Source organism: Labeo rohita, chromosome 22, assembly GCF_022985175.1.
Source record: "Labeo rohita strain BAU-BD-2019 chromosome 22, IGBB_LRoh.1.0, whole genome shotgun sequence".
Lineage (NCBI taxonomy): Eukaryota > Metazoa > Chordata > Actinopteri > Cypriniformes > Cyprinidae > Labeo > Labeo rohita.
In genome coordinates, this window is record NC_066890.1 from 9,778,401 (window position 1) to 9,900,296 (window position 121,896).

At 36.4% G+C, this 121,896-nt stretch overlaps 3 protein-coding genes and 1 pseudogene across 21 annotated transcripts; 3 read left to right on the forward strand and 1 right to left on the reverse strand.

Annotated features, from left to right (window-relative positions):
* The first annotated feature begins 5,937 nt into the window (after positions 1-5,937).
* Positions 5,938-14,249, forward strand: si:ch211-284e20.8 (uncharacterized protein LOC563738 homolog). Its single transcript, XM_051094105.1, has 8 exons — positions 5,938-6,001; positions 6,075-6,299; positions 8,771-8,884; positions 9,008-9,086; positions 9,274-9,440; positions 9,523-9,636; positions 9,748-9,843; positions 13,676-14,249. Exons 2-8 carry the CDS (start codon positions 6,099-6,101, stop codon positions 13,814-13,816), a joined length of 912 nt encoding a protein of 303 aa, XP_050950062.1. The 5' UTR covers positions 5,938-6,001; positions 6,075-6,098; the 3' UTR covers positions 13,817-14,249.
* Positions 14,250-15,962: 1,713 nt separating this feature from the next.
* Positions 15,963-63,233, forward strand: LOC127153541 (NACHT, LRR and PYD domains-containing protein 12). 16 transcript variants are annotated; one of them, XR_007825286.1, is made up of 16 exons: positions 16,004-16,109; positions 18,558-18,732; positions 25,868-25,975; positions 26,085-26,145; positions 26,606-26,810; positions 27,065-28,826; positions 32,071-32,244; positions 36,702-36,875; positions 42,253-42,426; positions 44,636-44,809; positions 46,698-46,871; positions 49,031-49,204; positions 50,524-50,697; positions 52,297-52,470; positions 52,576-52,717; positions 63,215-63,233. XR_007825286.1 is itself a non-coding variant. In XM_051094641.1 (15 exons), the coding sequence occupies exons 2-15, from the start codon at positions 18,686-18,688 to the stop codon at positions 52,580-52,582; spliced, it is 3,582 nt and encodes a 1,193-aa protein (XP_050950598.1). In that variant the 5' UTR covers positions 15,963-16,046; positions 18,558-18,685; the 3' UTR covers positions 52,583-53,894. The 16 variants fall into 16 exon arrangements, 14 of the variants coding, with proteins under 14 accessions (XP_050950598.1, XP_050950597.1, XP_050950604.1 ...); XR_007825287.1 differs by lacking the exon at positions 63,215-63,233 and adding an exon at positions 59,627-59,779; XM_051094641.1 differs by lacking the exon at positions 63,215-63,233 and having other exon boundaries at positions 15,963-16,046; positions 52,576-53,894.
* A 7,123-nt stretch (positions 63,234-70,356) lies between these two features.
* LOC127153543 (NACHT, LRR and PYD domains-containing protein 12-like) lies at positions 70,357-100,436 on the forward strand (annotated as a pseudogene).
* A 5,155-nt stretch (positions 100,437-105,591) lies between these two features.
* elavl2 (ELAV like neuron-specific RNA binding protein 2) lies at positions 105,592-117,966 on the reverse strand. Of its 4 annotated transcripts, none has more exons than XM_051094160.1 (8): positions 117,759-117,966; positions 112,315-112,404; positions 109,486-109,729; positions 108,459-108,562; positions 108,233-108,386; positions 107,822-108,047; positions 107,704-107,742; positions 105,592-106,002 (listed from the first exon to the last, which is right to left on the reverse strand). In XM_051094160.1, the coding sequence occupies exons 2-8, from the start codon at positions 112,384-112,386 to the stop codon at positions 105,675-105,677; spliced, it is 1,167 nt and encodes a 388-aa protein (XP_050950117.1). In that variant the 5' UTR covers positions 112,387-112,404; positions 117,759-117,966; the 3' UTR covers positions 105,592-105,674. The 4 variants fall into 4 exon arrangements, with proteins under 4 accessions (XP_050950117.1, XP_050950115.1, XP_050950116.1 ...); XM_051094158.1 differs by having other exon boundaries at positions 105,592-106,005; positions 117,759-117,964; XM_051094159.1 differs by lacking the exon at positions 117,759-117,966 and adding an exon at positions 117,662-117,727 and having other exon boundaries at positions 105,592-106,005.
* Positions 117,967-121,896: the final 3,930 nt, after the last annotated feature.

Below are 121,896 nucleotides of genomic sequence, written 5' to 3' on the forward strand. Positions count from 1 at the left end.
TTTCGTTGGTTCACAGTTGGGAAGATCTTGGACAGATGCCGGCTCAGGAACAGCCGGGTTGGTGTCAGGCACATTCTGGAGCCCAGAGGGACCCGGCACAGGCTCAGGCTCTGGCTCTGGCTCCGGATCAGGCTGTTGTGGAGTATTAGACTCCACTCTTGTTCGCCTGCAACAGCGGAAAGGTTTCTTTATGGCCTTCCATGCTCTCTTAAAGAAAGCTTGGATCCTGCTCCTCCTGTTGCCTCCTGCAGGAATTTCTTAATTGATGAAAACAAGGATGAAAGTATTAGAAACATGTCTGAACAGATTAAACATCAAACAGTGTCTATCTAGTGCATGTTTACATAGAAAAACAATGAAAAACAACAACTAATATCTGTAATGCAAATAGTTGACTAACTTATAAATAACCTAAGAATTTTGCGACAATAAAATGTGGCTTATTTTGCAATGAGATCCAAGGATTTATTTTATAAAGTTCTGTTTTTAATAATCTGACCTGTTGGGTTTGTCTCAGCCAAAGGCTGTGTATTCTCTGTGCCTGCTTTGCTTCTGCCTCTGCTGGAGTCCTTGTTGACTCGACAGGTTGTTCTGAGTCTGAATCGAGGCTCCACTCTTCATCGACCCACTGACAGAAGCCGTTGCAAAAGCTGATGGTATCCAGCCATGCAGCCGCTTCTGTCTCACCAGCACCGCCACCGCCCTTAGGCGCGGACAGAGATGATTTATCCATCGGGATGCCGAAAGCGGACAAACTCTGTTGAGTTGAGTTGAGTTTTTCTACCGCTCTGCAAACTCACTCAAGTGACAACCTTAAAAAGTGCGTGACCTCACGAACGTTCGAAAATGGAATGCAACAGAGCGGGAGTCTCATAGCGCATTTTTTAAAATCTGAAGGTTGTATTTATTTATTTATTTATTTATTTATTTATTTATTTATTTATTTATTGCAAGCGCCGGGTAGAGTTACGTTTTGTTGTTGTTGTTTTTTTTTTTTACAGTAGTGAACATTAACCGACGGACGAGACACATTTATTAGAAATGTCAAAACTCATTTTGAGTCTGAATACACTACCGTCTTCTGCTCATACAGTTTAATGTAGGCTTCAACTCTAGTACGATTATCCACAGTAGTTACATGACACGGTATTTACTATTATTTACTGTTGTTCCAAAACATTTCAATTCATTAATATTAGACGTTCTGTAATATTTATTGCACATTGTATTCGAATGTATTCATGTTTATAATATATTTTGGTAGTTGACAAATAGGCATAGTTTTTGAAGAAGAAATACATTCATATAGTTTGAAGTCTGATCTTTGAGGAAATATAAAGGGTCACTAACTTTGTCTTTTTTTTTTTTGTTTGTTTTTTTACATTTTTACTGAACTGTACCATAAATTTGTCCTATGGTGTGACAAAAATGAAGAAGAAGAAGAAGAAGAAGAAACTCTTAATAATATAGAAATAGCATCAGAGAGATTTAGACACTTATTTTAATGTAGTGTTATTTATTTAATTTATTTAATATGAAAAAAATAATTAATATATTTTTTTTCCTCATGACTTGTTGGACAATTTCAAGACAAACTTTGCTGTCATCCATTCAAAACTGCTGAAAATTATACCACTTTAAGATGACTGATAATTATATCTCCTCTATTGCAGTACTCAGCTGTTTGTTTGTTTGTTTGTTTTGTTTTTAAGATATTTTGAGATAAAAACAAATGTGGTTCTTTTATGTGTGTCACACCATAGGACATTATGTCACACTGAAGGACAGAAATGGTAGTTATTAAAGTATTTACAGTTTTTTTCAATCGCTAACAAGCACTTACCCATATTTCAGATTTTTTTCCCAAACTCTTAACACAGACTCACACCTGCAAAACACAACTGGCCAAATGGAAAATTTTCTTCTCAAAAATGCATTTTGTTAAATATATACCAACTCCTCATTTCAAAATAGAACACATCTTTCTCTGCACACACTAACTTTACTAAAACACTGGAAATCTGACTCAAAATGATATTATTCTGTCAAAGAATAACACTTGTTTTCACTTCACAAGGTACATGCAGTCAATCAAAGTACACCAGGTTTCAAAATACTGGCTATTGTTGACATTACAAAAACTGCATAGACTTTTATGTTTCAGTTTTACAGGTATTTGCATGCAAAACATGCAATCCACCGTTTTGACATTAAATTTCTTGGTTGGGAACTGTATGTCCACATGTACAGTAATGTTCACATTCAAAAGCATTCCAGTAAAAAGCAAATACGTTTTTTTTTTCCTTTACTGTTTACTACAGGAGGTACAGTAGAAACACGGTATAATAGAACAGAAAAAGTTTTACAGTATTGCTTACAGTGAACAAAATATCCATGAAACACACAAGAGCATTCTGAACAAAAAAACAACAGCAAAACGCCCAGATAAAAAGGGGGGGGTCTAAAAAAAAAAGCACAAAATTACTGTATCTAATCTCTGCGATCTTCAGGGTTAGGCCACATGTTTTCATCAACATCACATCTGATGTTATCCAAGGCGTTGCACCTGGGATAAAACTGCCTGGTATGTCGGATCCACCCTTGGCAATCATCAACTGTGATGTCCCTGCAGCCAGCATCCATGGCTTCAAGGAGGGACATCTGGTCATGTGGCTGATGGTCATAAACCTTCCACCTCCATGCAGAAAAGAACTCCTCTGTGGGGTTGAGGAAAGGTGAAGAGGGTGGAAGGAAGAGACTTACCAGTCTTGGGTGGACTTCAAACCATGTTGTTATTGCTTGCGAATGATGGAAAGCCACATTGTCCCAGGTAATTACAAAGGTCCTCATGTTTTCACCCTCCTGATCCTGCTCTGGAACCAGGCGCTGGTGGAGATCATTGAGAAAGGCAAGCAGGCGCTCGGTATTATAAGGTCCAACCTGACATCTGTGAAGGAGTAATCCTGCATTTGCAATTGCTGCACACAGGGTAATGTTTGCCCCTCTCTGTCCTGGCAATTACATTTCGTCCACGTCGACGCCTTTTGGCCAGATTAAATCCTGCCTCATCTATGTATATGAATTCATGAGGGGCCTGGTTGGCCTCCAATTCCATAACTCTCTGAAACAAAGTTTATGTAAATCATGTCATTACTGTATACCATACTGTACTGTAACCTATTACTGTGTAGGTTACCTACTTGCAAAGTGCAAAGCTTATAGAACTGGACACTGAATTGAATATACACTATACCTGGACATATTGTCGTCGTAGCTCCTTTTGAGAGGAACAGTGTACAGCTGCTTCATCCGCACTCTGTGTTTGGACAATGTCCGCGTAATGGTTGTGAGGCTGATGCTATCGATATTGTCAAATATCTCATGGTCCGCCACAATTCTAGTTTGAATTTCATGCAGTTTTATTGCATTATTTGCAACAACCATTTCTACAATGGCAAGCTCTTGATCATTACTGAGGAGCTTTCCTCTTCTCCCAGAGGGTGGAAGACGTTGCATTCTTTAGAGGGACAAAAAATTCAACATATGCATTACTGTATGACCATATTGACATGTCAAGCGAGAATAGAAACAATCCATGTAAAATGCAATACTTACCTGTTGGTTTGTTGAAAGATGCGTATAATGGAGGCAACCGCTGACTGCCTCAAACTGGGCTGCACTCTTTCACCAGCCTCTCTTAGTGAATATACATCTATGGCTGCTTGTTTTGCTCCTAATTATGCTAACCTATTTCTGGGATTGTGGGAAGAAAGATATATTTTTTCAACTCATAATTACTTTTTGGATAAAATTGTTCTCTGGGGTAGATACATTGATGATGTCTTGTTGATTTGGTCTGGTTCGGAGTCTGAAATACACTTGTTTCATGAATATATTAATGGTACAAATTGTAATTTGAAATTGAGTTTGGAGTACTCTGGGTCGGAAATTAATTTTCTGGATTTAAAAATAATTAAAGATGTTAATGGTGATTTACATACCTCGATTTTTAGGAAAATAACGGATCGAAATACCATTCTTAGAGCTAACAGTTTGCATCCACCTTGGTTGAGAATATTCCTCATGGCCAGTTCCAACGATTGAAACGTATTTGTGACTATGGTGAGAACGAATAATTTTACCGATGCAGTTTCTGGTAAAGTGTATCTAATTGAGTCCTTCATTAATTGTAATTCCTCGCATGTAATATATAGGTTAGAATGTGAGTGTGGACATTTTTTTATTGGTCAAACAAAAAGAAAACTATGTTTAAGAGTGTCTGAACATAAATACGCTATTCGCTCAAAAAATATGTTATATCTTATGACAAGACATTAGAATGAAGCTGGTCATGCTAGCGAGAGCTCTCTTAAGGTGATTGGAATTGAATCTATCCCATGTTCAATAAGAGGGGGAGATAGATTGAAATGACTTTTACAACGAGAAACTTTCTGGATTTATACACTTAAGGAGACTAAGCCTCCTGGAGTTAATGAAGAAATTAATTTATTACCTTTTTTGTAATTATTTTTGGTATTTGTATAGTTACATATATGTAGATTTTTATATTTGTGAATATCATTACTTATTGTTGTATGAATAGATTTGATGCTGTTTTTTTTTTTTGTTTGTTTTTTGTTTTGTTTTTTGCAAGGAGGAAAGCTCTAGCCACTCCCACTGATTAACCAGCTGCTTGTGATTGCCTACTGATTGTTGAAGAATACTTGTTTGAACTTTTGATGTGTATCCTGACGAAGGCTGTGTAGCCGAAACACATAGATCTACACTTTTATTTGTTTTAATGATGTAGCCCAATCTATTAAAGGCTTTTTTTCTACACGAGTGCCTTGGAATATTTCATCTTTCAGCTGATATTAACATGTTTTTTAAACATTTTTTTTTTTTTTCAACAAAATTCAGTCTTTTAGTCAGCGTTGCTGAAACTTTATAGCCCCTCTGCTGCATGTGTGGCACAGCTGAATATGATTGATATTCACATAAGATGTCATTTATTTATTTATTTATTTATATTTTATTTTTTAACTATGGCTACTCTTTTTAAGGCATCATTTTGATTCTATTTACTTTCTGTATCATTGTCTTAGGATCTCCTCCCTTCTGGCGGATCCCTGTTCATTTTCTGTCTATAGTTCTATGTCCTCTCGCTTCCTCTCTCTCTCGATTATTATTTAACTATATAACTTATTTTCATGACACTTTATAACAGAACATGTTTTCTGTAAAACATCAGAAAATAGTTTAATGTAATCATTGCATTTTAAGAACACTGAAAATGATCAAAAAAAAAAAAATCAGTACTTCAACTAATTAAAGTTTTCGATTTAAAATGAGGATATGGAGTCACACCAGAGGACATGGTTTTCAGAGACAAAATGTATCAGGTTCCTACGCTTTCGGAAATATATGGCAAAAAATGATTGACATTTACTAAAATAGACACTTGTACAGTTATGCTGGAAGTATTTATTAACATTTTTATACTTTTCAATTTATAAAAGTTGTAATTTATTGAACCATGTATTAAACAGTCATGCCATAGGACAATAAAAGCGATATGTCTGTTATACCGCGCTATAGTGGCTGCGGGGTGTTACGTGACAATTATGATGTGTCGCCATGGAAACAACAAAGGGAACGTTCTAAAATAACGGTCGCTTAAAAACAAAATAATCTGGGGGGTCAGATAGAATATTTTAAACTCACCAGTGAAAGGGTTAAAAGTGCAGTAATTTTACTGTCCAATACAGCAGAACAATTACTTGCAATTGACGAGATGTGAAATATCCATCAGTAATTAATGATGGAAAATGTTTTGTTCAACACATGCTAATGTAATGACAGTTTTCTGGATACGAATCCCATGTTAATGGCAGGTGTAAGGAGGCCGGCAGTGTAATTTTGACCTTTATTGCATCACTGTTTACTAGCAAGCAGACAGAAGCATATGGCAGATAAAGACTGTGTTTGCTGATAGCTGCAGGTAAAAGTTCAGTGTTTTGTGTAAGAGTTTGTAACTGTATTTTTCATCTGCCATCTCTTTCACGGCTCTCTAGCAAAAGTGTTCAAGAAATACAAAGATGAGGATGCAGACTTTGCTCTTGGTGTTGCTGGTGTTTGTGTTCGGGCAACATGGCAGCACCTCCCCTATGCCCACTGAATGCCAGGACGCCGCCGTGGTAAAAGCAGCTGAGGAGACTCTAGAGCAGATAAACCTAGACAGGCAGGAAGGGTATGTCCTCTCACTGAACCGAATTTATGATGTCAAACAGGACATAAAGGTGAGTGTTGATACTATATGGATGCATTTGAATAGCTTTTTGTATGGGTCAGTGGTGAATAAAGATGTCCAAACTGAGGAAAAAAGGAAAAAAAATACATATGAAATCTTGGTAAAAGTAAATGTTAAAGGTGTAAATCACCAAAAAATAAAATTTTGCCATCATTTACTCACTCTCAAGTTATTTTAAACCTGTGTGAGTTTCCTTCTTCTGCTGAACACAAAACATTTGCCGGTAGCCATTGACCTCCATAGTATGGACAAAAAAATACCAGCATTCTTCAAAATATCACCTTTTATGGTCAGCAGAAGAAAGAAACACATACAGATGTGTAACAACAACTGTATGAGTAAACAACTTTTATTTTTGGGAGAACTATTTTAATTAAATTGTGTGGAATTTACTCAAATATTTCCTGAATATGTATATGTGTGTGTGTGTGTGTGTGTGTGTGTGTGTGTATATATATATATATATATATATATATATATTTTTTCCCCCTAACGGATCCTCTTCTTGGGTTCATACATGTTGGTATGTTAAAAAACACTATATTAAGCAAGAAGATTGATTAATTGATGTCAAGTCTAGTGAATTACATATTACAGTGTCAAAATTAACTTCTGTGTATACTTTCTACATAAGAGTCCAACACTAACAAATACATCTCAGTAATATAGTAGGCTAAATAAACAGATTACCATGAGAGCCTGAGTCCAAGTCCATTTCAGGTTGACTCACAGTTGGTTCAATGTTCACGAGACTGGAGTCATGAATGTAGTTGCTAGTGGTATTTTTATTGATCAAAAAAAAAGCTGCATAGGAAAAACTGAAGAAGAAGACATACTATACTATATATAAAAAATATAAAATATAGGGTATGTTTAAGCTAAAGGCTCATTTGATAATATTTTCCTCTAAATCACCAGATGGCAGAAAAACATGGCAAAACATTTTTCAAAACATTTGCTTTTCAAAATGCACGTGCAAATTTGTCTGATGCTTGACGCGATCGCGGGCAGCAGCACAAAGTCGATTCTGTGCTTACTTGATCTAATTTTTGGTGTTTTTAAAAATGTTGTAGATTTAAGTAGCAAAAGAAAATCGCTAAAATTCTTGAATATATCATGAGACAAAGGTCTTCTTAATGATTTCCAGTTTTGTTTAAAATAATTAAAACAGCAGTTTCTAAATAACGAAAGAATATGTGAAAGTATGGAATTTAGGGTAAAAAGCGCCCCTGCTGTTGGGGCTAAAAGGGACAATAATTAACATGATAATTAATAGATGGCTGACTTTTCCATTTGTTGACATGACATTGTTAGATTCAGATGGTAAACATCATGTATGTTGGGTGTCCATCTCAGAGATAATCACCATGTTTGGAATAAAAACATCATATTTAAAAACTTGATATTAATTATATCATATCATAAAAAAAAATAATGAAAAAAAATGTTGTTACTGCTGTACATCTATTTTAAATCGCTATGGTATCTTCTTCAATGCTTTAAGAATCTTGACATTTTAAAAATGTTGTTTCTGTATTTATATTAACATATTTTAATTACAGTATATTTATTGAACAAAAATATTTATTGTTTTTATCAAAATAACCAGAAAACTATGCTAAAGTGATTGTTTTGAACAAGTATTAAGTTAGACATTATTTAAAAAAAAAAAAAAAAAAACTATTTATATCAGTACTTTGTGCCTTTTACCCCGTGCTGGTCAGCCACCCCCTTGCCACCTCATACATTTATAAGATTTAAAAAAAAAACAAAAAAACAACAACAACTGTGATTTACGTCAAAATCTGTTGCTCCATAAATGTTCAATATAAAGTATTTATTTTTTTGCAGTCCTGCACTTTGTTGTTGTTGTTGTTTTGTTTTTTCATTTTCAAAAAGAGTTCAAAAGAAATGGAATAAATGGAAGATGCACAAAGACTAAACACATGAGTGTGCGTATCTTAATTTTTTAGGGGGAAAATACATTTGCAAACGTTAGAAACTTCTCAGAATTTACAAGTTTTATGTTTTCCCTCATTAAAAAAGTTCTAAGTATCGTAAGTATTTTATTTATTTATTTATTTTTACCAAATATATTGATTTATAGAATTGCAAAATATATATTATTATCATATTTAAAATCCAAAAAAAAAAAACTTACACATTTTTATTTTTCATCAAATATGTAGGTTTTTAGTTTAGATTAGGTTTTTGGAACTGAAATTAAAAAAAAAAAAAAAGAAAAAAAAGAAAAAAAACGCAATCTGAATTCACATTACCATGTTGAAAATGAAAAATTCTAATATCAGAAATTGTTAAAGTATGAAAATGTCTTCTTCTTTTTTTTTTTTGGAAATGAAATCTGAAAAGACATGCAACAAAGATAAATGAATAAAGCTCGGGTCTTTCAAATGTTCTTTCATGCTAGTTTGATTAATGTCATGTTTGTCTCTAACAAAGGCAGAAGGCGTGAACCAGTTACACCTGACGATTGATGTTCTGGAAACACAATGTCATGTGATCAGCAGGAAAAAGTGGAAATCTTGTTCTGTTAAGGGGATCGGCAATCTACCGGTATGCGTTTTACTCTGTAGAGCAGTTCATCAGAACTCCATGGACTTTTTACAGTCAAATACTTGTATGCACTATAAAATATCTGTTTGACTAAAGAGTTTACTGTTATCTAAACTATATTAGGTGTTTGGGACATGTGGCGCTTCGGTTTCCCTTCAGAGCCCCATCAAAGTTGAGAATTACAACTGCACCATCCAACAAGGTGAGCTGTGATTGCATTAACTACTCTTACTTTAATAGAATGTTCTGTCCATAATGTTCTGTTATTTAGCTAACTAGTTCACACTGAAAGTAACTTAGATCTGTGGCTTTATATAATGCTTTCACCTTTATCCATAGGTATAATAAGTTTACTTTGTAAGATGCTGACTTTGTCTCACTGTTCACAGTGGCAGCTCGAGATATAGTAAACACTTGCCCCGACTGTCCAACTGCAGAACGCTTAGATGATCCAGTTATATCTGAGACCACGAGACTGGCCTTGCAGAAATTTAACAAAGAGAACGCTTCCCCACATTTCTTTGCTCTTCTGAATATAACATCAGCCAGCATGCAGGTATGTCAACGCCAGTAAATCAGTCGATCGATTGGTTGTATCCTGCACATGTGACTGGAGACGTGTGTTGTGTGTGTCGCAGTGGGTCGTGGGTCCGTCTTACTTTGTGGAGTTCACCATTCAAGAGACTGACTGCAAGAAAAGCACTGCTGATATCGACCTCACGCAATGCAAGCTGAAGGACTCAGCGTCAGCTGTAAGAACTCAATTCAGATCAATATAAAATGAGGAATGCACTTTAAACTTGCTTTATATTTGGCATTAAAATATCTGTGAGTGGAGTAACCTTTCTTTCTGCTGTCTAAAGCAAAAGGGGTTTTGCACTGGTTCACACTTCAACGCTGAAGACGGGCTCGAGATGAAGGTTCCTGTTGAGGTCAAATGTGAAATCTTTCAACCAACTGTGAGTGGTTTGCACTGGATGACTAAAAGTATAATATACAGTAGTGTAACAGTAGTTCAGACTTTTTTTCAGTAACAAGGAAATATATCCAAAGAAGTAGCAGGTCCACCTGACGTATTTACTTTTGAAACATAAAGTTTTGGACATAAGTTTTGGAAAACCTAATTGTAAATTGCATACACTACCATTCAAAAGTTTGTGGTTTGTAAAATTTCTTAATGTTTTTGAAAGAAGTCTCCTCTGCTAACAACGCTGCATTTATTTGATCAGTAATACAGTAAAAACAGTAATATTGTAAAATTGCAATTTAACAAATTTCCTATTGTAATATATTGTAAAATGTATTTATTTCTGAATTTTCAGCACCATTACTCTTTATAAATCACCCTAATATTCTGATTCGCTGTTCAAGAAACATTTCTGATAATAACAAATGTTAAGAACAGTTGCTGTATCATTTTTTTTTTTCAAAAAACATATACACTTTTTGTTTAATAGGAAGTTCACAGGAGTAAAAAAGTAATAGATTTAAAATGCATTTATTTTATGCTAAGTATAGCTCAAGTCTATTAACATATTTACTGACATATCGCTTGAGACTTACTGATATAAACATTATAATTAAACTTTATTTGGAGTACTACTACACAATGCACATTTCTTAATATTAAGCCTAAAATGTGTTTTAATGTCACTAGTGATGAGGATTTGTACAATTTGAAGATTGTATGATCTGTAAATAATATCAGTCTTTAGATGCAAAATATTTAAAGTGTATTTAAAGTATAATTGCAATAGATCCACTTTAGCACAATTAAATATACTTCAGTATATCTTTAGTTGGACTTCAGCACTACTTACACATAATTAATGCATTATGTACAAAATTAGTTGTTCCAATTTAGCAGACCTTAAATATACCAGTTTAGTAAACTAAAACTACACTTGCAGGGTTTTTTATTACATACAAAATATGTAAATGTAATTGTAGGTGTCACGAATCTGGTCGGTGTCCCGTTGTACACTCACCACCAGATGTCACTCTCGCTTCACCTACACACTCTGACTGTTACTTTGCATCTCGGACTGCATCTCCCATCCTCCACTGCTCTGATTGCGTCAGCCCCCGTGACCAATCAGGCGTTCTATAAAAACCCCGGTCCTCCCCAGTTGCACTTCATGGATTGTTGAATCGTTGAATCGTTATTGTATTATTGTATTCCTAGTTTCTGGTTTTTGATCTCCCGCCGGGTTTTCTCGTCTACGTCTGTCTAGCCGCCTGCCTTGTGGACTATCGCCCCCTTGTTTGTCGGTTCATTCTCTTCGTCTGCCGGTTACACACCTGTCTGCTCCTGTATCGACCCTGCCTGTACGACCATGTCTTTGTCTCGTCCCAATAAAAGCTCGCATATGGATCCGCTCGCCTCTCGTCTCGTTCATCTCGTAACAGAACAATCCATCACCACAGGATCCAGCAGCTTTCACCCCGGACATTCATCCGATATGGACACGGACATAATTCTTTGCAGGATTAAACAGAGATCACGCACACTGGAACAATACACCCGTGAGTTTCTCTCCATCTCAAATTATTCCACCCTCCCGGACTGTATAAAGATTGAAATATTCTGCGATGGCGTGAACGAGCCGTTAAAGGCGAGACTGAGACGCGAGGGTCCGCGCTCTTCGCTTGTGGCTTTCATGAACTTTGCGTTTATGTGTGTGGGTTCGCCGTGCACCGTGTGGGTCGCAGAGAGGGAACGCGACAACGTGGTCATGGCGACCGCGCCTAGTCAATTCACTACTGATCTTCACGAAGCAGGTCAAGTCACAGTTGGTCACCACGAACCAAGTCACATCCTGCCCGATGGCTCAGAGCCCCATCACGCCTCGTCTGACCGCTCAGAGTCAAGTCACGCCTCGTCTGACCGCTCAGAGTCAAGTCACGCCTCGTCTGACCGCTCAGAGTCAAGTCACGCCTCGTCTGACCGCCCAGAGTCAAGCCACGTCCCGCCTAATGGCCCAGAGCCTCTCCATGTTTCATCAGACCTCCCAGTGCCTCGTCATGTCTCGTCTGACCTTCCAGAGCCGTGCCATGCCTCGTCTGATATCCCACGATCACGGCCTATCATGATAACCAGTGTACTGGACCCACCACAACCTCCCGCTGCTGCTCTTCCTCTAATGGCGGTTGCCATCTGGTGTGTGTGTGCTGCACACTGTGCCCCTGAGGCCATGTCTGTTCACCAGTCTGCTCCAGAGCTCCCGTCTGATCTCAAACCTGCTCCAGAGTTCCCGTCTGATCTCAAGCCTGCTCCAGAGTCCCTCTCTGATCTCAAGCCTGCTGCAGAGCTCTCGTCTGGTCTCCAGCCAGCTCCAGAACTCCCCTCTGATCTCAAGCCTGCTGCAGAGCTTTCGTCTGGTCTCCAGCCTGACCCAGAGCTCCCCTCCTGCGCCTCCTGCTCTGCCTCCGGCTCCGCCCTGGAGGGCTCCTGCGCCCCCTGCTCTGCCTCCGGCTCCGCCCTGGAGGGCTCCTGCGCCTCCTGCTCCGCCTCCGGCTCCGCCCTGGAAGGCTCCTGCTCCACCTCCGCCCTGGAGGGCTCTTGCTCCGCCTCCGGCCCCACCCTGGAGGGTACCTGCTCTGTTGGTCCTGCCTCAATCTCTGGGCTTCCCTCATGGACCTGGTCCTCCAGCCCTCGCCCTGTCTCGCTCCCACCCCACCGCTCCCCTGGACTGTTGTTTCCTTCAAGCGTCTGGAAGCCGCTCCTTGGGGGGGGGCTATGTCACGAATCTGGTCGGTGTCCCGTTGTCCACTCACCACCAGATGTCACTCTCGCTTCACCTACACACTCTGACTGTTACTTTGCATCTCGGACTGCATCTCCCATCCTCCACTGCTCTGATTGCGTCAGCCCCCGTGACCAATCAGGCGTTCTATAAAAACCCCGGTCCTCCCCAGTGCACTTCATGGATTGTTGAATCGTTGTATCGTTATTGTATTATTGTATTCCTAGTTTCTGGTTTTTGATCTCCCGCCTGGTTTTCTCGTCTACGTCTGTCTAGCCGCCTGCCTTGTGGACTATCGCCCCCTTGTTTGTCGGTTCATTCTCTTCGTCTGCCGGTTACACACCTGTCTGCTCCTGTATCGACCCTGCCTGTACGACCATGTCTTTGTCTCGTCCCAATAAAAGCTCGCATATGGATCCGCTCGCCTCTCGTCTCGTTCATCTCGTAACAGTAGGTTACCTAGCTTGAAATACATGTATTTTACATGTACTTTACTGTATTTATTTTTCACTACGCTGTAAAAAAGTTTTTACCTGTTTAGCAACTGCCTTAAAATTTTAAGTTAAATCATCTCAAAAATACAGTCATTTCAACTCATAAGTTAAATAAATTCATTTAAACATGTGGGTTGAAATGACTTGTACTTTTAAGTTGATTTAACTTAAAATTTTAAGGCAGCTGCTGATCTTAAGTTTTTAAGTTGAAAATGTAGAACATTTTTACAATGTAGGGACAAATGTCTTCACTGTCACTTCTGATCAATTGAATGCATTCTTAATGAATAAAATTGTTAATAGTAGTGCAACTGCTAAAAGTTTATTTTGTCAGCTTTTAAAAGTACACTAGCAGATAAGCTCAAAACTACTACTAAACTAAAGCTGTATGAAAGATACTGTTAACTTGTCCAGTGTTGTTAGTTTCTGATTACTTGAACTAAAGTTTCAAAATAAAGGATTTTTGTGCTGATGTAAATCAGCCAGAGCAAAAAAAAATGTAAACTGGTTTGTGATTTTTCATTTTTCTTTTGTGTTTTGGTGTTCTCCAGGCTGTTCAGCAAGGACCTTTTGGATCAGTACATGTTCTGTCTCCTCCACCCATCCAATCTGCCCCCAGAGCCCAGCCCATGGCCAGCAACTGCCCGGGGGAGAGACGACACAACCTTGGACTGACAGAGCTGAATCTCTGATTGAAATCACTTGAAACCTGGCCATACAGTTTAAACAAACACTGTAGATGTTCACATTTCCCAAAAGACAAATGTGTTGGCATTATCAGATCTAGATTTTTTGCACAGGAACATTGTAAAATTTCTGTGTAGTTGTCTGAATAAAGTGCACAAGGAAGAATGTTCACAAGGCATTTTAATAAACACGGCAAACAAAGCAACTGTCACGCATAGTTGTCAAAACAGACAATGATGAAGAACATTAACTCATTCCCCGCCAGCTTTTTTTACCAGCCACTGCCAGCATTTTTGGTGATTTTCACCTAAATTTGATGGCCCTCAGAATATTTTCTACTATGAATATATGAACATATTATATATCAAAATAACGATCAGAGCCTCTGCTTTTAAACAAGCAAAAAATAAGTAAATAAATAAATGTATTCTATCTTTACGTGTTCATGTTTTTTCATCACTTGCATGCAGATAGGTTTCATCAGAAATACAACATTTTGGACAAAAAACTGAGAAAAATGAATTTTTATCAAAGCAGTGCATTTTCAATTAAAATACATTTAGATGTCATATTTTTTCACCTGTAAATAATTATATGAATAACTGAAATTGCATTCAACAAACAGACCCGGAAGTCGAAAGAGTTAAAAGAGAAGTCCACTTCCAAAACAAAGTTTCACATATAATGTACTCACCTCCCTGTCATCCAAGATGTTCATGTCTTTCTTTCTTCAGTTGTAAAGAAATTATGTTTTTTGAGGAAAACATTTTAGCATTTTTCTCCATATAATGGACTTGTATGGCGCCCCGATTTTGAAATGTCAAAAGGAGGTTTAAATGTGGGCTAAAACAATCCCAAATGCAGATGTAAATGATCCCAGCTGAGGAAGAAGGTTCTTATCTAGCGAAACGATTGGTTATTTTCATAAAAAAATAATACAATTTATATACATTTTAATCTCAAATGCTCTTCTTTCCTTTCTCTTCCTGAACTCTGTGTATTCTGGCTCAAGACAGTTAGGGTACGTCGAAAAACTCCAATCGTATTTTCTCCCTCAACTTCAAAAATCATTTCAAAATCATCCTACATCACTGCAGAAGTACTGACACAGTCTTTGCAAAGTGAAAATGCAAAGAAGATCAAACACCCTTAACAAAAAAGGTAAAACAGTGATATAGGACGATTTTGAAGTTGAGGGAGAACATGAGATGGGAGTTTTTTGACATACCCTAAATGTCATGAACCAGAACAAAAACAGTCCAAGTCCATTTGGCATTAAAAAGTATAAAAATTTTATTATTTTTATTAAAATAACTGATCGTTACACTAGATAAGACTCTTCTTTCTCGGCTGGGATTGTTCAAACTCTGGGCACCATATCAGTTCATTATATGGAGAAAAATGCTGAAATATTTTCCTCGAAAAACATATTTTCTTTACGACTGAAGAAAGAAAGACATGAACATCTTGGATGACAAGGGGCTGAGTACATTATTTGTAAATTGTTGTTCTGGAAGTGGACTTATCCTTTAAGTAAAAAGTCTTTAATAACACACTCAGAAGGTCAATACAACAAAAAGATAAACACAAAAATACAGCAGATGCTTAAACGAGAACGGACCACTGAACACTGAAAATACTGCGACTAGACTGTTAAACACTCATGAAAGTAAATGAATCACCATGACAAATGATGATGAGCAGGAAAAGTAAACAGAGAAAAACGGCAAACTCATAAAAAACAAACCAAAAATCCATAATAATGAGAGTCAACACAACTGTGACAGCAACACACTACACATACAGTACCGTACATGAGACTGAGCAAAGGACACTGAGAACTCAGAGTTTAAATACACAAATTAGTTCATCAAAAGGAGCTGAAACAGGTACATACTAATTAAAAACCATAACTATCAGAACAGAACTATTCAGATCATAATGTGCTTGTAGACAATACCTATAAAATTTGAATGGAAATTTCAATGGATTTGATTTGTATTACTTTTTGAAATAGGTAAGTTCATAACTAATAACTAAAATTATTGTTTTCTTTACTTCTGAAATTACTAAAGTAAATAATTACATTCAGGACACAGTTAAAATATTCCACTCATATCCTGTAGGGGGAGTCAGTGGTGAGGAGGTTGACTGAGAGTGACATGAAAGTGAAACTATTATAGATTGTCCCAGTTTGTCATATGAGGAAGTAAACAACATTGAGAGAAAAACACAGTGAGTATCGCTCTTTCGGAGTCATTTTCATTCATGGTCAAAATCAGTCCAGACTGGTTTAAGGTAAAGTACAACAATCAGCAGTATCAGATTTGTTGAACGTATAGTTTATATTTTGTATTTTCGATTGCTAACAAGCATTATTTAATACTGAAGACATGTTTTCAAAACTCTTCACACATTCAACAAAACAAGTTTATGCAGACTAAACTGTGAATCATTACTTTCACACAAAATGCTTTCACTGACAACATTTTTTTCAAAATCCATGAACACTTTTGCCAGTCATACTTCACTATCTGCAAAACACCATATATTTGCAGCACGTTACAAGTGTTAAAACACTGCTTTTAAAACTGATGAAGCACATTCAAATCAGAACAACAGCAAACTGTTTATTTCTGCAGGCATGATATTGCGATATAGAATCTTAGCAGAATATTTACTATAAAATTAAATAATAATTACTATGCATTGTAAAAAGTGAAACTGTGCAGTTGTTGCTTTAATTCTAGTTTTGTTGTTTTTCAATCCCTGGTGAAAAAACAGCATATGCTGGTAGGCATGTTTAAGATGGTCCTTTGCTGGTTTATGCTGGTTATATTGCTGGTCAAGGCCTAGCATAAACCAGTTAAGGACCGGTTTAAACCAGCACCAAAACATACCTAACCAGCATCCCAGCATCAAAACATACCTACCAGCATATGCTGTTTTTTTCACCAGGGATTGCTAACAAGCATTATTTAATACCAAAGACACGTTTTCAAAACTCTTCACACATTCAGCGAAGAAGTTCAGAAGTTTATGCAAACTAAACTGTGAATCATTGCTTTCAAACAAAATGCTTTCACTGACCACATTTTCCAAAATCATAATTGACAGTGCAACGCACAATGGTAACCACTGTTTAACAAAAAACAAAACAAAACAAAATAAAAAAAAAACATGCAACATACATACATACATAAATAAATAAAAATGCCACAGCAATAAAACAATAAATACTAATAGATATCTCTATCACTTATTACAATCCAATCTGACTTTATTATGACGTAATGAAGCCTCGTTTACTGAAATAACATGACTGGCAGTTTAAAACACAAAGATCAAGAATCAGTGCATGAATTGCAACAACCTGTTTATTTGAATATTGCGTTGACTGTAACCATTGTTGAGGTTTATACACAGATTCTTGATGGCTGTGAGTCTGAGTGATGCTGTCCCAATAAGTTTTGTATAATGAATTTAAAATGTTCAAAACAGGAAAGTACAATATGAAATTAAAATTACTTATGTTTTGTGATCACTATCTGATAATGAAACTCTCATCTCATTTTTTTTCTAGCATTTTTGACCACAACAAATGCTCTTTAGAAAACTTTTATTGTAGAGATTCAAGAGCCCACCTAAAAAAAACGCTTACTTCCACAACAGTGACTTCAGACTTTATTATTATCAATAAAAGATCAACATCTAAACGTCTGTTCATTTTCACTAAGAAGTTTTGTATGAAAGAAATGAAGTCAGACTGGTTTGTAATAAGTGAAGATGCTGAGATCTAGAGAGATCTGTTAGTGTTTCATGTTCTGTTGGGATTTAAAGGGTCTGAGTTTTTACGCGTCACCATTGCACTGAAGAGTAGAGTCTGTGATTCAGTCAAAGAGAAGCCCACAAAACGTTGTTATGCTGTATGTTGCTATATTTAAATGCAGTAGCTGTGCTGTTGTTGATTATTACATTAGCTAATCCAGGTTTGCTGTTGGTAGGTAACAGTGGTGGACAGTAACAAAGTAGTTTTACTTTGTTATTGTACTTAAGTACATTTTTCAAATATCTGTACTTTACTGGAGTAATTTTTAATTTTTTTTATTTTTTTTTTTTTTTTTTTTTTTTTTTTTTTTTTTTTGAGTAACTTTTATTTCACTACATTCCAAAGCGTAAGATTGTACTTTTCAAATAAATTTCAAATAAAACATTTTATTGAAATTCAACCTCAATAAGAGCTTTTGACAGACAGTAACTGTAAAAATGCCTGGTGAGGTCTAACAGTATGATAACGTTTTTTTAAATTAAACCAACTTCACAGACAAAAGTTCATCATTTATGTAATGCTCCATGTTGTTTGTGATGTCCTGATCTAGGTCAGTTTGTTATGAATGAAATGTGTGTTTTCTGAATGAGAATTGTTGTCAGTGTTATGGTGAAACAAGCTTATTCTGAGACATAAATGAAATGTTTTGTTGGTCTGAGTGAGTTCTGGAATGGCTGTTTGGCCATGATCCTTGCTGGTAATGCAGACTTTATGAACAGTTTTGAAATTGTGGATTCAGTACTGAACATTGTTGGCATTGTTGGTTGAGTTTAAAACCTTAAAACTCAAAGTGTCTGAATGGTCTCATTCCACGTTTACTTTAATTTATATTGCGCTTGTCTGAATTTGTTATGCTGTGTGTGAAAATCTGATTTTGTGTCTGATAGTTTTTTTTTTTTTTTTTTACATGTGCACAGATCATTACTGGGGATTAAACGTGTTGAGACAGAGGTGGATTTGAGAAAATTAACTGCTGAGATGATTCATAACTCACTCTCTAGATCAGCATCTGCCTCTGTTTTGTGATGAAACGATAGCCTTCAGAATGGATGTCTTTGAAGAACATGAAACAAATATATACACAGTGAAGAGGTGAGAAAACTTGAAATGTTTCACATATTTAATTTTCAGAAACAATAAATGAATACTACAATAGCATTATCATTTATAGTCTGATTCAGGGAGGTGAATTAACCTGCAGCAGTTTGTCTGTGAGGAAAAAAAAAACAAACTAATGGATCTTTTTAGATCTCTGCAGAGGGTGTAGTATTCTTAACCAGTTATATGACAACATATTCTCTGTTCCTTTTGGCTACATTACTTGTCAGAAGTTTGGTTGTGTACTTGTTGCTGAGTTAGTTAGCACTCATGAACAGTGTTTAATAAAAGCTTCATGTTAAAGCAGATTATACATGCATCCACAGCCTTCATATAGGCTACATGTCATCATCATAAAGTAAACAAAGTATAGTGTCAGAGTGAACAGATTATATATAGAAAAGATGGATACTATTGGAATCCCAATGCTGACGATAAAGTGGGAAACAACTAACCTATGGGAACCCCTAACGGGTTCTATGTAGAACCTTTTTGGGGTTCCAAATATGTAGCGCCTGATAAAACCTTGTTTTATAAGTGTGTACCCGAGGCATTGTGCAAATTTTAACAGCATGCAGTGCTAATGTTGAGTGGACCCCTTAAGAAAAAGGGAGAGGATGAAAAATGTAATTATCCTATGGGTCGGAGAGAAGGGCTGAGATATTTTTATGGTATTTGTATATGGTAGTTGTCAAAGATCTTAAGCAAAGATTTTAAAGTCATATTATGACTGCTTCATGACACTTGTTGAGCCCAAGGTAAATGTAATATTTGCATGTCATAAATTCCACGAAACTGTGCAAGAAGAGCTTTGCAGAGGTGTAAAATCCAGGTTCCATGAGTGAGAGTAAAAGTAAAAGTCCAGTATTTTGTTCCAATCACCTGGATTTGCTAATTAGCAAATTAGTTTTTCAGCTAGTAGGTCAGAGATGGGACCAAGTCATTCCTTTCGAGTCACAAGCAAGTCTTGAGTCAGATCCCAAGTCCTCAAACAGTTAAAGTTAATGAGATAATTAAGTGACTAATTAAATGATGATTGTGCATCAGTGATGAACACCTGCTGTTACTGACAATTACTGAGGATCAGATGTTGATGTTTTACTGGTTAAAATGATGCCACCCTCATGGAGATCAGTGTGTGCTTTAGTTGTGCTCTTGACCTTGACCTCCTGCATTAGATCTCTCTCTGTAACAATGCATGTGGTGTTGTAAAACAGTGAGATCAGAGCATTATGATGCAAAATTAGTAGTCACTAGCTGTTTTGATATGACAGTGTAGTCATCATGAACTTGCTTGACTACATCCAAAGTCATTTTTTCTTCTCTCTTATATGTTTAGGTTTTGCAGCATGCAAGTAGAGTGTTTCTGTAATAGCTACAGTGAAATAATTTAAAACATATGTAATGCATATACAAATGTGAACATCAGCACTACTTAGACACATACAGACATCAAGAAACAGCATATCAATCTTGACAATGGTGACAATCAACAAAACGCTTCATGCTTCATTACATGCTGGGTACACAACATAGGATAAACTCCCCTCATGTACTGCAGTATGAATAATTATTATCACCACTGTTGAGGATCGTATGCTAAATGTTCATATCTAAAAACCTGAGCCAATACAAAAACTAAAACACACCTTGATCACAGATATGGTGGCATTGGTTTTTTTTCTTTCTTTCTTTTAATTCTTAATAAGAAGTTCTGCAGCCATAAAATAAAGTCAGTCTGAGAAAATATTAGAAATTAATAAAGTTAGTGAAGCTAGATCATATATATATATATATATATTTTTTTTTTTTTTTTTTTCAGTTGATTTTATCTAAGGCTGTGGCTGATGTCAGTTGTAGTTCTTGTGTTTGTCTTTTCTTCAGTGATGCTGCTTGTTGACAGCAGGTGTTCATCACTAATGCACAATCATCACTTAATTAGTCACTTAATTATCTCATTAACTTGAACTCTTTGAGGACTTGGGATTTGACTCGAGACTTGCTTGTGACTCGAAAGGAATGACTTGGTCCCATCTCTGACCTACTGGCTGAAAAACTAATTTGCTAATTAGCAAATCCGGGTGATTGGAACAAAATACTGGGGAGGACTTTTACTAATGGAACCTGGATTTTACACCTCTGGAGCTTTGTAGAGGATTTTTATTACTCAAAATATGAATTAATCAAGTATAATCAAAGTAAATATAACCATAATGACTTATTCTACTATTGTAGTCATGTATTTAACTGTATGTGTGCTCAAATATGATTAGTTGCTATTAAGAGAAAACATTTGATGATCTTGTGCTAACATTGGATGAACTGAGACCTCTGTGTGTTATCATTATGCTGACGTGAGGAGATATAGATATAATAGCCATAGCTGCCTGATATTTATTATTTGTGACCCATGTTGGCAAAGCAAATGTTAGCAAATTTTCAACATTTATTTTTATTTTCATTTATGTTCTCTAATAACATGCCTTCAAAATGATGACTTGTTGAAATCAGACCAAAAATGACTGAGCTACAGCCGTTTGAAGGTGATAAAGTCAGCAGAGCTGATCTTGAGAAAAAATCTAGTTAAAGATTTCTGAAGATTCCAAAGAAAAATCACAAAGTAATATTGCATATTTTCCTCCAGTTCTTTTCTAAATAATAATTACTACATTTTTAACTTATCTTTATTATTAAAAATAAGAACAAAGACATGTAAGACATACCCAGCTAGGAATGTTGTTGTTCTAAGAATGTTCCAAGAACACTATGCTATGTACTGGTAATGTTTTCAGCTCAGAAGTCAAATTTTGGTTAAAAGTAAAAACCCAACCTTTGTTTGATGAAGCACCAACTTTATTAAATAACTACAAAAACAACATTAACAGACTGACTTTATTTCTGTCATACATTTGCAAAAGGTCTTAGTGAGATTATTAGGTTTAGATGTTTGTCTCTTTGAAATTAATAGTTTGGTTTAATGTCACCATTAAGGTGAGAAGGGTTTGCTTTAATTGACCAATTTAACTCTTGACATGTTGGATGTTTGTTATAGCAAAAACAGCAAAAGCAAATGTGATCAGATGATGCTATTTGCTTGGTGATAGTTAAAATATTATTGCATAGTGGTTTGATTGTCTGATTTCATCTGGTCTAATCTAATTGCACATCACTTATTATAGTAACTAAATTGTTCCATAGACTGAGACTCAACACAATTTTAATCATTCTCAAAGATTAAAATTAATAATGCAACCTTCTTTGTCACACAAACACCAAGAATGAGTGAATGAATCTCAACAATGGTGGCATGCTTCATGCTGCAATGTATTCTTGGTGCATCATAGAAAACATCCAGGGCTCCCAGAATGCATTTAATTTACTTTAATGTACTCTAATATTGCACTTTCAGAGAGGTGTGTCTTATGTACGCGCTTTGCAAAGGTCAGTCAGTGCAATCGTTTTGTATTCATCAGCATGGGTTTGAAAATTATATCTCAGTGGTTTGGACTCATGTCATTGAGAATTCAATATGAATATTCACAAAGCTGGAATGCTGCACTTTGCAACAGTAGACCTACAACTTGTGGTGAGAAGCAGCAGCAGTTGTCTAGAAGTGAGCAGAGAAAATGGTACTCTTCTCAGAAAACGTACAAATAAAAATCATTTTAGATGTTTAATTACTATTTGGAGCACTGGAATCGCTAGAAGAGGGCTTAATTAACTTATTTTTGTGAACACTTCAAATCTGACCAAAACTGACATTTTGCCAGCATGGGTAACATTTATGGAAACCTATATAAAGACACAGACTCAAAAGATTCTCTGCAGAGTCTCTCAGCTTTTTATGTCTGACAATAAAGTTTACCTTCTGGCATCAAAACCTCAGGACTTCGAGAATGATTTCTCACAGAAGCAGCAGAAGCCACCACAGCGTGAGCCTTTCGAGCAGTTTGTGACCTATCTGTGTCTACCTACCTAGATCTATGTGTACATGTCAAGGAGTGTAATTATGCATATAGTGACGAGTGCCACGCTCAGACGAAGCACACGAACAACGACGTAAATAAACGAAAGGTATTTAATAAATTCAACAGGGAACACAGGAGACACAGGAACACAGGGTAGTAACATTAACGTCCGACAAGGCAAGAGGGGAAAACACACGCTATAAATACACAGACTGATTACAACCACAGGTGCAGACAATAAGGGAAATACCAAAACACACAAGGCTGCAGGGGGAATTAATGGGAGAAACCAACTAATCAGTCCAGGGGTGTGACATTACCTCCCCCTCCCGGAAGGCGGGTCCTCGCGCCAACAAACAGGGAAAACAAAATGTACGGTCTTAGGAGGGGGCTTCGGCGGAGGATGGACTCCCGGGAGGAGGGCAATAGATGGAGTCCAGGGTGGTGACGGAATAGTCCAAGGAAGTGATGATGGAGGGAGGAGCCAAGGAGGAGACAGGAGAGGGCTGGAGCAGGAGGAGCCAGGTGAGACCCAGACCGCAGCCATGATGGAACCCCACGGTGGAGCCGATGGAGGGAGGAGCCATGGTGGAGGAAGGGCTGACGACACCATGGGGCCGACCGACGAAGGCGGAGCAGGTGGTGGTAGAGCCCGGGGCGGAGACGGAGAGCCGATGATCCTGGGCGACACCGAGGATCCGGAGGGCCCAGGCGGAGCCCAAGGCTCTGGTGACCGAGGCGGAGGCAGAGATCCGGAGGTCCGCGGCGGAGCCGGAGCGACAGAGGACCGAGGCTGTGCCCGCGGGAGGGAGGAGGTCCACAGAGCCGGAGGGACGGAGCGACGAGGCGCAGCCGGAGGAGTGGAGTCCAGAGGCGAAGGTGGGGCGACGACTGACCAGGGCGGAGCCGGAGGGACGATGGAGCCCGGTGGAGCTGGTGGACCGACGGGCGACGGTGGAGACGAGGGAGCTGAGGGACGGGGCGGAGCCGCAGGGTCAAAGGGCCGAGGTGGAGTCCAGGACTCAGAGGCTGGAGGCGAAGATGAGGGATCCTCCAGCCATGACACTGATGGAGACTGGCAGACCTGCGGCAAACCCACCGCACAGATGATGGGCTGAGGGTGAGCAGATGGGCTGCCAGGAGACAGCGGTGGCGGGACTGAGGCCGCAGAAACAATAGACAGAGGGTGGGTGGGAAATCCAGGCAGTCAGGTAATTTAGATGGTGGAAGGAGAGCGGGCATGTCTTCATATATATCTTCAAAGACATTAGTCAAATTTTGTTCCAGAAAAATTTGTCCCAGATCCAGGCGTTGCTCACCCTCAGCGGTGGTGCAGTGGGCGGTGCTGTCCTCAGCACCCTCACGCCCATCAGGAACGTCCACCGTCGCAGGCTCTGTGGCCGGCTCTTAAAGGTTTTCCTTTGCATTATTCACTTTCCAAACCAATTCCAGATTAACCTGCACATTGTGCTGAAAATATGAAGACTAAGCATCAATGGGTAATGCTGAGTGTTGACCGATGCATTCCTATATACCGTATATAATAGGTAATGTTTGCATACATTGTTGTATCACACAGCACTCATTAAGTGTATAAATTTCTGTAAATTGATACAAGGAAGGTTTAGTCAATTTTGTGTCCATTTTTCGTATTTCAGTTTAATTTTTAATTTTATAAAGCCCCCAGACAAGGATCAGGATGGCCCCAACCCTCTTGGCCCCCTCCAAATTTCCAATTTCAATTTTCAGTTTGATAATCCAGCCCTCGGATGAAGCTAATTGAATAGCCCTGGGCTAGACCCTTGTCTAAGCTCAAGAAGGGGCAGGCAGTTAGAGTACAGGAGCAAGAATACTGGAAACCAGCTGTTATCGTCAGAGCAGCCAACACTGCATCGTGTGCATACTGCTGATGGATAGGAATATCAATGAAACAAACAGCACAAACAAAACACAAAAGAGTCTCAAATTAACAGCACTGAAAAAGCAGTAAGGCATGAAGGTGCTGAACTATGTGCCACACTAACCAACAGTGCACCACTCAGTGGACCTCATTCATGAAACTTGCGTGAATATGTGAGTAAATTATGAGTAATTTGCACGTAAAAAAAGACCTTCCCAAAAACTCTCATTTGGATTCACAAACGCTTTGTAAATGTCTGATTTGATAGTTAAACGTGTATGTTAATGAATTCCAATCATTCATAAATAGGGCACTCCTGCACACTCATTCACAATTAGCATAATTTCCGCCTATGAATTACAGTTACTCAAATTGTGTGTCCAGGAATGCAGTGGAATATTCTGGTGTATTTTCTCAGGTTTGGCTTAGTGTATTGCATAAATGCAAAAAAACCCCAATAGGCCATATGCCTAACAATAAATAGTCGATAACGTGTGTCCACCAAAGAGATTTTAGCCAATTAACAAAATGTCAGGTGCTTTTCTTAAAACGGCCAGCTTTTAGCGCTTGAAAGTGCTTGGGTCGCACAGCGTTTTGGTCGCACAGCTGAGACGCTTTAGTTGCTATGATTTGGAACATCCACGGTGGCAGCGTATTACTAGTATCTCTCTCTTTTTTTTAAGTGATCCTAACAATAAATTTGTTCATTTCAATAGTGCTTAAACTCACAGTAGATCAAAGTTAAAAATAATGTTGCATTCTGCATATAATTTATTCACTGTTTGAATAACTATGGAAATAAAACTACAATTAGCAATTTCTAATTTTTTTTTTTTTTTAATATTGTAAATAATATTGAAAAGGTCCCATTAAAAACATTTTATTAGCCTACGTGATATCTATGTCTGGTTCTTTCCTAAAAAGACGAGTTTATAGTAGACATAGATTTGGCTGCTTTTAGCCTTACCCTGGAGTTGGTTCACCTTCCGCCTGGTGTGGTGCATTATGGGACATTGTCAGTAGGTGTCCCTGTTACTGCTGGATGTTTTTGTATGTTGCTGTATTTGTCTCTGTGTGTGTGTGTGTGTGTGTGTGTGTGTGTGTGTGTGTTTGTAGGATTCCTTTAGTTTACATTAACACAACTAGCAATTCAGAATTATCTGACAAACAATTAATTAAAGGGAGGTTGAAACAGTAAAGGTGTTTCAATCTTAGCAGTGTGAGATTTTCAGAAATAGTTTGTATTCCTGTTATATTTTAGTTTGTGGCAGAATGAATCTCCTGAACCCAGCTGGGTGTCCATGAAGAGTGACCGGTCAATGGATCGTCCAATTAAATTCTGTTTGGGAGACACATCTGCTGATCTAAGGTGTTGTTCAGCGTACATTATAAGAAATTTACGTTATGTGTTCATTTACTGTGTATTATATGCAAAAATATGCAATATTTGTCAAAACAGTATTTTGTGATTTTGGCAGTCTGAAACCTGAAGGACCAGAATCACCTATAGCAAAGAATAACTTGGACTCCATTTTCAAGGTTGGTTTTGTGTGTGTGTGTGTGTGTGTGTGAGTGTGAGAGAGAGAGAGAGAGAGAGAGAGAGACAGACAGACAGACAGACAACTGTGCATCATCACACCTACTTTTACCCTCACATTTAATTTCCAAACTATCTCATACATATAAAGTACTATGCTGACCAAAAGAAGGCAGATCTATCCACTAAAATAGAGAAGCTGAATACATCCATATGTAGCCTGGCTGCTGCACAAAGATGAAAATCATTCTAGCAAGCAGCCAACCCAGCTCCTTTTTTATCCTTAATATCTCTTTACATGCTGATGTCTGAGGATTCAATGGAAGTTGTTAGAAGCTGTGATACAATTCAGTGATGTCTGTTTTACAAATAAATTCAGTCTTGACTTTTGTGCATTTATCCTTTGGTTCACCCTTCAAGTAACTGAATGGACGTTCATTTTTTGAATATTGATTATTTCAGGAGCTTGAGCAGAAAATCATTTCTGTAATGAAGAGTGAGCTGAAAAGTTTCAGAAGACTGTTGAGTCCAGATTACCTGGAATGCTCTGAAAGAGACCAAGATAATGATGAGGGTCATAGCAGAGTAAAAGAGTGGCTTCTAAAGATCACACTGCACTTCCTGAGGAAGATTAACCAGACAGACCTCGCTAACAGACTACAGACCAGTAAGAGCTCTGGATCATCAAATTATAACCTCCCAAAAGCACAAATGTGTAATATAAAAAATATCAAACCTAAAAATAAATTTATAAAAAAAACATGCTATTCTATACATATAATCTGAAAACTATTAATTTAAAAATGTGTTAACTATTTATTATTATTATTATTATTATTTTTTTTTATTTTTTATTTTTTTAAATCCTCTTTTGTTCAGTTAATTTGTTATTAATAAATAACAATTATTTCCTTGACTTAGAACTGATGCCTGTGTCTCTACAAACACTCAAATCCAGACTACAGGACAAATATCAGAGAATCAATGAAGGAATGTCCAACCTTGGAGACTCAGCACGTCTGAATGAGATCTACACAGAGCTCTACATCACAGAGGGAGGGAGTGGAGAGGTCAATAATGAACATGAGGTGAGACAGATTGAGAGAGTGTCCAGGAGATCAGAGACACAGGAAACACCAGTTAACTGCAATGACATATTTAAACCCTCACTTGGACAAGACAAACCCGTCAGAACTGTGCTGACTAAAGGAGTCGCTGGAATTGGAAAAACTGTCTCTGTCCAGAAGTTCATTCTGGATTGGGCTGAAGGAAAAGCAAATCAGGATGTTCATTTCATATTTCCACTTCCTTTCAGGCAGCTGAATTTGATACAGAAAAATCTTAGTTTTATGGATCTTCTAAACCACCTTCACACAGAAACCAAAGAAATTAAATCTACAGATTATGATGACTACAAAGTCATGCTTATATTTGATGGTCTGGATGAGTGTCGACTTCCTCTGGATTTCCACAACAATCTGAGTTTGACTGATGTTTCAGAATCAGCCTCAGTGGATGTGCTGCTGACTAACCTCATCAAGGGAAATCTACTTCCTTCTGCTCTCCTCTGGATCACCTCTCGACCAGCAGCAGCCAATCAGATCCCTCCTGAGTGTGTTGACCAGGTCATGGAGGTACGAGGATTCAATGACCCTCAGAAGGATGAATATTTCAGGAAGAGAATAAATGATCAGAGACTGGCTGATAGAATCGTCACACACATCCGATCATCAAGAAGTCTGTACATCATGTGTCACATCCCAGTCTTCTGCTGGATTTCAGCCACTGTTCTAGAGAGGATGATGGGTAAAGCAGAGAGATCAGAGATTCCCAAGACTCTCACACAAATGTTCACACACTTCTTGATCTTTCAGACTAAACTGAAGACACAAAAGTATGAGGGTAAATATGAAATCAATCCTTATCTGGCTGGAAAGACTATTCTGTCTCTAGGAAAACTGGCTTTTGAACAGCTGGAAAAAGGGAACCTGATCTTCTATGAGGAGGACCTGAAAAAGTGCGGCATTGATGTCAGAGAAGTATCAGTTTACTCAGGAGTTTGTACCCAGATCTTCAGAGAGGGGTTTGGACTGCAGCTGGGGAAGGTGTACAGCTTTGTTCATCTGAGTGTTCAGGAATTTCTTGCTGCTTTATTCAAGCTGCTGTCCTTTTCTGAACAAAACACAGGACTGGAGAACGTGTCTATGTCACCAATGACCAGTTTACTGAAAGGAGAAGTGGACAAGGCCTTACAGAGTGAGAACGGACACTGGGACCTTTTCCTCCGATTCCTTCTAGGTCTCTCACTAGAGTCTAATCAGACTCTGTTACAAGGCCTCCTGAGCAAGACAATAAGCAGCTCTCAGCGCAATCAGGAAACAGCTGACTACATTAAACAGAAGATCAGGGAGAATCCCTCTCCAGAGAAATCCATCAACCTGTTCTATTGTCTGAATGAGCTAAATGATCGTTCACTGGAGCAGGAAGTCCAAACATACCTGAGCAGAACAGGTGCCCGTTGCCTCTCTGGAGTCAAACTGTCTCCAGCTCAGTGGTCGGCTCTGGTGTTTATGATGTTGAACTCAGAAGAACAGCTGGATGAGTTTAAACTGAGTAAATATGATCCATCAGAAGAATGTCTTCTGAGGCTGCTGCCAGTGATCAAAGCATCCAGAAAAGCTGAGTGAGTATTTTACAGTGTTTTTGTTGTATTGACCTTATAGTATAGTCTTTGTTTCTCTACACACTTTTGTTTTTGTATATTTTGAGGTCTTTTTTATTTGACACGCTCAGCACTCTACATCATAGAGCACTCTACTAATGACCTGATGTGTTGAATTAAGCATGTTTGATAAGAGAGATACATCTAAACTGTGCAAATCTAAGGTGCTTCCAGGAACAGGGCTGTGACTCTCTGATATTACAAATATTAGATTGGAATCATCATTCACTAAAAAGTTACACAGTAAAATCACAAGAGTAAAATTAACTCTATTCAGAGAACAGTTGGTTGCTCTCTAAATAGAGTTAAATTAACACTGAAGCAGAGTTATTTTTAAGTTATATTATGGGGCTTTTTGCCTTTATTTGAAAGGACAGTTGAGAACAGACAGGAAAGCATTGGGTGAAGGACGAGATCAGTCAAAGTCCTCAAGACAAGAATCAAACTTAGGTCACCACAGCACAGTTACACTATATGTCGGCACACTAACCACTGGGCTATGAGTGCCGACAGAGAGTTAAAGTTAATGAGACAATTAAATGATGATTGTGCATTAGTAATGAACACCTGCTATTAACAATCAACATAATTTGAAGAAAAGAGAAAGACAAGAATTACAACTGACTTCAGCCACAGATTAAATAAAAATAATAATAATAATAATAATAAAACATTATGCCACCATAATTGTGGTCAAGGTTTGCTTTAGTTTGTCTCTTGACCATTTTAGTAACTTAAAATAAGTAAATCAATATGCTGATGACAAAATTCTCAGTGCCTTTGATGTCATGATTAAATTATCTAGCAAATCTAAGATATATAAATGGATCTAACACATAGACACACGCATTCACACATTTACACAAGAAGCAGAAAAAAAGAAAGTAAGGGAAGAATGAGTTTAGGAGAATGTGAATATGAAATCCCATGTTTAATAATAATTTATCTAATTAACCCTTGCAATGAGTTTCTCAATGAGGCTATTTAACTAATCATTGAAGTGACGTCTTGTGCATTGGCTGAAGGAGTTGTGTGCTGGTTGATGTTTTAGGTGGACACAGACATCTGGCCAAATCTTAACTCAGAACACGAAAGTTTCAATGGAAAGATAAGACACTAAAGTAAAAGACAGAAGTGTGACTATCTCCTCGTGGCTTTTAGAGGAGAAATTGGCATGCAAGCCAGGGAGCCCAAAGAGTGCTCTGCGAACACAAAATGGCAAAAGCAGCAGCAAACAAACATGGCTAGAGAGTTGAAGCAACAGTTAAAAGCCAAATTTTATAGTGTCCCAAGTTTTTAAACTCGGTTGTTGGACACATCCCAAATGGTGTCTTGACCAATTATCTACAGTGTTTCAGTGCTTACAGTGTTTACAGTGTTTCTCCTCCTCAATACATAAATCAAATGAAATGAAATAAAAATGTTATGGTCTGAATTTTCCCGCTCTTGCAGAGTATAATTTAACAAGAATACAAAGAACTGAATGATAGAAATGTTTCAAGAAAGCAATTTCAAGCTCAGGCATACAAAAAACAAATATAAACCGTTAAGATATTCAATAGTTTTTACCAGGACATATAAGAGATTAAAACATAATAGACAAATGTGTGGGTTACATATATGATAGGGAGTTATGCAATGATATTTATTTATAAGTACTTTAAAGCATAATTTTTGGTGCATATATGTAAAAGTTTTTGTGTCATTTTGTGAAAGTGTTCTGTGAGAAGTGAAAAGGTCTAAAGGGTTTAAAAGAAATCTCAGTCTGGTCCTTGTCTCTTAGGTGGGAGAAGTCAATCCAAGGAAATCTTTAGCTCAAGATTTCCATCATGGATTTTCATGTGATGGCCATGCTGTGCATCTCTTTGACCATTAATCTTGGATACTTGCCCTAAATCTGAATCTCCTTCCTAAGTGTTTTGTTGCAAGTGTTGCAAGTTCAAAGCTGTGAAGGAGTTGGTTGGTTAGGCTTACTTCAGGCTGGCTGGCGGTAGGACCTGATTTACGATCATCTATGTTGTCGTGGACCTCTTTGTGGAATTCAGCTCCTCGTGTTTCAACATTGTTCTGGTCGAATCTTAAATTGTCTCATTCATTTTGAAATGCTACACTATTTACACATTTATGAGCACGTAACCCAACCCCTACCCCTACACCTACCATCTGTCAATAAAACACAATATATAACAGGCAGATACATCTACAGGCATAATGAATTCAAAAAGTATTAATATTCCTAGTTCTCTGAAGCAAAATTATTGATTTCTGAGAGGAATAGACATGATTGCCATCTCTGTCTGCTGTAAAGCTCATCCTGTGTGCTGCAATCTATGCGCAAATTAAAAACGTAGCCAGCAGAAGCCTTACATCAGACTTGGTTGTGAAATGCTATTGGCTCTTGTGTGTCTTGTGACTGATTATGTCATGCTACGGGATTATATTTTTGAATGAGATGTGAGCGTGTTAAGGGAGCGAGATCATTTTCAGAGATTAAAACCTTATTTTTGACTCTTTTTTTTGCACAAAGACATTGCATGGTGTTATGGCTATTTTTGTATATCATCAGATGCTGGCCTGACTACATCTAAAATGTACATATCTATATATATATATATATATATATATATATTTATTTTTTTTTTCCATTTGCAAGTTTGGATTTTGAACAATCAACCACATTGAACTAATTTGAAACCTACGGTACATAATACATATAAGTATTTCAACTCTTGCAAAGTTTAGATACACACAGACTTCAAGAACCAGCATATGAATCTCAACAATGGTGACAATCAACAAAGTTCTTCATGCTGCAATTCATGCTGGGTAACACCAGAGTAAATGCTCCCCTCATGCACTGCAGCTTTAATATTTATTGTCACCACTGTTGAGGATTGTGTGATAAGTATACATGTCGAAAAGCCTGAGCTATAACTGTTATAACTATATAATTTATTATGTTATTATCAAAATATAACTGATGCACATTTAATCTGTGTTTTGTCTTCCCTGAAAGATATGCTTTGTAGACATTATAAAACACATTAATGTTATTTTTGCTTAAGTGTGGACTTGAATAAACTCTTAGCAGGATTAATTTAATACTGGGGTTTTTGTTGTGTAAAATGGTACAAAAAAATTATATTAGACGCATGAGTCAAACACTAATCACTCATTTTGAATTTTTTTGATATATTTTCTACAGTCTTTCCAACTGTCATATTACACAGAAAGGCTGTGCTGCACTGTTTTCAGCATTGAAATCAAACCCCTCACACCTAAGAGATCTGGATCTGAACAATAATAATCCAGGAGACCCAGGAGTGAAGCTGCTCTCTACTCTACTGGAGGATCCACATTGTAAACTGGAAAAACTACAGTGAGTGTAATCATGTTGGTATTAAATGGTCTTTACCTGCACTTTATCTGCACTATATATATATATATATATATATATATTAGGGGTGTAACGGTACACAGATGCCATGGTTCAGTACGTACCTCAGTTTGAGGGTCACGGTTCGATACAATTTCGGCACAGCAGAAAAATAAAAACAGATCCACTATGCTTGGTTTCTTTTTTTTAATTTTTTTTTAAACAGACAGTTGTATTTCTACCTACATGTAAAAATACTAAATATTATATACAATTAATCTCATATATAGGCTATAAAATCTGCAGTACATGTATACATACAAGGAATAAATACTTGAAATATATTTAATTTAGGTAACTGATAGACAAGGGGGAAAACAACTGTGCAACACTTAAGGTAGCCTATATATGCTGAGTTTCAATTAAGTTTTGTGACAGAAAGGAAACTCAAATGGCAGAAAGCGACATTCTATTTGTTTTTTAAGTTGATTTTGCTGGTATAAGGAAAGTTCAAGTAATTGCGCTGGGGCACACAAACACAAACGGTTCAGTACGAATACATGTATCGTTACACCCTAAATATATATATATATATGCATATCATTTTACAGAAAATAATAGTGATTTTGTGAAACATTATGTGCAAAAATAATCTGTAAATAATCTGTACACTTTTTGACTTTACCAGGCATTTTTACTGTAATATACTGGCAACACTGTTGCCTGCTAGTTACTGTAGGTCTTACATCTACAAAAGCTATATATATATATATATATATATATATATATATATATATATATATATATGCTGCAATATGCTGGCTAGGACATACAATAAATTCACATTGAGTAAAAATTTTGCATTCAGCCAAAAAAAAAAAAAAAAAAAAAAAAAAAAAATACAAGCCAACAGCACAATTAAAAGTTACACTTATCACAATAATGGTGACTTACAAAAATTCTTAATGAGAGTTTTTGTCAGCACTGTTGCCAGTAAATTACTGTAAAAATGCATATGGTCAGTGTAATTAATTAATTAATTATTTAAACTTCACATGACTGGCAGCAACAGAACATGACACAGATCACTTTAGATCTCAGCTTATTACAAACCAGTCTGACAATTTCTTTCATACAGAACAACGTATCAAGAATTAACTGAGGTTTAGATGTTGATATTTTATTAAAAAATAATAATGTTTGAACTCACCATTGTGGAGATAAGTGTTTATTTTAGCTGGGCTTCTGATCCTTGACTTTATTATATCAGCTTTACTCTGGTTGTTGTACTTGTGTATTTGGGAAGCACATTTGTTATAGCAACAATTATTATTTCAATAGTTATTTTTTTGTATGTTTTATGGAAGTTTGATCATATTATGAGTACATGTTTATGATAGTTTTGTGATATTATGATAGTCAGGAGTTATTTATATAAAATGTGTTAGGAGTCTAGGCTCTACAAACTTTAAAAATATCAAAGCAGGACTAGTAATTTATTCAGACAATAGATTCTTGATGAAATCAGTGAATTAGTCCATTATATGAAGACAAAATCAACTGCAATCAACTTTATCAATTCATAATGCTTTTCACAGGTTTAACAAATGTGCTTTAGGAATGCACATTTACAGCATTCTGAGAAAAAATATTGTTAAAATGTCAAGGGTCAAGAGGCTAACTAAAGCAAATGCTTATCCCCACAACAGTGACTTTATCAAATTTTATTAATTTCAATAAAATATCAACATCTAAACCTTTGTTAATTCCCAATAAGAAGTTTGGTATGAAAGAAACAAACTCAGACTGGTTTGTAATAAGTGAAGATGCTGAGATCGCATTTTTGTCACATTTTTGTCAATTTTCGTAACCTTGGTTCCCTGAAATAAGGGAACAAGCGTTGTGTATGGGGTTATCTCCTTTTTACCCTGTTCTGAAGCCTAATTTGTTTACATTTGTATAGCTGCACAAACCAATGGCACTTTAGCCCGCCAGAAGGGGCGGAGCAGACATCTATATAAGTCATCTTGCTGCGCCATTTTATCAGAATCATTTGACTGAAGTGACAGTCATCAATTTGTAAGCAGCTTATAGCATGGCTAGTGACACAACACTCGTTCCCTTATCTCTGGAAACCGAGGTTACGTCAGTAGCCAGAGCATTCCCTTTTGAATGTTCTCTCACATTGTGTATGGGGAATGCATCTAATTACATCATACTATGAATGGATACAGAACAACACACTCTGCAAGCCCAATCTCAGAGCACTTAGTCAAAGCCCCCCACTATACAATGTTGGACACGTCTCAGGAGACAGGATCCAAGCTTTGTGCAGAACACCAGTCATGAAAGACTGACTAATTAACATCATAGAGGTGCCTTGTAGATGGTTCCAAGGTTCAAACTGCACACTAACCGTTCTCAGTAAAAGGAGCTGGTTCTGTGCCCATGGTAGGAGGTGTCAAGCTATCCTGTAAAAAAAATGAGTTCTGAGATTGCCTTCATGATTGATGCCGGTTACCACCATTGTGTTGTCTGACTGAACAAAGACGTGGTTGGCAGAAACCACCAATATCATCAATGTAGGTGTTGTTCTATGGTTGATTGCTTTTTCACAGAAAAGCCTAATTTGAGTTGGAGATGTTTTTTGTGATATTTTTTTTTTGCACACCTGGCTGAAACAGATGAGAAGTTAGGAAGCCACAGTTCTGACACAGTGGTGGACTATTTTGATGTAAAACCAGTCCTTTCATCCAGGGTGAATACCTTGCACAAGCCACACTCATGACATTTGAAAACGCACACTTGGAAATTTCTTCATAAAATGCTCTTTTTAAAAACTGCTAGATGGCTATAGAGGAAAGCTGATTTTCCTCTGCCAGGGGCTCTTCTATGGCAGTGGCGAGCTGAGCTTCATGCTTCTGCTTTTCTCAGCCTCGAGATGATCCTCGGGAACTAGAGAGATCTGTTAGTGTTTAATGTTCTTTTGAGATTTAAAAGGTTTCTGTTGTCTGCTTTTTGTGGGTTACCACTGTGCTTAAGAGTAGAGTCTGTGTTTCAGTCCAGGAGAAGACCAAAAAACATTGGTGTTATACTGCATGCTTTATTTTTAAGATTATTGTGGAGTTGCTGATGCAGTGATAATTGCATTAGAGAATGTTTCACAACAATAATACAGACAGAATCTATAAAGTAACAGTTAAAAAAAGAAGATAAATTAGAATATTTTGCCTTCATTTGTATAGATCGGGGTGCTCAACCGTGGTCCTGGAGATTGACTTTCCTGCAGAGTTCAGCGCCAACCCTGACCAAACACACCTGACCTAGCTAATTAGGATCTCAAGGAGCGCTTGATAATTACAGACAGGTGGGTTTGATTAGGGTCGGAACTAAACTCTGCAGGAAAGTCGATCTCCAGGAACAGGGTTGGGCACCCCTGGTATAGATTTTTTGCAGGTTTTGTTTAGCAGTTGCTTCTGCCAGTCATTGACAATCCTTAATGTTTTAACAGTGGCGCATTCCACATATTAAACCCATTTAAAAATCATAAAAAAAGCATAATGCTGTTAAGAATTCACAAATGCTATGGTTTGAATAAATAAATATATCTTAATATATGCACTTTAATTAATTACATGCATGTAGGTTGTGTACAAGCGACTTTACAGTAAATGCTTACTGTTAGTGGAATGTCTAATGTGGACTATCAAAATAAAGTGTTACCTAACACACAAACAACCCACTAAAGAAGAGATTTCTTTAACATTAAAACCTTAAAAACCTTACTGTCCAAACAACGTTTGACTGGTAGCGTACCTATACTCGTATAGCTGTGGTTTTATATTTAATAGTTATGCAGCTAGACCTATATGGATACAATGAGTGTAAATAACTAAAACTTAAATTACATCCTGTACATACACAGATTAAAACAAGCACACACAATGATTTTTAATACCTGATGTCATTTGGACAATTTACTGTAAAATAGGAACCTTTAATGAATCATCTCCTTAACAAAAAAAAAAAAAAAAAAAAAATGGTTGTGTTTTAAAATGTAAAATCAGCCGCTTATGTTCGTGTTTATCCATTACTAAAATACAGTGAAATATCATCATTTGTATAAATCCCAAGTTTGTAGTGATCCACCAATATAAAATATAAATATAGTGCGATTCAGCCTGATGAACCCGGAGAGGTTGTCATTAAGCATTTATTTACTGTTTGTAACTTCATCTAACTAAAATTACCATGACTACTAAACAAATAATAAGATACGATTCTGGAGTTAGTATGTAATATTTCTGTAATGTGGCTAAATCAATCACATAATCATACACAAAGGACTGTGCATGTTCATGTTTCTAATGTCTACACAAACATTTTTTTCTGTTTATATTGCAGAAATAAACTTTCAACCTAAAGTTTCAGAGATCATTCATGTTCTTCACTCTTTGCAGGCTCTGGGGCTGTAGTGTTGGAGAGGAAGGCTGTACTGCACTGATTTCAGCTCTGAGATCAAACCCCTCACACCTGAGAGAACTGAATCTGAACTTTAATAAACCAGGAGACTCAGGAGTGAAGCTGCTTTCTGCTCTACTGGAGGATCCACAATATAAACTGGAGAAATTACAGTGAGTGTCATCACATCTAAATAACTATAAGGTTTTAAATAAAAGTAAAAGTAAAAACAACAGGAAAAAGATTTAAAACTTGCCATTGTAAAACAGTTTATATATGGTAAGCAGGTGAACAAAATTAATATTCTGTCCCTGCTGCAAGTAGCTTGCACCTCGACAGATAGTTTTCTGTGAAAATATAATGCAAACACAAAGCATACATTAAGTATAAAGTATGGTTAAAAGTAAGTTTTAGGAAAAGAAACAGCATGCATTAGTACGTGAGAGAAATAAAAAACAATCTTCTTATTCAAATGCAACACAAATGTTTCTTTTTAAATGGCATGAAATACATCTTTTTTTAACATACATTAAATTCAAAAAAGAAATTAACTTACAGAAATTGGCCTCTGACACAAAATAACAGAAGGTGAACTCTAAGATGGCTGCCATGACCTCTGATCTAAATCACATGATGCATCTTAATCGATAAAATAAAATTGAAATTAAATGACTACTTAAACAGTCAGACCACTCTCTGCTTGGTATTTTAGAAACACCACTATTACCAGTACTACTGGTAATGCTGTGAGTACTACTGGTAATGCTTAGTGACTTTGATTTCAATGTTCCTGAAATGGAAATCACAAGAGCTGTTGGCCAGTCATGTCTCTTGACTTGAGCTTCCTTCATTAGGATTACATCTCCTTTCTTAATATCAGGCTGATTGGTATGCCATTTGCGGCGACTCTGTAGACTGACCATGTTTTCATGTCGCCAAATTTCCCAGAACATGTCAAGAAGTTGTTGAACTTGTTTCCATTTCTGGCGGCAAAGATCCTTTTCAAAGTCCGGTGGTGAATGAGAGAGCACACCAAACTTTGAATCAAAAGGGTAGCTGGAGTCAACAGATCGGGTGAATTTGGGTCACTTGAGATAGGTGCAGGAGGTCTAGCATTCATAATTGCAGAAACTTCCACCAAGCATGTTGCTAACATATCATGAATGAGATGAGAATGACTGTTCTGAAGCAGCATGGAGTCTAATTGCAATGTATGACTATAAAAAATCCTCTCAAGCTCCCCCCATATGGGATGCATGATGAGGATTGAACATACAGCAACATCCTTCCTCACTCAAGTATTTACAGACATTAGACAGACATTAGACTGCTCTACATCCATTCCCTGCTCCTTACAAGCACCCTTAAAATTTCTGCCACAGTTCAATCTGATTTGTTTTGCTGACCCTCTATTCTAAAAAGCATTGGAGGGCATTGATAAAAATGAAGGCATCAATAGAATCAATTAACTCAAAGTGCACTGCTCGAATGCTCAAACAGGTAAAAATGTGTATCCATCTTTTATGGGGTTCCAAATGTGTTGAAAATAAATAGACTGATTTGTGCTTTGTACTAAACATTTGTCTTTATGAACAGTCATTGCCTACTTGTTCAGGTAAATCAGTATATGTTGATTTGTTATGTTGTCTGTTGATGATTTAGAGTGTATGTAAAACTGACATCTTACAGATGTCTGTTAGATGTTTGTACATGGCAAATGCATAAAAGCAAAATACAAAATTAGAAAGGCAAACACAGGAATCACCTGTTAGGCAGAACTTTGCTTTTGCATACAGCACTCTATGAGGAATTTCAGAGAACTGGTTTGTTATTGGTTAATCTGCATTCCCTTATTAGTGAAAGTCAAGATGCATGGCAAATTTACATATAGACTAACAGGAATGAGTAGAAAATATACTTGACAGTTTATGACAACTATATCAACCATTTTGCATTTAATCACTTATACAATGAACTAATGACTAGATGTTTTGAGGGGTAAGACTGTTGCACAGAGAACTATATAATACATTTTGAGCAACATGACCCTAGCAACTGATAATGTAGGAAAACGCAGACAAAGGTACATAATCAATTGCATGAATGTACCAAAGCCATCACAACTTGTTCAAAAGAATGAAAAAAAAAAACTGCTATTATGATGTGCAAGTGAGTAGATGATGTGGAGGTTGAAAAAGTAGTTTTGAGAATTTGATTTCATTTGAAGACGACAGTACAGGACGAGAGAACAAGATGACAGAGCAGGATGAAAGAACAAGACAACAGAACAGGATGACAGAACAAGACGACAGTACAGGATGAAAGAACAAGATGACAGAACAGGATGAAAAAACAAAACGAAAGAACAAGACGACAGAACAGGATGAAAGAACAAGATGACAGAACAGGACGAAAGAACAAGATGACAAAACTGGATGAAAGAACAAGACAACAGAACAGTATGACATAATAGGATGACAGAACAGGATGACAGAACAAGACAACAGAACAAGACTACAGATCAGGACAACAGAACAAGATGACAGAACAGGACAAAAGAACAAGACGACAGAACAGTATGACATAATAGGATGACAGAACAAGACGACAAAACAGTATGACATAATAGGATGACAGAACAAGACGACAAAACAGGACAACAGAACAGAACAGGATGACTTAACAAGAAGACAGAACGGGATGACAGAACTAGATGACAGAACAGTATGACATAATAGGATGACAGAACAGGATGACAGAACAAGACTATAGAACAGGACAACAGAACAAGATGACAGAACAGGACAAAAGAACAAGATGACAGAACAAGACAACAAAACAGGACAACAGAACAAGACAACAGAACAGGACAAAAGAACAAGACTATAGAACAGAACAACAGAACAAGATGACAGAACAGGATGACAGAGCAAGACTATAGAACAGGACGAAAGAACAAGATGACAGAACAAGACGACAAAACAGGATGACAGAACAGGACGAAAGAACAAGATGACAGAACAAGACGACAAAACAGGACAACAGAACAAGACAACAGAACAGGACGAAAGAACAAGACTATAGAACAGGACAACAGAACAAGATGACAGAACAGGATGACAGAACAAGATGACAAAACAGGACAACAGAACAAGATGACAGAACAGGATGACAGAACAAGATGACAAAACAGGACAACAGAACAAGATGACAGTACAGGACGAAAGAACGAGATGACAGAACAGGATGACATAATAGGATGACAGAACAGCATGACAGAACAAGACAACAGAACAAGACGACAGAACAGGATGACAGAACAAGATGACAAAACAGGACAACAGAGCAAGATGACAGAACAGGATGACAGAACAAGATGACAAAACAGGACAACAGAACAAGATGACAGTACAGGACGAAAGAACGAGATGACAGAACAGGATGAAAGAAGAAGACAACAGAACAAGATGAAAGAACAAGACGACAGTACAGGACGAGAGAACAAGATGACAGAACAGGATGAAAAAACAAGACGACAGAACAGGATGAAAGAACAAGATGACAGAACAGGATGACAAAACAGGACAAAAGAACAAGATGACAAAACTGGATGAAAGAACAAGACAACAGAACAGTATGACATAATAGGATGACAGAACAAGACTACAGATCAGGACAACAGAACAAGATGACAGAACAGGACAAAAGAACAAGACGACAGAACAGTATGACATAATAGGATGACAGAACAAGACGACAAAACAGTATGACATAATAGGATGACAGAACAAGACGACAAAACAGGACGACAGAACAGGACAACAGAACAAAACAACAGAACAGAACAGGATGACTTAACAAGAAGACAGAACGGGATGACAGAACTAGATGACAGAACAGTATGACATAATAGGATGACAGAACAGGATGACAGAACAAGACTATAGAACAGGACAACAGAACAAGATGACAGAACAGGACAAAAGAACAAGATGACAGAACAAGACAACAAAACAGGACAAAAGAACAAGACTATAGAACAGAACAACAGAACAAGATGACAGAACAGGATGACAGAGCAAGACTATAGAACAGGACGAAAGAACAAGATGACAGAACAAGACGACAAAACAGGATGACAGAACAGGACGAAAGAACAAGATGACAGAACAAGACGACAAAACAGGACAACAGAACAAGACAACAGAACAGGACGAAAGAACAAGACTATAGAACAGGACAACAGAACAAGATGACAGAACAGGATGACAGAACAAGACTATAGAACAGGACGAAAGAACAAGATGACAGAACAAGATGACAAAACAGGATGACAGAACAAGATGACAGAACAGGACGAAAGAACAAGACGACAGAACAGGATGACATAATAGGATGACAGAACAAGATGACAGAACAGGGCGAAAGAACAAGACGACAGAACAGGATGACATAATAGGATGACAGAACAAGATGACAGAACAGGGCGAAAGAACAAGACAACAGAACAGGATGACATAATAGGATGACAGAACAACAATAAGGACAACAGTCAAACAACAGAGAAAAAGACGGCAGGACGACAGATTAGAATGACATCAACAGACAACATACAAATCAAAACATACTGATTTACCTGAATAAGTAGGCAAAGACTGTTGACAAAGACAAATGTATAGTACAAAGCACAAAGTTGTCAACTTATTAAGGGCTAATTTGGAATCCCTTAATCTTTTGCTGTTTGCCAGAACCCCTCCTGTGCGACGAGAAGCAAACATCCAGGGCCCAAAGACATCAATACCAACATAAGTGAAGGGTAGATCAGTGGTAAGGCGATCCGGAAGATCTGCCACCTTCATGATGCATTTATTAATCACACTGTGGATGCGCTTCTTTGCTCCAGTGATCCAGAATCCTGCATTCCTTATAGCACCTTCTGTAATCAGGCAGCCTTGGTGTTTGCCCCGTTCATAAAAATGCCTCGTTAACAGAAGGGCTATGTGACTTTTCCCAGGAATGATAATTGGATACCTTACACTTTGTTTATCATCTTTTGCCCATCCTGGTCAATGAAGCGTTTCAGAGTTTTCAATCTACTTGTTTTTGGAAAATCCTTCTTTCCCTGTGAAAGTTCCTCTGCAAGTGTTTTGTCACAAAGATGCCTTAAGTGGATGGGGGCCTTCAAATATTGTTGTAGACAATAAGAGAGATTTGAATAAAAAAAAAAAAAAAAGAGATCCACTGGTATAAATAAAATAATTTATTATTGTTATTTAATTATTGCCTGCATTTGAAGCAGGCAGTTTTATACCCAGTTACAGTAATGATGATTTAAAATAAATTAGACTATGCATTAGATTATGCACCAGCAATTCAGTGATATTCCCACAGTTGTAGTAACCAGTTTTGAAACAAAATCCTGATTCCTCTTAGTCTAAGACCAAAGATGAGATGAGTACAAATGTGGTAGAGACTGAGACAAGACTGGTCTTGAGTATTACAACACTACTAGTAATTATTGATTTTACCTGTTTCCTCTTTCTTTCTGAGGCTGAGTTCCTGCAGTTTTAGAGAGGAAGGCTGTGCTGTTCTGATTTCAGCCCTGAGATCAAACCCCTCACACCTCAGAGAACTGAATCTAAACAATAATAAACCAGGAGACTCAGGAGTGAAGCAGCTTTCTTCTCTACTGGAGGATCCACACTGCAAACTGGAGAAACTACAGTGAGTGTTGTTATATTATTGAATGCAAAAACTGTGTGAAAATACTGCCAAACAAAAACATTTCATGTTAAAGGGATAATTCATCAAAACATTAAAATTATGTTGTTAATTTACCTACCTTGAAGTCAATTCAAAACATTATGACTTTCCTCTGTCAAACATAGCAAAAGATGTTTTAAGAAATGTTTTTGTCTACACAGTAAAATGCACAGTACACAGTATTGTTTTTAGCAATATTCAAAATGTCATATATTGAGTTTAACAGAAGAAAGAATGTCATACAGGTTAGGATGAACTGTTACTTCAAGGGTCAAAATGTAAACTATCAAATAGAATGATAACAGTTTGCAACATAAACAAGGTTTATACTGAATGTGAACTTCAACACTGTCTTCAATTTTTTTTTTAATTCGGGGGACAAGCTTAACATGCAACTCAGCACATTGCATTGTAGACACACCTACTTTCCTGTACATAGTCCATAGTTTCTTAATAAACTGTATACCACATTTGGGCTTTTTAAGTCACTGTCCATTGTTCTTCTAAAATCATTCCAATGTGCTTATTTGTTTTTTTAAAAACATGTATTATTATTATTATTATTATTATCATCAGTACATTTTTTCTGTCTGTGATTTCTTAAAGGAGAAGTCTACTTCCAGAATAAAAATTGACAGATAATGTACTCACCCCCTTGTCATCCAAGATGTCTTTCTTCAGTCATAAAGAAATTGTTTTTTGAGAAAAACATTTCAGGATTTTTCTCCATATAATGGACTGCTATTGTGCTTTGAGTTTGAACTTAAAAAATGCAGTTTAAATGCAGCTTCAAATGATCCCAGATGCAGTTGTAAATGATCCCAGCCGAGAAAGAAGGGTCTTATCTAACGAAACAATCTGTTATTTTTATAAAAAAAAACATACAATTTAATACTTTTTAATCTCAAACGCTCGCAAATGCTGAAATGTTTTCCCAAGAAAACATAATTTCTTTACAACTGAAGAAAGAAAGACATGAACATCTTGGATGACAATGGGGTGAGTACATTATCTGTAATTCTTTGTTCTGGAAGTGGAGTTCTCCTTTAAGGATCATGTGACACTGAAGACTGGATTAATGATGTTAAAAAATCAGGTTTTAAATCACAGGAATAAATTACTAAAAAATAAATAAATAAAACACACACACACACACACACACATTAAAAATCTTACTGTCCAAAAACAAGTTTTAAAAACTATAAGAGAACCAATATATAGGCTCAAGTACTGTATTAAGAGGTAAACAAGGAAATATGAGTTTGCTGTTTGAATTTGTAGGCTACTGTTTGTGACTAATTTCTTTAAAAACAACAAATAAAACGGTTGTGCTTTAAAACGTAAAATCAGCTGCTTGTGTTTGTCAGTTATTAAAATACAGTAAATTATCATAAATTGTGTATAAAATCTAAAGTTCATACTAATCTGCCGATCCTCAAGGAAATATATAGATGAAGTTCTTTATATGCAAACAATAGCTTCATCTAACTAAAATTACCATGCCTACTAAACAAATAATAAGATACGATTCCAGAGTTAGCATTGTACACAAACGAATGCGCATGCTCATTAAAAATTATTATTATTTTTTTTTTTTTTTTTGGAACCACAAGTTGTTGTAGCTGTTGTAATCAAAAATGAAATATAACTCAGAGATGACACTTAAAATGAGCTAAGTAACTCCAATTATGATTATGTTAGAACATAATTATCCTGAAATGATGACTTTTGCTCTTGGCTGAACTAAATCTAATATTAAAAAGTTATGGGTCAAGAGCCCAACAAAATGATTTTCTCTTTTAGTGATTTTGTTTATTAACATCAGGAGTCTTAAAAAATGGTCAATCTTCACTCAGTTAATCACTTAATTACCTTATTAACTTTAACACTACTTCAGTGTTCACTTTAACACTCATTTATGGAAATAAACTCCTGGGAGAGTTAATTTAACACTGGGCTTTTTGCTGTCTGGTATTGTACTGTAATCCTTACTGTCATCTTTACTGTTGTTTTGTTCTGTGGTCCTTGCTGTCATCCTTATTATCATCTTTATTGTTGTCTTGCAAACACACAAGGAGGTGTATTTCATTTATTTTTTCCCATCCATGTCACACAAACATACTTCCACCATAAAGCTTAGACACAATCTCATGTTCTTTATTCTCTGCAGATTATGGGACTGTGGTATTGGAGAGGAAGGCTGTGCTGCACTGTTTTCAGCTCTGAGATCAAACCCCTCACACCTGAGAGAACTGAATCTGAACCAGAACAAACCAGGAGACTTAGGAGTAAAGCTGCTCTCTACCCTACTGGAGGATCCACACTGTAAACTGGAGAAACTACAGTGAGTGTCATCACATCTCAGTAATTATAAGGTTTTGAGTAAGAAGTCAAATTAAACAAATGCACTTTAAAAATTCATTTCTGGAATGCAATGGCCAGTTGAGGCCTTTCAGTTAGTCAAAATCCACTCACAGCTCAAATGTATTTTTATAAAGTACATTTTATAGCAAGAAAAAAGCCTGATATTTATTGATGGTGATGTAAACATGAAGTACTGATGTGTTTCTAAATATGTTTTGTGCCTTTATTTTTCTGTTTTCTGTTACCACAATACTGTGAAACTACATGATGTCATCCAGCAGTGCAGAACAATTTCTTAAAAATAAAAAAAAATCAGATTTTAATCTACAAATAGAAAAGGTTGTAGCACCAAACACTCTAATCCAGTAGGCAAAAAATATAAGGTGCATAGATCCAAAATACACAATAATACAAAGATGAGAGATCTGCACTCATCCAGATTCAGCCAAGAGACAGTCCATAAAACATGCTTTCTGTTAGGTAGGTCATACATCTCCAAACATTTTTATTGAGTTTTTATTGGTTGAATTTTTGCAAGTCACTGTTTATTTTGATAGTCCACTTTAGACATTCTACTACATATAAGTAACTTCGCAACTACATGTGAGCTAATTCTCATTAGTTTGCAGCTACATGTCTACTAACTCTCAGAGCAGACTGTTAGGTTAGGTTTAGGGTTAGTAGTTGAAGTGACATACTTGCAATGTTTAGAAGAGTGTTAGAATATATTAAGCAGACAGTCTGCTAATACTCTAATGGCTAGCTGACATGCAGTTGCAAAGGTACTTACTCTTAGTAGAATTTCTAAAGTGGACTGTCAAAATAAAGTGTTACCAAAATGCCTCTAGTTTTGTTTTTGTTTTTTTTTTTATACCTGTCCACCTTTTCTGGACTGCTCTCTTTAGGGCATGAGTGTGCTCCTTTTACCACGGTCTGACTGTTTTTCTTAATCTTCCTTAAATCATAAAGAAGCAACTGTATCTAAAGCGCAAGAAAAGAAAGATAGTCCAAGTCCATAGTTTCTGTTTCATATCAAAATTTTCTAAGCTATTCGATATGCTGAGGAATTGAAATAAGTCAGGAAGATTATTTACAAAGCAGTCTTTTGTGAGAGAAGTGATGGTTGCATATTTGCAACGAGTTGAATTTACAGCTTTAGGTATTTGGAGGATACACAAGATACTGATAATGATATGAGAATTATAGATCTGCTGCAGAATTTCAACACCATTAACATCAATTCTGTGACAGTATTAAATCTAGAGCATGACTTCAATACTTTTTTTTTTACAGTAAAGGTGTTTGATCATATTAATTCAGGAAATACCTGTAAAACAATGTTTTTATCCCATTTAAATTAGGAGATTTTACTTTGATTTTAAGTTTTTTTATTGTTTGTTTGTTTTGTCAGCTCTTGCCGCCAGTCATTTGACAGTTTTATCATCTAACGGTTTTGTTATTGTAATAATTACAGATTATTTTTTGATTTTACATACATTTGTATGTAATTTAAGAAAACTGAAAAAGTACTATATAAAAATACAGTATTTTTTCTTTATAAAAATATGAAGTAATGTAATTTGTTATTAATGTCATAATACTTCTTTTAAAAAAGCCATTTAATTTAGATATAATTAATTTAGAGTTTTGACTACAATTTAAAATAAAACAAAAACATGGAAAATAAACACTTATTTTTGAAATTATTTGAAATTGAAATAATTTTTTTGCAGTGTAGAATATTCATCACATTATAAAGGAAATCACACTTTTCAAATATGACACACTTTTATTGAAGAGATTGAGATAAATACTGATACATTGTTTAATACATTTGTATTGATTTGTTTTCTCCTTCTCTCTGCAAGGCTGTGGGACTGCGGAATTGAAGAGGAAAGCTGTGTTGCTCTGATTTCAGCTCTGAGATCAAACCCTTCACACCTGAGAGAACTGAATCTGAATAATAATAAGCCTGGTGACTCAGGAGTGAAGCTGCTCTCTGATCTACTGCAGGACCCACACTGTAAACCAGAGAAACTACAGTGAGTGTTAATTATTTCTGAACACAAAAAACTGCCTAACAAAAACATATAAAAGGCATAGTTTACCCAGAAATTAAAAGAATATTCATAATGTTATGTAATGATTTCACAGATTTTTTGTAAAAAAAAAAAAAAAAAATAAAAAGGTCATACAGATTAGTCTGACATGCAGCTAAATACATTATGCATCAGATGTTATTTTTGACCTACTTAATTGAAACATGTTCTTTCAAAACGAAAATATTGAGTTGAATGAGAAACCTAACAAATGGTGTTGTGGAATCATTTTTTGAGTGTATTTGTGAGTTGCAAAAGCATGTGAATCTTTGCTTTCAGTATCTGGTGTGACACCTTTTTGAAGCAATAACCGCAGGTAACGTATTTTGTAACCGCTGATCAGTCCTGCACAACAGCTTGTAGGAATTTTAGCCAATTCTTCAATACAGAAACACTTGAACCCTGTGATATTGGTGGGTTTCCTCCTATGAACTGCTTCCTTCAGGTCCTTCCACAGCTTTTCAATTGGATTAAGGTCCAGACTTTGACTCAGGCATTCCAAATCATTAACCTTGTTCTTCTTTAACCATTTTTTGGTATAATGACTTGTGTGCTTGTGGTAATTGTCTTGCTGCATGACCCACTTACTTTTAAGATTCAGTTCTCGGACAGATGTCCTGACATTTAAATTTAGAATTTGCTGGTATAATTCAAAATTCATTGTTCCACTGAATTCCTGTTCTTTAATTAAAACAGGGCATACACTGGCACCTGATAGTCATCCTGTTGATTGATAACACATCTGAACAAATGAATAAGGGGAAGTTCGTAAAGATTAGGTCGTACAGTTTATCTGGTCTGGCTGAGGTGTCCTGGTTGCCATGGTAGCCAGGGGTCTGTCTGCCTCTTTGGTGTAAGTCACATTTTGGAGGAACAGTCCAAAGACCCTCATAGTTGGCTTGTTGGTTGGATGAGGGGTGTTAGAGATTATTTGTTAAGCATAACAAATAATTGTGTGTCTGATGCTAAAAAAACTTTAATCTCTCTCTCTCTCTCTGACTCTCACAATGGCCATATTTGAAGTAGTAGTTTGCATCACTGGATATAGCTGTCAGTTATTTAACATTTCTATCGTAAAACAGTTGACTAATATTAAATGATTTGCAACTTCCATCTTACCTTGCTCTCTTTCAATATTGAACTGTAGTTTTGCAGTGGAATTTGTGCTCTGCTCTTGTGAACCGTAAACCCTGCCTACTTTGATTTGATTGCCCATCTCAGTGATTTTGACATTGACGAGCGCTGTTAGACCGCTGAGGCATTTATCTGAAGCGCCTCGTATGCAAAGCGGTCACGTGAATGGCTTGCCGGTGTTGTGCCAAATTCTGAATCCCCACTAGATTATTACCCCCCTAGTATTGATTTATTTATTAATTGGTTTAGGAATAGGAGTCTTTTTGGGGGAGGGGTTAGGATTAGACAATCAGGCAGTGATGTCAATGAAGGGGGTAATTATTTGGCAGTGGGGTCGATTTTTGCTATCCTGTCAGATTTTCCTAACTCCCATTAAAACAGCAGGGAGCATAATTCAACAGCAAAAAATGCTACCTGTCAGATTGTGCTTCCAACATGATATTAATGCGATTTAAGGCTTTATTAACCCCTACGCAATTCTCACTCTTTAATAGTACTTATAGATCCTAACAAGCTGTGTAACTATGAGGAATGATTAATCCCTTAATACCTCAAAATGTATATTAGTGTGCAGTTTTTATGTACGTCAGTGTGCCCCCTTATTGCTTGTGTGCCAGTGATTATCCCTCTGTGTGCCACTGTTTGCTCACTTGCCATAGGATGCTGACCCCTAGAGATGCATATATATATATATATATATTACGAGCACTTCCTGCGTTTATTTGTCTCATATAATGATTTTTTTTTTTTTTTTTTATCCAAAAGTCGCTTTGGATTCTGCTAATAATATATACATATCAAAAAATACACTGAAAACTTTCAAATCTGACATATTTTATTGAAGAGATGGAGATAAATATTGTTACATTGTTTTTTTAAAAAAAAAAAAACCTTTAAAACACATTAATCTAACTATTAAAAATTATTAATCATTAATTTTACTAGTTTTTTTCTCTTTCTTTCTCCAGGCTGTGGGACTGCAGTATTAGAGAGGGAGGCTGCGCTGCTCTGATTTCAGCACTGAGATTAAACCCCTCACACCTAAGAGAACTGGATCTGAGTCGTAATAAACCAGGAGACTCAGGAGTGAATCTGCTCTCTGATCTACTGAAGAATCCACACTGTAAACTGGAGAAACTAAAGTGAGTGCTGTTCTACTAACCAGAAAAAAACCTGTGTGAAAATAACTGCCAAACAAAAGTATCTCATTGGGATAGCTCACCCAAAAATTAAAATTCTGCCGTCACTTTAATTATTTTCAAGTAATTCAAAAACAGTGTGACTTTCTTGTGTGGAACATAAAAGAAGATATTTTGAGAATATTTTTGTACACTTTTTGATAAGTGAATAACGTTAATTGTGCATTGTTTCACACAGCTTGTCTGTGTTGGCTTTTTCATGAATATGCTTGTGAGTCATCTTCGCTTGTTTCCAGGGTTGTGTATGTATGTGTGGGGTAGAGATATCAAGATAGGGGCAAGGTCCTGTTGAGGTATGGGCATTTGTTTTGGGTGCCCCTGTAGAATGTGGTGAGGATGGGCTGAGGGAGTCTTGTTCTTTTCAGCCAGCGGAGAAAGTGTATGTGCTGTTGTGCCTTCTTGAAGTATGACATGTTGTTGGTGGTCCAAGTGAGATACTCTGTGATGTGCACTCCAGGAATTTAGTGCTGCTGACTCTCTCCACAGTTGAGCTGTCGATGTGGACAACAGAGTTTCTCCTGAAGTCCATCACAACCTCCTTTGTTTTCCCCACATTGAGGGACAGGTTGTTAGCACCACACCATTCAGCCAGCTGTGCCACTTCCTCTCTGTAGTAAGTTTCATCATTGTTGTTGATGAGACCTACCACCACCGTGTCACCAGCGAACTTGAAGATGTGGTTGGAGCTACACTTGGCAGTGCAGTCATGGGTCAGTGGCATGAAGAGCAGTGGGCTGAGCACAAAGCCTTGTGGGGCACCTGTGCACAGCGTGGTTGTGCTTGAGGTGCTGTGGCCAATGTGAACAGCAGGTTTAGTTTTATTATGAGCTGTTGAGGGGTTATTGTGTTGAATGCTGAGCTGAAGTTAATAAACAGCATTCTAACATAGAAGTCTTTATTTTTTAGGGAGGTAAGAGCCAGGTGGAATGTGGAGGGAATTGTATCATATGTAGAGTGGTTTGGATTGTCACTATTGTAGAGAAATGTTGCTACCATATTTTTTACAGTAAAATTCTGACATCCACAACTGCCAATATTTTACTGTAAATGTCACAGTTTTTTTAAAACCATGAAATGACTTGAACAAAGGGCCAAATTCGTACTGATGTGGTCTGGAACTTCATTAAAACCAAAGTTAATCCTTTCTTTCCTAATGTTAGTATAAGAAAAAAGGCAATGCAAAAAAGCTTAAACACAAAAAGGCAATGCAAAAAAGCTTAAACACAATCTCAAAGATCATTCATGTTCTTCACACTCTGTAGGCTGTGGGACTGCAGTATAGGAGAGGAAGGCTGTGCTGCACTGATTTCAGCTTTGAGATCAAACCCCTCACACCTGAGAGAACTGAATCTTAACTTTAATAAACCAGGAGATTTAGGAGTGAAGCTACTATCTGCTCTGCTGGAGGATCCATGCTGTAAACTGGAGAAACTACAGTGAGTCTCTTTGCCTCTCAGCAATAATAAGATTTTGAGTAACAAATAAAATTATGCAAATGTGTCTTCTGTAGCAGTGGTTTTGTTTTTGTCTTCTTGCCCTTAGTTCAAAACCCTTATATAGTCATGGCCAAAAATATCGGCACCCTTGCAATTCTGTCAGAAAAGGCAATACTGCTCTCAGAAAATTGTTCTAATTGCAAATGTTTTGGTAATCACATGCTTATTGTTTCTGTTTGCACTGCAACAACACACACCCAAAAAACAACAACAACAAAAAACAGAGAAGAAAAGTCAAAATTGATAAAATTTCACACAGAACTCAAAAATGCACTGGACAAAATTACTGGCAAATTGTCAAAATTGTAAGAAATAATTGCACACTTACAACCAGTTAAATTAGAGAAAGGTTGACTCAACTTTTTTGTGTAAAAGAGTATAGAGCTGTCTGTGGATTTGAGAGAAAATTTTGGAAAAACATGAACAATCTCAAGGCTACAAGTCCATCTCCAGAGATCTTAATGTTCCTGTGTCCACTGTGCGCAATATCATCAAAGAGTTTTACAGCCCATGGCACTGTAGATAACCTCCCTGAACGTGGACGGAAGAGCAAAATTAATGCAAAATTACAGCAAAGGATTGTCTGAATGGTGGATAGAGAACCCTGATTAGCTTCCAAACAAATTCAAGCTGATTTGCAGACACAGGGCACAACAGTGTCAGCTCGCACCATCCGTCGCCATCTGAATGATAAAGGAAAGCTATGGTAGGAGACCCAGGAGGACACCACTGCTGACACAAAGACAAAAAGTTTGCCAAAACTTATGTGACAAAACCACAATCCTTCTGGAAGAACGTACTGTGACAGATGAGACAAAAGTAGAACTTTCGGTAAAGGACATCATGGCACTGTTTACAGAAAAAGAAATGAGGCCTTCAAAGAAAAGAACACAGTCCCTAGAGTCAAACATGGTGGAGGTTCAATGATGTTTTGGGGTTGCTTTGCTGCTTCTGGCACCGGATACTTGATTGTGTGAATGGTATCATGAAATCTGATGATTACCAAAGAATTTTGGGGCACAACATAGTGGTCAGTGTCAGAAAGCTGCGTCTCCACCAGAGGTCATGGGTCTTCCAGCAGGACAATGACTCTGAACACACTTCAAAAAGCACTCAGAGACAGTTACAAACAAAGTGCTGGAATGGCCTGAAATGGCCAGCAATGAGTACAGATGTGAATCCCATAGAACACCTGTGGAGAGATCTCAAAACAGCAGTTGGGAGAAGGCATTCTTCAAATCTGAATGACCTGGAGCAGTTTTCACAAGAAGAGTAGTCCAAAATAGAGAGGTGTAAGAAACTCATTCATGGTTACAGGAAGCAACTGATTTCAGTTATTTTTTTCCAAAGGGGATGCTACAAAATATTAAGTTAAGGGTGACAATAATTTTGTCCAGTCCATTGGGTTCTGTGTGGAATTGTATCAGCTTTGACTTTTCTTCTTTGTTTTTTTTCTTCTTTGTTTTTTTGACTTTTAAACTCTCACCCTAAAGTTTAAACACAGTCTCAGAGATCATTCATGTTCTTCACTCTTGGCAGGCTGTGGCACTGCAGAATTGGAGAGGCAAGCTGTGCTGCTCTGACTTCAGCTCTGAGATCAAACCCCTCACACCTGAGAGAACTGAATCTGAGCAATAATAAACCTGGAAGCTCAGGAGAGAAGCTGCTGTTTGCTCTACTGGAAGATCCACACTGTAAACTGGAGAAAGTATAGTAAGTTACTGAGTCAATGTTCATTTATTATTGGTATTAATTGTATTGTATTGCATTGTATTAAAGCAGATCTTAATGTATTTTATCTTTCTCTGTATTGTACAGTATTTGACAGTGGAAATTGCACAAGCTCCAAACAAGTGAATCAAAACAGCATATCCTGAACAAGATTGTCACCTGGATATGACGATACTGATCCAGCAGTTTCATATAAAATAGAACAGTATTAACATATCCTAAACACTAGGTACGTGGTGTATATAGAATGTACATAATAATGTTTTGTAATTAATTAATTTGTTTTTTAATGTTGTTTAACACTGTTGCCTAAGCACTTTTCCACAAGTTGGTATGATTTCTCAGGGTCTACATGAAAAATCAATAATGTACTTTGGTTGAAATTTCTCAGTGGTAGTGTAAAACATCTTTTTACCTTTGTCAAAAACAGCTCTGTTCACTCCGTTTCAGTGCATATCTAGTGTGACCACCCGTCCCGCTTTGCGTTTTCACCCCTTGTGCCACACGTTGCATACTAAGAAAATGTCCTGCATTTGGTCACAAAACGCAGGACTCGCGGTTGGTTTTTTATTGTCATATTAAGAAAACGTACATACATTCTTTTGCTTTTTAAGAAAGCTTTTTATTTATTCCGTACTTTGCTCGCAAAGGATGCACGCACCTCATCAAGTGATCTAGCACCACAGACAGAAATGGTCGAGCGCATTGAAAAACACAATATTTTCCATTTATTTTAACCAATTAAAAAAACAATGCAGCAGTAGTAACGTATCTGTCTCACACGTTTACTGCATTGTCCCACAAAATCACATCTACTATCGCACAACAGATCTATGGCCGGGTGGTCGCCCTATGCATGTCCCTTTAAATGATAATGAGCTACTGCTCACCCCACCCCTCTTTTCCATTTTTGTCACCATTCTTATTCATTCAGTTACAACTGCTCAAAAATGATTCAAATTTCTTATTAGTCATTAACAAACACCTTTATAAACCCTCTACAAAGGAAACCTTAATGTATTGTAGTGGACACGACAAAGCGATCATCACAGATCATTTGAAATATGTGTCAGTACAACATAAATAGGATGAGGAAACAGTTTACTGCCAGGGATTTGTTATGTCACAGCACATCCAGTGTAGACAGCATTACTAATTATAATGATACAGTGTTTTGTTGCGCCACTCGCATCCAGTGTACAGTGTACTGAAGCTGTAAATGCTTCAGCAATTCATTATGTCATTTCTAATGCCAATAAAACTGAACAGAATTACTGGCCCGAGTCCGACTGGAGCCTCTGTCTTTTTTCTCTCTCTCTATTGCAGCCATTAAATAGTTCAGTTTTGTTTTTAATGGAAAAGTGATTACACTTCATTTTGTTTCTTCATTAAGTTAGTTAAGAAACATGTTTGGAACATTTTTTTGTTGTTGTTGTTGTTTAATTCAAGTTTTTTTTTTTTTTTTTTTTTTTTTAAAGCAAAGACTAAGCCCCCTGTGTGTGTGTGAAGGGGGGGGTCTACATTTTAATATTAAAAACAATATTAATAGTATAGTTATTAGTTAATATTTTATTTAACTTTATAAATGAGTCAATTTATACAATGTCTAAAATGTTATAAATAAGTCCGGGCTTCGGGGCAATTTTCAGGTCATAGTTCAGACGCGGCTGGGCTTCGGGCCTGTTCTAGGCTTATTCTTATTTTTATATTTTATACATACAGCAATTATGGTGATGAAAACAAATTTCTGCGCTGGTGGAAACAACACGAGACTTCACTTTCGCTTTCACTTTCGAGACCGGCTCGGAAAGCGTTTAGTGTCTCTGCCAGCAGCAGCAAAACAGCGCAGCTGGAAGATCCGTGTTCAAGCGCATGCAATGGGCTGAAACTTCCCACACAGCTGCGGCAAACGTAATTACAATGAATGTGTCAGGGGAAATAGAAAGGAGATATTTTAATTATTTATCAACAAATCAGTGTTTTCTGAGTCAGTGTCCCAAGGATTAAGTTGCGGATCCTGCCTCACCATCTCCTCTTTGGATGCGCCTTTAGAGAAATGCATCTTTACCGATTACTTATTGAAAGAGTTTTTTGTTTTTGTGAAAGAGCATTAGTTTTGTTTCGTTAAGTAATAATTTCAAGCTTTCTATAGATGTATGTATCATGTCTGTGAGGTATGTATTCGCTGAGTTTCCGTTAATATTTGTGAAGCGCTCCTGTTGAGGCAACAGAAAGCGCATCATGTTTGTTTTCTTTAATAAAAGCACCGTTTGCAACGTTTTGTTGATATTGTGAGTGCACACAAACAAAAGACCCTTAACAGTTCCGAATGATGTATTACTCTTACCTTTACGAGCAAAAATGACGGAACATTTTAAATTGTTTCCACTGAAAAAAATGCAAGTAATTGCGCTGGCGCCTCCATTTCCTGCAATTCGGCTTTAGCTTCCACGCTCCGCACAAAGGATTGAATATGCGTCTAATAGCGCACATTTATCTGTTTAACGTTGAAACTAACATTGTTTTATACTTGAACTCTTTTAGGCCTATAGATCTTATTTAAGTCCTGATTTGAGAAGGGCAAAACTGATCAAACAGACCGTGCGTGTTTGATCAATGTGTCAGATCAGTATTTCGCTGCACTTGGTCATTACTTAAAAAAAAAAAAAAAAAAAAAAAAAAAACTTAGCCTATATTTAATGAACAAAAATGCTCCAAATGTTTTTCTAAATTAACTTAACAAAAGAATGAAACGAAATATAATCATTTTGCCATTAAAACTGAACTATTTCAGTATGAAACAGTAGTATAAGGTGTTTTGGGTGAAGACGGGCTCGGGCCTAGAATTCTGATAAGCTGTCTGACAAGGGCCGGGCTAGGGCATATATATGAGGCCCGTGCTGGGCTACAATAAACATTTATCCCAATACTTAAGTTATTATTTAATGTTTGCAACAAAGAAATGTAGCCTATACCGTGTATCCTGCTCGTGAAGCTTGTTTAAACATAAAGCTTAACTTACATGACCAGAGCTCTCTCTGGATCAGCGGTTGCGGGAAAGCAGGTTTAAATATTCCGATGTGATTGCGATTTCAAATGTTTTATAGACATGGCGAAGTCATCATCATAGCAATAAGATTGTGTGTGTTTGAATCGAGATGGCGAACTTTTAATGAATAATCCATATGCATCTATAGCCTATGTATGTCATAATTTGTACCAGACCTCAAAAGTTACCCGGGCCCAGGCCCGGGCGGCCCCCCCGCTTCCGCGATCCATGAATGGCATCATATGAGATATGCTCCCCTATTGAATGGTATTGGTTTTAATGGTAAGTATAACAGTGTCTGCTGGTATATGATGGATTCTATTGGTGGGTGGGATGGTAAATCCTATTGGAAAAGTGTCCAAAACACACTACAATAAGGAATTTTGTAATAGTTTCACTTGAAAAAGTTAATGGTTCATAATATATATGTATATTAGGCTTTTACTGTGTTTTTTTTAGCAAGGTAAGCATAGCAAGCATCATAAGCAAGAAGGCTAACAAACCTAAGAGTTTATACCACTAATTAACATAATGACATGAATACCTTAATCATACAGAGAGAACATTGTTGCATACTTTTATCTTTTGCCCGTTTCTCCTCATCTTCTTTTCTTTTTTTCCTAAATTGGGCACCTGACAGCTTTGGCCTTTTTTTCTCCATCGCTGTGTTTACTTTGTAATCGACAATCAACAGATTTCCCATCCCCCAACGCTGTCACTCACGACCAAAAGTCAAGACTAAACCAATTCACCTTCACATCATAATCGTTTTTTATTACCTATTTTTATTAGCAATTTCACACAATTAAATAAATAAAAAAATAAAAATAAAAAAGTGCAACTTATTGGTCTGTGTTTGTAATTTTTTTCACTTTTTTTTCAAAGTAATATTTTGAATTAAATGTGCGTTATTTGTAATAAAGTCAGGTGTCACTGACATAGTTTAGCCCACCTTCATTTGGGAGAGGTGAACTGTACTCTGCTCCCCTCCCCTCATCCCCTCTCCTCTCCTCTCCTCTCCTCTCCTCTCCTCTCTTCTCCTCTCAGCAGCAGGGGCGGCACAGGTATCATAGACAATAGAAAACCGCTTAGCGGCATAGATGATTTTTTTTTCCTCCAAGTTCGTGTGCCGCCCCCCACGTGTCATGAAAAAATGCCGCCCCGCAGGCGGCTGCCCCGTTCGCCCATGCCTAAAACCGCCACTGTGAAGGTGTTGCAGCAATCACTTGCATTTTTTTCTTATTAACAGTGGAAACAACTTTGCTCATACAGATAAGATTAATACACCATTCAGAACTGTAAAGTGTCTGCTTTCATCTGTTTGCACTCACAATATCAACAAAATGTTGTGCTTTTGTGAAATAAAGAAAACAGAATGCACTTTGCCATCTTGGTCTTGAACAGGAGTGCATCACAAAACTGAACAGAAACTCAGTGAATACTGGCATGATAAATATATCTATAGAAAGCTTTAAACTACCACCTTAAAACCAGGGCTCAGAGCCTATGCAGATGTGAGCTGGCACATCCAAGGAGTGAAATACTCATGCTCAGCTGTGAACTTAGGTGTGTCGCAATGGCAATGCACCAGCGTTAGAGTGATCTGAAGATCAGAGGATAGTGCATTGATTCAACAGATCACATGCACCTGCAGCACTTCTGTGAATGGAGAAAACCAAATAAAACTATAGGCTTATATGAAAAGGAATATATAGGTCTATACACAAAATATTCCACTTTAATTGACAGATTAACAAAACAAAATAAAAAAAATCTGCTGAGTTTTGGTTTATTGTGACATGATCCAAAGCACATGGAAAACAAAATGAGACAGCAGAAAGTAGGCCAGTTTTTTTTTTTTTTTTTTTTTTTGTTTTTTTTTTTTGTTTTGTTTTTTTTTTTGCAAAAGCTTACAGTTTTGAATGACGTCTTGCTTCTATGTATGACCATCAGCATTGATATGACCATTGCACACAGACAACATATTTTTGCTGCATTGCAACCAGTTCATTATCAAAATAAAACACAGTTAAAGAAATATATAAAAATGTCACTGCTCCATTGTACAATTTGTTGTATTCAGCATGAGCACCGCCTCACAGTGCTGATAGCCGACGTGAAGGATAATGTTTTTTTATGTTGATGCGAGTGAAGTGCAAAGCCTATTACATAATAAATAACATTTTAGCATCCAGATACGTTGCAAATATGGAAACATTTAGATTAGTGTCAAATGAGAGAGGTAGGCATCATCTTTAATTTGTTTTGGATTTACATTTTTGTAGCCTAAACACATAGCCTTAACTCCAGAGGATTTGTTGCGGAGAGAAGGAAACCAATAACTGTGTTTATAACATTTGTAAACATTTAGTTTATCTGACATTTTAGCCTGCATTATTTCTGAATGTTAAAAATAAAATGTGAAGACAGCCTACATGACTTTTTTTTTCTCCTCTCAAAACGCAATTTTATACAAGCGTTTTTATAGCATTTTTTAAAAAATGCATCAAACATTTTTAAATATCTTTAATGTCTTTTAAGCATTAACTGATTTTTTCTTTTGTTTAGTAGCCTACATTTAGCCCAAATCTTCTATCATTGTATTGGCGTTGGTAAAATGCTCAACGTTTTGAGCATTTTTTGTTTGTTAAATGTAAGTTTTTGTTTTTTTAAGTAATGACCAAGTGGCCAGCAGCAGACAATGATTTGATCATAGCCTTGATAAATTCAGCCTTCTCAAATCATCATGACTTGCCTAAAATAAATTCTATATGAAACAGCTCAAGCATATCACAATGCAAGTTTAAACATTTAAGATAAATGTGCTCTGTTAGACGCATATCCAACCGTCAGTGCAGAGAGTGGAAGCTAAAGGTGCCAGCACGATCACTTGCATTAGAAACATTTTAAAATACATTATCATTTTTGCTCATAAAGGTAAGAGTAATACAGCATTTCCCCCGACAAATTCATGGTAATTACCTTTGCCGGTGCTTTGTGGCAAGCTTTAGCCTACTGTACAAAATATCATACCATATACCTGTATACCATATACCTGTATATTGTTACCATGTTTGCTCTGTCATTGTTACGTCATTGTGATGCTCACATCCATTTGTTTTCTGGTGCAGTTTCTGCTGTCTGCCGTTTTCATGTGTTCAAGTTTCCTGCCACCGTTTTGGATAATTTTGATATTGCACCCACAACGTCTTGACTCTTGTGTTGTTTATTTGTTTGTTCGCTCCTAATAACAAGTGAATCTCAGCTTATTTTGTGTTTTAGTTTAATACATTCTAAATAAACTACAAACAAAAAATATATACATTTCTTTTGTCCTCACATTTTAGCACTTCCCACTAAGTCACACACCTGACTGAAAGGCTCATTATGCAGCTCATTTTGTGGGCCTTTGTCATCACAGCATTATAAACAGTGCTTTCTCAAAAACACAATCATGTACATGTTGCTGATATATTATTGTAGCCCAGTTTGTGCTGAATACAGTGTTATCAGTTATTAATAGTCATTAATATTTTTTTAAGATACTGAAAAAAACACAAATGTCAGGGCATAACCCAGAGGGTTAAACTGCTCTGGTAATATATATTGTACAAAGCACAGTTTGAACACCCTGCCCCCAGCTAAACTGGAAGTTTTGATTTGTTTTGCATCCAAGTCAGACCTGTCTGTTATTGCCTGAAGCATAAGACTCCACCCTAGTAGTCTGAAAAGTGCCTGTCAAACGCCAGCTCACCCTGTTTCTCCATTGGCACCTTAGTCATTTTTGTATTTTACACAATTTAATTATAGGAAGTAGAAAAATGGAAAAAAGTACTCGAGTACTGTAATATATATATATATATATATATACATACATATATACACACACACTATATAAGCCTTGGACTTCCTCTTGCTATTTGCTGAGTATTATGTTGCGTTTAGCAATCTTATTTTGTTAGCAGCTATACGGAGCCACTTTGGTTATCCAGAGTCGAGTTCAGTCGTCTAGTTTCTAGTCAGTTTATCCTAGTCTTGTTTTCTAGTCTGGTTATGTCATGGATTTAACCCTTTGTCTTGTCGTTTCAGACTCTGTTTGCCCCTCGAATGAACTTTATCCTGTCTATTTGGATAACCCATGTTCCTCGTCCCTTGGATTACATTCACCGCTGATCGACCCTCGCCTGTTTTACGTATTACTCTTGTGTCTTGTCCTATTATACCTGTGTTCGACCCTGCTTGTTTGACCATGTCTTTGTTTATCAATAAAGCTATGCAGATGAATCCGCCCGCTGTCACTTTATAATATGTGCATCCATGTACAACCATTTGAGGATTTGTACATTTGATTTATTTATTTATGTATTTATTTATGTAGGTTTACAATTATTTTTCCGTTATACACATTATCATACATAAGTAGCAAAAGATAAAAAATAAATTAATAAATAAGTAAATAAATAAAACTGAAACAATTCAAAACTCGGCAGTCAGTGACAGGAAGACCGGGGCTTTTATACTATCTCTGATTGGTGCAAGTGATAAGAGCAGTGGCTGATGGGTAATGTAGTTCGTGGTGTAGTGCGAGAGTCTGGGTGCAAAATAAGGTGAGAGCGACATCTGGTGGTGAGCGGTCCGCAGTTCACCGACCAGATCCGTAATATAGCCCCCCCCCCAAAGAGCGGCTTCCAGACGCTCCAACCGAACCATAGTCCAGGGGAGTGGTGGGGTGGGGGCGAGACAGGGCAAGGGTTGGAGGGCCAGGTCCGTGTGGAGGACCGGATGACTGAGGCAGGACCGGCAGGGCAGGAGATGCAGGAGCCCTCCAGGGCGGAGCAGAGGGCGGAGCAGGAGGCGCAGGGGCCCTCCAGGGCGGGGCAGGAGGCGCAGAAGCCCTCCAGGGCGGAGCAGGAGGCGCAGGAGCCCTCCAGGGTGGAAGAGGAGGCAGAGCAGGAACCCGCATCATGGACTGGGACCTGGGGAGAACAGGGACAGAGGAGGCAGACAGAATAAGGAGAGAAGCAGAGAGTCCAAAGGATAACGTTGCCTCCATAAGAGGTTCTACAGTTAATGCTGACACCTCTGGAGGCATTGGTGCAGCTTCTCTGATGGAGAAGGCCTCTAGAGCTGACTTGTGGTCAGACGGGACCTCTGGAGCAGATTTGAGACCAGACGGGACCTCTGGGGCAGACTTGAGACCAGACGGGACCTCTGGAGCAGACTTGAGACCAGACGGGAGCTCTGGAACAGGCTTGTGATCAGACGGGAGCTCTGGAGCAGGCTTGTGATCAGACAGGAGCTCTGGAGCAGGCTTGTGATCAGAGGTGACCTCAGAGGCTGACTTGTGAACAGACGTGACCTCAGGAGCACAGTGTGCAGCCCACACACACCAAATGGCAACTGCCATTAAGGGAAGAGCAGCAGCGGGTGGCAGGGTCTCTTTACTGGTGGGTTTAGAAGGTGCCGATGCCACTGGGAGGCTGGCTGCCCGCACTGACACCAGTGGTGGGTCCAGTACGCTGGCCATCATGACAGACCATGCCCTTGGGGTGTTGGACGAGACATGGCGAGGCTCTGGGCCGTCAGGCGAGACATGGCGAAGCTCTGGGCCATCAGACTAGACTTTACTTGACTCTTGTCGATCAGGCGTGTCATGACGAAACTCTGGACAGACAGTGGGGATTTAACGGGGCTCTGAACAGACAGATGAAACGTGACTTGGCTCTGGATGGACAGATGTGACGTGACTTTGTTCTGGACAGACAGACGTGACATGACTTTGAAAGAAACGCACAATTGTCATATTGCCCAGGCCTAGTCCAATCTATGTATTAGCATCACCTAAAAACTAGTGGTATTAAATAAAATTAACTAATTAATCACAGATTTTTTTCTGAAATTAATCACAATTAATCCCACCTAACATTAAAATTTTTAATTATACTTTTATATTGCAATAATTTCACATTAAATCTTCAACTTATTGTAGAAACAACATAAAGTATATTTTTTTACTGACATCTTTTTTTATGACTGAAGGCAAGTATTACTGATACCAACTGATGTCTCTATTAATTTTAATTAATTTTTCCTAATATTTAACCATTGACTATAGCCATTCAACATTATAATTGAGAGCTTTCCATTTAACATTTATTAGACTTGTAATTTAAGTAAATTTTAAATAATCTTTACATAAAACCATTATAATAACTGTCATATAGTTACCTGTGCCCTTCAGGAAGAAAATATAGCCAAATTTAATTAAGTTATCAAACACTAAAATAAAATATAAAGCTTAAAACTGCAGAAGTTATTATTTTCTCTTTTTTTAAATAGACTGTTCTTTGATTAATAGACATCACAACAGCTGATTATTAGGATATTTTGGCTGCTGTTACTTTAAAAGTTTCCGCTGCTGAACACTGTTTTAAATGTGACTCTTAAATAATAAACACTTACATGCACAGATTTAAGGGAGCTTTAGTTGCCTTTTTGGTAACTTTCTGGCTTAACTGATGACATAACTACGACTAATGGATTACCCTAATACTGCGCACGCTGGCATATTTGTGCGTGCACTTGAAGAGCACAGTATAACTGTACGTACTTGAAACTTGACTCTTGACTCTTGTACTTTAATGTTAGGTTTTTCATTGTCTGTTGTAACTATGTGCTAAAGTATATTTGTTTAGGCACTGAAAACCAAGTTCCATTGGAATTAGGTGATGATGACTGTAGTCGTTGTAAGGTTATTTAAATAATTGTTCACAATTCTGTTGTATTTGTGAATAATATGTGATGCTACAATGTTAGACTAAAGCAGTGGTATGGCTATCATACTGTTCATACACCTTTTACAATTGCAAATGTAAGTAATTTGTTTTGATGGCCAGGTATGAGCTGACCAGGTATTACTGTATACACAAATGATATTTACTAATAGATTACACTTTGTAGATTACTTATTACTAAACAGATATCCTTAGTATGCTGAATTTTGAGCGCTTCAGTGAACAGTGAATCATTTAGCAAACAATAAATTATTCAGTGAAGCTGAATTGGTTCAGCTGGTTTAAAGTTTGAAAATACTCACTTCTCCCCACTAGTTCAGTCAGGACCATTTTGACAATGAAACAAAATGTTCATTGTTGATTACAATAATTTGTTCTTGATGGTATGGTTTTTGGGGGGTTCAGCAGTAAATTAAGTATATCTTAATTGTGTGCCATAAATAACTTCTAAGAACCATCAGTAGAACATAGATAAGTTACTGCGGATTTGCCTGCCACCCATCAGTTAAAATTAGTCAAAAACTGTTAAAAACAATCAAGTACTTTGCTTGTGCTTTAATAAGTTAGTCAACACATTGAAACAAGTGTACTTCTTTAAAGCATGACAAAAGATTATTAAAACATAATTAGTTCAAATGTACTTTAAAGTAACACTTTGAATTTGACATTATTACACAGTATTCTTTGTAAATGTGTGCTTAAGTGTGTTACGTATCTCTTTAAGTACACCTAAGTGGCCTTTTATTTTATTGATATATTATTTGCAAGTACAGTTTTATATACATGTAACAAAACAATGAACATGTAACAACAGCATGTTAAATAACACTCAGGCTCTGCACAATGTCCACATTAATTTGCTAGTTCTTATGATTTATTCAAGCGTGAAGACAGCAGCACTTACAGAATCTAATTAGATGTGAGGACAGATGGGAGGAGTACGATCACACCAAAGGAAACCTGAAGTCATGGAAGGAGAAACCATAGAAGTGCTGCATTATTGAAGAACAATGCTGAAGATAAAGGTGCACAGCGAGTGAGAAGAAGACAAGCAGGTCAGAGAGCAGCAGAATGGACACTCAAAATCAGGTGAGTGCAAATACTCAGATAAATATACACAAATTATTTTTTAAAATCGCAAAAAGTTTTATTCAAGTGTTTTATATCTGCTTGCGCATACATTTAGCCGAAGACCTGATACATGTTATTGTTCAAGTTTCTAAAAAGATCAAATATTTTCACAATGATTCTACTAATGTTATTTCATGAAGAGAATACTGAAACGACACCTGTCAATTAGAGATGATCAAACATTACAATCCTCAAAATCCCTCCGATAATGTGTTGTGTATGCGCACCTGAGAGGAGGATGTGGTAAATAACCTGCAGTCAGGTGGAGTTACGCTGGTGTCAGTTTCCCTCCTGACAGGCTTCAGTACATTTGACAGTGTTTACTGACTAAATCCCCTTATTGTTTTCTTTTTTCAAAGCATTTTATAAGTGCAGCAATAATCCTCATACTCAAGACAATATGCATTTAAATCATTGATACATGTCATTTTCATTTTGTTTGTTATAGAGCATTTTAGACAAGAACATGGAAACAGATTTCATGACAGATGAACAGATGGAACGAACAGAAGAGAGGTATGTAAAGCTGTGAACATTTATTTTAACTAAAATACATTTTTCTTTGGTCAGATTTTTTTAGGATTCTTGACAGGTTTTTAATTTTATTGTTTGTTTGTTTGTTTTTTTGTTGTTTTTTGTGGTTACCATAAGACATTTACACTGAATATGAATAGAGACAATGTCTGGAGGACTTTAAAGAAGAAATGTCAACATTCATTTTCAGTTAAAACTTTAATGTAAAACGTTTTTGTAGTCTTATTTTAGAGTTTTAGCTGTTATGTTGTAATAGCAACACATTTCCTTACAACTTTAGATAGATCAGCATTTCATTTTTCCACACTAAAATCATGTTAGCATGCATATTGTTTGTCTTTTGTATTGTACATTATTGAAACAGAGAGTTTAACACATTGGCCCCATTAATTTCCATGACAAGCACATCATTATAATTTAAATTTTGTGTTTTTTTAAATAAATTAAGTCATTTCAAACAACTAAATTCATTAAAAATACACTGTAAAATCTAATTAGTTGGGCTTACTTAAAAAAAGCATGCAAACCGATTGCCTTAAAAAAACTAAGTAAAGTGAAATAGGGATAGTATGTTGTACTGACAAATGCTTAGTTAGTAAAGTTTACTTACACGAGAGCTCTAGTAACTAAAAAATAACTGTAGGGGGTACTCAATCATTTACTTTAGGCTCACACTTAATATAGCTACTCACTGACTCCCAGAGTGCATTGCGGCATGAATAAATTATGCAATTGGTTTGTTTTACTGTTGTTGGTTTTATTGGCTAATTTTATTTACTGACTTGTGTCAGTAGTAACACAACAAAAAGAGAAAATAAAATAATATAATGGTTATTGTCACAATTAAAATTGGATTGTTACCATCGTTGTGATTCACGTGCTGAACGTTGAAGTCTGTGACTTGAGCACATTACCACACCTATTAAAGGACTGTCTCAACCCAATAAAGTTTCTCAAGGTGTTTATGGAGAACAATAAAATTGTGAAAGATCATTAATAAATATAAAAAATACATTAGCTAAAGAATTGAAAGATTTAGCTAACTGAAATATCAGAATTAGAAGGTTACCTTCTAAAAGCAATCTACTTATTACTTTTCTTCCCTTGAAATCAAAAATTATGACTTCATGTCGCATTGTTACATCAATAAGAAGAAAATTATAAGAAAAGCAAAGTTCCAAGTGCCCAACCAAACGGAACATTAATCACTATAATGGTAAGTAAAAAAATAATAATACTAAAAAATAAAATAAAAGTCAGCTTATGTGATGCTCTCTCAAATATATAGTTGTATTGAAACAACATTCAAGATGACTTTGGGAAATGAGTGAAGGTAACTAGTAGAAAATAACTGCAGATTAATAATTGCCACTTCAAAAAAATATCTTTTCTTCTTCTTCTGTTGTTATTTTGCAAATTAACAACATATTAGTGCACTGCTGCCTCTCACTGGTTTATTAATGTCATTGGTTCCTTTGTGGGTACTTGAATATTTTAAGTAAGCGTCACTCAAAGTAGTAAGTAAACTGTTTTACTCGCTTGAAAGTAGCTGTAACTTAATAAAACCTAGTAAGTATAGCAACTAAGTAAAGATAACTAATTATATCTAAGTAAGGTAAACTATTGGATTTTACAGTGTATCTATAGTGAAGCTCATTCTTGCAAAATAAAGTGCAGACAGTAAAATGTAACATCATTACTCATTTTACACATTTCTATTGATAGTTTCAGAGCTGATGTTAAACAGGGTACAAGAATTAAACCCTGATCATTTTGAGTAATATTAATATTATGATCATATTACATTACATTATCTGACATTATGATAATTGTGGCAGAACAAAAACAAACTCTGTGGAATGTAATTCCACTCAAAGCAATTATAGTTTGTGCTACACGGATATATTTTTATATACATTTTTATGTTTATTTCCACCTCTGAGCTCTCATTTAGTTCAGAAAAGAGAAGATCAAGCTTCAATTACGCTGAATAAGCAGCAAAGAAAAATAGAAGACCAAAGATGTTTGCTGGAAGAGGTAATATGCTTTGATCGCTTTCTGAAAAACATTAAAAAAAAAAAAAAAAAAAAAAAAAAAAAAAAAGAAAGTATAGTTATTACTAGAAAGTCAAAGACAGATGGACATTTATTCATTTATTTTATTTATTTGCACTAGCTGAGAACATTTCATTCACATTACAATTAGTGTTTCTCTCAATCTTATAAAGAGACATTTAGACATTTAGACATTTAGTTAATTAGTGTGTGTTGTACAGCTGGCCCGTATAGAACAAGACCTGAAGGAAACCATTCAAAGAGAGGAAAAGAGACAACAGGAGCTGGACCAAGTAAGACGTGAAGAGAATCGGATCCGCTGGAGAAGCCTGTTATTCCTCAGCCTCAACCAGCGTACAGCGAAGTACGAACTTGTGCCTGACCTATTTTATCTCCCTCTCTCAAAAATAAATAAATAAATAAATATATAAAGTATTTATTCATCAAAGAATCCTGAAAAAGTATCACAGATTCAGAAAATAGCACATTAATAATAACTTAGTATAAAATTAGCACATTAGAATGATTTGAAGGATCATGTGGCACTGAAATACTGTAAATCGTATATCCATTTAATGTTTTTATTTTTATTCTTCTTATTTTTATTTATTTATTATTATTATTATTATTATTTTAATGAAATGATACTCTAAATAAGAAACTAAATGGCTAATTCATTCAAGAATGAAGTAAATGGCTCTCTGATCATTCACCCAGTTCATTCTATAGTCTTTGGTCCAAAATGCGGATTCATTTAAAAACTAAACTGTGTCGAGATGCACAACAATTCCGCTATAGCTTATATTTTCTGCAAAATTTAGCAAAAAAATATAATCAACAATATCAACTTCTTATTTACTGAACTGTTGTATAATAGCACATTTAAGCAATCGTGTCATATTGCTCTTGCTCGCTGTGTGATATGTGATATATATAAAACACATATAGGGGCATTTTTTGCACCAATATCTTGAATTTTAGGGCATACCTGCATTTATGGAGTTGTTGCCCTGCAACATATTTGCCAACAGTCAACTATATGAAATATAAGATGATGTACAGATCTGGGGGTGGAGCCAGTGCGTTAACTGCGTTAAAATAATTTAATTGTGTATATATGATTTCTGATTCTGATTCTAGTGATAACAGATTTTCAACTGTTTCACCATTTGTATCACTCTGCTTGTGATATTTCTCACAAACCTGAAAGACCTGAAAACAAAATATTTCTGCAGACCGATTGCCTCTGTGTTTCTTGCTATAGGCCCTGGGTGACAAGCTACTATAAAAACATACCGATGCACATCTATTGCCTTCCAATAGAGACTGTTGTCCGAAATCAGAACAAGAAGAAGAAGAAGACAAGAAGATGAGGAAATTATGATGTTACAGCAAACAGTTACAAGAAAATCAGAGCAGGGAAGAAATACTGATCTTAGAGTCAATCGTAGAGTTGTTTATTTACAAGACCACAATTTGATTTGAACTTTATATGGAATGTTTTTGGCTTGGCAAACTAGACTTCATAATTCAGAGCAAGCTTTTAAAAGATGATTAATCAAGTCAAATTTATAAGTAATTAAAATGTGCTTTAGTTAAGAGTAAGAGCAGTTGTGACAGAGAAATACAGTTCTTTGTTAACGTTAAAATGTACAATTTTAGATTTGAGAGAAAAATAAAGCTGTAAACGACATGTAGAGTGGGACAGTGCCATTATACCACATAAATATGACATTGTGCCTTTAAATAAAGTTTTGTTGACCCAACAGATTACTGTATTACTGATTTCTCATTAAAATGTTTTATTTATAAGTCATATCACCACCTGTGTGAAGTAAATTAGTAAACGTGTGTAAGTGTTGCAGAGATGCTGTACATGGACAGTGTGCCGGTTGACCAGACTATGTACTGTACTTATATGAACATATATGGAAAACTAAGAACTAAAACAGGGGTAAAACAAGTCCAAAACCCTGACATGACTTCCCACGTTCTGCGCCATAACAACTGCTCGGGAGGGGGTGTGCACCCTGGAGGCTGGTACTCAGGTGGATCAGGATGCTCAGGGACCCATAGCGGAACAGGCAGTCCAAAGGGCCATTGCGGTTCGGAGAGCACAGGAAGCCACGGCAGAACCCTCATCTGTTTAACGGATTACTCTTGTGTCTTGCCCTCATATATCTGTTTGCCTATGTTCGACCCTGCCTGTGTTTGACCGTGTCTTTGATTATAAATAAAAGCTTGCCTTTGGATCCATCCGCTTTCCATCTCCCTCACTCCATAACACTACTAGTACACTGTAAAGCTACAATTGTTGAGAATGTGTAGTTTTTGTCTCTCTTTTGAACAGCAGATAGCAACACATGTGTTAACCCAGATTCAGCACTTGGATAGACTGGTTCCTTTTTGTTAGATCTGGGCCAAAAGAAGGCCGTAACAAAGACACATGTCAGCCTCTGGGTAACAACAATGTGAGTTGTAACATCAATTAAAAACACAAAAGCACATAAAGACAAACAGCACTGACACACACAGATATCAGCAATCAGCATATAAATCTCAAAAATGGTGACAAAATATAGCTAATTGGATCAATTGTGACATCTCAAAAGGCTACTAAATGCAAAAATTACAAAATAAATGCATCAACCAAAGTTAGAATGAAAGAAAATAGGACAATTCAGGAGTGGTCCACCCAAGTGGCATCATTCCACACTACATGTGCACCAGATCATCATTCCACATGTGCCAGATGTGGGCCGACACTATGTTGCTATCTGGGTGGTAGTCTGCTTCATTTTTCCTTTTACTTTCACAGGGCAAAAACATATACACTGTTAACATCCACATTGTTGCCACAATCCCCTAGCCTACTCTCCAGTGAGTACTGAATGCACAAATCATACTATTTGACATCTACCATAAGTCAGAAGTAAAATAAAAAAGTACTTTATTGGTGTTATTTCTGTTTTTTAGGATAATGCTGACATGAAGGATGCCCTTGTGAGACCATTATCTGTTATGTGTAAGATTCTTACATGGTGTAGCTCATAAGAATGCAGTAATTAGTAAACTTTGTGGTTTGGAGGGATTGTTTTTTATGCTGGTTTTACAGAGGGTAAAGTTGTTGTATTTTATTGCTGGTCATTGAGTTCTAACAATAAAAATTGAACACTAATCCTGTAAAATTTAAATTTCTGTTAGCTTTACGTTCCTGCAATCATGGAGTGGCGGTGTCTATATCTAATTGAGCAGTTTGAGACAGAGGGGTATGTGTACTAGTTTCTGTACATCTTAGCTTGTTGTTTTATTCTTGAAGTCCCTTCTTTGCCAATAGAAATAACTGACCAAACTGTAGCAACACAGCACAGATGAAAAATGCAATAAAGCATCAGCATAGTCATAAGGCATCAGTCAATCATGCCTTGTCATTGTTTTCATAATCACCTCAGTAAAATTCCCACATGGCAGTACTCACATTCTTGATAACCTGCATTCAAACTATTTAAATGAAATTAAAACGTTTTAACAATGAACCTGCCTGTTTAGTGTCAGTAACTAGAGTAGTCATATTGGGTCAGCAAATTATTATTATTATTTTTCTTATTTTTGGAAAGGCAAGGTCAGTGCCTGTGCTGGTATACACTGAAGATCAGGAGCAGATTGGTTCAACCACAACCACAGTAACAAGATCAAATTCATTATGGATGTCCTTTTTCCAGAGGTAGGTCTCATGTGTTAGCTGTGCTCTGCATTGGGTCAGATTCACATTGTTTTTAATGTCAAGTAGTTTATCTATAATGTGAGACTATTGCTCTAATAATAATTGTTTGTGTGGTTATTATAGAAGAGACATTTTTCATTTTGTTGTAAAAAGCTAAGCATGTGCAATCATACTTGGCTATTCGGGGTGTGATCAATCTCAATTCTTTCTCTGGTATCCATTATATGTGCCCTACTTATTTACATAAGTAGACCAACAGTGAATATCTACAAGTATTTTAATCCGTATTGCTGATCATCTAATATCTTAATATTTATATTTAAATTAACACACAATTAAGTTTTGAGTGTTGATTTAATGATTTCACTGTATATTCTCCTCCCCCTACTGGACGCACAAGGAACAACAGGGGCCGTATATCTGCCTTCTCTAGGTCTGCAGCCTCCCCGTATAGGTATTCTGCCCAACCTAAATTTACTGCCAGGAGTAGCTACTCCCTTAAACTCTTGTCAGGTGACACATGAAAGTGAAACTATGAGGAAGTAAACTACATTAAGAGAGAAAAACACAGTGAGTATCGCAATTTCACAATCATCGTTGAAAGCCAAAATTAATCCAGACTGGATTAAAGCGAAGTACAACAATAAACAGTATCAGATATTTTGAAAGTAGTTTAAATGACATTAGGAGTCTGTAAGTCGTCAGATTCCACCTTTACTTTTGTTTAACACAGTGCTTGTCTGAACTTCTTATGCTGTGTCGGGAAATTGGATTCGGTGTAAATAATGTCAAGATGAAATTGCTTTTCATATGTGCAGGTCATTGCTGTGGACTAACTGTTGAAACAGAGGTGGATTTAAGAAAATTCATAATGATTCATAACTCACTCTGTGGACCGACATCTGTATTTGCTTTTAGATGAAACCATGGCCTACAGAATGAATCTCTCTGAAGAACATGACACACAGATAAAGACAGCCAAGAGGTGAGAGAACTTGAAATGTTTCACATTTTTAATGTTCACAAACACTAAATGCATACTACAACAGCATTTTTGTTTATAGTCTTATTCAAGGGGGTGAATCAGATTTACCTGAACACACTGATGTGTATGTGAGGAAAAAACAACCAATGGATCATTCAGATCTCTGCAGAGAGGAAGACTCTTTTGTTGAGCCCAGGTGAGATATTATGAGTGTCATATATATTGTGGGTGTGTTGCATTATGGACATTGTATGGACTGTTGCTGCTGGATGCAGGGGTGTAAAATAATTGAGCAATTTTACTTAATTACTGTACTTAAGTATTATTTCTTGCAATTTAAACTGACTACTTGTACTTTACTTGATTACATTTCTGAAGAAAAAAAAAAAGGTACTTTTAACTCCTTACAATTTTAATTAATCTTAAAAGTTAAATTGTATTTAAGTTGTATTTTTATTTTAATTGTATTTTTAAGCTAAAAAAAATCATTTTTTTTATATACAGTTTTGATATACAGTGCATTCAGAACATTAACCATTAGAGATTAAAACGTCAAGATTGAATTTGGTTTACCAATCAAATGCATTTATTCTATATTTTACTTTTGAACAGCCTGTGCACATATCTATCAGGTGATCGCTGCGCCTATGTCCGCATTCACCTCTCCTCACTTTGTTCTGGCATAATCTGGAAATGGTACACAATAGAACAATCTTCGATAAGTGAAAAAAAAAAAAAAAAAAAAAGATAAGAGAGGGGAAAACGTACAGTCATGTGAAAAAGTTAGGACAAACTATTGATTGATTTTCCATATCAGGACATCATAAAAAGAATCTGGTCCTTGGCTGGTCTTAAAATTTAGAAAATAAAACTATAAAAGTGACATGAAAAGTGACATGACTTTGCACCGCGTCATTATTTATTTAACAAAAAGAGAGCCAAAAAGGAAAAGCCTTGTGTGACAAAATTAGGACAATTACTGTTAACATTGGAATTAAGAGGGTAACAGCAGTGGCGTAACTTTGTTTAAAAAGTGGGTGGGACAGGAGGGTGTGTTTGGAAATATGTTCATCAGTGATGCTATATCAAGAGGAAAAAAACAGCATATGCTAATAGGTATGCTTTGATGCTGGTTTAAGCTGGTCCTTAGCTGGTTTATCCTGGTCCTTTGCTGGTCAAGGACCAGCTTAAACCAGCATCAAAACATACCTAACCAGCATCCCAGCATCAAAACCAGCATATGGTGGTTTTTTCAACAGAGGAGAGACACATTTGTATTTATTTTGTTTTGCTTTTTAACCAGAACGAATAGATAGCATAGTCTCTGCAACATAATTATTGAAGAGCTCGAGTGTAAACACTGAGCACAAGCTGCACTGAGAATGTTCCATCACTAATAACATTGCAACAAACGTTCAGCATGATTTCAGAAACAAATTCCAGTGCCAGAATGTTTCTTATTTATGTTTCTTATTTGTTTCTTATTTAACAGAAACAAATGTTTTATCAGCATCCGTCCCGCAAGATGTTCAAAAAAATGTGTCTACTCATCTACACAGTCATTTGTGTCTTAAATGAACGTTAATAGTTAAAGATAAAGCATGTGTAGTAGTAGGCTATATGTGATCCTGACATTATATGATGAGATTTTAAAGGGATAGTTCACCCAAAAATTAAAATACTGTCATCATTTACTTACCCTTAAGTGGTTCTGAACCTGTATGAATTTCTTTGTTCACCTCAACATAAAAGATGATATTCTGATGATATTCTGGTTTGTAACCAGAAAGTTTCTGGTCCCCATTGACTTTTTTTTTTTTTCATACTATGGAAGTCATGGGGCCCAGCAACTGTTTGGTTTCCACAGTTTTTCCAAATATATACTGTTGCATTCAACAGCAGAAGGAAACTCATGTTTAGAAAAATAAAAGAATTGTAATTTTTGGGTGAACTGTTCCTCTGAAGCAGCCTAATCGAAAGAACACTGCAGAACACTGGCACTGCAGAAATTCATAGCCCCATAGCCCAGTGAGGTCTTATTATTATTATTATTTTGTAAATCTATATTATTACATGATTTGCTTATTAATTGGTTGCAAATAATTCAATAGCAATATTAAAAAAAAAAAAAAAAACTCCGTAAATTCACCAAATACATAATAAAAATATGAATTATTATTTTATACAACACAAATGGAGGAGAGGATTGACCAAAAGAAAACCCTGACTACTCAAGCAAAAGAAATAAACATTAAAGGGAGGTTGAAACAGTAAAGGTGAAACAGTTTTTATTGCTGTTATGTTTTAGTCTGTGGCAGAATGAATCTCCGGAACCCAGCTGTGTGTCTATGAAAAGTGACCAGTCAATGGATCCTCCAACTAAATTCAGTTTGGAAGAATCATCTGCTGATTTGAGGTGTTGTTTAGTTTACATTATAAAATATATATATATATATATATATATATATATATATATATATATATATATATATATATATATGGGTGTGTTGCATTATAGCATTGTATGGACTGTTTCTGCTGGATGCAGGGGTGTAAAATAATTGAGTAATTTTACTTAATACTGTACTTAAGTTTTTTTTTTTTTTACAATTTAAACTGAGTACTTGTACTTTTACTTGATTAAAAACTATTCTTTTTTTTTTTTTTTGTCTGTTTTGATATACAGTGCATTCAGAAAGTATTCAAACCCCCTTCACTCTTTTCAATTTTATGTTGCAGCCCGATACTACAATTGTTTAAATTATTTTTTTCCTCATTAATCTACACTCCGTAACTCATAATGACAAAACAGAATTTTAGAAATTTCTATGAATTTAGTAAAAAGAAAAAAACTGAAATATCATATTTACGTAAGTATTCAGACCTTTTGCAACAACATTTGAGATTTAGCTCAGTGGCCTCCTATTTCTATTGATCATCGCTGAAATGATTCTACACCTTGATTGGAGTCCACCTTTGATAAATTCATTTGAATGGGTATGATTTGGAAAGGCAGACACCTCTCTATAAAAGGCCTCACAGCTGACAATGCATATCAGAGCAAAAAGCAAACCAAGAGGTCAAAGGAACTGCCTGCAGAGCTCAGCTCAGATTGTGTCGAGGCACAAATCTGGGGAAGGCTACAAAAAAATTCTGCTGCACTGAATGAGAGTACAGTGGCCTCCATAATTTTGGAGAAAGTTTGGCACCTCCAGGACTCTTCCAAGAGCTGGTCGCTTAGCCAAATTGAGGTGCGTTTCCCAAAAGCATCATTAGCCAACTATGGTCGCAAGTTCCGTTGTTACCAAAAAAGTTCAATGATTCTGTGCTTCCCGAAGCCATAGTTCAAATGAACATTCACAAACAGCCATGCAAACTTACATGGTTAGAACTACAGCTTTCGACCTGTGGTTAGAAGCATAGTCTCTTGTTAGTAAGACATATGGGCTTAAAGGGGGCATCGGATGCAAAGTTCACTTTTACATGTTGTTTAAACACAAATGTGTGTTGGTAGTGTATGTACACATGTACCCTATAATGATAAAAATCCACCCAGTGGTTTATATTTATTCCGTAAAAATAATTTCACCTTTTTTAAATCAAGCCGACGATGCACCGTCAGAGGCTGCTCCCACGATAGTTGATTGACACGACCGTCTTACCTTAGACCCACCTTGAATGAGCAGTAACAGTCCGATCACCACTGTTTCGATACTGGAACAGGGACATAGACAAGAATGGCTTCTAAGTGATTGAGGTGTTGTGTTGTTGGATGTAATAATGAACATAGCAGTCATCATTTACTCCTGACATCTGAGCCACTGAAGATGCAGTGGAATACTTTTGTTTGTGAAGGGAATGCGCCTCCCGATCTAAAAAAATGCGTCTATGTTTGCGTGAATCATTCATGATCCAGCTTCACTTACAGCAGAAGTGAGTATAAAGGTTTTTTAATGAATCTTTGAAATCACCTTTCCTAATAACGTGCTAGTTAGCAAGTTTTGTGGCTAAACAAACATCAATGAGGCAAAATACAGCTCAAGTAAATAGGCTCGTCACTCCACAGAGGGAAGAGAGGGGCGGGGTGAGCAGAGCTCATTAACATTTAAAGCAACATCGACCAGAACAGGATGAATTTTGCAGAGCTGATTTTGGCAGTTTTTTACAGCACTATTGAGACATTATAACCAAAGCATGTTATAGACTTTTCATTAAGACCCTAAAGAATTATATCAACTTGTGGAAGATGACCCCTTTAAATAAATTCTGCTCTTGGGCACAGTAAACAAAGCTAACATGCAGTACAATCTAGTTGGAATTGCAGAGTATTACGTAAGAGGGAGCCTGCGATGAATCAAACAAAAAATAAAGTGAAATGACATAAGTAGCATAAGTTATTACTCCACCACAGCATGTGACATCATTAACAACGGCCCTACACTGTTAATCAGCGAGTTACGTCGCTGTATGGGAAACGCACCCCTGAGCAACTAATGGAGAAGGGCCATGTCTAGACTGGTGACCAAGAATCTGATGGTCACTCTAGTTGACCTCCATGATCATATGCAGATGGGAAAACCTACAGAAGGACAAACATCACTCCAACACTCCACCGATCTGGGTTTTATGCCAGGTGTGCCAAACTCAATCCTCTCTTCAGTGAAGACACATGAAAACTCACTTGGAATTTGCAAAGCACCACCTAAAGAACCCTCAGACTCTCAGAAACAAGATTTTCTGGTATAATGAACCTCAATTCCAAGCATCATGTTTAAAGAAAACCAAGCACTGCTCATCACGTACACAGTAGCATCCTAAAAGTAAAGTGTGCTGGCAGCAGCCACATGCTGTGTGGCTGTTTTTCAGTGGCAGGGACTGAGGGAATTGTCAGAGTAGAAGGAAAACTCAATGCACCAAAATCATAGCCTTAAAGAGCATTCAGAACCTCAGACTGGTCAGAAGGCTCACCTTTGACCAGGACAATTACCCTAAGCACACAGCCCAGGCAACACAGCAGAGGCTTAGGGACTTAATGGGACTTAGAGTGGCCCAGCCAGAGCCCTGACTTGAACCCTATTGAACGTCTCTGGAAAGAACTGAAAATAGCTGTCAATCAACGCCTCCATCCAGCCTGACTGAGCTTGAGAGGATTTGATAAGAAGAATGGCAGAAAAAAAATCCAATCCAAGCATGCAAAGCTTGTTGTGTCATACCTCAAAGGACTCAAGGTTGTAACTGCTGCCAAAGATGCTTCAAATAAAGGGTCTGAGTAAAGGGTCTGAATACTCACGTAAATGTGATATTTCAGTTTTTTCTTTTGAATACAGTACTGTGCAAAAGTCTTAGGACACTAGTATTTTCATCAGCTAAAAAATGGTTTAAAGTCAGTTACAGTCGGTCTTTTGCTGTAGTTTGTCAGTAGGAAATATCAGACTACATTTCCAAAAATTCATTTTGCCATTAATCGTAATAATCCAGTGAGATTTTTTTCCGACAAATATAAAGGACATATTCTGCATGACCATATTCTACATCCCTAATCCTACCCAATAACTAAACAACTGCTTTAATAGCTATTAATAAGCAGCAAATTTAGAGTTTATTGAGACAAAAGTCATAGTTAATGGTTTGTGAATAGAAAGAATTGGATCTTAAAATAAAGTGTGACCACAGTTTTTGTTGCTGGTTCATTTTAGTCTGTGGCAGAATGAATCTCCGGAACCCAGCTGTGTGTCCATGAAAAGTGACCAGTCAATGGATCCTCCAACTAAATTCAGTTTGGGAGAATCATCTGCTGATTTGAGGTGTTGTTTACTTTACATTATATATATATATATATATATATATATATATATATATATATATATATATATATATATATATTCATTAATGTACTGTTGTGTATTCAATACATTATTACATATTACATTAATGCATGTTTACAAACATATGCAATATTTTTTCAACTACAGTCAAACACATAAAGGATCAGAATCATATAAAGTAAAGAAGAACTTGGACTCAATTTTCAAGGTTTGTTTTGTGTGTGTGTTTCAGTTTTCATCTCTGGGTAAAAGTAATCCTCTCTACAATAGTCACAATTACATTCCCACTCACCTAATATATCTAATATATGTAAAATATCACATATAGGCCACAAAAAAACTGATTAGTGAGCAATGAAGTAGAGAAGCTGAATCCATATGTAACCTGACTGCTGCAAAAAGATAAACATCAAACAGTCAATCCAGTCAAACTCCCACTTTTAAGTTTGGTGTCTCTTTAAATGCTGATGTCTGATTATTTAGTGGAAGATATTAGCAGGTGTGAATTCAGTGTCCTAAATTACAAATACATTTACTTTAGACTCTTGTGTATTGATCCTTTGGTTCACTTTCTCAATGACTGAATGCAGATTCATTATTTAAATATTCACTATTTTAGGAGCTTGAGCAGAAAATCATCTCTGTGATGAAGAGTGAGTTGAAAAGTTTTAAGAGACTTTTGAGTCCAGATTACCCTGAATGCTCTGAAAGAGACCATTATGATGATGAAGGTCATAGCAGAGTAAAAGAGGGGCTTCTGAAGATCACACTGCACATCCTGAGGAAGATGAACCAGACAGACCTCGCTAACACACTACAGAACAGTAAGAGCTCTGGATCATCAGATTATAGCCTGTATTTTTATTATGAACCTTCTGTCTTCAGTCAGTAATGTTCCTGAATGTTATGACACAATCTAAACTAAATTTTGTTACCAAGTGTTGTTGTATTGTTCTATTTATTCCATTTTTTATCAATTAATTTGTCATTAATCAATAATAGTTGTTTGCTTTGCTCAGAACTGATGCCTGTGTATCAACAAAAACTGAAATCCAGACTACAGGATAAATATCAGAGAATCAATGAAGGGATCTCAAATCATGGAGACTCTGCACATTTGAATGAGATCTACACAGAGCTCTACATCACGGAGGGAGGGAGTGGAGAGGTTAATAATGAACATGAGGTGAGACAGATTGAGACAGTGTCCAGGAGATCAGAGACACAGGAAACACCAATCAACTGCAATGACATATTTAAACCCTCAGCTGGACAAGACAAAACCATCAGAACTGTGCTGACTAAAGGAGTCGCTGGAATTGGAAAAACAGTCTCTGTGCAGAAGTTCATCCTGGACTGGGCTGAAGGAAAAGCAAATCGGGATGTTCATTTCATATTTCCACTTCCTTTCAGGGAGCTGAATTTGATACAGAAACATCTCAGTCTTGTGGATCTTCTAAACCACTTTCACACAGAAACCAAAGAATTTAACTCAGCAGATTATGATGATTACAATGTCATGTTCATATTTGATGGTCTGGACGAGTGTCGACTTTCTCTGGATTTCCAAAACAACCCAAGCTTGTCTGATGTAACAGAATCAGCCTCAGTAGATGTGCTGTTGACCAACCTCATCAGGGGGAATCTACTTCCTTCTGCTCTCCTCTGGATCACCTCTCGACCAGCAGCAGCCAATCAGATCCCTCCTGACTGTGTTGACCAGGTCACAGAAGTACGAGGATTTAGCGACCCTCAGAAGGATGAATATTTCAGGAAGAGAATAAATGATCAGAGACTGGCTGAGAGAATCGTCACACACATCCGATCATCAAGAAGTCTGTACATCATGTGTCACATACCAGTCTTCTGCTGGATTTCAGCCACTGTTCTAGAGAGGATGATGGGTAAAGCAGAGAGACCAGAAATTCCCAAGACTCTCACACAAATGTTCCCACACTTCTTGATCTTTCAGACCAAACTGAAGACACAAAAGTATGATGGTAAATAATAAATGATAGATCCTCATCAGGCTAGAAAGACTATTCTGTCTCTAGGAAAGCTGGCTTTTGAACAGCTGGAAAAAGGGAACCTGATCTTCTATGAGGAGGACCTGAAAGAGAGCGGCATTGATGTCAGAGAAGTGTCAGTGTACTCAGGAGTTTGTACCCAGATCTTCAGAGAGGAGTTTGGACTGCAGCTGGGGAAGGTGTACAGCTTTGTTCATCTGAGTGTTCAGGAGTTTCTTGCTGCTTTATTCAAACTGCTGTCCTTTTCTGAACAAAACACAGGACTAAAGAAATGTTCAGGTCAACACTGACCAGTTTGCTGAAGAGAGAAGTGGACAAGGCCTTACAGAGTGAGAATGGACACTGGGATCTTTTCCTCAGATTCCTTCTTGGTCTCTCACTAGAGTCTAATCAGACTCTCTTACAAGGCCTCCTGAGAAAGACAGTAAGCAGCTCTCAGATCAATCAGGAAATAGCTGAATACATTAAAGAGAAGATCAGGGAGAATTCCTCTCCAGAGAAATCCATCAACCTGTTCCACTGTCTGAATGAACTGAATGATCGTTCACTGGAGCAGGAAGTCCAAACATACCTGAGCAAACCAGGTGTCAGTCGTCTCTCTGGGGTCAAACTGTCTCCTGCTCAGTGGTCAGCTCTGGCGTTTGTGCTGTTGAACTCAGAAGAAGAACTGGATGAGTTTACACTGAGTAAATATGATTCATCAGAGGAATGTCTCCTGGGGCTGCTGCCAGTGATCAAAGCATCTATAAAGGCTGAGTGAGTATTTTACAGTGTCATTGTTTTATTTACTTAATTTTATACAGTAAGCCTGTGTTTCTCTTCACTGTTTCTATATATTTTGAGTTCTTTCTTATTTGACACACTCAGATAACATCTTAGAGTGCTCTGTCAAGGAACAGATGTGTTAAATCAAGTGTTTTTGATAGGAGAGTTTCATCCAGACTGTGCAAAAGAAAATATTTCATTTTTAAAAAATCTCTTTCCAAGAACTACAACGAACGGCTCCTTTGGACTACAGCCTTTTTTTCTGCATACAATGATGTCACAACGCGGTCAAATAGAATATCATTAAATTAAATAATTAAATTAAATTAAAATCTCTTTGAGGACTTGGGATGGTAACACTTTATAATAACGTTCAGTTGTAAGTCATTTATAAGCAATTAGTTAATTATGAAATAATAATTTACGGAACATTTATAAAAGATTACTAAGTAATATGCTAACAATTTGTGTATGTTTTGTTAATTCATTTACAAGTAATTTACAAGTAATTAGTTAATAATTAACTAATCATTTACAAAACATAACTATGCATTCATAAATGATTAATAAGTGATATGTTACTATTTTTATCTATGCTTTGTAGCATTAAGTTATAAATCATTTACAAGTGATTAGATAATGATGAACTAATAATTTACAAAACAACAATGATTAAGTAATATGCTAACAATTTACAAATCTGTCATAAGTTATCTTTAAAAAAATAGCATATCATGAAATAATCAAACAGATGCTTATGGTTAATAAGTTACTAGTTAATATATTATTAATCAATTATAAATTATTGAAATGTCAATCATTAAAATGTTTACCCTCCATTGAAGATCACATCATGAATAAATCATTTATAAATCTTTCTGCATCCCCTAATCTAAAGTGCAAACAATTCATCAGTTGTAAATGTTTTACTCATCATTCGTAGATCTTTCCCCACCAGTGTGTATACCCACACAACCTGTAACTTTTGTAAAGTTTGTAAGTTCGTAAAACATTTACAACTGAATTATTTATTCATGTGTTTAAACAACAGGTTTTGAATATTTGTTATGTGTACTGCAATGTAAGGGCTGACTGGTGAGGGTAAATATGGTAAACACATGGAGTATTTTAGCGCTGTGGACCTGATTTGATCTTCAGTGGAGGGTAAAACTGGTTCACGTTATTACTAGATCCCACACACTCCACACAGAACACAAGTAATTATATTTAATTAATATAATATTATATAATTATTATTATTTAAAAAAGAAAATAGTTTTAGAATAGTTGCATTTTTGTGCTTTTCAACATATCACTTATTAATCATTTATAAACAGTCATGTTTTGTAGTTCATCATTAACTAATTACTTGTAAATTAACTTGTAAATGACGTGTAAATGAATTAACAAAACATACACAAATTGTTAGCATATCACTTATTAATCATTTGTCAATGTTTTGTAAATGATTATTTCATCATTAAATAATAACTTATAAATGACTTACAACTGAACGTTATTATAAAGTGTTACCCTTGGGATTTGACTTGGACTTGCTTGTGACTTGAAAGGAATGACTTGGTTCCACCTCTGGTGAAATCAGTTCATGGGTGGAATAAACATATGGCAGGAGTTTTCCTTTCTGACCCCTGGACTTTACATATCTGCCAACCGTTGGGTCAAAACAACCCAATAGCTGGATTTGTCATTTTTTAACCCAATGCTGGATTATATTTAAATTTTACAGAGTTTGAAGAACTGGTAATTCCTGTATAATGTTTATGAAAAATGGTGCACTTTATTTTACAGTCCTACTTCCATATACTTATGTACATACTGGTGTATGTACCTATTAGTTAATGTACAGTATAAGTTAAGCGGTACTCAAGTTGGGGGTATAAACTTGGACCAAGGTACTTATTGAGTAATTGATAGTAAGTGCTATTGCAGTTAACTTGCCTTATCTTTAACAGCACTGATTCTCTTAACTAATTGGTCCAATAGGGATTTTTGATTATGTACATTCCTAATAATTATGTGTGTAGACAGATTTTATTTTGGAATTATACAGTAGCTACCAGACTCATATTTCCATTTGTAACTCCCTGATTGTCATGTGTCAATATCCCTTTTTAAAAGGACTGAGCCTGCTAAGTATTAACACTATGCAGTGCTGCACAGTTACTGCCATGTTCCCAACCAACTTCCACAGGAGTACTTGAACTGTATGTTTGTGCTTGTTATTAACCACACTTAAGTACTACACATTTACCATGTGCAGTACTGTGCAAAAGTCTTAGGCCACTAGTATTTTCATCAGCTAAAACATGGTTTAAAGTCAGTTAAAGTCAGTCTGTTGCTGTAGTGTGTCAGTAGGAAATATCAGTTTACATTTCTAAACATTCATTTTGCCATTAATTGTAATAATCCAGTGAGATTTTTGTGTGGAGCACAGGCTGTTGTCAGACTCCTTGTGCAAACAAAAATCTCACTAGATTATTACAATTAATGGCAAACAGAATGTTTGGAAATGTAAACCAATATTTTTTACTGACACACTACAGCAAAAGATAGAAATAACTTACTTTAAACTATTTTTTAGCTGGTGAAAATACTAGTGGCCTAAGACTTTTGCACAGTATATACCATTAGTAAGTATGGTAATGTCTTATTAGGTACTATATGAAACTACATGTAAGTGACTGTTATTATCCACACACTTAAGTAAGTTAGTAAGTACTACATATTTACCATGTATATACCAAGTACGGTATGTGTCTTGTTTGTTACCACATAATACCACATTTTCCCATAGGTGCTACACATTTACCATGTACTTATCATTAATATGTACAGTAATGTGTCTTATTTCATGTATTTGTAACAAAGTGTTCTAAAAGTTATCAAAGTGTTATTAAGGTGCTGTTTTCACATTTTTCTGCTTCCAATATTAAATCAGGAAAACAAATGATTGCAATGTACATGGTCTGCACTGTTCCATTAGCATGCTGAATACAAATTAAAACGCAAAAACAATTTTCAATGGGTAAGGTTAAGACTCAGTTTTGGGAATATTCATGAGACCTATTTGTTGAGTCAAATCTGAAGTAATTACAGTTTGAGTCACTAACTTAACTGCCTGGTTTGATAATTGATATGTATGATATTCGTTACATCTGTGTTTTTTTAGCTAAAACCGTATATAAGAAGACTTTAGAAACATGAGTCAAGCACTAATGACTGATCTTTATTTATTTATGTATTTATTATTTTATATATTCTCTGCAGTCTTTCCAGATGTGATATTACACAGAAAGGCTGTGCTGCTCTGATTTCAGCTCTGAGATCAAACCCCTCACACCTGAGAGAGCTGAATCTGAACGATAATAAACCAGGAGACTCAGGAGTGAAGCTGCTCTCTACTCTACTGGAGGATCCACACTGTAAACTGGAGAGGCTAGAGTGAGTACCATCATATATCAGTAATTATAAGGTTTACACAAAACCACAAAACTCTCCTGCACCTTTATGTGTGTATATATATATATATATATATATATATATATATATATAATGTCACTGTCTTAAGCTAAAGTGACTGCTAGAATCTAGAACACTGAAAAAAAAAATGGTACAAAAAAAAACTGAAATAACTGTTTTGGTCAGTTCAACTTCTACAATAACTGGTTTTGCTGAAATGAAATAAATGATTTAAGATTACTGATTATAACTGAATTCAACCAACCTGAAAAGACAAGTTTTACTGAAGCATAACTATCGGGAAATGTAACCTGATTTCTCCAGTGCAAAAAAAAATGCATGCAAAATGCATGGCAACAACAGAAACTTCTCACACAACTTCTCATTAAGAATTAACAGAGGTTTAGATGTTGATGTTTTGACAGTAATAAAGTTTAAAGTCACCACTGTGGAGACAACTGTTTGCTTTAGTTGGGTTCTTGATTCTTGACTATTTAAAGCTGTCTTTTCTCTCATTGCTGGAACTGTGTGTTTCTAAAGCACTTTTGTTGAAGTTGCTTATTAATGGTTATTGAAGCCAAGTTATGCATATGAATCTGCATATGAACCTCAACAATGGAAATAGTCAGTAGGGTTGGATCGGGACAAAAAATCTGCCCTGGCATTTTTTGGTCCAGGCGGCCCACTATTACATAGGTATAGCCTACCCTGTATACATATATATATATATATATATATATATATATATCCCAAAGAAGCTAAAAGGTCAAAGTATAATTTCAAATTAATAAGTATGCAACTGTGTACAACATATATGCTACTACAATTGAAAATGTTGTCAGTAATCTTCACACTAAGGGACAGCAAAGACCTCTTCATAGAATGCAACCTTTATAAGAATAAGAGAGGAAGGCAAAGAACAAGTAAAAAATAAATAAAAATAAATAATAATTATTATTATTATTATTATTTTAAACACAGATTACAGTACAGGTTTTTTTAATATTGAAAGTTTTTTGCGTAATCCAACTCCAAATGTTTAGGCTACTTTCCGTGAGCCTTCTAGCACCACCGTTTCACTAGGCTGTACATTTTGAGAGAGTGAGTCCTCTCAAGAGATGGAATATATTTATATATAATATATATTTATAATATACAGTGCACTCCACTAATATTGGCACCCTTGGTAAATATGAGCAAAGACGACTATGAAAATAAATCTGCTTTGTTTATCTTTATGATCTTACATTTAAAAAAATTCACAAAATGCTAACCTTTCATTGAAGTAAAACAATTAAAAGTGGGGGGAAACTTACATTATTAAATAAACGTTTTTGTCATATGCATGTTGGGCACAATTATTGGCACCCTTAGAAATTATAATGAGTAAAATATCTCTGAAGTATATTCCCATTCATATTCACATTTATTTAGAACACTAGAATGACTAGGAGTATGATATTGTCCAGCAATAACATCCTGTTTCACAGGATTATAAATATGAGGAGCACAAAGGCCAAATTTCCATAATCATCCATCACAAGGAATAAAACCAAATAATATAGTTCTGATGTGCAGAACAAGATTGTTGAGCTTCACAAAATAGAAAGTGGCTGTAAGAAAAGAGCTAAGGGATCATCATTAGGACAATAATTAAGAATTCCAATCAACTAAAGATGTTACAAATCTGCCTGGAAAAGGACGTGTGTCTATATTGTCCTAATGTATGGTGAGGAGGAGAGTTTAAGTGTCCAAAGACTCTCCAAGGATCACAGTAGGAGAATTGCAGAGATAAGTTGAGTCTTGGGGTCAAAAGACTAAAAAAAAAATTCAAACAGCCCCTACGTCACCACATGTTGTTCAAGAGGGTTTTAAGAAAAATCCTCCTTGCTCGTCCAAAAACAAACTCCAGCATATTCAGTTGTCAGACACAACTTGAATTTCAAACGGGAATGGCTTCTGTGGTCAGATCAAACTAAAAAAAGAGCTTTCTGGCAGCAAACACTCAAGATAGGTTTGGTACAAAAAGTACCCCATGCCCACGGTCAAATATACTGCTGGATCTTTAATGGTGTGGGCTTATTTTTCTGCCAGAGGTCCTGGACATCTTGTTTAGATACTTGGCATCATGGATTCTAGCAAATACCAGCAGATAAAAAATGTAAACCTGACTGCATCTGTTAGAAGTTCTATAATGAGCTGTGGTTGGATCTTCCATCAGGACAGTGATCCAAATCAAACATCAAAATCAACACAAAAATGTGTCACTGAGCATAAAATGAAGCTTCTGCCATGGCCATCCCAGTTGCCTGACCTGAACCCTATAGAAAATGCGTGAGGTGAACTGAAGAGAAGAAGCACCGGCATGGAGCTGGGAAACTAAAGGATCTGAAGAGTTTCTGTATGAAGGTATGGTCTCTGATTTCTTGTCAGGTGTTCTCCAAACTCTTCAGGCATTAAAGAAGAAAACACAGAGCTGTTATCTTGAATAAAGGACATTGCAATAATTGGGTGCCAATAATTGTGGTCAACATGAACTACAGAAAAACATTTATTTCATAAAGAGATTTTCCCCCTGCTTTCCATGGTTTTACTTAAATGATAGGTTAGAATATTGTGAATTTTTTGAATGAAAGATTAAAAGGATAAACAGTGCAGATTTATTCTTACAGCCACCTTTGCTCATATTTACCAAGGGTGCCAATATTAGTGGAGGGCACTGTAAATAGGCAAAACAAGATCCCTTATCACTCCATCTATATAGTGCTTTGTGATGGGCCGGTCCTTGGCAGAGGGAAAAAATGTACCGGCCCAAAAGCACGTCAGCCCACTGGGAAAATCCCCGGTATCCCAGATTACTAGTCCAGCACTGATAGTCAACAAAATATTCAGATAAACCGATCAACTCTGAACATCATAAAACAAGCCTCTATTGTCACAAAAAGCGTTTTTTTATTGTCACCATTCTTGAGCTTCATGCGCTGATTCTTGATGTTTTTGTGAGTCATAATCCATAACTCTTTTTATGTTATGAAAAAAAAAAATCAAAGTGCAAATAATGCTCCAAATAATGCAAGACTAAAAGATATCTTTCTCAGATGCTGGAAGATAAAAAGTCAAGGGTCAAGAGCCCAATTAAAGCAAATGCTAATCTCCACAACGGTGACTTCAAACTTTAATTACAATAAAACATCAGCATCTAAACTTCAGTTAATTCTCAGTAGGAACTTTAGTATGAAAGAAATAATATCAGACTAGATTATAATATACGAGAAAAAGATCTGTTAGAGTTTAAAGGCATAATATAGTTTGCTGATATTGTACTTACATTATCCCAAATGTTTTGAACAATGTTTAAATCCAGAGAAATAAGCAGTTTTAACTAGTGTAATGGACCGTGTCATTGTGTCACCTGCCAATGTCATACACCCTTGATTTTCCAGTTTTATTTTGTAGAAAACATGGAAATCCTAAAGACAGTTTATTATGTTATGCGTTTTATTAGAGAGGTGACAATTTCAGAGAGTAGCATTATAACACTGTTAACAGCAGGTGTTCATCACTAATGTGCAATCATCATTTAAAGTCACCTAATTATTCCATCAACTTTAACTCTTTGAGGACTTGTGATTTGACTTAGGACCTGCTTGTGACTTGACAGGAATGACTTGGTCCCACCGCTGCATTTTAATCTGTATGAAAATTATTTATATCAGAGGGATACTATAAATGCTACTTCCCCTAATTCTGTGTGAAAAGAAAAAATAGAGTGATGTACACTCTCGAAAAGGATGTGTTAATTATTAACACATTTTTTGTGTAATGGCCATTTTAACACATTTTGTGTAATTTTAAGGTGATCATGTGTACAAATAAAGAGAGAGAGAAACAACACAGTGTGTCCAACACAATATGTGTTAACTATCATCCAATCACATTGCTGCCTACATCACTCCGCAAGCTGGTAATCAAATTTGCCTCTTTTTTTATCGGTGGATGACGCGAATGCACTCATGTCAGGTATATGGTGCAGAGATGAACTTAATAAAAATGTTAACAAGCAGAAAGAGAAACAGAAAAAAAAGAGACAAAGAGAAACACAACTACAACTGACTTACAGTCAAAGTCTTAGATGAAATCAACTGAAATGTTTTTATGCATGTTTTAGCCCAAGCGTTTAAAAACACTTCAAAACATTTTGAATCATTTTGTGCAGCTCAATTGATTCAAAGCTTCAAAAATGTCTGTTTCTCCCATCACTACTTTGCAATATTGAATAAAAAAAAACCCTTTGCCTAAAACGCTTGATATAATACATCAAATGCAACCACAAATTCTAGCTTTTGATCAGGATATTACACAAAAACATTTCCTGCAAACATAGACAGCACAAAAAAGGAAAGAAAAATAAAAATAATGATAGAAAGTGAAGGGTCAAGAGCCTAACTAAAGCAAACATTGATCGCCTTAATGGTAAGTTCAAATTCAATATCTAAACCTCTGTTCTAAATAATAACTTTAGAAAAACTGGTTAGTAATAAGTAAAGCTGTTTGTGGAGTTCTTTAATTGGAGTTGTCCTCTGCTGAGATCTTGAGAGATCGAATGTGTTTTATTTCAGTTGATTTCATCTAAGGCTGTGACTGTAATTTAGTTGTAGTTGTGTGTCTGTTTGTCTCTTCTCTTTTTTTCTGTTTCTCTTTTACTCAGTAATTCTGCTTGTTAACATTCTCATTAAGTTCAACTCTGCGTCAGTGTTACTCCCATTACTTGTGGGACCAAATAAACTCTGAGCAGTGTTAATCCCTGAAGATTCTTCAAATAACTTCCTCCAACTCTTTAAAGAACTCCACATCATGACCATCTCGGATTGTTTTTTTGTTTGTTTGTTTGTTTGTTTTTTTAAATAGCTTTTTTTGTATTGCATTCATTTTAACAGGTTAATGTTATATAACACAAATTGTTTGATTTATGACGCACATTAGTGTGTTAAATATTTTAAGAATATCAACCTGTGTTAAGAAGAATAACAAACTGGTTGAGTTAAAGTTCACATAAAATGTGATGTCCATAACTAGACACACAGATGTGTTAAGATATAACACAGGTTGTGTTGTTTTTACCACATCTGTTTTAAGAGTGTAGAAAAAGTAATGCTCATACAAACATACTCTAACCATAAAGCTTAAAGGAGAATTTCCAGAACATCAATTTACAAACAATTTACTTGCCCCCTTGTCATCCAAGATGTTCATGTCGTTCTGTCTTCAGTCGTACAATCCTGAAATGTTTTCCTCAAAAAACATAATTTCTTTAATTATGGTTTTTGAGGAAAACATTTCAGGATTTTTCTTCTTATAATGGAATTCAACTGAGCCCCCTAATTCGAACTTCCAAAATGTAGTTTAAATGCAGCTTCAAAAGGCTTTAAATGATCCCAGCCAAGGTAGAAGGGTCTTATGTAGCGAAGCGATTGGTCATTTTATTTTTAAAGATAAAAATTTGTATACTTTTTAAGCATAAAAGCTCATGTAGCACAAGCTCTGGAATGCACATTCTTAAATGATTCATTTATTTTGAATGGATCTTTAATGTGACTCGAGTCGTCTCGGGAAGTGATTCGTTCAGTCGCGCATGCACAACATCCTATTAGGTTCTGTACTGGAATTAGTTCACCTGTTTCGAGTCTTTGGGTTCTTCGAGTCTTATGGGGCTGTCACATCATGAACGAACGACTCGAACCCGAAAACTTGTCAGATAAGAGGTGAGGTGAGCTAATCATAAACTAAAGACCCAGGTAAACAATGAATTACCCTTTTCTGTTTCTTATAGCGTTATAGTTTTGTCTTGTTTGTAGTGTGATCAATGTTTGTGTAAGCAGTAGATGTGTTAGGGAAGTAACACGTAACATTTTAATTATATTTTGCTAAAATGAACGAAATGACTCGGAAAAAAGATTTGTTCATTTTTCTGAACGAGACTCAAAGGTCTGAGTCTGTAAAATGATCCAAACTTCCCATCACTACTACGAATCACATCTAAGTTTATCGTCTGTGTACTCCGCCTCAAAAAGGTAGAGGATGGTGAAAAACTCCATCTTATTTTCTCCTATAACTTTAGAATCGTCTGACAGCATTGTAGCTTTTTGCTTGTAAACAGCGTTTGACTTACCTGCAGTTTGTTAGTCTTTGCGCGTTCACTTTGTAAACGTGTTCTATAGTTCTGTGTGACCTTTTGACGTGATTCAATGTATGTAGTGTCATGAACGCACTTCTCAGAGCCTGTGCTACACAAGCTTTTGTGCTTAAAAAGTATACAAATTTTTATTTTTCAAAAAAAATGATTGATCATTTCACTAGATAAGACCCTTCTTTCTTGGCTGGGATCGTTTAGAGCCTTTTGAAGCTGCATTTAAACTACATTTTGGAAGTTCGGGGGCACAATTGAAGTCCATTATATGAAGAAAAATCCTGAAATGTTTTCCTCGAAAACCATAATTTCTTTACAACTGAAGACAGAAAGACATGAACATCTTGGATGACAAGTGGGTGAGTAAATTATTTGTAAATTGTTGTTCAGGAAGTGGACTTCTCCTTTAAACTCGAAGATCATTCATATTCTTCACTCTCTACAGGCTCTACCGTTGCGGTATTGGAGAGGAAGGTTGTGATGCTCTGTTTTCAGCTCTGAGATCAAACCCCTCACATCTGAGAGAACTGAATCTGAACTATAATAAAGTGGGAGACTCAGAAGCAAAGCTGCTCTCTACTCTACTGGAGGATCCACACTGTAAACTGGAGAAACTAGAGTGAGTCTCATCACATCTCAGCAACTATAAGCTTTGAGTAAAACGTAAAATGACACAAATGAATTCAGCTTGTGTTGGATGCTTGTGTTTATTTCTTTTAACATAACTCTGAAATACAAAAAAGAGAAGAAGAAAAAAAACGGAACAGACAGGTCACCAGAGGCATCACATACAATTCTTATATCCTTCTTATACAGTTATTTTCATGATAGGGGTTACTTTCTCGACAGTACCCCACCCCACCCCCACTCCTACCAATCAACTCACACAAAATAGAGGTATAATAAAAAATAACCAAAAAAAGGGGTGTTAATTCAAGTCCATATAAATTAGAGCTCATACAAACACAAACAAACATACTCCCACCCTAAAGCTTAAACACAATCTCAGAGATCATTTTTGTTCTTCACTCTCTGCAGGCTGTGCTATTGCAGTATAGGAGAGGAAGGCTGTGCTGCTCTGATTTTAGCTCTGAGATCAAACCCCTCACACCTGAGAGAACTCAATCTGAGTGACAATAAAGTAGGAGACTCAGGAGTGAAACTACTCTCTGCTCTACTGGAGGATCCACAATGTAAACTGGAGAAACTACAGTGAGTCTCATCACCTCTCAGTAATTATAAGGTTTGCAGTGGTTTTGTTTGTTGCACTCTGTCACGACCAGCTCAAAGCTGTGACAAATGAAAGGTGGACTTAGCAAAGTGTGGTTTAAGATGCAATTTCTTAATTAAAGATCACATAATTAATTTAAATCAAGTGAAACAAACTAAACTCAAACAAAATTAAAATCGAACAAAAACAACAGAGAGAACCAGAGAGCACAGCATCGAAGGTAACACAAAGTTTTATAGGGAACAGGTGTCATGAGTTCTGGCTGATGGGCCTTCTAACCCACTGGCCAGCCGTCGCACGATAGCAGGAGACCCATCACACTCTCTCCACCACAGTTCAAAACACGTAATAAAAGAGAAAAAGAATAAGGGAAAAACTGTATATATAGTACTGTGGAAAAGTTTTAGGCCACTAGTATTTTCACCAACAAAAAAAATCTGAGTGGTGCATCTGCAGCATTGCAACAAAGTCTAATTTTTACAAGTCTATTTTTACTGTGCTGCACATATTGAATTAAAGTGACAGCGCATTGTTTGCAGTAAAAATGAACATGGAATGACACGGAAATGTAGTAATTAGCAGTGGATAAGTAGCAGACTGCAAACGTGTCTGTTCTGCTTCTGCACCACATACATAATGCACATGGACTGCAGACACACTGCAAACAGAGTATGTGTGAAACAGGCGTAACAAGTGGCGGTTGCATTCCCAAACCCTGTGTTAAACTCACAGCACAAGCAAAAAACGAGTTCACTGTGAACCAAGCCACTCTGAGGTGTGGAAAACACTGTATCACGTGCTGATTGCTAGTGTTGGGTTCGAGTCCACCTAAGTTGAGTCAGAGTCGAGTCAGAGTCTTTAACCAATCGAGTCTGAGACGAGTCCGAGTCCAAAATGGGTCGAGTCGGACTCAAGTCCGAGTCCCAAAGGGCCGAGTCCGAGTCCAAGGAAACACTACTGTTTTTCAGTATCTTAACATTGTTTTAACCCAGGGGTGCCCAGACTCGATCCTGGAGGGCTGATTAGACACACCTGGAACCCCTGGCAGGTGTGTTGAGGCAAGTTGGAGCTAAACCAAGGACCGAGTTTGGGCACCCATGTTTTTAACCTTTACAACTGGAAAAACGCAATGTCATTTGAATTTTTTTAAAAAAGCAAACCTCTAGTGGATCTTGCCATTTTGATTTTTGTTATCACACCATCTCATAATTAGTGTCCTGCTCTGTTTAGCAAACTTAAAGTCATGTAACTTAAGTTATGGCTGACTTATGTATTGTGACATATTTCAGAGTGAAACAGGTTTTAGAATGTGAAAAATTAGGGGGCGGGACTTGACTTTATTCATTGTTATAGTAAATGTATAAATTCAAGGGTGGGGGTAAAGGAGTAGGTATCTTGGTAAATGGGACCTAAAGAGCAGAAAATGCACCTCTTATCTCTGAATGTGGCTGTGTGTTTTGGATTGTATATAACAAATGGTTAGACCTGAGAGAGGGCATTTTTAATTTTTGCCTTGGATGAAAGTGAGGTTGTGAAAAATAAACCTAGCCTTTACAGCAGCACACACTGTGTAAGCTGTAAAGGCTACATATACTACATATACTTTCCATAAGTCACAGCCAACTCACACCCGTTTTATTTTGAATGCATTTATAGTTACATTAATTATAATAAATTACATTATGTAAGGATTAATTGATGACAGGCCATTGAATTATGAGAAAATCATGTACACCCAAGGTGGTTTTGGACCCATAAAAACTATTGCTTCAAAAATGTTAGAAAAATTATTTTTCTTTGAAGCCAGAAACTGCCACCATGTTTAAAAAATAATAATAATTTCAATACAGCAAAAACTAATAAACTAATATAAGTAAAACATTTGGTTACTGAGGGCAAGTAAACACTCCAAGTATCACTTACAAGCAAAAGGATAGATAAACATATTAATCAAAAATACAAATGTGAAATATTTATAAAAATAGAATCATTTTTAAAATATATAATTTTTATTTATTTATTTTTTTTTTTTAGTTTTTCAGCCCATCTAAAGGCTATTACAGAAATAGCCTGCTACAGACATTTCATGAAGTAATAAATGTAAAAATAAAACACTGCATACATTAAAGATTATTCTTAAAAGTTAATAAATGATTCTATCAAGAACATTCAGTGATTTTCTGTTTTTCTTTTGCTGTTTGATTAACATTTATAACGCGGTCAGCGGCTGTAGGTTTACATTGCTGTCGCTTTAAGATCTGACGCACAGATCAAATATTAGTATTTCTCCCAACTGTTCAGGTTTACTTAAGACAAAACATTTGCATTTACATGAATAGTCTCCAAGATGAGCATGTGTGTATCAATAACAGAACTTTAACAGAACTTAAGCAAAAGAGAACTCGGCTTCGGCACACTGACTGAGAGGCCCGTTCTGTGAGCGCGCTTTGAGTGTGTACGCACATAAACCCACCGGCTTTCCAGTAGCCTTATGGACAAGACTTAAAAACACATGCAAATACTGAATATCACTTTCATGATAATGCATCGAGTCAGTGGCATTTCCGTCAACTGTCCCTGGACTCGGTTGGACTTTGAATATTTTCTGAATCCAAAATGCTCGAGTCCAAGTCAAGTCCGAGTAAAAATGCATCCGAGTCCGTGACAAATCCGAGTCTGCTAAAAACTGTACTCGAGACCGGACTTAAGTCTGAGTACGAGTCAGAGTACCTCAACTCTAATGATTGCATTTCTGAGGTGTTCTGAGTAAATTATTTGTACACCAATTCAGACAGTAATGTATCATGAGTTTAGTGTTGAATAGATACGTTGTTTTAACCATTTATTAAAATAAATCAGTTAGGTTGGAAATCGGACATTACCGGATGTGCACACGCTGTGTGCTAATTCTGGCTGTTAGGACATCTCAAAAGATATGGGTTACACTTATTTTGATAGTCCACTTTAGACATTCTACTACATATAAGTAACTTTGCAACTACATGTCAAATAATTCTCATTAGTTTGCAACTACATGTCTACTAACTCTCAGAGTAGACTGTTAGGTTAGGTTTAAGGTTAGTAAAATAAGTTGACGTACTTGCAATGTTTAGAGGAGTTTTACAAGATATTAAGCAGACTACTAATACTCTAATGGCTAGCTGACGTGCAATTGCAAAGTTATTATACTTACTGTTAGTAGAACGTCTAAAGTGGACTATCAAAATAAAGTGTTACCTGCAGAACACTTGTCAGAGAATATAATGTGATGTTTTTTTTAGCACAATTCACACCAAGTTGTATTTAACCTTAACCTTAACTAGTGAAATTGACTGCATGGCAGGATTGGCACTGAATAGCGTGGCAGATAAACAGTTAATATGATTATGCGATATGAGATCACCACGCCATTCTGTAACTCCCCAACCAGACCTCACTGGAAAATTGGACCTTTTTAGTTACATCCAGTGTCATTACTCCCTCCTACTCTGCACATTTCAAGCCCCGAGATGCCCCCATTGCTTAAAACAAAGCAATAGAGAAAAACCTTTCCCCTACGCTTCACGGCGACGGCTCGCGGGAGAGCTCGTGGCTAATTAACATTTATATCATTAACCACTGGCCACGAGCTTTGGGGCTTTGCTCTCAATGAGCGTATTTATTTATGTAGCATAGTTTATTTTATTAGAGATCAACTACGAACAATGGTTAATTTATAAAGTTTAGTTTTGAAATGTAAGACAATAACACACCAGAGCCAATGCGGAAAGTCATTGCGTGATGAGACCCCACCCCATTTTGGAGGTTCCGCCCACTTTTGAAGTTGCCGCCCCATTCTAGAGATCTCCAGTCTGCAGTTATATGTATTTGGACATTTGATTGAAAGTATAACACATTAAATGCAATCAAAAAGACAAAATACCAATACATATGAATTGTCTGTGTAATGTGGTTTTTAAAATATTTAGCAGGACTTGTTTTATTAAAAGCTTGTATATAGAGCAAAGATGTAAAATCTAAAAGTAAACTCAGAAAGTAAAAGTCCTTCCATATATTTATTCCACTCATTAACACCGGGTGGAATATACACTTGAATGAACACTTATCAAACGATCCTCAAAAGTGGTGACAACATTTTTTCATACTTCAGTGCATGATGGGATTTTTTACTATCGTGTTACCCAGCATGCATTGCAGCATAAAGCATTTTGTTGATTGTCACTATTGTTGAGATTCATATGCCGTCTAAGTAGTACAAGAGTTCAAATTTTTTATATGCATTACAAAGATTTAAGAGTCACTCACTATAGCAAAAGCTTGCTAGCATTCTGTAGTTTCACAGGATTGATAACACAAAAACTAAACATAAAAAAAACATATATGTTTAATATAATCCGGCCAGCTCATGATCTCATCATATAAAATCAACTAACATCTTCTCACTATATATCATTTATCTCACTGCTTTATAATGCCACAAACATTGATGTAGAGAGAGATCGAACACAGGAAGTCAAGGGTCAAGAGCCCAACTAAAGCAAACACTGATCAAAACACACTATTAAGTGCTTTAATAATTTACTTTAACCAGTAATTATTCTCTTTCTCACTACAGGCTGTGGTCCTGCAGTATTGGAGAGGAAGGCTGTGCTGCTCTGATTTCAGCTCTGAGATCAAACCCCTCACACCTGAGAGAACTGAATCTAAGCCGTAATAAACCTGGAGACTCAGGAGTGAAGCTGCTCTCTGCTCTACTGGAGGATCCACACTGTAAATTGGAGAAACTGTGGTGAGTGTTATTATATAATTGAACACAAAAACTTATCACAGTGGAAAGGAATGGTACCAAAACAATATTCAAAGTTTGTATTTTACAGAAGAAAGAGGGTCATAAAGGTTAGGATCAAAATGCAGGGAAGTAAATGATGATAATTTTTATTTTGGGGTGAATCGAAATGTAAATGAACAAATACAATGATTATACTGAATGTGCCCAAGACAAATATATGTTTGTATATACACTTATAGACCATTAAACAACAAAGTACATAAGTATAAGTCAAAATGAAACATACAGATAAATAATTACTAAAATTACAGATTAAAGTCTTACTCTAATCCACAAACAACAGATTTACATGTACTCTGTGGCACATTGTACATTTTATCTGTTTGAGGAGTATTTATATCAGAGGGAACAGCATACATTAATACTTAATGTAATACAGATTGTGTCAAAGCAGCTTTACAGTGTTAAACAGGAAAAAACATGTGCTGATAATGCAAAAGGATAATAAAAAACAGTCAGTTTCTTAAAGTCAGTTTATCACTGATTCAGCGATGCCATAATCCAGCTTAGTTCAGTTTTCTTCAAACAGTGTCTAGGTGACAATGGCAAGGAACCAAAACTCCATCTGTGACAGAAATGGAGAAAAAACCTTGGGAGAAACCAGGCTCAGTTGGAGGGCCAGTTCTCCTCTGACCACGTGAAGCCAGCATGGTGTGATTTAATTCCAGGCTGCAGTGTAAATCAGATTGAACAAAGAACACGTCTGGTTATCGTGGTCTTCTGCCAATGGCCAACAAGGTCTTCACAGTGGATCTGTCTCCAGGGCTTGTCTAGTTCACATGGTCTCTGCTGACATTCAAGGCTGTAGGAGGTTGTCTCTACACAGCAAGATCCCCAGTGTTAATTTAACAGTCTGAGTGTGGACTCATATAAACACTGAAGCGGTGTTGAAGTTAATGAAATAATTAGGAGATTAACAAAGTGATGATTGAACATTATTAAAGACACCTGATGTTAACAAGCAGAATCACCAAAGGAGAAAATCAAAATTTTTTAAGGAACTATTATAGTTGTCAGTGTTTGCATTAGTTGGGCTCTTGACCCTTAAGTCTTAAATATTAGATTTAGTTTGGCTGCTGTAACTGAGTTCAAACAGCCAAGCCAAGAGTAAAAGTCATCAGGTGGTGATGATTATGTTTTAACATCACTGAACTCACCTATAGTGAATCCACAGCAAAAGATCCTGTGTTTTCTATACATTTTGGAAAGATTTCTTAATAAGTAAATAATTTTTTTTTGCTTTGCTTAGGCACACACAGACAACAAGAACCAGCATATGAATCTCAACAACGGTGACAAACAGCCTGTTCAGATAAACAGATCAACTCTGAATACCAAAAAACAAGCTACTAAAAAGTCACAGAAAACAGCAAAAATGAAAGAAAATAGTATGCATAAAAGAAATTACAAAGACAATTCAGCTCATAATTTATTCCTGCTGCAATGCATGATGGGAGCCATGGATGAGTTTTGATTGGTTACAATATGCTTTTTGATGGTCACCGTTGTTGTGATTCTCACACAAATTCTTGATTGTTTGTTTGTTTTCGATCATCTGTCTAATTGTGCTGAAAATGCCAGATCTTATATTAACTCAAGCACACAAATCACTACATAATGATTGTTCCAAAACACAGTCAGTGCCACCTGATGATGTTTGTTCTTGGCTTGTCTGGCTGTTACAACTCACGAATAGCAGCCAAATAAAATCTAATGTTAGAACATTAAGGGTCAAGAGCCCAACTAATGCAAACACTGACCACTATAATGGTTGCTTATTTGACTTTTTTCTTTGGTGATTCTGCTTGTGAACATCAGGTTTCTTCAATAATGTTTAATCATCACTTAGTTAATCACCTAATTATCTCATTAACTTTAACACTACTTCAGTGTTTATATGAGTCCAGACTAAATTTACTATTAAATTAACACTGAGGATTTTGTTGTGTAGGTGCTGATCCACCGTCTGGACTGGATGCGGACTGGATCTGGGTGGCTATGGTGACCTCAGAATAAGAATGAAAGAGTCTAATATTAGCGTGGTTGTCATTCTTCTTACGATGTAACAAGTACATCAGGTGTTTTAGGAAGTGTTCCCAGTTCCAGCTGACCTAATTAATGCAGCCTCACAGTCCTTTGAATTATAGAAAGAGTTTGTGATTGTGAGATCCATGACCTCTGGTCAGAATAATCCAGAATAAGCAAATGTTTCAAATAATACTAACCAACATTTGCGAATAGTTACTAATTGGAATCACATTTTAAATTTAATGATCACTTGTAAATTGGAGTCAAATTAAACACAGAGCTTCAGTAAAATTTGTTCTCAATCCTAACAAATTAAGTAAACCTTGCAAAAATGCAGGTAAAAGACCCACACACATTAAACCTTCAGCCACACTGCTGGATTCCATTGTTGGGCCAATGGATGGTCCTTACAACACTTAACATACTTCACATTGGGAATCATGTGGGTAGAGTGTATTTCAATTAGTTCTTTAGCTTGTGTTTGTCCTTACAACACTTAACATACTTCACATTGGGAATCATGTGGGTGGAGTGTATTTCAGTTAGTTCTTTAGCTTGTGTTTGTGCTGACAAATTAAAATGTCTATAGCACTGATCCTGGTGTGAGAGAGAAATTTAGAGTTCATACAAACACAAACTTTCTCCCTAAAAGCTCAAACAAAATCTCAGAGATCATTCTTATTCTTCACTCTCTGCAGGCTGTTTAAATGCAGTATTGGAGAGGAAAGCTGTGCTCAACTCATTTTAGCTCTGAAATCAAACCCCTCACTGGATATGGAACTGGATCTGAGCTGGAATAAACAAGGAGATTCAGCAGTGAAGCTGTGCTCTGCTCTAAAGGAGGATAGACACTGTAAACTGGAGAAAGTACAGTAAGTTTTTGAGTCAATACATTCATTTATTATGTTGTATTAAATCAGATCTTAGTGTATTTTGTCTTTCTCTATATTGTACAGTATTTGACAGTGGAAACTCCACAGGCTCCAAACAATTGAATCAAAACATCTCCTAAACAAGACCGTCACCTGGACAAATGCCGATACTGTTCCATCCATTTCATATGTGAGGGATTTTTGTTATTTTGTTCTTGGAATAAGTGGAGTCGATATACTTCAAAGCAGGAATAACACCTGCATTAGAATAAAACTGTGCTGTAAAATAATGATGAAATACTGACAGCTGCGGTTGCCTGTATAAAATACTGTTTATTTACAGCTCTCTACTGTTAATTCACAGGTCTCCTTTTTACAGTATGCTACCGTTAAGTATTTCATTTCAGAAACCAATTGCTTCAAACAATTCAAGTTTAAAAACTATTATTTATATAGGCTACATCCGAAATGGCATACTCAATGAGTAGGTACTTAATTTCAATAAGTACTTACTTAACAAGCACTAAAAGAGTACATACTACAAATCTTGTTAAGTAAGAATGCCATCCGGACATCATCCACCATTTTTAAGTTTTCATGTGACCTACGAAATTATAACAAGCGCAACAACTTCAAAGATATAAGTAACCAGTTTAATTAATCTATCTGTAAATATTTTGATGAAATTTGTTAATTTTGTGGTCTTGTTAAAGAAGCAGCTGCCCTTTTATTGTGACTGTAGTATAACCAATACATTTTGGGTTGATTTTGTTTTTGTTTTTTTAAATAAGAGCCTTAAAGATATTATTTTTTTATTACGAAAACCCAAACTCATTATCTCTTGAATGTTATTAATTTCTTTATTTTATGTGCAAAAATTTTCATCCACAAGCAAAACCAGCTTAAATCTCTTTTGTTTTCCTTTTTCTCTTGTTGAATTTAACTCTCATCCCTTAAGCTTATAAATAACAATAACAAATGAAATTGTTTGATGTTGGTGTGTATATGATCTCATACTATGATGTAAGCAAACCCATTCAAGTTATTTAATGGGTTTGGTCTAACAGTGCCAGTATTATTGGGTGAATTTCAGAAAACCTTAAAAATGCAATACAATACAAACCAGTACTTGTGAACAGGGTCCTGTCTCATGGTCACCAATATATTTGACACAATTGCCATGTGTTTTGTTGGTGTGTTTTACTACAATACTTTTTCTTTAAAAAGAAGGTGATTGTTTGGAAAGACAAGATAATGGTATCTACTTCAGTTCCATTAATAATCAAAAATCAAGTAGCACAAATTCCAGGTATCTCTTGTTCTTTGAAACCACAATAATGGGGAAGACTGCTGACATGGCAATGGTCCAGAAGACAATCATTGACACCCTCCACAAAGAGAGTAAGTCACAGAAGGTCATTACTGAATGGGGTGGATGTTTACAGAGTGCTGTATCAAAGCATATTAAATGCAAAGTTGACCTGAAGGAAGAAATTGGGTAGGAAAAGGTGCACAAGCAACAGGGGTGACCGCAAGCTTGAGAAAACTGTCAAGCAAAGTTGATTTAAACACGTGGGAGAGCTTCACAAGGAGCGGACTGAAGCTGGAGTTAGTGCATCAAGAGTAACCACGCTCAGACGTCTTCAGGAAAAGGGCTACCAAGCCACTTCTGAAACAGAAACAATGTCAGAAGTATCTTACCTGGGCTAAGGAGAAAATGAACTGGACTGTTGCTCAGTGGTCCAAAATACTTTTTTCAGATAAAAGTAAATTTTGCATTTCATGTTGAAATCATAGTCCCAGAGTCTGGAGGAAGACCGGAGAGGCACAGAATCCAAGCTGCTTGAAGTCCAGTGTGAAGTTTCTGAAGTCAGTGATGATTCGGGGTGCTGTGACATCTGCTGGTGTTGGTCCATTGTGTTTTATCAAGTCCAAAGTCATTGCAGCCATCTACCAGGAGATTTTGGAGCACTTTATGCTTCCATCTGTTGGCAAGCTTTATGGAGATGCTGATTTCCTTTTCAAGCAGGACTTTAGCACCTGCCCACAGTGCCAAAACCACTTCCAAGTGGTTTGCTGAACATGATATTACTGTGCTTGATGGCCCAGCCAACATGCCTGACCTGAAGCCCATTGAGAATCCATGGGATATTTTCAAGAGAAAGATGAGAAAGTCAATCCAACAATATACAGATGATTTGAATGTTCAGTAGTGCCTCAGCAGTGCCACAGGCTGATCACTTACATGTCACACCTCACTGATGCTTAAATCTGTGAAGTATTGAGTGCATAAATAAACATACTTTAAAAACTTGAACTTTTCTTTTTTGCAAATCCGTTTTTGGATTGATCTTAGAAAATATTTGAATATTTTAAGATACTGGATTTTTGACTTTCATGAGCTGTAAGCTCTGATCATGAAAATTAAAACATTTTACTTTACATGTAATGAATCTAGAATATATGAAAGTTTCAGTTTTTAAAATAAGTTACAATAAAAAAATGTTTTTCTTGATATTCTAATTTTTTTGAGATGCACCTGTATAATTATATGTGATATAGTTATCTATATAACTCTTTATAATACACATTTTAAAACTGTATTGCATACCAGTTGCTGCCAAAATACAGACCGTAGTTTGTGCGCAGTGGTGTGATGGTGATTTAAATAAAAATACAGATTTCCAAACTTGCCAAACAATCCAAACATATAGGTATCCCCTTGAACTTGAAAAAAAAGATCATCTGTTTTACCATCTTGACTGGAAAGTACTATTTCATGGTCAGTTTTTCCATTTATTATTTGCTAATGTTAGTGAAAGTTTACATTAGAGTGCATGGTCCTACTATGATGCAATGCTGCCTTTATGCAATGTCGTAATTACTTTCCATGTTGTCGGACTCAGAGCACCTAAGTAGCGCCAAAATGAGCCTAGCGGCGGTCACGTGATACATCTGTCACCAGTCCAAGTCATAACTCTCAGAACATTCTGAGTTTACAAGTTGTAATTACGAGTTCAAGAGCACGCGAGGGCTTTGGCGTTGATAGTGTTGCCATAGAAACACATAATTCAGATAGAGTAGAATGTCATGTGTTTTCATCTCGGAATTACAAGATGGCGTGAATGTAGTTTAATTAATTTGGAAACTAGCAACCTCTCCTGGTTAGAGATAGTATAACTGTATAACATCATAAACTGAATGCAATCTTTACATGACTTACTTTTCATCCGGGTCTAATGTAATCCAGCAGGCTGTACTAAAAGACAGTTGCCGCCAGTTGCCCATCTCTAGAATATCCATGGCAGTAACATATTAAAAATAGTGACTTATAATATTAACTAATAAACTTATAAAATATAGCAGTGCATCAAAACGCAGTTCACCACTGAGAATGCATTTTTTTTTTTTTTTTTTTAATATTGAGTGTCAACCAAGCGGCAGCCTCCCATTCTCTCTATTGAAACCAACACGGAAGTGACTTAAACTGCAATTCATCGACTGACGGCTAGAGACTGGCTCCAAAAGGGAGTCAATCCCATAGACTCCCCATGTTAAAATGCCCAACTTTACAGCAGAAAAAAATTTTTTTTACAGCCTGGTACAAAAAGTGGTTTTGGTCTATATAGCTAATTTTGCCGATGAAGTTTATATTCAAAGAACATGATGGGTGAGAGTTCTGTTGGGGAATTCACATTGAAATACAAGTATTGTGTTTTCATTTATTGAAATACCTAGTGAAACAAGTGTTAACAGACAGGGTTTTTTTTTTTTTTTTATCGAAGCCCACAAACAATAAGACAACCACTATATAAGACAACAGTATTTACTTTTGTTTTGTAGTGCTGTCATGAAAGATATGTCAAATAATTTAACCAAACTTTAGCACTTCAGTATTTTGTATGCATGTCTAGTTGTCATATTATTGAATGTTAAGATTGCAAACCTTTCTTTATAAGTGTTTCCATTTTCTCTTTTTTAATACATTTTTAATATCTTTTGTGTCACAGTCAATGAAACAACCTAATTTCTGTAGTTTATTTATGTGATGCAAGTTAAGAAGTTAAAAGAGAAGTAATTATGTCAAGTTTGTAAATTACAATGTGTAAATTTTTGTAATGCAGCTTATAATTTTTCACAAAACACTCTTCCATACATTTTATTTTTTGTCCTGTAAATATTTTTAACACATTAAAACAAATTGTTCTATACGTTACTGAAAATACTTTTTACAACTATTTACAACATAGCTTAGGTTTAACATTAGAAAAACAACATCAATTTTAAGTCCAGGCCTGCCTCCATGTGTCCTGGGGTCTTCAGAGAGGTAATTCTCTAGGTGGCGAATGGCCACCAACTCCTCAGCGGTGGACAATGCGGTGGACAGTGGAACGAGGCATGTCAAACACTCTGGAGACCACTCTGTATGATGTACCACACGCCAGCCAGAAAAGAAACACCAGGGTCTCAACTGTGGCACCCCATCCGTGTTGCCGTTCACTTCTCAGAAAATCCAACAGCACTGTCAGGGCCTCCCTGCTCAGCCGAAAATCAGGCCATATGTTATTATCATTAAAAAAACCTGTCCAGCATTGGCACATTTAGGTTTATCACCGGTAATTCACCAGTTCCGCAAACACTCGGAAACATACGTAAAAACCTTGCTTTGCCTGCATTGAGGAAGCATTGAGAGCGGCTGAGAGCGGCAAAATGGTGGGGCATTCCTCAACTTTTTGCAGATCTCGAGCGCAAATGCCGTGCGTCAACCAATCGCTGTGGAAAGCAGATGATGTATGCTTCCGAGTGTTTGCAGAACTGTATTACTAAACTGAAATCAGACATCATTGAAAAAGTCATGCAAAAGTAAATGCACTTTACATCACTTCATTACATGCTAGTGTTTAGTTTGCGAGCCGGCGTAAAAAGAAAGATACAAAATGCAAACTGGGTGTGAAGATTGTTTTCATGGTTCACATGGTTTCATGGTTTCAGTGCCGCCGGCAATGCTATAACGCCACATATAGGTCTCTAGCGGCCAGTCGATGAATTGCAGTTTTAGTCACTGCCACGTTGGCTTCAAGAGGGAGACCGGGAGGTTGCCGCTTGGTTTACACCCTATTTGTGTTTTATCTTCTACTTTTAAGGCAAACTAAACACTAGCATATAATGAAAGTATGCAAAGTGCATTTACTTTTTCATGACTTGTTCCATTATATGTGATTTCATTTTAGTAATCCACCAGTTCAGCAAACACTCAGCATACGTCAGAATCTACTTTTCAAAGCAATTGGTTGACGCCCGGCATTTGCGCTGGAGATCTGCATAAAGTCCAGGAATGCCCCACCTTCTCGACGCTCTCAGCCGCTCTTAATGCTTTCTCAGTGATGCTTTCAATCCCATAATGCACCTCAAGAGCGTTTATGCTCAGCTTCCGTAGGAATGAATGGAAAACGCTCCGCTCCACTCGCTACGCTGTAGTGGAAATACGCCCTTATGGTGTATTTCCACTACAGCGTCAAAACCACGCTCAATGCCGCCGGCAACGCTACAGTGCCACTGCTTTGGGGCATGTGAAATGTAATGCAAAGCACGACTCTGAAAAGAATGTTTGCATTTTATCTTCGTCTTTTAATGGCGGATCGCAAACTAAACATTAGCATATAATGAAAGCATGCAAAGTGCATTTACTTTTGCATGACTTGTTCAATGATACGTGATTTCATTTTCATAATCCACCAGTTCCACAAACACTCGGAAGCATACGTCAGAATCTACTTTTCAAAGTGATCAGTTGATGCCCAGCGTTTGCGCTCGAGATCTGCATAAAGTTTGGGAATGCCCCACCTTTTCGATGCTCTCAGCCACTCAGTGCTTTCAATCCCACAATGCACCTCAAGAGCGTTTCCAAAGGAATGAATGGAAAATGCTCCACTCCGCTCCACTTGCTACACCGTTAGGGGCTGTTCACATATTGTGCCTAAAAACGTGTGGAAAACGCTAGGTGCGCTGATTTCTCCTTTCCATAGCACTCTGTAGCTTGCGCTCCCATTGCGTCCGCCATTGCTAAGCAACCATGACCTGCACTCTTAATGATGATGCGGAAGTTTCAAAGGACAAATTTCCTCCACTAAAAATCGCTTGCTGTTGCTCTGCTACTGAATTTATTTAGAAATGGCTATCCTTGTACAGCTAAGATCAGCTGTTTCTCCATCTTGGTAGAGCTTTCAATGTTGTTAGGGGAAAGAATTAGTTGGTTGGTTTTTGTCACATGTCCCGCGGTGCGTTTGCGGCAGTCTAAAAAGTTGAGATGTTTTTATCTCGATGCGGTGCGGATGCGCCTGAAAATGAGCGTGTAGCACCGCATGCACGTAGCGTAGCACGTAGCACCGCATTTACTTTTGCATGACTTGTTCAATGATATGCGATTTCAACTCCGTAATCAACCAGTTCCGCAAACACACGGAAACATACGTCAAAACCTACTTTTCACAGCGATTGGTTGTCGCCCGTGTTTTGCGGTCGAGATTTGAATAGAGTTGAGGAATGCCCCACCTTTTTGACGCTCTCAGCTGCTTTCAACGGTTTCTCCGTACCGCTTTCAATCCCATAATGCACCCCGTCAGCGTTTACACTCAACTGCCATAGGAATGAATGGAAAACGCTACGCTGTAGTGGAAATACGGCGTAAACCTGTCAGGATGGCAGCGCTCCTCTCGCACCGTTGCTATGTGACAGGAGCGGTAACTGAGAACACCTGGTGGCGCAATTAGGAAATCCTGGGGAGGCGGAACGTCTCATGCACTTTAGAGGGTCCTTCGTGCACTTTGAAGTGCATGCACTCCACTTTGGGACACAGCTAGCCTCTTTGCCACAACCGTGTTTTTCTGCCAACACTATGCGCGCGCAGCTGCGAGTGACGTCACTGTGACGTCTACTCAAAATTGGTCTATTGGTAAATGGGTAAAATGGGTAAAATCCATGGAATAGGAGAAAGAAAATATTTTTTGTGCTTCTTGATGTCAAAATCAGAATGCAAATAATTTTTATAGAATATGGTTGTCAAAGACACCATTTGAAGTTAAACACAGACGTTTAAACGTACATACTATAGATGAAAAGTGCGATGATTACTCCACTATATTTTCCCCAAATTGTGCAGCCCTAGCAGGTACAATAAAAAGAACAAACTAGCATTAATCAAAATAGAGAATGTCTTTCCTTCAACTTATTTATTGATGTACTGAACAATAAAAACAAAATCAAATTATTTCAAACACAAAAGAACATGTACATCATGTCTTATACTTATTTAAATATTTAACAAAGATAGTCATTGGCACAAAGAAAACTGGAAAAAATCAACTAAAGATTCATGCACACATTATGCAGTGGACTGCACTGCAGTAGCTCAAGAGGAGAGATGGGAACACCAACACGGGAAAGTTCTCCATCTCAGCCTCATGGAGGTCAATATTACCTACCAAAATAAACACTTAAACAGTCAGCTGTTACTCTACTTAAATCCTTAAACATATGTTTTAAAACGTAAACTATTTTAAGAAAAAACAAAAAAAAAAAACAAAAAAAAAAAAAAAAACAAACATGAAATATTTCCTGTCATGTAAAGTCATGTTTGCATAATGTCATTCAATCAAGCTTTGTGTGTTTTGTTTGTCTTGAAGGAGACCTGTAAAACCCGGTCCCCGAGCCGGTACCCATTCAAACTGGCGATTGCTACGGCAGCCTCGTCGTAGTTTGTCATGGTTACGAAGCCAAATCCTTTGCACTTGTTTGTGTTAAAGTCTCGTATGACTTTTACATTAGTCACAGCACCAAACGGGCCAAACATCTGCCAGAGGACGTTCTCGTCAGCATCCGGTGCCAGATTGTACACAAAAATGCACCAGCCCGTGCCAGCATGAGCTGGGAGATTGATGCCTGCCAGGCTGGTGACCCCGTCAATGGTCACGGGTGAGAATCTACTATAAAAAAAAATTAAAAATAAAAACACACAAACAAGTATTTCACATAAAATGGCAATAAAGGCAATTTTGTATGCTAGTACGCTGGCAAGCATCTATACTGTTCCTTCACTACGGTGCAACATGAACCCATTTACATCTTATATTAAGTACAAATATTACACTGACCAAAATTATAAAGGTAACACTTTTGTTTTTGCCCCCATTTTTCATGAGCTTAACTCAAAGATCTAAGACTTTTTCTGTGTACACAAAAGGCCTATTTCTCTTGAATATTGTTCACAAATCTGTCTAAATCTGCGTCAGTGAGCACTTCTCCTTTGCCGAGATAATCCATCCACCTATCCACCGTCCAAGATGATGATTAGACAGCACGATTATTCCACAGGTGTGCCTTAGGCTGACCACAATAAGGCCAGTCTAAAATGGGCAGAGATACTGTATTGGGGGGGGTCTGAAAACCAGTCAGTATCTGGTGTGACCACCATTTGCCTCACGCAGTGCAACACATCTCCTTCACATAGAGTTGATCAGGTTGTTGATTGTGGCCTGTGGAATGTTGGTCCACTCCTCTTCAATGGCTGTGTGAAGTTATTGGCAGGAACTGGAACACGCTGTCATATACGCTGATCCAGAGCATCCCAAACATGCTGAAAGGGTGCCATGTCTAGGAAGTATGCTGGCCATGCAAGAACTGGGATGTTTTCAGCTTCCAGGAATTGTGTACAGATCCTTGCAACATGGGGCCGTGCATTATCATGCTGCAACATGAGGTGATGGTCGTGGATGGCTTATGGTAGAGAAATAAATATTCAATTCACAGGCAACGGCTCTGGTGGACATTCCTGCAGTCAGTATGCCAATTGCACGCTCCCTCAAAACTTGCGACATCTGTGGCATTGTGCTGTGTGATAAAACTGCACATTTTAGAGTGGCCTTTTATTGTGGCCAGCCTAAGGCACACCTGTGCAATAATCATGCTGTCTAATCAGCATCTTGATATGCCACATCTGTGAGGTGGATGAATATCTCGGCAAAGAATAAGTGCTCACTAACACAGATTTGTGAACCACATTTGAGAGAAACAGGCCTTTTGTGTACATAGAAAAAGTCTTAGATCTTTGAGTTCAGCTCATGAAAAATGGGGGCAAAATCAAGAGTGTTTTGTTTATAATTTTGGTCAGTGTAATACAGAGTACAGTGTTGTAAATATACATGTATATTTTTTATTCCACAGCAAGGGCAATTAATACAATACATTTAAACTGAGCTACTTTAAGACCATCTCCGAACTTTCACGACTCTGCTGTTCTTTTTGTATACCTTGATTGACAGATGTCTTGTCCAGTCAGCAGTAATCTATTCTCAAACCAATGGTGCTGTCTCAGACTATACCTACCTTTTCCAGTTTATCTGATTTGTCATTGTGTTTTCTGACTTGCTATTTTGTTTTCGGACTCGTCATTGTGTTTCGTGATTTTTTATGTTTTCGGAATTGCTGAGTTTTCTTGTTTTTTAGATTTGCGTTCGTGTTTGTAATTTGTTATTTTGTTTTCAGAATTGTGATTTGTTTTGCACTTCTCAGCCACCGTAGTATTCACCTGTATTCTACATTATCTCTAAATGTAATAAAAGTATAGTTAGTGTGAAGCCCTGTCATATGTAAAAACCCACAACCAACATCTCAAATTAACAAACCTCTTGACTCCATATGCCATGTTAAGCAGATTATCCAGCCTGAAACAAACATACACACATTGAAGTCACACTCAAGTCAAAGTCAGCTCCAGTGCAGTAAGCGTGTGTCAGCTGGTACCTGAATCTCTGGGCCTGCTGGGCCAGCGGTCCTGGGTAGCGTCTGTTGGGTGACTGGTACAGGTGGGACAGCAGCGCCTGGCTGCTCTTCTGACTGGGGTTGTTGGCAAACTTCACTGTGATGGGTTCGGTGGCACCTGGTGGTTTCTGTCCGTTCAGCCCTTTAATGGCCTCCTCAGCTTCAACACGTCGGTCAAATCGAATGAAGCCCACACCTCTGGACACACCTGGACAAAAAAATAAATAAATAATTTTATTTCATGGCATCACTAATCACAAATGACGTCATATATATTCAAAAATATTATATTTCATACAATAATTAGATTCTTTCACAACGATTCTGATGGCTATATGACCATAGTGTCAATATGTTTTCAATATACAAGTGACCGCAGCGGTCTGATCTCACCCGTGACCTGATCCACAAGGATCCTGGAGGTGATGATGCGGCCGTACTGAGAGAAGAGCTGCTCCAGCTCTTTCTGGGTCATAGTTTTAGGAAGACCGCTCACATAGAGGTTAGCATCACGGATGGAGGCCGAACTTGGTCGAGCATATGACACCTGGTCACACACACAAACTTAGTGCACATGAGCATTACCTCCGACAGCAGCCTCACTTCAGACAGACCTTACCTTGATGGTTTTAGTCTGTAGTCGGAGTCCATTTAAAGTGTTGATGGCTTTCTCTGCATCTTTGGGCTCCACATAGTTTACAAAGCCATAACCCAGACTCTGACCTAAACACACAAACACTGAGGTGAGAATTCATAAGCACTGCATAATGTGGATATTTGGCTGATAAGATTTTCTTTAAAGACATTAAATGTCAAAAGCAGGTGATGACATCACTGAGAACTTGCAGTGGAATTTTTGTTCCTAGATTTAAAACTATGCTGTGCTATATACAGTTGCCCACTATTTTTTATATTCACTGTGTACTCTATGTAAAATTTGCGTTACCTCATCTTTGTGTGAAAAAAATAAAAATAAAAAAAAGAACAGATTCTCAGTGCACAGAAAGTTGAAATTACTATAATAAAGTCAAAATGTTTCAAGAATAAGGTCGAAATGTTTTGAGAATTAAGCTGAAATGTTTGAGAATAAAGTCAAAATGACAAAAATAAAGTCAAAATGTTTTGAGAATAAAGTTGTAATAAGAATAAAGTTGAAATGTTTCGATTAAATGCATGCGAGGAATAAAAGGTTGGACACCACAGACTTTTTTTGCGAAATAGGTGCTGGAATTCTCAAAGAAAACTGTATCATTTAATGAATTAATTCAAAATGTTTTGAGAAAGTCAAAAGGTTTCAAGATTTAAGTCGAAATGTTTCTATTTTCACTTTATTCTCATAGTGCTTTGACTTTGTCCTCAAAATATTATAATAATATATTATTATAGTATTTGAAATGCTTGAAATAATATGAAATGTTTGAAATAATAATAATGTTTTTTTTTTTTTTTTTTTTTTTTTAGACCTTACGCTCGTAGTATTTCGACCTTACTCTAAGTATTTCAAGAATATTTTATTTATCTCAAATTCTGTTGCACCATTTTGATTAATTTTCAAATAATATATTTCTAATTTATGATTTTTTTTTTTTAATCACTCAGTCACAACAGTTCACAAATGAAAAATCTTTAGGGACAGCTGTGAATACCAGTGATTTTGTCTCGCACAAGTTTGCAGGACTCTATCTCTCCGATGCTGCCGAACAGACTCTTGAGCTCCTCCTGTGTCATGTTCTGCGGCAGGTAGTTCACAATCAGGTTGGTTTTACTGTCCTCGTTTCCGTTGGGCATCTCCACAGGTGACGTGCAGTTGTTAGAGACGCTGTTGAGACCGTTGCTGGTGGTACAGCTTGGTCCGTTGGACAACTGCGTCTCCATGGCAGTGATCACTTGCTACAGATGCAAACATACATGAGTGAGTGATAAAAACAGGAACACTTCAAATGATATAAAATGTAGAATATAATCATATAATAGTTATCTGTTCACAGTCTGTTCATTGGAATATTTTGATTTTAGTATACATCAGTTACAAAATCTGTATTCTGCTTACATATAAAAGAAATTCTGTCAAACTATACAGAGAAAATTATCATGTGATAGAGTGGAGGAAAAAAAAAAGATTTAAATTAACAACAGATGAGTTTGAATCATAAACGATTCATTTTTGCACACAAATCCAACTACACTTTCCTCAGTGTGTTTTTGATTCACTAAACAGAATCCGTTCATAAGAGTCATTTGTTTCTGAATCAGACTGCATCGGTCATGCTGTATCGTTTTTGCATGCTGCCCACAAACTTAAAAGCATTTTCTTGTCATTGCTTTGCAGTAAATGCCTTTTCAGAAAACAAAATCGATTCAGCAGCGGTGCAACAAAAATACACTGGCACACAGTAAAAGACCGATGTTAGGATTTTAAAATCTATGAAGAAATTATTCAAATAAATGTTTTGATCAATCGCAGAAAAAAAAAGCTGTATTTTTACACTCCCTATGAGCGACTGTACATCTCAAATTAATATCTGACTTATTGAAGCATTAAAGATCATTAAAGCATTTTTTATTTAAATGTATTAAAATGAGTGGAAACACACAAACAATTAAAATAACGTACATTTTTAAATAACCACGTCAATAGCACCAGAACCACTGTCATTCCCACCATTCAAACAAAGGAGAGAAAAAAAAAAAAAAAAAAAAAAAAAAAAAAAACGCAGAAATGGAGACATTTACACAAACAGGTAGTACAAACATTAGTATCGGATAATTGTAGTAATCTTTAGTTTTGAAGCATAAATCAAAGCCAATGTTGACTGTTTCAGATCAAAACTGCTTCAACACATAAATCATCTGTATCTCCAGCTGCATCCAACAATTCATACGCCATATCACCATAACTGACAATTTTGTTGTTGTTGTTTTTAATAGAGATCGACCGATATATCGATTTACTGATAATTTCCCGATATTTCAGTATTTTACCATAATCGGTTATCGGTTTTGTAATATCGGATTCACCGGGTAGGTGCGTATTATATGCACGCCAAATACATGTGCAACATATGCATGCCAAAAAATGTTCGTAGACCTCTGAAAAAAAAAAAATTAAAGCACTGTTTATTTCATTTGTGTCTTTGTTTTATTGTTTGTCAATTTTTTTGTTTTTTTTTTTTACTTTGTTTCATTTATGTTCTTATTGCATCTTATCTTATGTATATAAACAAAAAAATGCCTGTACACTGGTGCATTTATAAATTGATGTTTTACATTCATTTCAATAAATTATACTTTACAGAATATGAAGCATTGTTAATAAACTATTTAACTGTCACCATCCCCTCTGTGGGATGCCTAAGTTTACTTCACCATATTACAACTAAAACCTAATCTAATCATGACAAACTATATATTGTTGGGAAGGTCCAAGACTCCTAAATAGATACATTACCACACTTTTGTGTTACAAATTATGTAGGAAAAGTAATAGATTAACTTATGACAAGAGTGAAAAAAAATAAATAAATAAATAAATCTACATCATAACAGGAGTTCTGACCTTTGTCACAAAAAGACTTTCTTTGTTGCCTTTTTCCCCTATAATGCAATAGAAATCTTAAATTATATATCAGCTGAAAAATCTCAAAATTCATCCTTTGAAAACCATTTTAAAATCAGACATTGCATTACAATGGAAATTGTACATCAAAATCATATTACAAAATGTTTTTGTTCACGAATTATAAAAAAGTTTAACTTAAGTGATTTTCATGTCTATGTTCAAAATAGGGAGCGACAGTTAAAGGGTTAAGCTTTTCATTTGTTTTGTTTATATATTCTAAGCAGTATTGCTAAGAGTAGTAATACCGTTACAACCTTAACTTTACCCATCCTTATTTTGGTATACCAAAAATAAACACTGGGTGACAACCAAACACCCAAACTTAAATTTGTTTTATTTTGTTTGAATTTAATCTTTTCTTTTATATTTACTGTTTATTTATCAATGTTAAGAAAAACTATCCACAGAAAAAGGACCAGAATTTCAGAACAAAGTTGCCTAATTGCAAATCTCACCTACTCATTTCACATCCTTTCACTGATACTCAGAACAATTTTGACTCATTTTAGGTACAGTACTCTGGTGACAGTGTATAGTACCCTATTTGTGGAAAATGCCAGAAACGCAATCAGGACGAAAAAAAAAAAAAAAAAAAAAAAGCCTTCCTTCATGCTACTGTCAGATCAGCATCACAGTCTATATAGCCTAACGAATCACACTTCACTCTACAAACACAAATTACTCCTCTGAACATTTATTTTGACGGATTCTTTGGTCAGTTTTGATCTGATTTCTGCTCAAATTCATTTCCATGCTGTTTTACAACAATAAACACCCAAACTAGTACAGTTCTAGGATGTGTGACACAGTAACACTGGACTGACAGTGATGAAAGAAGAAATAAAGTCCCACAAACCCCAGTCCACGGCTCGGCTGCCCACGAGCCACTTCTCAGAAGAGAAGCCACATCACACAGCCTGACTGCCATGATGGCTGGAGAGGACGTCTGCAAACAAGAGCACATCAGAGTCAGTCACTTTTTGTGTTTCAGCACAAAAATCCATACAATGCTGTATGTATTTTTGACTGTACTGAAGTATAAAAATACCATTATTTGTTTGTAGATTTTTATGAAGCATGCCAAGTTCACACACTTTCTTAGTTTCTCTAAAAAACAATGCTACGAGTCAGTTATTCGAATTTGAAATGTGCATTCCATGTCAGAATGTCTGTTTTGTTTTGGTCCGTGTGACTGCGCCCACTTTACCCAATAGGATTTCAACACCCTGAGATGCCAGCAGGCAGAAAACAAAGTGTACTGCAGTAGGGCCCTATGATTTCAATGATGCAGAAAACATGGACGGAATCGCGGAATCCAGTCATAATAACGGAATTTTCAGTTTAACGCGGAATGTCACGGAATTTATCAAAGTTTGGACTAATTAATCAAAGTAGGTAATTACAGTTAAATCAAATTGCAATATGGACTAGCATCTGTAAATATTAAGCTGCAAAAAGACAGCTGTAAAATGTAAATTTCCTGGTCTGAATGAATGAATGGCACAGAGGATCAGTTTTGTTTACTACTCATACTGAAGTGCGCTTGACACTCACGGTGATTTCAGCATCTGCCGTCTCATTCAATAAGGACATAAATACATGAACGACATCTCCAGAACTGTTCTGAGAGTCACTTCATGAACATTTTGCCTTTTCATTTGAATAAAACTAGTGTCATGTCATATACAAACAGAAATCTAAATGTACTGATGACAACCCGTCAAAATAAAAGACACTGTGTCAGAAACAGGCCTATATTACTATTATAGGGCCCTATGATTTCCACAATGCAGAAAACATGGACAGAATCTTGGAATCCAGTCATAAAAATGGAATTTACCCAATAACGCGGTATGTCACGGAATTTGTCAAAGTTTAAATGAATGAATCAAAAGGTCATTACAATCAAACCGCAATATGGACTAGTTTCTGTAAATATTATGCTGCAAAAATACCAGTGTTAAATGTGAATCCTGCATGTTCTGTGTGTCTCTGTCTTAATGAATGGAGCAGACGAGCGGTTTTGTTTACTACACACACGGAAGTGCGCGTGACGCTAGCTGTGATTTCAGCGTCTGTCGTCTTACTAAATGAGGACATAAATACATGAACAATATCTGCTGAGAGTCACTTCATGAGCATTTGACCGGTCCCTTTTAGAAAAACTAGCGTTATATCACATACGCACAGAAATGTAAAGGTAGACATGGAAACTGTCAAAATAAAAGTCCGGTGTCAGAAATATATTATTACTATTACTACTACTACAAAAATGAAACAATGTTATTTTTAGGGTATAATCACACAACATTTCTTCCATGTTTTAATTTTAATAGTAAATTCCCCTTTGTTTCCCAAAAATTATTTTTTCAATAACTAAATGATAAATTAAATTATTGTTTTATGCCTTCATTTGATAACCAGAACATTTTAAATACACAACACAGAATTTGATGATATAAAAAGTTTTTTTTTTTTTTTAAGGTTATTTTAACAATAAATTTGAATAAATTAAGTATGCAATTAAATATTTAGACATGCTAAAACACAGAATTTGATAACAATAAAATATATGGTAAAAAAAAAAAATAAAATAAAAATAAAACATTTCATAGGGCCCTAAACATGTCATTTTTGTTAAACCTTTATTAAATTGATGTAAAATTGTATAAGTTTTAATTAATTAGACATGTTTTTTGATTAATAAAATTTTATTTAGCCATAAAAAAAAAAAAAAGAGAGAAAAATTGAAACAGGAAAAAAAACAGAATCCGGAAAAATGAAATTAAACGGAATTTGGGGAAAAGATAAAACTGATTTCAGAGGGCCCTACTGCAGCCATAAAAGCCAACCAACAAACAGGGTCAGATACTGCAGATTTTACCTGACCTAAAAAGCCTCGGCATCCAACTGAAAAGCTCTATAACCAGAGGCATGTTAAAAAGATGGTCGTCAGCTTACAGTACAAGACTTATCGTCTTTTATGACCAATTGCATGAGTATGGAAATGAGAATGGACTAAAGCCAAATGGGTATGTGAGCCCATTCAGTTCATCTAAGCCATATGTCAGCTTTGTGTTGTGTTTTGCTGATCTGGGCTCATATTCACAAAGCATCATAAAGCTAAAAGTATTTAGGAGATTTAGGAGAAAATCTTAAAAATAATGTCTGTGTTAGTCCTAAATTTAGGCGCTTGTTGCTCTGTTTCTCACAAAACATTTCATCACTATAACTAGCTCCTAAATCTGTAAAATGTTAGTGAAGAGGACTCCTAAGTCACTAAGACTAAATCCCAAACTATCCTAAAATGGCCGTTGCTGGCAGTCTGCCTCAAAACGTAAATGCTTTAGAAACATTTGATTATAGAGATTTGAAAGAGTATGGCAGATCAAAAATGTACTAAAATATACACTTTCCTGCAATCGCTTGATATACGAGGTGTGTTTTTTGTTCCGATGATAATGCACTTCTATTATAAAAGCCGAGTCAATACAACGTAAACACACAAACATTAGTTCTGTTTATGGTTAATGCTAAGTAACATTACGAGTGTTCATGAGGCTTTGCTCCTCATGCACAAGACAGACTAATGCAGCAGCTTCCTGCTTTGAGATACAGGAAAAAAAGACACAAAAAAAGCGTATGTTACAAGTCAAGACAATAAAGGCAAGAAAAACCTCAATTTAGCATCACATAATTTCAATATTTATTTCAGCCTCATTCTGATCACAATCCATAATCACATTCCAATTTATTTTGCTTCCAACACTCACTGATGAATTTTAAGCAGAGAATGTTTTTTTGTTTTTTTTGTAATAATGTCTAAACTATTGATTTGAGCTAGATATGAAAAACGGGAGCCAAGCTTGTGCTGACCATGTCCTACTTTATTTATTTTTTTTTTTTTATACTAACGCTTTACTAATTTTCTTGTTTACACATTACTTTGCTGAAATGAGAGAAGAACAAAAAATTCCAACTCCCCTTCATCGTGTAGCAAATTGTGCTGTCAAAATTTCCCCACTGCAAAACCTAACATTTCAAGCACATATTGATACCGATTTAACCAGATAGACGCTTCCTGGGCCCAAATCCTTTTTTTCTTCTCTCTAAGCCTTAAATTTTATGCTATAGAGGCATCTGGTGGCCTAAATTGGTATCACATGCTAGTGTAAGCTAGCAATTCTCTCCTTCAAAAAAAAAATAAAAAAAGGGGAAAACATTTTGAAAAGAGAAAAGGTTTGATAAGTGGAAGATGTTTTTGAAGAGAGAAAGCTTGAATAGTTTTTTTTTTTTTTTTTAAAGAGAGAAGTAGACAATCAATCCCCAAAAGTGTCAGGGGAAAAATCTAAATTTTCCAATTAATTATGGTATCCATACATTACATGATACTTATTTCTAGATCCCGAAATCAATCTTTTTCTGTTGATGCAGATGCACAAATACAAGCGTCATCAACAAGCTTTTAACAAGCTTGCCATCTGATAATCACAGTTCTCTCTTAAAACAGTGTATTTCATAGCTCTTGTGGATGGATAATGACCTCCAAAGAATATGCATCACATGGAGCCACCGCTGTGAGCAATTACCTAAAGAAACGGTAACGTCAAGTGATCACCACATCAGTGAAGAGAGGTAAGTGGAGTCATGAGCTGAGGCAGATTCAGGTGTTGAGTGCATTTCACCCAAAAATGAACAAACATCTTTATTCAGTCATCCTCACCTTTGTTCCAAACCTGTATGATTCTAAACATGAGGTCCAGCATTGTTTGGACCGCAATGTTCTTCAAATATCTTTTGTGGAAGCCATACAATCTTGAAATGACATGAGTGAGTAAATGACAAAGTTGCATTAAATGCAATAAACGTATCAAAACGATCAATTAAAATGTTATTCTTAAATGCATAAAAACACAGCTAAGTTTTATAAAGAACCAAGACACTAGTTTCACAAAAGCGACGCAATAAGCACGAGTGTTTGAAAATGCATGAGAAAGTTTATTAGCACTGCTTAAAGTTTAAAAGCATTGCTGTTTTAAACACCCGTCAAAAAGAATTCTGAAAAACTATTCAAATTATTTCTTCAAAGTCTGAAGTGTCTGTGGCATTAAAATAATTTAGTCAAAATATAGTGGTTTACAACTTTTTACTTCTATACTGATGCATATGCATGCATTAAATACTCTTGAATTCATTTTAGACGCACTAAATTTCAATCCTGTGAATGCACTTAAATTTCAGGTCCAGTCTCTTTTAAAATCAAGTGTGTATTCACACGCACAGCGCTACAGAACTTCAAAGCAGTGTTTTCCAAACCTAACCCTAGAGGTTAGTCAACATCACAAGTTTCAAATGTTTCCCCAATCAAACACCTGATTCAACTCATCAGCTCATTAGCAGAAACTCCATGTCCTGAAACAGCCTTGTCAGATATGATTGCAGTATCTAGGACCTCCAGAATCATAAATCATGTTTTACATAGCATACAGCTAAGGATGGAGCAGACATAATGCAATATTTGTACATAACAGATGCTTAAAAGTGAATTAAAATCCATTATATGATGTCTCACTGCAGTCATAACTGATTTACTTGTGTGCAAGCTCATACAATTACATAGCCCAGATTTAACACTGAACATCAAGGGTTTATTTCCCCATGTGTGGGCACTAAAATGCACCTGACACACCTTCAGAATTACCTGGGAGAACATTCATCTCCTGAACACCTCTGACTGCACCAGATATCACAACACTAAATCATGCAAACATTCAGATACATTAACTGGAGAAGAATTAAAACGAACAATCAAGGGTTTGCCAAATCTCAGTCATGTGGACTGTGACCAACACAAAAAAAGCACTAAGGTAAGGCTGCTTAAATTATTCACGGCCTACGAGGTCAGAGGTCACCGGCGAAACAGCTTAACAAGTGTCAGCAGGGGAAAAAAAAAGGGGAAGACGCTCAAATAAATTAGAAAAAACACGCATATAAACCCAGGTAAACAGAAGCATACGCCAATGGACACGGAAATACATCTAATAGAGAGTGCATGTCTGTAAACATTTAACATAAGGCATTATTAGGTTAACCTGTGAACTTTAATAGTGTGCAAACAATTCGCTTTCCACATAAACAGTACGTGACACCGTAAAACATTATAAACACTAACTGTTGAAACATTAATAACTACAAGTTCTTACAAAGTGACACGCGCCGCTTCCTCATTTAATGCCAAAAACGCAGCACGTCTGAAAAACGCTTAATACAAATATAAGTGGAATAACGCGTGTTTCTTACCTTAATTCGGTTTATAAATTTATGGCGTGTGCTGATGTCGCGCTCACACGTTAAGGGGGGTGATGGCGGGAAACAGAGGCTCTAAATAAACTGGCATGTGATTGAGCCAATCACCGAGCTGCGGTGCGTTTCTTTCGCATGCTATTGAACAATGAGAGGAGGATGAAACACGGAGGAGCGGGACCTTGGTGAAGCCGCAGGTGATGCGGATCAAGGTGTGATGAGGTGAATTCGGAACTGCGTGCTGCACACTGCCTACTGTCTGTGGGCGTTTCATTTACATCTTTATCAGGGTCGGAAATTGACTGGGGCTTGGGGAGAAATGTTAGTGAAATGAACAAAAATGCCCATAAAATTTAAAATAAGTGGGGGTAAAATGTCCTTGCACAATTAAGCTAAATGTTTTATTACAGAACGATTAAAGTGAAATTTGAAATGCATGAAAAGTGTCGAATGTGGCGTTATATTTATCTTTGCTCATATTGCATTGTATTTCTTTTTACATCTTGTTACGTATACGTCTTGTTTTCAGTTTAATATTTTGACCAATTGCACACGTTCAAAAGTGAACGTTCTGTTCTGTTCTGAGTTTTGCATTCCGTTCTATTCTTTTCTGCTTTGTTCTAAGGTGAATGTTCTATTTCATTCTGTTCTGAAGTGAACGTTCTGTTTTATTTTTAATTAATTCTATTAGCGATTAACATGAATCTCTCTTTTATTTTGAAATGATTATTTTATTCTTTTTTATTCTGTAAATGTTCTGTTGTGAAGGTAACTGTTCTGTTATGAAATTAACATTCATCTCTTTTCTTTTCAGATAATAACATTCATATCTCTTCTGTTCTGAAATTAACGTCAATTTCAAAATAGAACAGAAAAGAATGTTCATTTTAGAACATAGAAGGTTGAGAACAGAACATTTGATTTAGAACAAATTGGAACAGAAAAGAACAAAACGTTAATTTTTTCAAGTAACTAGTAAAGTGACACATTACTTTTGAATTTCTATGAAAATACCTGAGTTACTTTTTCCCCATTTATTGACTGACAAGTCTCCTGTGTGGAAATTGGGAGTAAACATGATGTTACTGTATTCTAGACTAAATGTGAACATGCATTAATTCATCTCACTCACAAAAACAGATTCAGCATTTCTCAAAATGAATAAAAACAGTGAAGTGCAAACTCAGAATATGACGCAACCCTGCAATAATTAATTAATTAACGTTTTGTTCTTTTCTGTTCCAATTTGTTCTAAATCAAATGTTCTGTTCTCAACCTTCTATGTTCTAAAATGAACATTCTTTTCTGTTCTATTTAGAAATTGACATTCCATTCTAAAGTTAACATTCTGTTTGGTTCTGTTCTGTGCTTAAAGTTAACGTCATGTTCTGTTCTATTCTGAAGTTAACATTTTGTTCTCTTTTGTATCATGAGAGCTCATCTATGTAATGGATGCAGATTTCTTTGCTTGCATGTGGATTTACTTCACTCTCACACAAATGTATTTATTTATTTGTTTGTTTTTGCCAGGCTGGAGACTCATAGAGAATTGACGTCATGCTGCCTCCACTGTAAATAGTTAAGCTCCATGTCAGTAGACTTTCTTTCTGATTGAGGGACAGCTTGATGCATTGGCATGACGCAATTCAGAAGATGCTGCTCAGACTCTTCTTCTGTTTCTTCGCAGGAAGTTCTGACTCCGACAAGCATCTTCAGCTGGCTGTGATGAGACTCACTCTACATGCTTTGTTCAGCTTCAAGACTGTCCATCCTTGGTGCAATTTAGACTTTCTTGTCCATTCTCTCTGCATTTAGGTATGTGGTTTTAAAGCGAAGGGCAAGAAGAGAAGCTCTGTCAAGCAGCTCCTATGTGCACTGTTCTGCCTGTTTCTTATTCAGATTATCAAGAATGCTCCTCTTGATGACTAAAGTGAGTTGAGTGTCATCATCCTGTGGCTTAAGAATCTGAAAACATGAAATATGAAATGCTCACATGCTGTTCTCCAGACAAAGCATCTGTGAACTCCACAAGAGGGGCTCAATGCTTTTGTACAGATTCAAGAGCATATGTATCCTGCCATGTTAGAGTCAAATGTCCAGTCTTTTTGTTAGCTTGCAAAACTTGTTTTAGAGCTTTCTTCTGCTTTATGACCCTTTCGATCATTGTTTCTGATATATATATATATATATATATTTTATACACATATATATGTAAATTTTATACACATATTTGGGGGTAATGCATTACAAGTAACGTGAGTTACGTAATAATATTACTTTTTTCAAGTAACTAGTAAAGTAACACATTACTTTTGAATTTCTATGAAAATACCTGAGTTACTTTTTCATATAAGTAACACCAGTTACGTTTTTTCCCATTTATTGACTGACAAGTCTCCTGTCTGGAAATTGGGAGTAAACATGATGTTACTGTATTTTAGACTGAATGTGAACATGCATTAAGTCATCTCACTCACAAAAACAGATTGAGTATTCCTCAAAATGAATAAAAACAGTGAAATGCAAACTCAGAATATGATGTAACCCTGCAATAATTAAATATGTTAAATAAAACAAATATCCTTTATGTATTTAATCCCATTTTATTAACCAGTGTCTTTGCTGTTGACCTTCAATGATGCAATTCAACCATACCAATAAGCAAAAATTACTTTGAAGAGTGATCTCCTGCATAAATGTACTTTTCTTTCAGCCTGAGGTGAATTCATTTCACTTTTGATGTAAAATGGCTTTTACATTAGAATTGTTTTATATTAAAAACAAAGAATCAAGCCCTGCCCAGATTTAAAAAGTAACGCAAAAGTAACGTAACACATTACTTTCCATAAAAAGTAACTAAGTAACGTAATTAGTTACTTTTTCAGGGAGTACAGCAAAACTGTAATGCATTACTTTTAAAAGTAACTTTCCCCAACACTGTATATACACATATACATACACTACCAGTCAAGCGTTGTTTAACAGTAAGATTTTTTATGCGTTTTTTAAAGAATTTTCTTCTGCTTACCAAGCCTGCATTTATTTGATCTTAAATACAGCAAAATCAGTAACATTTTTTTATTGTTTTTACTATTTTACTATTTAAAAATAACTGTTTTCTATTTGAATAGATTTTAAAATTTAATTTATTCTTGTGATTAAAACTGAATTTTCAGCATCATTACTCCAGTCTTCAGTGTCACATAACAGAAATCATACTAATATGCTAGTCTGCTGTTCAATAAACTTTGATGAATAGAAAGATGCAAAGATCAGCTTTACCTGAAACAAAAAGCTTTTGTAACATTATACACTATACCATTCAAAAGTTTGGAGTCAGTATAATTTTAAAAAAAAATTAAATTGTAGAAATTAATACCTTTATTTAGCAAGGATGCTTTAAGTTGATCAAAAGTGATGATCAAGACATTTTTAATGTTACAAAAGATTTCTATTTCAGATAAATGCTGTTTAAATTCTATTCAGCTGTTCTCAAAATAATAATAATAATAATAATAATAATAATAATAATAATAATAATAATTTTTTTGAAGCAAATCCGAATATTAGAATGATTTCTGAATGATCATGTAATTGGAGTAATGATGCTAAAAATTCAGCTTTAAAATCACACGAATAAATTACATTTTAAAATCTATTAAAATGATAACTGAAAACAGTTGTTTTAAACAGTAAAATATTTTTTTACTATACTTTGGATCAAATAAATACAGGCTTGAGCAGAAGAGAGAGACTTCTTTTAAAAAATAACAACATTAATACTACATACAATAATACACACTGTTCATTTCTCTTTCAGGTTTTATGATTACAAATCAAACAAAGTATCTCTCAAGTGTCTTGCATGAGATTTTTGCAGGTATGAGTTCACCAGACTTTGTTAGGCTGAACTTTATACAAATAAACATCAAAGCAGTCTGACTATTACCAATAGGAGTGCAGAAACTAATCTCCACTTTGTGATTGTTTTCAGCTGTTTTGTATATATAGACTAATTTACTAATATGTTTGTGCAACATCAGTCACACCATGCCTTATCAATCAGCAATATTTTCCACTTGAAGTCAGGAAAGGAGTTAAAATATGAGGATATTCATAGATATGCCAGGTAGTG

Bases quoted from the DNA above. Each gene is read 5' to 3' on its own strand.
- si:ch211-284e20.8 (XM_051094105.1), top strand. From the start codon at position 6,099: ATGAGGATGCAGACTTTGCTCTTGGTGTTGCTGGTGTTTGTGTTCGGG. The intron at 9,441-9,522 runs GTATGTCAACGC...TGTGTGTCGCAG, and splicing joins TAACATCAGCCAGCATGCAG to TGGGTCGTGGGTCCGTCTTA. The intron at 9,844-13,675 runs GTGAGTGGTTTG...GGTGTTCTCCAG, and splicing joins GTGAAATCTTTCAACCAACT to GCTGTTCAGCAAGGACCTTT.
- LOC127153541 (XM_051094641.1), top strand. From the start codon at position 18,686: ATGGATGTCTTTGAAGAACATGAAACAAATATATACACAGTGAAGAG. The intron at 25,976-26,084 runs GTGTTGTTCAGC...TGATTTTGGCAG, and splicing joins GACACATCTGCTGATCTAAG to TCTGAAACCTGAAGGACCAG. The intron at 42,427-44,635 runs GTGAGTGTTGTT...TATTCTCTGCAG, and splicing joins TGCAAACTGGAGAAACTACA to ATTATGGGACTGTGGTATTG.
- elavl2 (XM_051094158.1), bottom strand. From the start codon at position 112,386: ATGGCAGTCAGGCTGTGTGATGTGGCTTCTCTTCTGAGAAGTGGCTCG. The intron at 107,743-107,821 runs GTACCAGCTGAC...TGTTTGTTTCAG, and splicing joins CAGCAGGCCCAGAGATTCAG to GCTGGATAATCTGCTTAACA. The intron at 106,006-107,703 runs GTTTGTTAATTT...TTTTTTTTATAG, and splicing joins ATGGCATATGGAGTCAAGAG to TAGATTCTCACCCGTGACCA.